Source organism: Pan troglodytes, chromosome 7, assembly GCF_028858775.2.
Source record: "Pan troglodytes isolate AG18354 chromosome 7, NHGRI_mPanTro3-v2.0_pri, whole genome shotgun sequence".
Taxonomy (NCBI): Eukaryota; Metazoa; Chordata; class Mammalia; order Primates; family Hominidae; genus Pan; species Pan troglodytes.
The window spans coordinates 111,340,780-111,484,958 of NC_072405.2; the positions used below are offsets into that span (position 1 = coordinate 111,340,780).

Sequence of the window (144,179 nt, forward strand, 5' to 3'; positions counted from 1 at the left end):
AGAATGCCTATGTCCTAATGCCCAGAACCTGTGAATATGTTAGCTGACACGACGAAAGGTATTTTGCAGATGTGATTTAAGGTAAGGGTCTTGAGATGGCGGGATTATCCTAGATTTTCTGGGAGGGCCCATTGTAATCACAAAAGTCATCATTAGAGGGAGGTAGGGTCTAAGTCAGAAAAGGCCAAGTGCAGGTAGAAGCAAAGGGAGAGATTTGAAAATGGCCAGGAGCCAAGGAATGCAGGTGTCTTCTAGAGGGTGGAAAAAGCAAGGAAATAGATTCTCCCCTAGAGCTTCCAGAGGAAATGCAGCCATCTGGATACCTTAATTTCTGACCACCAGAAGTTTAAAATAATAAATTTATGTTTGTTTTAACTTACTAAATTTGTGCTAATCTGTTACAGCAGCAATAGGAAATAATACATCATTAAAGTCACCGGCTTCTCTTGTACTCCAGCCAGCAATTCTGCCCTCTCTCCTACATCATCAAATTTTCCCTCTTTTGGATAATCTTATTAACACATACATATACTGATTTTTTAATTAAAAAAATAAGCACAGAACCTCTCTTGACTCTACATTCTGCTCTAGCGATGAGTCTATTTCTCTGCCACTTATTGTAGAAAACTTCTGAAGAGTCTGTCCTCTCAATCTCTGTTAAACCTTCACCAATCAGGCTTTTTACCTTCCACTCCTGCTCCATTGAAATTGCTCTTGCCAAGGTCATGGATGACCTGCAGTTACTACATCTAATGATCCATTCAAACTTGTCTATTTTTATTTTTATTTTTTTGAGACAGGCTCTCACTCTGTTGCCAGGCTGGAGTGCAGTGGCGCAATCACAGCTCACTATAGCCTCAACCTCCCCAGCTCAAGCAATCCTCCCACCTCAACCTCCCAAGTAGCTAGGACCATGGCTGCATGCCATCATGCCCAGCTAATTTCTGTATTTTTTGTAGAGATGGTGTCTTGGTATGTTCCCTAGGCTGATCTCAACTCCTGAGCTCAAATATCCTCCTACCTTGGCCTCCCAAAGTGCTAGGATTACAGGCATAAGTCATTGCACCTGGCCTGACTTATCTTTTTCTTTTTTTTTTGAGACGAAGTCTCACTCTTGTCACCCAGGCTGGAGTGCAATGGCGTGATCTCAGCTCACTGCAACCTCCATCTCCCAGGTTCAAGGGATTCTCCTGCCTCAGCCTCCCGAGTAGCTGGGATTACAGGCACCCGCCACCACGCCTGGCTCATTTTTGTATTTTTAGTAGAGACAGGGTTTCACCACGTTGGCCAGACTGGTCTCAAACTCCTGACCTCAGGCGATCTGCCCGCCTCAGCCTTCTGAAGTGTTGAGATCACAGGTGTGAGCAACCTCACCCGGCCTGACTTGTCTTCGTAATGGACCCGTCACAGCATTTGACGTAAGCTGTTCTTCACTTCTTGCAGCCTTGCTCCATTGTGTCTGAGACGTCACACTCACTTAGTTCTCTTCTTTCCTCCCTGGCTTCTTTTCTGTCTCCTCTGTGGGTTCTCCCATTTCTTGGATCTCTAAATGTTGGGGTGCCCTGGGCTCTATCCTCTGATCCCCCTTCTCTACCTGTCCTCAGTGATTCCATCCAGTCTTACATCTACAAATGCCATCCTTAGGCTCCTGATTCCCAACTTTATGTCCCGGCCAGAACATCCCACTCCAGGCTTGGACATCCAACCCCGCACCTTGTATCTCAACCGCACGTCTGATTCATGTTTTACACTTCCCTCTCTAAAACAGAACTTAGTCTACAGCTGTTCCTCCCTCAGGCTCTCCCAGCTCAGCTCATGTCCCACCATCCCTTTAATTTCTCAGGGGAAACCCCTTGGAGTCAGTAATCCTTCACTGTCACCAGATTCACCCCATCAGCAAAATGCTTGACTCCTCCTTGAAAACACTTTCAATGTTTGACATTCTCATGTCTTCTTCCACTTCCACCACATTTCCAGTCGCCTTTTTCTTTTACCTGTACTAAAATGAAGATCAGACCACATCACACATCTGGTTATTTCCATGGATTTTCCATGGGTTTCCCATCTGAGTAAAGGCCAGAATCCTTTCTAGGCCTGACAGGGCCCCACCTGACCTGGCCCCCTCCCCCTCTGAGTTTATCCCCTGCCACTCCAGCTAGTTGGCTTCACTCTACCACCCGGCCCCTCGCTGATCCCAGGGCCACACCCGCTCAGCACACTTCCACTCCCGGCCTGCTTAACTTGCTGTAACCCTGTCTTAGCCTCCTGGGGCTACTGTAACAAATGACCACAAAATCGATGCCTTGAAACATCCAGAATGTATTATCTTATGGTTCTGGAGAGCTGAGGTCCTAAAGTCAAGGTGTCAGAAGGGCTGCGTTTTCTCTGGAGGCTCTGGGGGGCAGTCTGTTTCCTTGCCTTTTCCAGCTTATTAGAGGCTGCATTCCGTGGTTCCTGGCTGCTTCCTCCATTATCAAAGCCAGCAGTGTAGCCTTTTCCAATCTCTCATTCTGTCATCACTTTTTCTGACTTTGACCCTCTTACCTCCCTCTTTTTTTTTTTGAGATGGAGTCTCTCTGTCGCCCAGGCTGGGAGTGCAGTGGCACAATCTCAGCTCACTGCAACCTCCACCTCATGGGTTCAAGAGATTCTCATATCTCAGCCTCCCAAGTAGCTGGGACTACAGGCGTGAGCCACCACACCCGGCCCCTCATACCTCCCTCTTATAGGGACCCTTGAGTTTACATTGAGACCACCCAGATAATCCAGGATAATCCCAGTGTCTCAAGAACCTTAATTTAATCATGTCTGCAAAGTAAACCAACATATTCACAAGTTCTGGGGATTAGGACATGGACATCTCTGGTAGCCATTATTCAGTCTGCCACACTCCTCTATCTTGAATATTATTTCTCTAATTATGATTATGATTATTGTTTTTGAGACAAGGTCTCCCTCTGTTTGCCCAAGTTGGAGTGCAGTGGTACGATCACAGCTCACTACAGCCTGGACCTCCTAGGCTCAAGTGATCCTCCTGCCTCAGCCTCCTGAGTAGCCACCAGCATGCCTGACTAATTTTTTATTGTTTGTAGAGACAGGGTCTCACTATGTTGCCCAGGCTGGTCTCAAACTCCTGGCCTTTAGTGATCCTCCCACCTCAGCCTCCCAAAGTGCTAGTATTATAGGTGTGAGCCATCACAATTGGCTCTTCTTGTAATTATAAATACATCTCCCTTGCTTCCTTCAGGTCAACTTAATGTCACCTTCACATCAAGACCACCCTTGACTATCCCATATAAAACAGCCATTGGCCAGGTGCAGTGGCTCACGCCTGTAATCCCAGCACTTTGGGAGGCAGAGGCAGGTGGATCACTTGAGGCCAGGAGTTTGAGACCAGCCTGGCCAATATAGTGAAACCCCATCTCTACTAAAAATACAAAAATTAACCAAGCATGGTGGTGCATGCCTGTAATCCCAGCTACTCAGGAGGCTGTGACACTAGAATCGCTTGAACCGGGAGGCAGAGGTTGCAGTAAGCAGAGATCAAGCCACTGTACTCCAGCCTGGGCGACAGAGTGAGACCCTGTCTCAAAAAATAAAAAATAAAAAAAACCCCAGCCACCTCCCACCCCAACCCTATGCTCCCTTTCCTCCCTACCCTGTTATTTTTTCTGTAGCATGCATCACTCCCTGACGGACCATGTATTTTCTTGTTTGTTTTCTGTAGTGAACGTAAGCTCCACAAGGACAGGGATGTTTTACTGCTAGATGCCCAGCAACCAGACTATGTCTGGCACATGTAAGTATTCAATAAATAATTGCTGAAAGAATGAATGGCTGACAGCAGTGCCAGTCTCCCAGCATTGGGTACTCAGCTGGGCCCTTAGGAGACCAATGAACACCAGCAATGAACTTGTTTAAGGCAAACTCCAAAAGGAAAGGGGCCAAACTGTGCAGCCCACTTTAATCAGGTTCTCCATAACAGTTGCCACGTAATGAACACTTACTCTATGTGCATCCCTGAGACTAACACCGTGCTGTGTTGTCTCACTGATTGTCGTACCAGCAAATGTGGGTAGTAGTGGATGCCTATTTTTCAGAGGAGGTCCCCGGGAGTTCAAGCTGCAAAGGACCTGCCCCATCTCTGCTGAGTCCAGAACTCATGTTCTAAAGCAGATGGGAGTGTCCTTCCACTGAAGCCAGAAACCGCTTCCCCTCCGCCCCTGGACACAAGAGCGGTTGTGCCAACACTCTTAGTTCTTGCCGTAACTCCAAGAAGGTGGGCCAGTCAGATGCTCCAGCTCAAATGAAATAATAATTTTATTCCACTGTTTCTGACCTTGTGTAAGAACCTGCCTCCTGTCCACCCCTCCAGAGTGCCTGCCCCTCCCCCAGCACACAGTGTTGGCGGCCTTCACTCCTCCCAGGATGCCTAAGCTCCTCAGTAAACGTTTGAGTGACAGATCAAACACCCTGCAGGAGTGCTTTATTTCATTTTTAAATAGCTTTGATTTTTCAATCAATTCCCTAAATGTCACCAGAACACAAAGAAATCATGGGATTCCAGGAAGTTCCAATGGTTTATTGAACAATGTGCTCCTGCGGCTGGTGGCTTCTTAGATTCTCTGTGAAGCAGGCCTGGGAGGTGATGGGTGTATCTTCTCCCTCTCTCTCTCCCAGAGGTCTCAGCCTTGCTGGCCTTCCGCTCCCCTGTCCAGGAAGGCCACCCCACAGCCTTTAGGCCCAAAGAGGAGCAGAGCGTCAAGGCACTCACATCACTTTCTGTGCGTACATTAAACTGAGCCCAGAAACACAGAGCTCTTAAATTGCAAAGGGCAATAAGTTTGAAGAACAAAACCATTTCCTTGGACCCTTTTATATTTTTCTAAATTGATCTTGATTTTTCACCTCATTGTGGTGTTGGGGGATTTTCTTTCTTTCTTCATAAGGGTTTTATTTCCCATAATCTTAAGAATGAAAGGCATCTCTAGTGCTTGTGTATTTATTTCTGATTCCTATAAACTTCTCTTGCTCCTGACTTAACTCACCTTGAGCCGCAAGCCCAGAACACCAACGATCAACTAAAACAGGGGAAGCAGCAGCAGTGGCTGGCGTGCACCCAAACCAGGAAACAGGCTATAGAAGAGCATCTTCTTTCAGGCTTCAGGCTGTTTGTGTTCCTTCAGGAAGCCTCAATCAATCAATCACTCCCTCTTTTCCTAAGAGAAAGGGACTCCAGCCTTTTCTTATTAACTCATTCCTCATTACGACGATGGCGTTTCTCTTCACCAACAAAATTGCTCAAGCTGCATCTCCAGCCTGTTTCCTTGACATTGTTTTCTGTCTCCCAGGTGAGCCTTTCTTCGGTAGATTTGGATTGTTTTCCCTTTGTTTTTTCTATTTTTTATCATTATAATCCTTTCTTCACACTAGTTTTTGGGTAACCCCTCCATTTTCCCTCTCTTTTCTAATTCTCTTCACTTCATAGTCAGAGCACCAAATGTGAATAAATATGTTAATGTCATTAAATAGTTTTAACATACTAAATACTTATTTAATACATTAAAAATATGTGTGTATTAAATAAATAGTTTACATTAATAATCTTTAAGTCACATGTGTTGTAATTAACAGCTCATGTCTACTGAGCATTTACCATATGCCAGTTTGGTGCCGAACACCTACAATGCATTTTTCTGCTGAATACTCCAAGCTACCGTGTAAGCTTGTTGGGGAGGATGTGAGGGGGAAGTAAGGCACTTGGCACAAAATTTAAGGAGATATTCATTTTCAGAGTCACACGAGTGCAGCATCAGCACCTGAGAGTATCAGACCCTGGTCCCAGCCCTGGTCCTTACTATTATCTCCATCTCCATTTTAACATATAAGGAAATTAGGCTGACAGAAGTTGGCTCTCTAGCGCAAGGTAACGGAGCTAGAGGATAAACAAGATGAAGATAGGACTAGTTGACTTCAGAGCCCAAGCTGTAAGAATTATAATAGCTACACACCCAGAATATCCAAATAGTTTTTTTTTTTAAAGGTGCCATACTTAAATATGAAGAGAATGAAGGACAGCCAAGCATCTTCAGACGTATGTTAGGCTCAAGGAACACCTCTAACACAAATGCCAGGGATCCAACTAACCAAACAGAAAAAGAAACCCGGAAAACCCTAAAGCTGAAATAATGCAGGAAGCGGAAGAAAACTCCAGATAAACTAAAATCAATATCCTTAAGGAACTGGAAGATATTTCATACATGAAACAAGAACAGGATAAAAACAGGAGCATTTATAGAAAAAGAAAATGCTTGTATAAATTAAGGAGTTCATAAAAGGAATGAATGCTTCAGTAGAAGAGTTGAATAGCAGTGTTGAAAAAATAGCATAAAAAGATAAATGAGCAATAGGAGAGAAAAGATAAAACAAAAACAAAAACAAAAACCCAAAAACCATAACAGAGAATCAACTCAAGAAGTCCAGCCTCAAACTAATAGGAGTTTCAGAAAGAAAGGAGAGCAAAAATGGAGAGTAGAAAACTATTAAAGAAATATCATAAAATTTGCATGAAGTGCCTGGAACATTGGATAAAACATAGATAAATCAATGTAAATTTTTAAAACACCAGGGATAAAGAGGTGATTGTAAAACTTCCAGAAGAAAACATGTAGGATCAGGAATCAAAATGGCATTCAGACGTCTCAGCAACACCATTGGAAACTAGGAGACAACAGAGCAATGCTTTCAGGATTCAGAAGGAAAATGACTTTTGCATCATCAATTAAATGTGAGGATGAATTCAAGAGTTTTTCAGATAAGAAAAGTCTAAATAAATTCACTTTCTGTGGACCCTTTCTCAAGAAGTTACTAAAGGTTGTGCTTCACTAAAACAAGGGAGTAAACGAACAAAAAGTGACACAAGAAACAGCTAGTTCAACACAGGAGAGAGGTGAAGGAAATTTCAGAGCAACATAGTGTAGTAGGTCTAGAGCAGCAGTCCCCAACTGTTTTGGCACCAGGGACCAGTTTCACGGAAGGCAACTTTTCCATGTGCTGGGATGGGGTTGGACAGGGTTGGGGGATGGTTTTGGGATGAAACTGTTCTACTTCAGATCATCAGGCATTAGATTCTCATGAAGAGCATGCAACCTAGATCCCTTACACACACAGTTCACTGTAGGTTTCGTGGTCCATGAGAATCTAATGCCGCTGCTGATCTGACAGGAGGCAGAGCTCAGGCAGTAATGCTCAATTGCTGCCACTCACCTCCTGCTGTGGGCCTGGTTCCTAACAGGCCATGAACCAATACCAGTCCATGGCTTGGGGATTGGGGACCTCTGGCCTAGACACCTATCAGTTCAGAGTGAAGCAGCAGGATGAAGGACACTAGACATCTGGATTCAAACATAACAAGGACAGAAGATCTGATTGCTTACTTCGTGCTTTTGCCTATATTAAGAAGAGTTTTTAGAAGAGGTTGGAAGAATTCGTGAAAGGTGCCTAAAAATTTGAGCAAACATAAACACTGTGATTATTAACTCCAGGAGAAACAAAACATTGTACCAGAAAGGAAATGCCACTATAGTAAACTCTGCAGCTTATCTATAAACAATACTTCTATTTACAGAGGCATATCAACATAAATTCTGAGTTTTAATTTATCCAGAAAAGGTGAAATACTATATTGAAGAATGATTGTGAACGTGCATGTGTGTATATTATGTAAAAGCAAAACTCTCCTCTTCCATAGTAGGAAGTTATTATGTGTGTAAAATGAAAAGAATCAAGAAATATATTACTTAAAACTATGGAGAAAGGCTGAGCACAGTGGCTTATGCCTGTAATTCCAGCACTTTGGGAGACCGACGGAGGAGGATCATTTGAGGCCGGGAGTTCCAGACCAGCCTGGGCAACATAGTGAGACCCTGTCTCTACAAAAAATTTTAAAATTAGCCAGGTGTGGTGGCATGCACCTGTGGTCCCAGCTGAAGCAGGAGGATCATTTGAGCCCAGGAGTTCAAGGCTGCAGTGAGCTGTGATCATGCCATTGCATTCTAGCCTGTGTATCAGACAGAGCAAGATACTATCTTTACACACACACACACACGCACACACACCCCTATGGAGGAAAATATCAGAAAAGTGTCTAAAAAGAGTTGAAAGTGCTTATAAAGAATCTCTGCTTTTCATGATAAACCCTGTAGTACCTATTGATGTTTAAACAAGATATACATAGTACCCTGATCAAAATTAATACTAGGCCAGGTGCGATGGCTCATGTCTGTAATCCCAGCACTTTAAGAGGCCGAGGTGGGAGAATCACTTGAGCCCAGCAGTTTGAGACCAGCCTAGGCAACCAAGTCAGACACTGTTTCTACAAAAAATAAAATAATTAGCTGGACATGGTGTCACCTACCTGCTTGGGACACCAAGCAGTAGTCCCAGCTGCTTGGGAGGCTGAGGCGGGAGGACTGCTCGAGCCCAGGAGGTCGAGGCTGCAGTGAGCTGAGATTGCGTTGCTGCCCTCCAGCCTGGGCAACAGAAAAAAGAAAGAAAAGAAGAGAAAAAAAGAAAAAGGAAACAAAATTAATAAAATATAATTTTAATATAAGCTTATTTACTTGCCTTTTTCCCCCCTGATAAAACTAGAACCTAGAAAGGAAGCGTATCACCTCTTTGAGCCTTGTTGCTCTCTGAACAGAATAGACTCTCTCTTTCCTCTCCTCTTTTGCTGTAGAACAGAGCAGTAATTTTAATAACTCCAAATAGCACATAATCCTCAACCTGATATTTGACTTTGAAATTAATTTTACAGTTATATTTGACTACGTGTAAGTCCTAAATTATATTGTGAAAAGCCAGATGGTGACAAACTGAAACACTGTCCACCTTGTCCACTGAGCCTCCTCCAGGTTAAATGTTTGCTTTACGCGTTCTCAGGTAAAAAGCATCACTTGCAGCAACACAGTTCCCTCTCTCCACTTTTGTCCTCATTGAGTTTCTACACCCTGCTTGGTACCAGCTGTCAAATTGTGAGGTCCCAACCCTTCAATCACCTTTCAGCCGCTAACTCAGGAAGTGTTTACTATGCATTCCATGATGCTCAACACTGACTCAGCTCCTAGAGACAGCAAAATACCAGAAATTATCCCTGCCTTCAAGGAACTTAAAATCCAGTTAAGAGGGGAGGCCACGGGCAAAACAAAACAATAGCAACAACCAAACAAACATTGCTGAGCAAAGCAAGACAGAACTGTCTGCAGAATTGAGTGCAGCTGTGGCGTGGAGGATGCTGTGCTGTTTGCATCTGAACAGGGGAGACCTGGGATGGTGGGAATGGCCTGATCAAGCTTCAGGGAGGAGGCTAAGCTTGGCCAGTGTGCTCAGAGGCCATGTCCTATTTAAAATGATCTTTCTGGAGTCCCCTGACTCAGCACCCCACACTACTGCAAAATTAGCCACACCCTTTCTGGGCTACCGCTGGAGTTTGAATATGCTTCTGATATTGCATGACAACTTGTAACTGTTCACTTACTCCACTAACCACAAGATGCACCAGCTTGCTGGCTGTGTATTTTGGCAGCCCCAGCCCCCAACTCAGCCCAAGGGCTCATGAATGTAAACCGAATGAAAGAGTGAATATTGTTTAATGCAGAGAGGAAGATGACGTCTACGGCATAGCATGTGACACCGGAAGTGGGTCCTTCCTGCCCTGCTCTGGCCTTCCTTTCCCACCCCGCTGGGTTTGCATCTGCAGGTGGGAGCGATGTGGGAAGGCTTGTGGAGGAGCAGCTCAGAAAACAGACAGGACAGGGAGTCCTTCCTAAAGGTCATCGGGAGGAGAAGCCGAGGTCCCGCTGGGTCTGGCACATGCGAGACCCCCAGGGTATTCACAGACAGCCCCCCCGCCTCCCCAGGTCCTGGAGGGTCTGTCACATCCGCCACGTGAAAGCACAACAGGTTGACTGTTCTCTCCTGATTTCTCCAAACCGCAGAGCAGCCTAGGGGCGGAGGGAGACCTTCAGCCGGGCGGAGCTCTGTGTGCGGCCAGCACTGGCTGGCTCCCAGTTCTGGGGGTCTCGGGTCACCTGAGTGCAACCCGTGAGAAGAGACAAGACCACCCAGAAGATATGGCCAAGCACACCCCCGCTGAGGCTGTGCGCGGCTGTGCCCCGGGCAAAGCTGGCTCGCTTCCTAGTGGTCCGCCCTGCCAGTTATTTCATGGCAGCCTCTTCATTTGTAAAAGGGCCTTAATAATAGCTAATCACGGGTCGTCCACGAGGCCAGGCTGAGATGATGCAGGAGTGCAGCCAACACGGTGCCTGGCACGCGATGCCGCTGTCGGTGGCTAAGTGGCCATTGCTGATGCTGCTGTCACTGTTGTCCCATCCCCCTCACAGTACTACTGGCTCTCACATGTAGGGGACGCAGAGCAGAGCAGCGTCCTGAGCACCACAGGAGTTCTAACCATGACTTGCATTTTTTATAATTCTGTTTTTCTCTTGACCCAATTAAAAAAAAAAAAAAAAAGGAGACTTTTAGTCTGTTTTCTCTTGGGCCTGGAGGCTGTGCTAGTTTGCCCGGCTGCAGATGGAATGTGTTAACCAGAGAGTGTGCAGGGGGGCCCTCTGGGCAGCTGCGAAAGGCCATGCTCTGCCAAGGTCAGGGTGCAAGCCAGCGTCCTGAGGGGGCAGGGTGGAGGGAGGGAGGGGCTCAGCATGGGCAGCCCCTCTCCCCCATGCAGACTCGGGGGCCCTTCCTGACCACCCCCTGGCTGTCCTGAAGCCACCTGAGACATTTTTAGAACATGTCCAGTTGGGTGGCTCGCAGACCTACCTCCCCCTAGGATTCTGAGTCCCTTGGCCTGGGATGCAGCCCAGTCATTGGTATTTTTGATTGTGATGTGCCACCAGGGTTGAGGTGCTCTGGCCTAAGGGGACTCGGGTGTTGAGTTAACCCCTTCTTGTAAAGTGCTCCTTGGCCAGGTCACTCTGCACGTGGGAGGTGCTGCACTCAGTCAGGTGGCTCGGGTGTGCTCCTGGCTTTGCCACTCCAGGCTGTGTGTGACCATGGCAGGTCATCTGGCATGTATGAACCTTAGTTTCTTTATCTATGAAATGGAGAAGATAACAGTCCCTCTCTGACAGCACTGTAATGAGAACTAAATGAGGCCAGGTGCGGTGGCTCACGCCTGTAATCCCAGCACTCTGGGAGGCCGAGGCGGGTGGATCACCTGAGGTCAGGGGTTTGAGACCAGCCTGGCCAGCATGGTGAAACCCCTTCTCTACTAAAAATACAAAAATTAGCTGGGCATGGTGGCGGGCGCCTGTAATCTCAGCTACTTGGAAGGCTGAGGCAGGAGAATTGCTTGAACCTGGGAGGTGGAGGTTGCAGTGAGTCGAGATTGTGCCACTGCACTCCATCCTGGGTGACAGAGTGAAACTGTGTCTCAAAAAAAAGAAAAAAAAAAGAATTAAATGAGATGAGGCATTGTATTAAGGTTCTCCAGAGAAACAGAACCAACAGCATGTATATATATTATAGACAAGGGGTGGGGGAGAAATGTATTATAAGGAATTGGTTCATGCTATTATGAAAACTGACAAGTCCCAAGATCTGGAGTTGGCAAGCTGGAGACCCAGGAAAACTGATGTTTTAATTCCAGCTCCAGTATGAAGGCCTAAGACCCAGGAAGGTCTTGAAGGTGTGAGCTCCCAGCTAAAGGCCAGAAAAGATGATGCCACAGCTCAAAGCAATAAAGGAGGAAAAGTTCCTTCCTACTCAAGGGAGGGTGAACCCTTTTGTTCTATTCAGGCCTTCACCTGATTGGATGAGGCCCACCCATATTAGTGAACACGATTTGCTGTGCACCGTCTACCAATTCAAATGTGAATCTCATCCAGAAACACCCTCACAGACACACCCAGAACAATGTTTGGTCAACTATCTGGGTATCCTGTGGCTCAGTGAAGTTGACACATAAAATTAACCATCACAGACATGGGAAGTGGTTAGCACAATACTTGACAGATAATTACTGTTAATTGCTATTATTAATAATTATTATCACTTGAAGACAGCACTCTAATTTCCTGCCTGATCTTGCAAGTGGAGAAAGCCCTAGGATCATTCAAGGCACTTCTCTAATGGATTCTGCAAATTATCATACAAATAGTACCACCCTGGATATTTCTTTTCTCTCCCCTTTATTCAGTCCTCCAAGGCAGGCCTTTTTAATCCCCAGTGGACAAAAGTGGTGACAGCAATTTTGCCCCATCATATACTGTTTCCAAAGCATGTTCTAGGAGTTTATCTCATTTGACACTGGCCTCTGCCTTCACAAACATTCCTCAGCTACTTCTCAGCCTGTGTGACAAACTGAGCCATGTCGCTGGGCACAACCAGGTTAGACAAGCCAGAAAGGCAGACAAGTTGGGCGCCAGCTCTTGCCTTATGAGATATAAATCTCAGCCACATGTGAATGTGCTGTACAATCACTCTTGCACCTGAGCAGTAATTGGGCTTTAAAAAGCAACTCTCATTTCTTCTTGGAGAAGAGTGCAGTGCCTTGGCTACCACCTGCCTCCTGCCCCAACCCGGAGGCTGAAACTGTCATGTGGCTGTGGACCTGTGCTCACCAGCGCTCTTCCAGACACCTGCCCCTGCAAAGGAAGGGATGGGGCTGAGGAGCCTGGGTTCCAAGAGATACCTGGAAACAGGGCACATGGAGGCTCCAGGTATGGGCATGCAGGGGTGATGACAGCAGCCGGGGAAACCCAGAGCTAATCCCTGCCTAAGGCTGCATCTCTTCCCTAGGGCCACTTTTCCCTGGATGTCTCTACCTGGTGAGCAGCCAGATCCTAACAGCAGGGTGCTGACTGGACAGCTCTCCCTGGGTTCTGGAGAGATGGACACAAAGGGACACACGTGATGGGGAGAGAACCAAGAATAGTCAGAGGTCATTTCTTAAGGAAGCAAACTATGACCTGCCAGAATAAGGCTGTTTAGGCCTTGACTAGGTGGAGGGAAGTGCAACAGAGCAAGTTCCTGAGTGCAAGTGTCTTGAGGCAAGAAGAGGCCCTCGAAGAACTGAAGGAAGTACTTTCCTTCTGGCTGGCACAGGTGAGCAGCAGCAGGAGCGGAGGCCAGGAGGTCGATGGGGTGACTGTGTGGGTTTTCAAGCTCTGGTAGGGGGCCCTTTGCTCCTGAGACCATGGTAAGCCACCAAGGGCCCTGGCAGCAGGAGAGGCTGTGGCCAGATGTTTTATGCTTATGATTCTTTATTCTTTCCAATAAAAGCTGCCCCTCTTAACACCCAGCACCACAGGCCAGCATGCACTGGGCACTCATCTGTGCCAGGCAGTGTGCTAAGTACTCCACTTGCATCAGCCCCTGATTCCACGGGGCTCTGCCGCATGTCCAGGAAGATGCCAGGGCCCCATTTTGTCCTGGTCCTTCCCGGTCTCCTCCCGCTCCTGTGCAAGGAAGCGAGGGGCGATTTTTAGTTCCCCAGATGTTAGGGTGGGTGAGACAGATGCACCCCCTTATGGTCTCTCATCTAACAGACTTAGAATCAAGGATTTTCAGACCCAGAGGACCCCTGACATTCACCCTAAACAAGCTCTCACCTGCTGCCTGGACCCACCTCTCTAAAGCCACTATGGGGGCTGGAGACCAATAGAAAGCATCCCCCTGGATTCAGTGCTTAGATGCAGTGGCCACAAGAGATGCCCTAATCCTCCTGCCCTCAATGGCAGATTGGATTCTTCCCCTCGTGGGGACTGAGGCTGCCTGGACAGCTGACCCCAAGGACGCAGGTGTCTAAATAAGAGGGTAGGGGGGACTCAGCCAAGGATGTGCAAACTCATCAGTTAGTCAAATCGCCCCCTGACTCGGGGGGCAGTGAGTGAGGTGTGAGGAGAGGGTCATGAGCTACTCCTCCCTTGCTTCACAGAGTGTAGAAGCACCTACTTCCAAGTCAGGTGTGAAGGCTGGAAGAGCTGGTGAAGGGTGTCCCCTAACAACTAACAATTATTGAGAAATTACACAGCAGTTGGCACTTGATAGACACAGGCCTTATCCTAATGATGATCCACCCTACAGATGAGGACACTGAGGCTCAGAGTGGGCCTCTAGTCCCAGTCACATGCCTCTTAAGTGGCAGAGCTGGGGTTTGAAACTAGAGTCGTCTGCGTTCCAGAGCCTCTGCTGTATGTGACAATATCATCCCTTCCAGAGATGCAGAGTGGCCTGGAATTCTCTAGGGAGAAGAAACTCGAGCAGAAGTATTGCTTCTATGATTTAGAGTCGTCTGGTTTCACAGATGACTAGCAGCCTGCCCCAAGTGGCTAAATACATGCCAACAATGGACTGCTGAGATAGCGCTGCGTGGTAATGTAATGGGTGCTCAGAGCATCCTCTGTTCTGTTCACACCCAACTGCAAATTGGTCCTAGCCACCCCCAAGTCCTACTGAGGCTGACAGGCAAGGCTTGCCAGTACCAACTTACAGGCAGGGCCCTAAATGGCGAGTGGTCACAAAAATGGCTTGAATAATTTTTTGACTTTCAAAATTATTGAGCATTCCTAATCTGAACATTGAAAATCCAAAATGCAAAACTTTTTGAGCGCCGACATGATGCTCAGAGGAAATTCTCAAGAGAGCATTTCAAATTTCAGATTTTCCAATTAGGGCTGCTCAACCAGTAAGTATAATGCAAATACTCCCCAATCTGAAATCTGAAACATGTCTGATTGCAAGCATTTTGCATAAGGGATATTCAACCTGTATGACCCTGAAGTGGGTCATGTAAAGTAGCGAGCTGCATGTCATTTGGAAGTATCCAACAGATGATGGATGTTACCAGGGACGTGATAGAGGGCCTTCCTGTGTATTCAGATGGGGCAGACTAGATAGCATCTATGGTCTGCACAAAACAAACATAGGAACTGGCATATGTGTGTGTGTCTATGTGTGCCTATGTGTGTGTTGGACTAGGGGAAGGCTGAGGATCTGGGAGGGTCTTCAGCGCCCTTCCCTAACTTCAACTGTTAACGATTCTGCTTTATTTTATTTTATACTGGAGGTCTGATGCCCAAAACCGCCTGAAAATCACTGGTAGAGGGGAATGATGAGTTACTGAGGAATTCTAAGCAGAAAAATAACATGGTACGGTTTGCATTTAGAAATGTCCCTCTGCATGGTGGGGTGGAGAGTGGATGGGAGGGAAGCAAGAATGGAGGTGGTGAGGGCAACTGGGAGGCGACTGCAGCACCCACAGCAGCCAGAACTAAGGCAGTGGTGAGGAGAAGGGGCAGAGTTGACGGTTATTTTGTAGGTGAAATTTGGGGGACTTGGTAGTTCCTGGTACATGCTGGATGAGGAGAAGGAGGCATCCTGCTAAGCCATAGGTGCTTGTCGGGAGGACGGTGGTATGAGTCGCTGAGCTGGAGGACACAGGCAGGAGCAGTTTCTAAGGGAAAGGGGTGAGCTGAGGATTGGGCCTGTGTGTATGAGGCTCTGTGGGACACTCCCAGTCAAGACAGCAAACTGGCAGCTGCATTTTCAAGTCCAGATGTCAACAGAGAACTCTGGGATCTAGACATAAATTTGGGTTTTCAATATATAAATGGCACTGAAACATGCATGAACGGAAGAGGTCACCAGGGAGGGACAGTATAGCTAGAAAAGGGCAAAGCGCCCAGGAATGAGCCCTGAGAAACCCCAGCATTAGGAGGGGGCTGGCAAAAGAAGCCACAAAGTGAGTATGTGTGAGCAGACCACTGGAGCAAAGGGGCTAAAGCCCAGGCAAAAGGAATGCTTGGTGAGATTCAGATTTGTGGGACATCAGCATCTAGGATGAGATGAAAACGAAGGGAGTGGACGGGAGTGAGAAGAACAGTGGACCCCAGAAACATCAATGTGTCAGGAGAGCAGGAAGAAGAGACCTAGAAACAGATGGTGAAGGATCAGCCAGAGAAGTTTGAGGAGGATAAGGACAGAGTACAGTCTCAGAAGCTGGATCCATTAAGATATTTTGACTGCATATAATGGGATAGCTGACTAAAATTGGTTTATCTAATAGGAACATTTATTCTTCTGTAAGACATCTAGAAGGAGGCAATTCCAGGGCTGGGTCAGTTCTTTATAAGCCAGGCTTCACTTGGGATTTTTCTCGTGTTTGCAAGATGGCTGCAGCAGCACCCAACAGCACACTTTGACCAATAATGTGGCTTTCTCCTTGCGTCCCTCCTTCCCCTTTATCAGGAAAGAAAATATTTCCCAGAAGCTCTCTAAGGTAGACTCTCCCTTATATCTCATTACCCTGTCCTACTGCAAGGAGGCTGGGAAAGTGAATAATATTTCAGCCTCTGTAGTAGAAACTGAGCTCCCACTGACAGAAGGTAGGAAAAAGGCTGGCATTACAAGGGCAACTAACAGGACCTGTATTCAGAGCCCTTAGAGCAGAGAGGCTCCAGAAGGAAGGAGTGGTAAACAGCTCCACTAGGGCAGCAGGGGTCAGTGACATGAACACAAGTGATCTAATAATATGGGGTGGAGGGAATGTTGGCTAAAGCAGTTCCAGGAGATTGGAGAAGACATGGAAACTGAATTACAAGTGAATTGACGAGTGGCTGGGGATAATGAAGTAGAATAGACAGTGTAGACCAATGGTTCTCAATGGTGGGAGATTTTGTCCTATAGGGGACATTTGGCAAGATCTGGAGACATTTTTGGTTGGTTGTCATAACTGGAAGTTGTCAACAACTATAGCAACTGGGTCGGGGGGACTATAACATCTTAACATCTGTCATCATTGGGGAATGATCACAACTGTCACTACTGGCATCTAGAGTCCTTTGGTCTTCTAAATGGAAAGGGATGCATCTCCTCTGGGTAGAGGCCAGAAATGCGGCTAAACATCCTACAGTGCCCAGGACAGCCCCCACTGCGAAGAATCATCTGGTGCAAAATGTCAGTAGTGCTGAGGTTGACAAACCCTGGTGCAGACTATCCTTTCAACAGGTTAGGCTGAATAGGAAAGCAGAGTAGGCAGGGAAGGCCGGACAGGTAACAGGGCATGTTCATGGGTGGGAAGGGGCTAGGGATGCTGACGGATCATGGGTGAATGGGACCCTGGACAGCCAGGAGCAGGTGAGCTGACAGCTGCATTGAGGAGAGGCCTCGAACAGGAAGAAGAATTCCTGTGGCACTGGGATGGAAGGAGAGAAGACAAGAGTGGGGAGTGTTTATATGCGTGGGGCTGAAACGTGCTCCGGGAACTCAATCATCTGGAGGAAGAGGAGGCAAGGCCGACTCACCAAGTGTCAGAGGAGATAGCAAAGGAGGGAGGAAACAGTGGGGAAGTGTGTCAAGGGGAATGAAGAGAGGGCAGGCCATGCATGGGAAAGAGGTGTGGAGCAAATAGAGGGCTGAGGCTGGAGGCTGGAGTCTATGCTGGTCACAGTCCTCATGGCCGCATGATTTTCTCAAAACTGCTCAGCATCCGGGGCCCAGTAAGGGGTTGGTGCATCATGGGACTGCTGGGTAGGTCAGTGGCTGAGTGTGCAACCTGGAAAGGAGCTGAGAGAAGTGATGGGAAAATGGTTCAGGTGCTCAGCCCTGTGGCCTGGGCCCTGGGTAAGTCATTTAAACTCTCAAGACTTCACTTTCCTCATCTGAAAAGGGCTTAATGATAGCATTTCTCTCTCTACCTCATGGGGTGGTCACAAGGTTCAAATGAGAGTATTTGAGAGGAGTAAACTATGACCCCCTCCTTAAAGGCTAGTTATTATTATTAGTCCTTGGGAGAGTGAATGACCAGGACCTTCATGATCATTTTCATTAAGCACCTGTTGCCTCCGACCTCCTTCTCAGCTTCCATATGCTCAGAATGAAGAGTTTCTGTCCTAGTGTGCAGATGGACAAATGGCATTATGCCGGGATACACAGCAAGTCTGCAAATCTTCACTCTGCACCGTCGGAGCACTGGCTGCATGAGGAGTTCTCCGACTGCCCCATCCTTGTCCCCAGAGGCCAGGCTTCTTTTTACCTCTTGTCCAAGTTTCTTGCGCACAACCCTTTGAGGAGCATTTGCAGGAGAGAAGCTGTCTTCATTGCCACCTGCTGTGGAACTTAATTAGAGCTCAACCAAAGCCAAAGAGACCCATGGAATGATCAGAGAGAGAAGAGTGAGAAAAGGGGGTGGGGAGTGAAGAGAAGCTAGAGTGCCAAGAGTTGAAGCCAGAAAAAGAGGAGGACACTGGCAGAGGTGACTGTTTGGCAGAGGTGGCTGCTTAGCAGAGGTGGCTGCTTAGCAGGGCTCCTTCCAGCTGGCTTTACCATAGATGCTCTCAATCTCTCAGACTTGACACTTGAGTTCCGGTGACAGGCAGTGGGAACCCAGGCCAAGGCAGTGGCAAGAGAAGGGATGAAGACAACCAGGAAAGACACTGGGAGAAGAAGCTATTGCCCTTGGAGTATCATGACTGGAGTGTCCAGGAGACCAGAAATAGGGTCACCAGTGCAAGCATCACTTTAAGAAGGGGGCTCAGACTGGTGATCATTACTGACTTGAGTTTTTTGCCTATAATTTGTTTAATAACAATAGCAGCTACCATTTATTGACCATCTATCCTGTGCCAGATGCATTAACTACAATAGCTTATTTAACCATAAGCCATCAGGTAGGGACCAGCATTTCCCTGGCAGATGGGGCCACCGGAGCTCGGGGAGGCCACATGACTCACCCCAGGCCCCAAAGCCAGTGAGAGACACACCCAGCTCAGAGGCTTCACAGTCTGTGTTCCTGTCCCTGTGCCACATCATTAATATAACTAGCAGGGTTCTCTGCAGAAACACCCAACTCCTTGTTTCTCCCTCCTCGGGTATTAGCTTAAGTTCTTCCCAGAGCTTGGGCCTCCCCTAGACATTCCGGGGGCCACAGAGCATGGCCAGTAATTGCTATCACCCCAATTTCTTAGAAGCATTTTTGAAGAGAATAGCACATTAGTTAAAACTGAATGTGCGTTTCAATAGTGCATTCGCAGGCCCTGAAACTGTTAATAGAGGAAATACTTTTGAACAGAGAACTTTCACGTCATTCTCTCTACAAGCCGTTCATTCCTTTCTTCATATATTCATGTATTATTTACTTATTCAGTACAGTATAATGGCTAATAATTTGGGTTCTGGAGCCAGGCTGCCTGGATTCAATTCCCCATTTATGAGCTTTTTGAAGCTAATCTTTCTGTGTGTCAGTTTCTCTATCTGAAAAATGGGAGTAACACCTCCTAGGGTTGAGGTGAGGATTAAGTGGATTAGTATACTTACAACACTCAGAACAGTGCTTGGCCCCAGTAAATGCTAACATGTGCCAGGAGATAGCAAGTCCTATGGGGGACAGTTCCCGCCCTGGAGATGCTCACAGTTCAAGGAGGGAGTCAGGGACGCTCTATCCACCCCACCTACCAGCCAGGACAAGGACAGAATGAGGCCAGATCTGCTCGGCCTCTCCAAGGACTTTTCTTTCCCAGGTAGGTGCCACAGCCTTGGAGCTGGAGCCCAGAGGGGCAGAGCCCTGCTTTTACAGCTGGGCAGCCTGTACCAGTTCTGCCCTGGGGAGTCGGCTCCAGTCCCCAAGCCTGAAGGCCTGTTTGAGGCCATGCAGCAGTACGCATTCCTCTGACTAGATTCTTCTCCCCTGAACCCAGAAACACCTGCCTGGTTGAGGTAGGAGAGGCTTTTAGGATGCTGAGGTTTGGCCCTAACGAGGGCTCATCTCCCCAGGGAGGCTGGCTGATGATCAAGTCCTGGCACTAGCAGTGCTGACCCCAGGCACCTCACAGCACAAGACACAGCCCAAGAAGAAAAGTCTCAGCTGTAAGTAGGGCATTGGCCTGGGCTTTGTCGTTCGCTAAAGACATCCGCTGCCCCCAGTGCTTTGTGCCTTTAGATCTGGCTGTTGCCCCATTGAGGCGACAGCCTGTGATCTCCTCCTTTTGCTGGAGCTTGAACAGAACAAGGCTGGAGTCTCATTTGTCTGTCTGAGACTTTTAGAGCCAGGCAGCTTGAAAAAATGAAGGGATAAAAGAAGCTGGCCAGCAATTAGGTAATGCCAGCCTGCCTGCCAGGCTCCCCGCATGGAGCTACCCTGGAGTTCACTGGGGAGAGCAGACATGTGGATTCTGGGGCTGGAGGGGTCCCAGCATGCACTAGGGGGGCAGTCAGGGTGTGTTGGGGTGGAGGGATTCTAGGAAGTGGCCAGTGACCTAACTCTCCGAGCCCCACCTGTACAATGGGGTGGAAAATGACAATCACACCAGGGGGTATGAGGCCTTCACCCGATCCTACTGTGCTCACAGGTGACATGACAGGTGGTCAGTGATGCACGGCCCTTTCCCTGTCTAGTGTGCCTCCAGGGCAGCTTGTGCGCAGAGCAGCTCTGACTCCCCTCCTCCTGCTCTGTGAGCTGGGGAGCCCTCTCTCCACGGCTCTCTGGGCTACAGAGAGCCCCTCTCCTGGCAGCAGTGTCCTCTGGAAATGACAAATGTTCCTCCCCCACAGCTGCTTCCTCCCTCTTAGCTTCTCTCTCAGGTTCTCTGTTGTGGACAAACAAAATACCTTGCTTATTCATCTCTGAATTTTCTCCTAGGCTGGTCCTCCTATCAAAAAGCATCTTTACTGGCAGGCGCAGTGGCTCATGTTTGTAATCCCAGCAGTTTGGGAGGCCTAGGCAGGAGGATTGCTTGAGCCCAGGAATTTGAGACCAGCCTGGGCAACACAGTGAGACCTCTATTAAAAAAAAATTAGTCAGGTATGTGGTGGCATGCGCCTGTGATCCCAGTTACTCAGGAGGCTGAGGTGGGAGGATTGGCTGAACCCAGGAAGCCGAGGCTGCAGTGAGCTGTGATGGTGCCACTGCACTCCAGCCTGGGTGATAGAGGGAGACCCTGTCTCAAAAAAAAAAAAAAAAAAAAAAAAAAAAACTTTTCCAAAGGCCTAGCCCTTCCCTCCTGCAAAGTTCAACTCAACACACTCCCCATCAGATGTGCCTTGGGGGCTGACACAGCCTCAGGTCTGTTCTTCAAATATCTGCATCCCTTCTCTGCAACCACATATTATTTGAGTGTTTTGGGGTTTTGTTGTTGTTGTTGTTGTTTGTTCGTTTGTTTGTCTCATGCCCAGGAACCCTCTGGTCCCGAGTTTAAGTTTTGGCTTCACAATTTACTGATTGACTGTGGGCAAGTCACTTAACCCCTATAAACCTCAATTCCCTCATCAAAAAATAATTTATAGAAATGTTTCCACCATATGTTGTCTCAGCAGCTCTTCAGGATAGTCCTATAACCTAGCAATAGTGACAAAGTCCTGCTTTACAAATGAAGGGACAGAGGCTTTGAGAAGTTATGTTGCTGCTCTGGAACACATGGCTAGTGACAGCACCTTGAGGTGAGTCCAAACTTCCCTTTCTATTGGGTCAAGGGAGAAACCTTTTTCATTTTGCTTCTCAAAACTGTTGTGAAGATCAAAGGACATCTTCATTTGTTTATTCGACAAACATTTATTGAGACCACAGTGTGCCAACCTCGTCTCTTGGAGCAAAGGGTTCCATCAGCTATAAGGATCTGGGCAGACGTGAGCTGAGGGTCAGGGCACCATGCCCCAAGCAGGGAGCCTATAGGTCCTGACAGAGTGACCCAGGCTGTAGCACAGCACCTAGCACAGGGTGGCTGCAGCCTCAGCCCAGTGATGAGCAGTCCTCTTCCCTCTTTCCAGGCCTCTCTTCCTAGGCCCCTCACACTTCATCCTTACAACCGCCCTGTTTGGGAGACATCATTAGCCCCATCTTACAGATGAAGAGAATATGGATCCCAGAGGGCAACGGTCACCTGGGAACTTTAAAAGCCCAGTGCTTAGGCTGAATCTCAGACAGTTAAGTGAGGCACTGGGGGTGGGGAGAAGGGGTGGGCCCAGGCACTAGTAGTCCTTCTACAGCTGTCCACCCAGTTCCAAGTGCAGCCCGAGACGAGAGTACTGGCATAGTGGCCGGGCATCTGCAGGGACTTCTGACAAACGCGGTGGATGAGTCCAGAAGCTGAGCAGTCAGCTTGCAAATTGTCCAGGTCCTTCGATTTCTCTTTCTTGAAGGCAGTGTTGGGGAGGCAGTGGTGTGGGGGAGGCAGTGTGTTTGGGGTGGTTCTGGAGCTCCCCTCTCGCCCGCCTCTAGCCTTTTCTAGCTGGGTGACCTTGGGCAAGTTGCCTTACCAATCCCAGCCTGTGTGTCTCGTGGGTTTACTGGTGGCATTTGAGTACCTATCAGAGGCTTCATAAGTATTGGTTGCTCTCTTCTGTTTCTTTTTTTTTTTTTTTTTTGAGATGAAGTCTCGCTCTGTCACCCAGGCTGGAGTGCAGTGGCATGATCTCAGCTCACTGCAAACTCCACCTCTCGGGTTCAAGAGATTCTCCTGCCTCAGCCTCCCAAGTAGATATCATGCCTGGCTAATTTTTGTATTTTTTTAGTAGAGATGGGTTTCACCATGTTGGCCAGGTTGTTCTCAAACTCCTGACCTCAGGTGATCCGCCTGCCTGGGCCCCCCAAAATGCTGGGATTACAGGCCGGTTGCCTTTCTTCTTTTCCCCCACTTCTGCTGCCCAAGTTTGGGACAATTCTGTTTATTCACACCTGCTCCAAAGGAAGTGAAATCCAGCTCATTTCTCCTTCTTGTTGGTAGCATTGCCCAAGGGCTGGAGGGACCATGGGAATGGGCAGGGAGGAGCTTTGAGATGTGAGTGGAGTCCTGCTATCCATAATATGCAGCCTCCAGGACTGGCTGGTTCTTTTCCAAGTGTGGTCCCAGTCTGGGTGTGGAGAGTGAAATGAAGTAGAGACAGTCTGCTCTGGGCCATAAGTGCTTGCTAAGTGCTGGGGCTTCTTTAGTGGGGTGAGGGCAGTGGTCATCTTTCTCTGTCCTTGGAAGTAAGTTTGAGAAGCAAGAATTAAGGGCTGCCTAGAGGGTCAGCTGGCCAAAACGCAGCCAGATATAGCAACTTCACCCCCAGAGGCAGGGTTACTCCAGGGTGAATCTTAGCACAGAGCCTGGTGCACGGTGGAAGGTCTGCCAATGCCTGCCTTGAAGGAGTATTCTATGTGCTTTTCTTCCCTTTTTTCCCCGGCTCTTTGTGCAGGATTTCTTCCCAAGTCTGTTAGAGGCATCCTCATTGTCTCAAGAAGTTCACGGTTTTATAGGTCTTTGATTATTGTCTTAGTGAGCTTAATCTGCCATAACAAAATATTATAAACATCAGGAAAGGAATTTATTTTTTCATGGATCTGGAGGCTAGAAAATCCAAAATCAAGACCAAGATGCCAGCAGGGTCAGAGTCTGGCAAGAGCTCTCTCCTTGGGTTGCAGATGGCTTCCTTCTCTGAGAGAGAGAATAGAAAGAAGAGAGACAGGAGACAGGAGAGGAAAAGGAAAGGAGAGGAGAGGAGGGGAGGGGAGGGGAAAGAAGGGGAGGGGAAAGAAGGGGAGGGGACAGAGAGAGGGAAAGAGTGCCCAATCTCTGTGATCTATTCTGATAAAGGCACTAATCCCATCATGAGGGCCCCACCCTCATGACCTCACCTACTCCTAACTACCTCCCAAAGGCCCCATCTCCAAACACTATCACACCGAGGTTAGAACTCAAACATGAATTTGGAGGGAGTAAGGGCCACAGTTCACTCCATAGCAAGAATCAAAAGGGAAGGCTTGAGGGATGCATGGTATGGAGTTTTGTTTTTTTTTTTTAATCATAACAGTAGACTGGAATAGACTAGAAAGACAAGAGACAAGAATGAAACTTCACTGCCCTCCCCACCTCCCCACCCCACTACTGCTGCTGCCTCCACAAATATTCCAGCCCCAAAGACAAGGAGGGTTACCTGGAGGGGTGGAGTGGGGTTGGGTGGGGAGGAGACAGTTTGGAGAAGGTTAGAGACAAGAGACCACAGTAGAAGGTGGAGGGGAGGAGAGGAAAGGGGAGAGAGATGGGGCAAGGAGGAACAAGTCTGTGTGAGAAGAGTTGCCACACACGTGGGCCAGTGTCAGGCTCCCAGCCAGATACCAGGCCAGTGTGGAGACTAAACCTACGTCCTCCCGGAGGAGCCAATGCTTGCAAACCATTCACCTGCCTCCAGGGGGCGCTGCTTAGCCCCAGGCTGGGGAGCCACATTGAATTAATTGAAGTAAAGCGTTTACACTAGTTCATGGCACTTCCCCGGCTCTGAACGTGCCTCTGTGCAAGGCTGCCTGCGTGTACCCTGTGGATCAGATACTTGCTTGCACCCAAGGCTTTTCCTAAGCCCCTCTGAACTGTCCCATATAAACACTAATTTTCAAGGGCTAGGAAAGCCATAAACTCCCTCAAAAATAAATAGGGCTGGAGGCAGTGGCTCATGCCTATAATCCCAGTACTTTGGGAGGTCAAGGTGAGTGGATTGCTTGAGCCCAGGAGTTCAAGGCCTGTCTGGGCAACACGGCAAAACCTCTTCTCTACATTTTTTTTTTAATTAGCTGCGTGGTGGTGCATGCCTGTAGTCTGAGCTACTTGGGAGGCTGAGGTAGGAGGATGGCTTGAGCCTGGGAGGCAGAGGTTGTAGTGCGCCGAGATCACACCACTGCACTCCAGCATGGGCGACAGAGTGATACCCTGTCTCAAAAAAGTAAAATTACATTAAATTAATAAATAGAAGAAAGCCTTTGCACCCAAAGGCAGAGTGCTAACAGGAAGGAAAAATCCCAGCCTCACTGCTCTGAGGGGTCAGGAGAGTAGGGAACCCACCTCACTTGTTATATAACATTAATACATGTGATTATATAACATCAGCAGCACAGTGTAGCAGTTAGGTACCCAGGCCTGGGAGCCAGACTGCCACCGTGTAGGTTCTGGCTTTGTCCCTTCCTAGCAGTGTGATCTTAGATTTCTGAATATCTCTATGCCTCTGGCCGGGCATGGTGGCTCATGCCTCTAATCCCAGCAATTTGGGAGGCTGAGGCGGGCAGATCACGAGGTCAGGAATTCAAGACCAGCCTGTCCAACATAGTGAAACCCCATCTCTATTAAACATACAAAAACTAGCCGGGCGTGGTGGTGCACACCTGTAATCCCAGCTACTCGGGAGGCTGAGGCAGGAGAATCACTTGAACCCAGGAGGCGGAGGTTGCAGTGAGCCGAGATCACGCCACTGCCCTTCAGCCTGGGCAAAAGAGTGAGACTCCGTCTTGGAAAACAAACAAACAAAACACACACACACACACACACACATATATATACACACACACACATATATATACACACATATATGTGTATATATATATACCCACATATATATACATATACACACACATATGTACACACATATATATACACACATATGTGTGTGTGTATATATATGTGTGTATGTGTGTGTGTATATATATGTATATATATATGCTTCCGTTTCCTCCCCTGAGAGCTGGAGATGAAAATAATCATTCCCATCTCATGAGGTGATAGCAAAAATTAAATGAGCGAATTCAAGTAAAGTGTTTAGCTCATAGCACACATAGTTATTGCTCAAAAGAATGTTAGCCATTCTGAGCGTCCATGGGGGTACTCACGACTCATGCCTGACAGCCAATCAGGAGAGAGGAGGCGTGGTCAAGGGCGAGTGGCTTGCAGGGAGCAGGCCTGGACCGAGATGGGGCAACCTTGGTACCTCGCCCCCTGCGCTGCAGTTTCCTCCTTTGTAAAGTGCGAATTGCGTAAAATAACACTTGCAAATCTCTTCATATAATATCCAACACCTAGTAAGTATAAGACAAATATTTACGTTTACATTTTTTCAGACAGGAAAACTGAGGCACAGAGGTTACAAACTTGTCCAAGTTCACACAGCACAGGAAGTAGAAATGCTGAGATTTGAGCCAAGGCAGTCTGCCCCCAGAGACATCTGTGCCTGCACTTCAAGCGAATTGTTGAAAATGTAATTTATTTTTTGTTAACTTTTTTCCTTGCAGGCTGTTAACAGGATAAGATGACATTTGCCAAGCAAAGGGATAAATCTGTCTTAAATCTAATTTTCAGTGTATTTTTTTCTCTATCCTCTGTTGATAGACTAGCAGCCTTTAAACTAGAGATTATGTAAAAATCCATTCGAGTTGGCATCCATCTAGACGTAATAGACCCTTCCGGGTGTTCATGTCTATTAGTGACTGATAGGCTTAAGTTACAACGTATCCAGATCCACATACCATAACAACATCCCTATACAATCAAAAGGTAGAAGAGTGTCAGCTGATGCTGCTTATTTCGGGTGGTATTGGATAACACAAAAGTACAAAGGAAGAGTTTAGAAGCTCCTAGGGGACTGCTGTAGAGGTTTGGCCTGTGCTTAGAAACACAGACTTGGGGGCCTGGTGACTCTGGGTTGACTCCCACCTTTGCCAACTGCTAGCTGTGTCTTCTTGGGCAAATTCCTCAACTTACTGTCATTCAGTGGTACCCATATGTGGTTAACACATCTGTGTTCATGCGATCTTCTACAAAATCAAAGTGAAGTGTACCAACCTCCTGCTGAAAAAAACCCCAGGGGCACTTATTAAATGTAGGTTTCATGGCTTTACCCAGTTCTGCTGAATCTGATCCTCTGGGAACAGCACTGCAGAATCTGCATTTCTGACAAGGCTTCCAGATGACTCCAGGTCAGCCGACTCAGCCTGAACCCCCATACCTCAGGCAGGTATGGGACTGGGGCAGCAGAGGAACTTTTGGGGCCATGCTGCTACAGGTCTGTCTTGGAGCTTTGCCTCAAGCCCCTGGACGGGTGATTAGAGCAATGAGCCCTTTGGGGGCGGCATCCTCAGGGCTGGCGGCTGCAAGTTGGCTTTCTGCGTGAGTGCTCTGGGTGACCATCGTGACGGACCTGCACTGGGTGAGGGCGGCCTGACTCCCCCCTTCCCTAAAGGGCTTTGTAGAATAGAAGCCACCTTCCCCTGGCTTTTGTCCCTGCCACCGCATCCGATTCGCCAGCTTCAGGAAAGGGCCTCATCCTTCCGGGCGGGGCCGTATGGCCGCCCGCGGGCTCTGCAGCCGTGACTCAGCTCGGGAAGGCTGGCGCTCAGGCCTGGAGCCCGGGGCTGTGCGGGCACCAAACAAAGCAGCGCTCGCACGCGCCCTCCCAGGGCCGCGCCACACCTGCGGGGCCGCCTTGCTCCTTTCCCTCCAGGAGCCGCACTGGCTGTTGCGGGGCAGGCTGGGCCCGCTGCTGCTGCAGTTGGCTCCGCGGCCGCCCCTAGCCGCCCCCAGCCGCCCCCGCCCGGTGAGTCACCCGCTCCCGGCCGCGCCGCCGCCCGGCCCGCTCTCACGCCTCCGAGCCTGCGCGCACCGCTCGCCGAGCCAGGTTCCCTTGGCAAGGGGCGCTCGATACGGGCGGGGATCCCCAGAGGTCGCGGCCTTCCTTGGCTGCCAGACAGACAGCGTTCCCAAGGAGGAAACCCCTGTCCCTCCGTCCCGTCGCGCGCACGGGCGGAAAGGACACCCAAACTGTCACCGTCCTGTCACTGTGTCTCCCCGCCTCCCTGATGCTGGTCACACCCTCCTGCGCTGGCTCTGTCTCGGGAGGGGGTGGCAAGTCGCTGGTGGCCACCTCCCCCCACTGCCTTCAGGATTTCCCCTTCTCGGGCTGCCTAACGCTTCTCAGAGGTGGCTGTCCATTGGAATCATTGGGAGCTGTAAAAATTCCTGATGCCCAGACCAATGAACTCACAGCCACGGAGGTGGAGCCCGGGCACCACTTGCCTTTTGTGAAGTTCCCCAGGTGACTCCACTGTTCAGCCAGAGTGGCGAGCTACGGACCCAGACCTAGGCTTCCCAAACTCTGATGGGTTTGAAATCCCCTGGGATCTTGTTAAAATGCAGGCCTCCACTCAGCAGGTCTAGGGAGGGGCCTGAGAGTGCGTATTTCTAACAAGCTCCCCGGTGATGCTACCGCTGCTGGGCTGAAGGTGACATTTGGAGCCACTCAACACCCGCTGGCCCTTTACCTCTCCTCTTGTGTGGAAATAGAGAGGGCGTGGGCGCTGCAGCAGATGGACAGGGGTTTGAATTCCCCCTCTGCCACTCGCTAGTTAGGCGGAATTGGGCACAGCTCTTTGTGTATAAAATGGGGTGGGGGTGGGGAGCAACACTCACTGCACGTTTCTAGTGAGGAGGAAGCGAGATTTTGCCTGGAAGATTCCTGGTGCCCTGAGTCCTTGGTGAAGGTCAGCTGTATTGGATGCTTTCGCTCTCTAGTGGCCCTCTTGGCTGAGTTGGCCAGGGAATGACAGAAGCAGAGGAAGGAACCTTCCAGGCCCCCTCCTCTCCCCTCTCATAGGAAAACTAGGCTGAAAACCATCACACTCCACTGCCTCCCAGGGGGCTGGAAGGGAAGGGCGGTATTGCTGTGTGTGGGAGCAGAGGGATGGGGGACCAAGAGCCCTGAGCGTCCCTGAGGAGGTTAGTGGGATTCTGGGGGGGCCTGAAGCCCGGAGAAAACAGGTCTCCTGGGGCAGACGCTGAGGGTTACAGGGGGACCTGGCAGATACTAAGAGCCACAGAAGGCCAGAGAGTAGGAGGCCACCTGGTCAGGACCACAGGGGACACAAGGAAAAGGGGTGGAAGTAGGAGAGGGGACTGACGGTGTGTGGGGAGTCTCAGTTCCTCCTCGGAAATGTTGTAGCAGAGCATTAATTGTACCGATCTCCTGGAAGCCATCTGAGGCTGAGTCTCACCCCTCCTGCTCACTAGTTGCGTGGCCTTGGGCAAGGAGACTTAAGCTCTCCGGTCCTCAATTTCTCCATCTGTAAAATAGAGTTATTATCACTGGTAACTCACAGGATGCTGTGAGGACTAAACAAGGCAATCTTGCAAAGCCCTCAAGTCAGCAGCTGACACACAGTGAGCCTCCTATAGGTGATGATGATGATGATTCCCATTGCACAGATGGGCAACCTAAGGCTCAGAGGGCTTAAGTAACACCCAGGTCTGTGCTCACCTCTCTGTCATGCAGGTGGAAAAGTGCCTCTTAAGCTCTCATTAGATCTGGACACACCTTTTAACCAGTATTCTGAGTTGGCATAGGGCCGATCATGCATGCTGGTGGCGAAGCCCATTCTTGGTCTGGTTCTCCTGAGGCTCCAGCCAGAACATGTCTCATTTAGTGGCTCAGTGAAGGGGTTGGAAGTCAGAGGCTCTGGATGAAAGCTAGCTGCCTTCCTCAGGACTGGTAGTGGGGCCACGTGTCATGAGATTGTGTGTGATATAAGATGTGCGAAGGTTCTGTTAGGATCTGTCCAAATACCAGGCACAGTTAGGATTTTTTCTTATTAATGCACATGAGATTGTAAGACCACACTTTCTTTTAAATCACAGTGTAGCTCTGATGAACAGCTCAGTAGGCAGGGTTTTTTTTAAAAACAAACTTTCTTCCACTCGGAGCTCATGGACATGGAGCAAGGGACCTGGAGCTGAGAAGTGGAGCTCTGGTCCTAGGGCCACCTCTCTGGGTTCCCAAAGTCCCCTTGGAATGCCGTAACCCCGCTTGTTCTAGAATCATTGCTTTTCATGTCCTTCTCCCCACCCCTAGACAGTCAGCCCTTTGAAGGCAAGGACTATGTCCTATTCCACCTTGAATTCTCATCACCAAGCGGAACGCCTGACACCTAATCTAGTCAGTGCTTACTAAGTGCTCATTATCAATGCAAGAATAACAGAGCTATGGAACCTGGCAGACACCTCATTTCTCTGGGCCTCAGTCTTCTCATGCAGAACTTGGGATTGGACTAAATTGGATCTCCTAGGCTGCCTCTGACTCTAACGATTCTCTGATTTAAATTATTCTTCATCTGGATGTAATCCACCTTGCTTTTCCATCCCAGGTACACATTTTTACATTTGACCTTGAATCTGTGGTTTGCTCCTTGCTCAGGTGGGTGGACAAGCTTGATAAAATGATTATAAATGCTCTGCTAGTTGAGGCCGGAAATTCCTTTATCATTAAATTCTTCTTGACGAGGCCATTGGTCTATTTTTCACTAGAGGTAGATTGGGCTGATCATTTTAGGTGGGTGGAACCAGTTTTCTCTTCCCCACTCACCTGGGCAGCCTCTATAACATCCTTGGGCTCATTGCCTCTGTGTCCTCAGTGGAGTGACCACCCTCTGCCCCCTTTTCTTTGCCTGGGCTTCTCTCTTGGCAAAGAGAATGTGCAGGCTGTTTAGATTAAGGGAAGGTGCCCCCCGCCCCCAACTGGACTCGACAGGTCACATAGGCCCACGAGACTGTCATCTCCCACAGGAAAAGATGAGTGATGCCAGCCCCCGTCCCTGCTAAAATACCTCCCTAATTGTTAGGCTAAGAGAGTCAAAACACAACATACTGTCTAAAGGGAATCTTTTCCCTTCCAGGAAAGCAGCCATAGTGGGATTTTCTGTAATATTAGCTTAACACTTGGCTATCTGCCACTACAAGTCACTATGTGTGATAGTCTGCAGAGATGGCCATCAACAGGCCATCCCTGTATTCACATGCTATTCCTCTCATCACAGGGTGGAGTCAGTGCCCCTCCCCTTGAAACTACGCTGCTCGTGACTGGCTTTGGCCCAAAGAATGAGACAGAGGGGCACTGTTCCAGTTCTAGGCCTAGACTTACTGGCTTGGCAGCTTCTATTTTCCCTCTCTTGCCACCCTGTGCCACCATATAAAGTCCAGGTTGTCCTGCTGGGCAGAGGACCTGCAGCCAACCCCAGGGCCCCAAGTATGAGAAAGGCCCTAGTCATAGAGAGATGCGCTAGTCATAGTCAGGCCAGCCTGGCCCATGCCACGTGGAATCATTCCCAAATGGTACTTCTGGGCTCTGCCCAAAGTCCTGCCCCACAGAATTGGGAGCAATACAGATGGTTTTGTGGTTTAATCCACCAAATTTTAGGGTGGTTTGCTAGATAGCAATCGTTAACAGAAACACCATACTCTAATTTCTTCATTTGCAAAATGGTGGGTCTACCTTGCATCTTTAAGGTCAGGCCAGTGCCTCCGTAACTCATGTCCAGCTCTCTTTCCATAAATGAGCGTTTTAACATCTGGCCCCAAACAAGAGTTTGAAATTAGGAAAAAACTCCCCTAAAGCCCAGAAACTACCACTAATAGAACTAGAATTCATCAGGGAAAATAGAAGAATGTGCCATTTCAAAGCACTGGCTTTGGAGTGGAGCTCCCTGGCTTTGAGTTCCAGTTCTGCCTCACCCTGGCCATCTGATCTTGGACAACAAGTTTCTTTCTACAAGTCTCAGTCTCCTTATCTGTAAAATAGGGTAATAATAGTACCTACTTACAGCATTAATGTGAGGATTTAGTAAGATCATGTCAGTACATTGTTTAGCATGGTGCTTGCATGTTGAGGGCATTTAATGAATGGTAGCCCCTCTTTTTGTTGGAGCCTATAATATTTTTTGCTTTTATGTCTGTCTAGAGAGGGAGTAAAAAATAACCAAAACACAATAGCCCAACCCTGCCCCCCAGCCAATAAGGAAATGAAATCGCACATCACCAGGGCACTCATAGCAATGGTAAATATCATCTCTGTAGGTTCCGAGAAATTTAAAGGATATTTTTCAGTGTTAAAAAAAAAATTGCGTGGGAGGGGCAGAGGGAAGAGGCTGGATAATGACTTACTTTTGTTTCTAAAAGGCAATAATCCTCCTTGAATTTATGATTAAAAGAAGGTCAGATAAAAAGGATTAAAAATTAATTTCTGGCTTTGTCAAAATAAAGCACAAGAAAGCGGGATGTTGGTGAGCACATTTCTCAAGAAAAATAATAGTGGAATAAGAAAAATCAGAACCTATCCTTCTGCCATCTGCCACAGATGATTTTGTAGCTTTCTACAAGAATCTTGTTACCATCTTCTAAGAGGCTGATTGTAGTCACCAGCACAACGATGAAGACAGGGGCACCACCACCCACACATGCCCACAGCGTCCGCCTGCTCTGGCAGCGAGGCGGCTGCATGGGAACTTGGTCCTCTCTCCCAATTTCCTCACTCCTATACAGGAATGCAATAGTCAGACGAAAGCTCTGCTTCAGCAAGGAGACAGTTACTCTTTAGAAAATAGCTGTTTCAGGCAGTGAGAACAATGAGGAGAGACTGGCCTAGAGGAGACGAGAATAACACTTCAAACCCACATTTGCTTCTAGTTCTGGGCCTCCTGGGTCTCCTCTCTCCCAGCCTAATCAAGTGCTACATTTTCTAGAGCTTCTAAAACCTGGGACTGCCAGATCTGAGGTGTAGGAAAAATGTACCCTCCCCTCTTCCAACTCCTCAAATCACCTGCCCACCTTGTTTTCCAAAGGAAAGCAAGACAATACAAGACTGTTCTCAAGTGGCTGTCACCTACTCAGGGGCTATGAAAAGAATTTAGAGCTTTGAGATGAAAATGTCACAGGAGAAAATGAGATGAAGGCCAGGAGATGATTTTCGAAGAAGTTTTAAGAAATGCTTATTTTTTTTTTTTTTTACCACCTCTTTGATTCAGTTTTCCTGAATAAGTGTGTGAGGCTGGAACATGTGCGTGTGTGTGTGTGTGTATGTGTGTGTGTGCATAGACATATGCTGCATACATATATACACACATGCATATATACACCATATGTATGCACACACACACACACACACATATATATATATATATATATGCACATACATGTGAATGAAACGAATGCCACCCAGTGATTTACTCTGTCCAGGAAGGCTTGAATCCATGAGAGTCTAGAAATGCACTAAACCCTTCAGGCACTCATGATTCAAGCAGACCTTTTCACTGGGTCTAGAACTGTAAAGACTCAAGCCCAAAAGGTAGCTTGATCTGGTCCAGCGTGATTTTTAATTCGGAGTCTTTGGTCTCCTTGTCTAGAGATGTTCTAGCTCCCCAAGCAAAATGCTGCCCATCTGGTGTCTCCTTGACTCTAAACACTCTGGCCACATGAGCTGGCGGTTTTTCTTTAAAGGAGTCTTTAAAAGACACATGAGCCGATAGGTACCCTACAGGAAGGATGATCAAGTAAAAATAGACCACATAAGCTCGGGTGGTCAGTTCATTTAAATGCCACGAGACCTTGCATTGGAACTTTTTTTTTTTGTTTTTTTTTTGAGACTGAGTCTCGCTCTGTTGCGCAGACTGGAGTGCAGTGGCACAATCTCGGCTCACTGCAAGCTGCGCCTCCTGGGTTCAAGCAATTCTCCTGCCTCAGCCTCCCGAGTAGCTGGGACTGGAGGCGCCTGCCACCACGCCCAGCTAATTTTTTGTATTTTTAGTAGAGACGGGGTTTCACCATGTTAGCCAGGATGGTCTCGATCTCCTGACCTCATGATCTGCCTGCCTTGGCCTCCCAAAGTGCTGAGATTACAGGTGTGAGCCACTGCCCCCGGCCGCATTGGAACTTTTAACCTGCTAGGTTCATTATTCGTAAAGCTAACTGACAATACTGAATTACTTTCAGGAGAGTCTTAGCTAAGGCTGTGACAATTGCCAGTAGTGGAAACTAATATGAATCTTTAAAAGTTTCATAATGGGTGGGCCCAGACAACAGTGAACAGTAAGCGAGGGGCTCAAATGAAGCCACCAGAGCTTTCCATCTCTTGGTTTTTACCTCTCTCTGCAGGCTCTGTTCTCACTCATGGCTGATGGGCAAAGGCGACTAAAGAAGCACAGCTCCGTGAGGATGTCCTTACAACATTGCAACCCCCAAGGAAAAAGAGGTTGTTTTCCCAATATCTACTGTAAAACCTAAGAGGAAAATTTCACGTTGCTGCAGCTTGGATCATGCATTTATCATTTGGACCACCTCTGAGGACAGGGAGTTGCAGTCTGTGAGCCACATAGGGAGTGGGTCGGGCAGTAACTTTAAGGAAGTGGGGGCAAAAGAAACTGTGCTCACAAAAAAAACAAGTGTTTGCCTCATGTGCATAAACTACATTCAATATTGACTAGATCTTTCCCTTCTCTTCTTTCAGATGTGGATTTTATGGAATAGATGCTATGTGGTGGAATCCTGAGTCATGGCCAAACAGCAAATGCCAGCAAGAGTAGAGTAGGAGGCATTTCTGTGTACACTTTGGGAAAAAGTCCATTCCTCACTTGGTTTCATTTCTGGCCTGAGCCGCTGTGTCCTCCACCTGAAGCCCTGACCTCTCCGTTACTGACTGGATCCCAATGTGCCACAGTTCACCTGCATAAGGAGGGGGTCGAAGGTATGTCCACACCCTGCGACCAATTGTTGCCGTGGCCGCAGGTGTAAGAGTTCCTGTCTGAGACAGACCTACTCTCTTCAGCCACCGGTTGATGCCACAGATCCCTGACTGTGACATCTGGAGCCAGCTCACCTGGTTGTGTAGATTGAGAAATGTTTATGCCTCTTCCCTCTGAGGCCTGCATGTTCTGACCCTGTGGCTTACGTAACAATACTAGCTGATATCACCGTGAGCCATGCATTGTTCTAAGCACTTAAATTATATTAATTTATTTTACTCACATTGCCTTATGTGGAATGTATAATTATTGTTATCCCCACTTTACAGACAAGAAAACTGTGAGAGGCTAAGTCATTTGCTGAGGTCATATGACATCTAAATGGCAGAGCTCAGAAACCTCAGGGATTAGAGTGAAGTAGGTAAGTATACAGACCCTGGAGTCAGACCAGCTTCATCATACTGCTTGACCTTGGGCGACGGTGTAATTTCTCTGAGCCTTGTCTCCTCATCTGCAAAATGGAACTTCACATTCTCAGTGTATTCCAGGCATCCTCTGTCCTCTTCTTGGCCTACTTTCTCCTCCTAGGTCATCTCCTTCCATCTTGTAGCTTTAAAAGCTGCCTATATACTGATGATTTGCAATGTTGGATCTTCAGGCTCACTCTCCCCCATGAAACCCTAATTCTTTTAGCCACTTGATCATTTCTGCTGGAACATCCATTTGCATTGTACAGCTGGCAAAAGGGAACTACTGCTTTTCCTTACCTAAGTCTTTCCTCCCCATCATCCCAATCTCAGTGCGTGGTACCAGCATCTACCCAGTTGCTCAGGTGAAAAGCCTAGAATTATAATTGAATTTCTCTTTTTGCTCACCCCATAATCAATCTTTTATTAAATCCTCTTGGCTAACCCCTAAAATATTCCTGAATGCAGATCACCTTCACTGTTTCCAGTCATAGCGGTCATCCCACCCTACGATCTCCAGCCTTAATCACTACATGACCTTTTAATGGGTTTCCCTGCCTCCATCCTTGCTGTCAATTACATCATCTTCACATCTCTGCTTAAAACCCCTCCATGGCTTCCTGCTGCTCCAGGCAAAAATCCAAACTCCTTTCCATGGTCTACATGGGCCTACTTCACCTGGTCTCTTCTTTCTCCTCCATGCCCTCCTACCTGCTCTCTCCTTGTTCCCTGACGGCAGGATGTTTGTCTATTTTGTTCACTGCTGGATCCTCAGAGCCTAGAATGGTGCCTGACACCGTTTTAGACAGTGTTTTGCTCCTCTTTTTGCCCAGGCTGGAGTGCAGTGGCGTGATCTCAGCTCACTGCAACCTCCACCTCCTGGGTTCAAGTGATTCTCACACCTCAATCTCCCAAGTAGCTGGGATTACAGGCACCCGCCACCACACCTGGCTAATCTTTTGTATTTTTAGTAGAAATGGGGTTTCACCATGTTGGCCAGGCTGGTCTCAAACTCCTGACCTCAGGTGATCTACCTGCCTCGGCTTCCCAAAGTACTGGGATTACAGGTGTGAGCCACTGCGCCCGGCCACCACCACACTTTTTTCCTGTCCCAGGGCAGTTGCACCTACTGTTCCTTCTGCCTCTAGTCTCTTCCCGAAGCTCTGCAGGGCCATTATCTTCCCTGTCTCTCAGGTCTTAACTCAGTTGTGAGCTCCTCAAAGAGACCATCCCTGAACATCGAAGCAGAATAGCACCCTTCCACAGTGCTCCAGCATATCACTCCATTTCCCATAGCACCACGTATGAGCACCTGAAATAATCTTCAGGTTTTCAGGTTTTTTTTTTTTTTTTTTTTTGAGACAAGGGTCTCGTTCTGTCACCCAGGCTGGAGTGCAGTGGTGCAATCTCAGCTCACTGCAACCTCCGCCCCTCAGGCTGCCACCTCAGCTTCCTGAGTAGCTGGGACTACAGGGGGGCGCCACCGCACCTAACTCTTCATATTTTTGGTAGAGACGGGGTGCGATGTTGTCCAGGCTGGTCTCGAACTCCTGAGCTCTAGCGATCCACCTGCCTCGGCCTCCCAAAGTGCTGGGATTACAGGCGTGAACAAATGCACCTGGCCTAATTGTCAGTGTTTATTTAGATTGAATTGCCCATCTTGCCCCATGAGAATGTGTCTTACTGACAGGGACCTTGCCTGTCTTATTCATTGCTCTATCCTAGCACCCAGAATAGTGCATGGCACTTAATAGGTGCTCAATAAGCAATTGTGAGCTGACTGATGTGCACTTAAGGTTGTTGTTAAGATTAAATATATATTAAAACACTGCTTTAGAAAACTAGCTGTTTACATTTTTTTTTTTTTTTTGAGATGAAGTCTTGCTGCATTGCCCAGGCTGGAGTGCAGTGGCATAATCTCAGCTCACTGCAACCTCCACCTCTGAGTTCAAGCGATTCTCCTGCCTCAGCCTCCAAGAAGCTGGGACTGCAAGCGTGTAGCACCACGCCTGGCTAATTTTTGTATTTTTAGTTGAGACGGGGTTTCACCATGCTGGCCAGGCTGGTCTCAAACTCCTGACCTCAAGTGACCTGCCCACCTTGGTCTCACAAAGTACTGGGATTACAGACGTGAACCACCATGCCCAGTCAAAACTGGCTGTTTCTAATAAAGTGAAGCATACACTTACAGGGAAAGCATTCTACTCCTAGGAATATACACAAGATAAATGAACACATACATCCAGAGGAGGCTTTGCACAAGAATGGTCATAGCAGCCTGATTCAAAATAGTAAAAAACTGGAGGCCGGGCGCAGTGGCTCATGCCTGTAATCCCAGCACTTTGAGAGGCCGAGGCGGGCGGATCACAAGGTCAGGAGATCGAGACCATCCTGGCTAACATGGTGAAACCTCGTCTCTACTAAAAATACAAAAAATTAGCCGGGTGTGGTGGCGGGCGCCTGTAGTCCCAGCTACTTGGGAGAGTGAGGCAGGAGAATGGCATGAACCCAGGAGGCGGAGCTTGCAGTGAGCCAAGATCGCACCACTGCACTCCAGCCTGGGCGACAGACAGACTCTGTCTCAAAAACAAACAAACAAGCAAGCAAGCAAACAAACAAACAACTGGAAATAACCCAAGCATTCATCAATAAGGAAATAAATGAACTGTGGTCTGTTTATAAGTGAAATATTGCTGACCATATTTAAGAATGACCACATTTAAGAATGACTTAAGTGATACACACAATCACATGGGCGAATTTCACAGGCAATATGTTGGCCAAACACAGCCACACAGAAAAAGGACATCTTGTGTGATTCTATTTCTATGAAATTCCAGAATAGACGAAGTTAACCCGGCTGTGCCTAGTGACCCCTTTCCAGTGCTACCTGCGGGCTGAGAATGACGCACACAGCTTTTTTGATACCCGGAAGTGAGACAAACTCATAAGATGGGGTAAGGATTTGCATTCACAAATGGTGGAGGGGTCAGTGCGGATACTGCTGGTGGAAAGAATGTCTATAGCCTCAGTAATTTTGGGAAGCTATGTGCAAGGCAGCCCGGGCCAATAAAGGTTTGTGGAACAGCTGGAAAAACACAGAGCTTTCAAAGAACACCAAGGAGGATGCTGCGGCTTCACGCAGAAATCAGATCTGGAAATGTAATGCACACGAAGAGTATGACCCCAGCAGTGACCGTTGCTGTGGCAGGTGGCTTCCTGCCCAGCTGGAGGGAGGAGGGTTGCTGGGGGGAAGTGTGGTAAATCTTTTCCTGTGCTGCGGGCCCTTGTCCTCCAGGCGGCACGGGCCTGGGGTGTTCCTCCCTCTAGTGGTAAGCAAAGCTCCTTCGGGGGCCCTTTTTCGCTTCGTCTGAAACTATGCAAAGAGGGAACAAAACAGGAAGAGGCCTATCAGGTGTCTACGTAAGAACCAACCAAAAGATCAAGACTCCTTCCCACTCCAAGCTGCTGGCGGTAGTGCACAGAATGGCAAAGGCCCTCTGTGATCCTCTAGCGGCAGTGTCTCCCCAGCTTGCCCGTCGGCCCTCCATGGTGCTGCAGCAGTGGCTTTAGCCAGTTGGGAAACCCAGAGATCCAAATTAACTGCTCAGTGTGCAACCAGAGTCTTGTGAAACCTACAGTAAGCTGAATTCAGAAAATGTGCGATGACAAGGCCACAGAGACAGAGCGAAGGGAACAGACTCCTTGGGGACACGGATATGCTCCACAGGGGCCATTTGCTTCCACTGGGAATTATGTTAATCCTGTGCGGGTATTTACTGTGGCTTCTCTCCTCAAATGCACTTCCCTCCAACTGATCAAAAAGTCCCCACTTTCTGGAGGGTTGGGAATGTGGTTTATTGTTCTCAATAATATCCAGTTTTGGATGTGAGGGCGATCTGGCTGAGACATCTGTCACCCCATTGATTGCCAGGGTTGATTCAGCTGCTCTGGCTGGCTAGGCGGGTGTCTCCTTCCTCCCTTGCTGCTCCATGTGCACCCTCCCGAAGCCGCATGCTCAGTGGAAGAGGACGACCATCTCCGATAGAGGACGACTGGCCTTCGGTTAAGGGTATAGAGTAGCTGCGCTCCCCTGCTAGAACCTCCAAACAAGCTCTTGATAATATCCAGTCTTAAAGAAGGATCTGTTACATGTGCTTCAGAACAAGTGGATAAGTACAATTGAAGATTCCATGTATAATTTCAATCATCTTTTAGTTAAAAAAAAATTTAACTGAAAGCATTTCCATAAGAGCTACTCCAACCTGGAGATCACCAAGTAAAACGGAGGAGAAGGGCCAAAAGTTTGAGAAAATGGGTTTCAGTTTGAGCCGAAATACTAAGTAAAGTCCTACCTAAAGCTGACTTTATCCCCAAGTGAAATGGAGAGAAATCAAGAGGGTAACATATGAGATCAGTCAACCGTGGGCATGACAGGGAGTCAGTGAATAAGCAGTTTTAGAGAATCAACAGCCTGCAATTCCATCAAGATAGTTGAGAGAGACCCAGGAATCATCCTAGCAAAGCGACAGCCTCCGTCACTTGCAGTGGCTAAAAGATGCGAAGACAAGACACCATCAAGCCCAAATCTTATTGGTTACAAAAATGGCTGAATCTAATAATGCTGACAATACATTATATCAACCGAGGTGAAGTCTAAGTAGTTTTACTTTATTTAGATGATGTATCTGGATTTTTCCTGTTCAATTTTCTTAGATCTTTGAAGGAATTGCTCTGTGTCCATTCCAAGTATTTCTGGTGAGTCATCAAGTTTCCTGGCTGCAGGAGTGGGTTCATTCCCCCATGCCCCAGCAACAGTGATCAGAATAAAAAGGGTGAATGCAAGATCTAATAGGCCAAATCCATTTATATACGGATGGTGGGATGAAAACACTTTTTTTTGTTGTTTGTTTTTTCTGTCAAGATTTTTATAATGGAAGGATATACATCTGAGGCTGTGGTGGGAAGAGCTTTCTGTAGCATGAAAGGAAGAAAAGAGAAGCAGAGAGGAGAGGCAGACAGAGATTCAACAGCAGTGGTTTCCAACCTTGGCTAAACATTGGAATCAACTGCGGAGCTTGAAAAAATACTGGTGCCTGGATCCCAGCCCCAGAAATTTTCATTTGGTTGGTTTTTGGTGCTGCCTAGGCCTTGGGACTTTTAAAAGCTTTCTTGGTGATTCTTACAAGCAGCTGAGGATAGAAACCACTTGTCTTGAAGCACCAGGTCACATTTGAGCCCGGGGCACAAATTCCAGCTGTTCTTTCTTGTTCTGTAACCCATCTTGGTATCCTCAGTTGTCAATAACTTCTCTCTCTTTTTTTTTTTTTTTTGCTTAATTTAGTTTGAGTTGAATTTCTGTTATTTGCGGCCAAAAGAAGTCTAACTAAGAAACTAAAAATACTCTGTAATCATAGCTAACATTGATTCAGCCTCAGTGATGTGCAAGGCACTGTTTGAAGTGCTTACTTGCAGTAACTTGTTTAATTTAATTCTTACAGCATCCCTATAATTTGAAAGCCATTATTGTCCCTATTTTACAGGTGAGGAAATGAGACATCAAAAGATTAAGTGACTTGCTAAAATTTACACTGCCTACGAAAGCTGACCTGGAATGTGAACCAGAAATTGTCCTTAACCAAATCACCTCACTGTCTCTCAAGGTAAAACCAAGTAAGGAGGCAGATTCTCTGCATTAAACCCCAAAATGGAGTCTTCAAATAGCCATAATATAAGTGCTGTATAAAAATAATTTAAATTTTTTTCTCTTTTATAGAGATGGGGTCTCACTACATTGCCCAGGCTGGCTCTCAAATTCCTGGCCTCAAACGATCCTCTTGCCTTGGCCTCCCAATATGCTGGGATTACAGGCATGAGCCAACACACCCAGCTGTGAATATTTTTTATCAGGAAGAAGCTTTTGGCTGTAAGAACAGAAAGTTCCAACTCTACCAACTTGCACACTTATTTAATATCTGGAGGTGGGGCAGTTCCGGGACTGGCTGTTGCAGTAGCTCATTTGAAGCCATCTGGTCTCCAGCTTCCTTCCCCCTTTCTGCTCTGCCCTGCCCAGTGTGCTGGCCTCTTTCTCAGGCTGGTTGCCCCCAGCTAGCAAGGGGGCTGCAGACCCCAAACATCGCATTCTCATGCAACAACCATAGGCAGAGAAAGGTGCTGTTTATTCACCTGTGTCTCTTCTTACCAGGTATTAAAGAAACATCTTGTGCAAAAGGCCTCCAGTGGAATTCCCCATGTGTTTCATTATGGGAAAGGGGGAATGGGAGCACCAGGATTCACTTGGGTCCATGGGGCATTGTGAAAATGTGAAGGGGGTCATTTTTGGCTGGCACAATAATTCAAGGAGGGCTATGACCATGCAGTGGGCAGAGGCTAGAGATGGTAGACAACCTGCAATGTGTGGGATGGTCATGGTCACACTCTGTGACCTGCATGATTTTTGAATGTCCCATTGAACATTTGCACAAATGAAAAATCTTCAAAGTGATCTGAGCTAAAACCAAACTCTCATATATAAACCCAAAGTATTTAAAAAACACACTGTATTTTCCAGGAAAGCAATTGCTGGGCACATCGAGAGAAGATCTTGCTTTGTTTTGTTTAGAACTTTTCCAGGAGTTGTTCACTGTTTTGGAAAATCACATTAGCAATGTCAACATTACTCATGGAATTCGAGCCTCCAGTACAATACACCCGATGGGCCTGCCCCAGTGGCTGCCACATTGGCTGTGATTCTAGGTATGGATCCAGGCACCTGCAATGTTATTTCTTTTAGCACAGTTCTGCCAAGAATTTGCATGTTGAAATACATGTTGTTTTATTGTACATTATTTCTCTTTTAATTCTACTTCATAATAGTTATTTAATTTTTAAAATTATGTGTACAGATAGTTTATGTTGTATACAAATTTCATTTCAGTGTAGTAAAAGGGACATTATAAAATATTTGTAGGGCTGGGTGCAGTGGTTCATGCCTATAATCCCAACACTTTGGGAGGCTGAGGTGGTAGGATTACTTGAGCCCAGGAGTTCAAGACTAGCCTCGGCAACATAGCAAGACCCTGTCCTTACAAAAAATTAAAAAAAGAAAATTAGCTGAGCCTGGCGGTGTGTGCCTATAGTCCCAGCTACTCAGGAGGCTGAGCTGGGAGGATCATTTGAGCCCAGGAGTTTGAGGCAAAAAAATATAAAAATATTTGTGATAAAAAGAGGGTACTGGGTCCAACAGGGAGGAGATCCACTGTTTGGACCAGTGAAGATTCATCTCCTGGGTCCTCAGATGGGACTCACCTCCCTGAAGCCTCTACCTAGGCCGAGGAGGATAAGTACCAGGAGAGGCAGGGTTCTTTGGGGAAGCAAGAAGTAAGAATTGGCCAGGGGGTAGCAAGAACATTGTCTGCTCCAGGCAGGTTCTATTCAGCGCCATCCAGGAGCTACCTGGATTCGGTAGCTGCAGCTTTCCAGGCAGGAGAGAGGAGTTTGTTGTTGAGAAAGACACAAATCATCAGGTCCACCATGGCCTGGATAAAATGCCATTGACTGAATCCACCTTCCTTGCTTTTTATTCTAGCTCCACAGAACAGTCTTCTGATTACTAATGTGGCATCCTGGCTACAATTTTTTTTTTTTTTTTTGAGACAGAGTCTTGCTCTGCTGCCCAGGCTGGAGTGCAGTGGTGCAATCTCGGCTCACTGCAACCTCTGCCTCCCGGGTTCAAGATATTTTCCTGTCTCAGCCTCCCAAGTAGCTGAGAGTACAGGTGTGTGCCACCACACCCAGCTAATTTTTGTATTTGTTGTAGAGACAGGGTTTCACCATGCTGGCCAGGCTGGTCTCGAACTCCTGACCTGAAGTGATTTGCCAACCCTGGTCTCCCAAAGTGCTGGGATTACAGGTATGAGCCACTGCACCTGGCCCTGGCTGCTTTGATACTAGGAAGAATTAGCCAGGTGGCTCCCAATGCTGGTCATTAATGTTCTGATCCCTGAGAAGGGGCATTCTCAGTTGTGAACAGATGTACTGGTGCTCTGATCAATTCTTTATTCTCTATGGATCTGGTTAAGTCAGTAGCTCAGAACTGACCTATTCTGGGTGTCCTGACAAAGTGGAGTTCTGGGACTTGCAAAGCTGAAGTGGAAAAAGACCACCTCCAGGTGCTGCCACCAGAAAAGGCCCTTCCTGGGTAACTGCTGGCTTCCCTGGATGGCAGGGGCTTTCAAACTTCTGGCTGTGTAACCTCCGAAAAGAAAATGAAATGTCATACAAATGCCCACTCTGCAGAGCCAGTTAAAGGGGAGCCGTGCTACCTGGGGGCTGGGGATGGGAGGCCGGGAGACAGCTCCCATGCATCCTGAAAGCCTCTCCCTGTGGTGGGCGAGGGCTTCTTGAAGATGGACAGGCTCTGACCGCTTTTGTCCTCTCTCTGAGTCACAGGATGAAGTCTTGGCCTCTGCCATCTCCCAGTTCCTCCCTGGGGGTGATAGAGGGAGCCACCCACACAGAAGCTCCTACTCAGGGACTTGATTCCCCTCAGTGCCACGCCTGGGGGTGCACCCAGGTGGGGCCCCTGTATTCACTGCGGAGGTAGAAGGGCTGTGAGCAGGCTTTCCTGGTTAGGCTCTGTATTAGTCCGTGTGCGTTGCTTTAAAAGAATGCCTGAGACTGGGTAATTTATAAAGAAAGGAGGCTTATTTGGCTCGTGGTTCTGCAGGCTGTGCACAAAGCATAGGCCCAGCACCTGCTTCTTTCTGGTGAGGCCTCAGGAAGTTTCCAATCATGGCAGAAGGCAAAGGGGAGCCAGAGTATTACGTGGAGAGACTGAAAGCAAGAGAGGGAGGAGGTGCCAGGCTCTTCTTAAACAACCAGATCTCCTGTGAACTCAGAGTGAGTGCTCACTCATCATCATGAGGACAGCACTAAGATATTCATAAGGGTTATGCCCCCACAACCCTAACACCTCCCACTAGGCCCACCTCCACCGCTGGAGGTCACATTCCAACATGAGATTTGGAGGGGACAAACATCCAAACCATATCAGGCTCTTTCCTAATCATTTTTCTTTTGCATCTTAAGAGTGAAGAGGAACGAAGTCAGGCTAAGCCACAGTTAAATGGTCCATGGGGGAACAGTTAAAGCAAGCATCAAAATATTAAAGACATAAAGAGCTTTCACTAATACCAGATCATCAGTAGGTCAGGCCACCGGCTTTCCACCCTTCATAAAAAAGGGAGGGGGCGATTTCCTGTCCAGTTCTGAAGGGAGCATGCATGGAGAATGCTGGAAAACCAGGCCTCTTAAGCTCAGAAACAGTCTGTGGCCCCAGCAAGCCCCAGGGCCTGGGACCCCAAATGCAGAAGAAATGCCTAGTAGCCACAGGGCCCAGAGGGGCGTGCAGTACTGGGAGACAGAGATGGCACTAATTCCCAGGACAGTGGCGGCCACCAGGGCATGCCCAGGAGCTCAGGGGTCTTGGTGGTACCGGGAAAGCTCCTTCCCTCACCCAGCAAGCAGCTGAGGCTGCGGAGACCAGGTACCTGCTCAAGAACATTCATCTGACAAATACTCATTATTGAGTGCCTACGGTATGCTGAGCTGTTCCAAGTGCTCTAGATGGGGCTGGCTGTGATCAAAACAGAAAGCCCTGTCCTGAAGAACTGGGTAGACCTCAGAAATACCTCTTATAAGTGTGAGAGTTTGCTTTATGCTTTTCTGTGTACAAATGGGCTTGCATTGCTTTGAAAATTAGGAAAAAGGTTATTAAAGAATGTTATTAGAAATTGTTTTTGAATAAATATCCATGAGGAAATAGAAACATGATAAGGAAATACCAGCTAATTACACATCCGCAAGTGCAGTGGACTCTGTACTCTGATGAGGCCTCAGGAGGTGTGGTCAGAGAATCAACACCAGATGGTCCTAGAAGAATTGATTGTGAACTGTTATTGTCAAAGAAATCATCATAGGAGAACTGTAACTGTTGGTCAATCTGGTGATGTTTTATTCATGCACTTCATTATTCAGTCAAGAAACTTTTTTTGTATTAGATTCTGAGAACATAGAGATGGGCAAATTACCATCCTGCCCTCTAGGACCCCACATTTCTGTTGCAGGGCAGATATGTTAATGGTTACAAACAGCAGAATGTTGTAGGTGGCATGGTAGAGTTGGGGACTGGGTGTGGAAGGGACCACAGGAGAGAGATGACCGTTTTATCTTGGTCCACAACACAGAGTCTGTTACACAGTAGGCTCTTACTCCGTTACTGAACAAATAGTGTTCGGGCAAAGCTTCATGGATGTGAGAACCTGGTAATTACACATCTTTGATGAAAGTGTGAGAGTTTGCTTTATGCATCTATGATGCAAGATGACATCTTTGGTTCTTGCATCTGTTCCAATTGGCTTTGCTCTTTTCTTGGCAACATCAATAACTTTTAGGTGTTGTGTGACCACAGCTGGTCTTCTTTTCATCACATCACCATGTGTCCTTGCATTCCTCACAATAGTTCTTTATTTCATTCTGCTCTCCTTCCATTGCTACCTGCTCTTTCTTCATAATTTTTCACTCCTACTTCATAAAAGCCATGTCTTCTTATGTCCTAACGAAGACGCAAAACAGTAGTTTAGAAGTCTCTTCTGGTTCATGGAGTACATCACTTTCAGAAACAGGACCTTCCTCTAGACTTCTGAATGACATTCCATTTTCTTTAATCTGCAGTACTGCAGAGCTTATCCTGCAAGAAGGAAAATCTGTTCAGATCTACTGGTTGCTAAAAGACACATTGTGACTCTCTTGACTCCACTCACTGTCCATTTGGACGTTTGTGGAATCTCATTCTCAGATAGACAACTGTAAGATAGTGTAGTGTGCAGAGCTTGGTGCAATTTCCAGTGACCAGAGCACGTATTCCTTTCACGTAGCTTTGTAGGATTGAGGCAAAATCTTCTCCTACAACTAATATCTGTCTAGTTGACACTCTGAATAAAAAAAAGTGCATGTGCGTGCGCACGCACACGCGCGCGCACACACACACACACACACACACACAAACATCTGGCCGCCAGAATATACTGTTCCCAGGGCTTTTCCTGGTTCTGTCATCGCCCAAAACCTCACTTTTGTTGGAACTATGCTTCCTCCAACAATTGACCTATTGCCAGCCTATGCCTGACCACCTCCACCACCATGCACATATGTACCCAACTTTCTGCACTTTTGTTTTCTTAGAATTTATTTATTAAATGGGGACTTGCAATTTCTAAATAAATGCAGAAAGAGGGGAATTGTTGGTAAGGTCAAGAAGAGGAGAATGGAGTGCTGCTTTGAAACACAGAACCCAAGCAATTGAGGGATGGATTCCCAATTTTTTTGGTTGATCCAGAACCTGGGCTTCTAAGCCAGAGGTAAAAAAAAATCTAGAGAGAAATAAGATGTCTTCCTTCTTGGCATGATAGGCCTCTTCTTTTGAGATGATGGAACATGTACTCTTTCTTAGTTTGATTTTGAAGTTTGCCTTATAGAACTTAGAATTTGTCTACATTTCTTCCATATTTAGGCAGTGGATTTTCCAATTGTTTTAACTTCTGGTGGGGTTACATGCTTTTACTCTTCATGCATTCTAAATAGGTATTTTAGTAGAAAGTTGACAAAGGTTATAGTAGGTACTGATAAGCAGATTCAATTTAAAACCAGAATCCCTGACCTATTACATACTTATTCATTCATTGATTCATCCAACTAATATATATACACACATATATAGATGTGTGTATATATATATAGATGTGTTTATATATATATACATATATATGTGTATATATGTATATATATATATATATTTTTGAAGGTCTCACTCTGTCAGCCAGACTAGGGTGCAGTGGCACAATCATAACTCACTGCAGCCTTGAAAATTCCTGGGCTCAACCTGTCCTCCCACCTCAGCCTCCTGAGTAGCTGGGACTACAGGCATATGCCTCCACACCCAGCTAATTATTTTATTTTGTAGAGTTAGGGCCTCGCTACTTTGACCAGGTGGCTCTTGAACTCCTGGCCTCAAGTGATCCTCCTGTGTTGGCCTCCTAAGGTGCTGTGATTATGGGTGTGAGCCACCAGTCCCAGCCTTCCAACTAACGTTTATTGAGTTCAAATAATTTGCCTGGTCCTATGGTAGACACCAGTAGTAAAAACCCCACCCTGTCTTCATGAAGCTTATTGTCTAGTGGGTGTTTCAGGTTCCAGGTAATTCCATACAATATGATAAATGCTTCCAGATTAAGTACAAGGAGTGCCTTCTCTGCCCTACACTCTGGACTATGAACCAGACGTCGTGGGAGAAAACACTTGGGATGATAGGTTAAAGGGCCGACAGTATTGAAGGTTCTTGATAACATGTTCATAGGTTTAGCCTTTGAACCTGTGAACCTTTAGATGGGGGAGCCCCTGAGGAATTTAGTGCAAGGAAGTGAGTGACTTATTGAAAGCTGTTATTTAGGAAATTACTGCAGTAGCCAAGTAAGGGGTGAACTGAGATGGGAAGAGAGGTGGGAAGTAGTAGGGCCAGTCAAGGAGGCTAACCCAGGAGGCCAGAGGGGTTGCACTGAGAACTTGAATTAAGAAGGGTAGAAACAGAGAGGACAAGGCATTTAAAGGATCTGGCAATCGACCGCATGTGGGTGGCAAGGAGCAGGAACACTGGAGATGACACCAAGATTCCAGGTGGCTGGGGAGATGCTGGCGCCATGTACCCAGAAGGGACAGCTCAGAGCAGATGCAGCACTGGGAAGAGATGGCGATGGTGGCTTTAGACATGTGGAGAAGGTAATCCCTACCTGTCTGCTCTTTCCTTCACTTATTTTTATTCAGCTTATTAACTCCAATCTTAGGTTCTAATACATGAGGCACTGAAAGTTTCTACAAAGAAAAATCCAAATAAACCCCCTTGGAGAAGATACCAAGGCTGAATCAACAGTAATTATGCTAACTCCTCACTTGATTCCATATGCTCTGGGGTCACATGTGGCTAGCTGGTGCTTTTCATCATCAATATGCCCACCCACCCCAAGCAATTAACTTACTTTGCATTCCCAAAGGATAGGTCTTAGTTGTAATTTTCCATATGGAGGCAGTGGGCCAGACATGTAGGGGCCTCTGCCCAAACCACAAAGAGTATCAACTGTCAGGACAGAAACAGTATTCCAGAAATCTGATCATTCAGTCTTAAATATTCAAAACCTCACTTATTTGAAGAGCCAGGGCAAGCATAAACTTGGCGCCGCTTTGAAGTTATTAAAATCTGGTTCTATTCTTCAGTATATGGATTCCCAGGAAAATTCCACTCTGATTTGCCAACCCCTTAGGTCTGTGGGTTATAGTAAAAGAGAAGCTGCAGATTAGTTCCGATTAATTTCCATCATAAGAGTCAATTCTTGCTTTTCAGGGAGAGATTAGGGAAGGAATGGCATGGGTAATTAAGATCCACAGATAGCACAAACACCCAGTGTAACCAGCAATTTCAAATCCTCCTCCACTGAATTTTTCTTATTAGAGGTGTCAAGTAGCAAGGCTCAGCCCACCTTTGGAGGCTGGATCTAACAAAATGTGAACACATCGGCAGGCAAGCAGGTGGGAGCAAGAAGATGAACAATGAGAAGCTGGGGGTTGTCAGCCTTCTGAGATTGAAAATCGGCCAATCTTGCCCACTCTCTGATGGTGTCATTTAGAAGAATCACATCAGTACTGTTAGTTTACATTGTGGGCTGCCAGGCAAGATTTTTAGAAAGGCCAGCTTACTCTTTGTTCATCATAGAAGAGCAGCTCACTGATCAGGAGCCCCACCCTTGTGGAGAATGGGTTTGCAGGAATTGCAGGCAGAAGGAGGTGATGTGGCAGAAGCAGACCTCCAAGAACACAGGCCTTTCTTATTTGCCTCTGGCCTTAAGCTCTGCCAGTTTCAGCTATTGATGTGACATGGGCCCAGCCCAGCTTGCAGCTGCTACCGCTTTAGATTTTCTTAGACACAGCCTTACACAGCCTTCATAGGGCCTCCCATTTGCCTGGCATTCAAGGCTGCACATTACCTAACCCAAATCACACCTTTCTTCTCACTACTCTCGAAACCATACACCGCCTTTGGCCAGGTTCACCCCCTGGTGGGTAACATATCTGTATTTCTCACCATCTTATCTTTGCTCCTGTCATTCCCTAACCAAACCCCCCCACCCCCCAATTCTCCACCCACTCCTCTTGCTGGAAATGGAACTACTCTTCAACGTCCAGCTCTTCCTTCAAACCTTCCCTGTTTCCCCCAACTCGAAGTGATCATTCCCTCCTATGACAGCACTTCAGTGGTACGTCTTTGATGACACTACATTATGCTTTCTATTATATCACAGTAGCTTATATACCTTATGACTTTAATGTTCTCTGAAATGTGGGTCATGACCCATTAGTGAGCTTTGAAATCACTTTAGTGGGTTGTGACCTGAATTTTAAAAAATGAAATAGAATAGAGTAGAATAGAACACTTTAGAGTACATTACACATAAACATATTTCCCTCTTTGGTTTATGATCAAAAAGCTTGAAAGTCACTGCTGCAAGTAGTAGTGATGTTTTCAGCTTTTATATAACAGAAAGCCTTGATCCAACCAGCTTAAATAACAAAGAATGTATTATCTTACATAATGCAAAGTCTGGAGATAAGGCAGCTCTAAGTTTGGTTTATTAGCAATTTTTTTTCTTAGATCTACCTCTTTTGTCCTATTAACAGTTCATCAACAGCATCAAGGACCCAGATTTTTGCCATCTCTGTTGTCTTTCTAGCTACCTCCTCTCCTGTTTGCCAAATGGCTGTAGGACTTCCTTGCATCATAACAACATCCATAGAAAAAAGAAGCTATATATTCTTTGAGTCTCTATTTATCAGCAAAGAAATCTTTCCCAGAACTCTCCCTACCCCCCAGATCTTCTATATTGTTCTTTGATACAAAGTGAAATCAAATGAATTACATGCCTAGTCAGGAGTGGCAAATCAAAATTAGTCTAAAGCAAAATTAGTTTAGACTATGCTAAGAGCACCTTCCATGAGCATCTCTCTGATTCTACTGGTCAGGGAGAAGGGGAGATTGATGGATCTGGATTTGGGGTAGGCAAGCAAAAGTATCTTCCAGCCACACACAAGGTGCATCTCAGGAGGGCCAGGGTCCCTTTCTCTGCAATGCTTCTCACGTAGCAAGTCTAGACAGTCACCTCCACTTCCAGTGATAAATGAAATCAATCACTTTGCCTCAAAGTATGAATATTCATGGGAAGCAGGGACCAAATATCCAATTTGAGATACTAGAGGCATTCTGCAGACATAGCTCACGATTTTTTGTTCCTATATAACTCACCAGAGGTTAGCATTTTTTCCAGGTCTTAATTTTTCTACTGAATTATCAAGTGTAAAGGGCTAGATTGACAACATTGTACATTGTAATACAATTTGAATAATAAGATACATATTTGTCACAATGCAGATGGCAACTGAAGGTTCACAGATGGAATTGTGGCTCTCGAGACGAGATGGTGAGCGTGTGGCGGTGGGTGTGGAGAGAGGCGGTATCAGAGGTGGAGAGACATTACATCATCCCAGATATGGAGTTTCTTTGGGAACTCTGGCAGGGTTATTGCTGAATCATTCCGTGAGGCAAATTATTGGTGTGTTAGCTGGACAAAGCTCACTGTAATTATGCCCTTGTGTGTTCCACCACTCCCCTTGGCATTTCTCTGCTTATGCTGCCGTTTAAGGCCAGACTTCACATGAACACATAAAATCATCATATCTGCAAGAGTCAGTGGCAGAGAGGATAAAGGCAGTGCTGTTTTTCCTCTCTTGAATACACGCATGTGTGTATGTGTACATGCGCATATACAGACACACACACATCCCTTATCAGAGAAACCGCAGGTTCAGAGGACTTTGAACTGTGGAAAAGGTTTTGCCTCTTTCTGTTTTCTCCGTTAAAATGCAAGACCCTCCCATCTGCCCAGTAGATAAAACACGACTGTGAGTGCCTTGCAGTTCCTTGAAGGCTGCCTTGTGCTCGGGAGTACCAGACAGACCTCATCTCACTGCCAGACACTGGGTGCTGTCCATGCACCTTGTTGGCCAGTGAGGCCCAGGATTGGAAGGCAGCAGGCTCGGATTTTACTTTTGCTTAGGTTGCTAACTTATGACCCAGTTGTTAGGCTGTGTTGGGTCAGTGGGCCTTAGGCACAGTCCCAGCTCTGCTAGAGCTTGCTTAAATTTCCATGTTCAGTTTCAGGGGCTTTTAAGAAGGTCCTTGGCAAACTGGGCAGCATGCTGGCTAGAATGGGCAGCATGTGAGAGAGATGTCCAGAAACAATGAAGAAACAACAGGAGTAATAATTATAATTGTACAAGGCTTTCCATTGCATTATCCCATTGGATTTACTCAATCTTTTTTAATTTTTATTTTTAAGCAGGGTCTCACTCTGTCACCCAGGCTGGAGTACAGTGGTGCAATCATAGCTTACTGCAGCCTTGACCTCCTAGGCTCAAGCGATTCTCCTGCCTCAGCTCCTGAGTAGCTGGAACTACAGGTGTGTGCCACCATGCCTGGCTTGATGTGCTAAATCATACAAGGTATTTACACTTATTCTAAAGAGATTCTAGAGACCTTAGGTGGGAGAGACTGAGGTTGGTGCCTAAGAACCTTCTTCAGTGGATTATTTAACAGATGGCTTGGGACAGATTGGAGACGGAAGCGGTCATTACAGAGGGCTGCCATGGCTTCACTCTCATTTCCTTTCTCCAGCGTGACCCTGTAATTGATTATAAGAGCTAATATATATGAAGTGCTTTCTACGTGCCCGGCACTATGCTAAGTGTTTCCAAGCATTTAAGCTTCACAACAAACTGTGAGGTGGGTGCTGTTATTATTTCTATTTATAGATGAAGAAACTAAGCCTTGGAAACAGAAGCACCTGCGTTTCTGTTTGTCCCTGTTCTTTCTGTTCCTTAAAAGCCTGGCTTGTTCTCATTCTTCAGGACTCAGTTCAAGGTCGTTGGTGAGGCTTTCCCTGCCCACCTATCTAGTAGCCCACTGCTGACTCCATGGCCCTGGCAACACTCACCCATGTCCATCTCCTTCATAGGACATATTAGAATCTGCAGACATCTTAAAAGAAATTTTTTTTAAGATATAGGGTCTTGCTCTGTTGCTCAGGCTGGAATGCAGTGGCACGATCACAGCATACTGCAGCCTCGAACTCTGGGGCTGAAGCAGTCCTCCCACCTCAGCATCCCAAGTAGCTAGGACCACAGGTGTGAGCCATAATGCCCTGCTAATTTAAAAAAAATTGTAGAGACAAGGTTTTACTATATTGCCTAGGCTGGTCTCAAACTCCTGAGCTCCAGTTTTCCCACCTTGACCTCCCAAGGTGCTGGGATTACAGGCATGAGCCAAGGTATTTTATTTACTTATTCACTGGCTTATTTTCAGTCTCTACTATTCAGACATAAGCTCGGTGAGGACAGGGACCTTGTCCCTCCTGTTTATCCTATGTTGGTGTCTAGCAGGGTGTCCAGAATATAATAGGAGCTCAATAAAATATTTGAATGGATGAATGACTGCATGCCAGAAAGAATGTAATTCAATAATGGGATTTGGGCCCAAGCTTGTCTCATGTCAGAGAGCAAGGGCTCAATGCCCCTCTGTTCTGCTCCTGTGTTTTACTCACTCATCCATTCAACAAGCTTCGTTAAATTATCAACAAATGCCAGGCACTGAAGTAAGTGCTGGAGAATCCAATGAGTAAGACACAGTCTCTGGCCTTGAAAACCTCACTTCTGAAGGGTCGAGGTAGTGGTTGGAAGTAGAAAGTTGACACACCTTATAATAGAGTTAACTACAAAGTGACATAGCAACAAAAAGGGACTACCTAGCTGCCCCTGCCAGACTGGGAAGACTTCTGCAGAGCTGGTTACTTTGAACCTGACCTTGAAAGAGGATTCTGGGCTGTTGGGAAAGGTGCCCATGTATAGAGATAGGGAGAACACATGAATGTCTAAGGACCAGCGTGGGACTCTTCCCATCCTACACTGTTGAGTCACATTTTGATCTCTGTGCCCAGTTGTTAGGAGGGCCACTGACCAACTGATCATTTAGTGGGAACACCATGAAGGGGAATTTTGCCTGGGGTGGGGGTAGACTGCACTGGGAGTGGTATCTGTACAGCCCCTAACTATCCTCCAATTCTAAGAGTGGTGTGACTGGAAGAACTGTCTCATGGAGAAAGGCACCAAAAGACAGAACCAGACTACAGGGACATATTCTTCAGGACAGAATTCGTGTGTGTGTGTGTGTGTGTGTGTGTGTGTGTATGAATATGAATATATATATCTCTATATATATTCATAGCACAGCCATATTCTTGCCCTAAATTTAGAGAATTTCCTAATGAGAAGGATAACTACAACCAAAGCGTACATATTGATTTGTAGTTTCCAAAAGATTTTCTCAAACATGATCTCATTTGATCCTCCACTAGCCTTCTGGATATTCTGAAACTCAGAAAGACCATTTATTATTCATTTATTTGGTCAATGTCTATCGAGAATGAAGCCCCAGCCCAGACCTGGGCCGTGCACAGGGGTATAGTCCCAAAAGTACTTAGGTACAAAGAGGAAATGAAGGGCCATGACTCCATCCAGCATGTAGGAAAGGAACTCCACCTAGGGACGCCTGAATCGTCCTGAATGTGGGGGCCAGCATCCTGGGTTCCTGAGTCAGTCTTGCCCTGTGCTCACTCTCCAGGCATTGGGTAATTAAATGAGATCATTACTTCATGTGTCCTGGTTAGGTTATAGGCTGGCTGCTAAGACAAAGACCCTTAAATAGGTAGGACTGCACCAAGATGAAAATTGATTTCTCTCTCATGCAGCCCTCCAGTCAGGTATAGTGGCTCTGCTCCAGGAAGTCATGCAATGCCAGGCTCTGTCCACTTCATTGCTCTGCCAGTTCTAGCGGGCTGACCCCATCCAGACGGTCCAAGATGACTCCTCCTCACGACTCATGCTGTGTTCAGATGCAGCCTGATACGGACACTTAAACGATATCTCCAGGACCTGGTCCTCTCTCAGCGCGGCTCCCTCATCCTCTGAATGAGAATCTCCTCCGCACCCTCAGACAGGCTCTTCCACCATGATTGCAAGAAGGTTTGGGCAGCTCCCTCCTTCATGTGTTCTCAGCTTTATGTCCACCGTCTCCCCTGTAAGAGTCAAATGCAAGTCCTGTGCTGCCTCTCAGTGACCTGCACCAATCCCAGTGGTGGGACAGGAGAATTTGTTCACTAAGACTATTAGAAGCTCCCCCTCAGCCCACCCCTGCAACTGTGTGGCTGAGAGTGAGGGAGGGATGAGTCCCTAGAGAAAATTCTCTATACTGTTTGACCAGGAGAAGGATGAATGACTGTAAGTTGGTTTAAAAAAACAACTCATATTTCTTCTCTCAATTATATGTTCTCCTAGAGTCTATGATCCATAGCAGCTGTCTTCAAACTCCCCAATTTTGACTATGCCCCCAATAAGCACGTTTATTTCTTTGTAAGTATGCACATGTGCTATTCTACTAATATATTTCCGTGCCACAGACTACTAGTTGTGCCCAGAGGTCCATCCTTTCCTACTTCCTTAGCATAGCATTCCCTGAAGGGCATGTGGCATCTTAGAATAGACTACATTTCCCAGGACCCCTTGCAGCTAGGTGTGGCCATGTGACTAGATTTTATCCAGTGAAATGTCAGAAGTGGGGGGCGGGGTGCATTTCCAGGAAGTGTGCTTAATGAGAGAGCATGCAGTTCTTCCCTCCTTTTTTTCCTTCCTGCTGCCTAGAAAGTGAACGTGATGGCTGGATCATGAGCAACAACCCTGGATAATGAAGTGGAAGCCACATGTTGAACATCTTGGAGCAACCAGAGAAGACATCTTGCTAGCTCTGGGCAGCATACCACCAGACTCCTTTTATTTTATTTTATTTTTTGAGGTGGAGTTTTGCTCTTGTTGTTCAGGCTGGAGTGCAATGGCACAATCTCGGCTCACCGCAACCTCTGCCTCCTGGGTTCAAGTGATTCTCCTGCCTCAGCCTCCCGAGTAGCTGGGATTACAGGCATGCGCCACCACACCCAGCTAATTTTGTATTTTTAGTAGAGATGGGGTTTCTCCATGTTGGCCAGGCTGGTCTCAAACTCCCAACCTCAGGTGATCTGCCCGCCTTGGCCTCCCAAAGTGCTGGGCTGGGTGTCAGCCCTTGCTCTGTGGTGCCCAATAGGGTTAGTGACATTTGTGTGGCTGTGCGTCTCCTCTCCTCCGAATACACTGTGCTCTCTGAGGCAGGAGCCCTGAAGGAAGTTCTCTGAATCACCTAGCACATCTAGGGCAGAAGCCCCCCAGTCGTTGTCTTTTGCTTACTCTTCTGGGTCTTTTTCTGTCATCCAGATCTTGCTTTTGCTGTGGAGGAAGAAGACAAGAAACTCTAAAGGAATTGAAAAGATGAGATACGATCTGAACCTGAAGAAGTGGGCAATTTGTAATTGTCAGAGAAACAGATGTGCACTTCCAGCCCGTGCTGCTGCTGCTAAGGTGCACCCACTCACAAACCCACTTCTCTGAGCACATGACTCTGCTAGCTCCATGGGGCTCTGCAGGGAAGGAGTGAGGGAGGGGGAAGAGGCAGAGAGCTGGGTTGTCTGAAAGCTTTCTCCAGGTCTTGCCTTTCCCTTCCCTGGAAGCCAATGCCCGTGAGGTCATATCCATCATATTACCTCAGAGATTGTCAGGATGGACCCAGTTCCATCACTCTGAGGCTGAGGGTCTGCCAAACCCCATTGAGGCTGTACCTGGGAAACCAGACCCTGCCTGTCTCTTTAGGATCTGGGCGAGTCCATCCTCCCTCCCTTCTCCCCCATGAGGCACCAGTGTCCTGATTGTATCACAGCTTCAAAATTCCCTGACTCATGCCATCCTCGATTTTAGAAAAGAGCTTATTCAAGTGGTGTAGGCTGCACACTCCACCCCCTCCCACTCAATCCAGCGATTGAATTACAGCACCTGTGTGTGGCAGAGGGGCCAGGGAAGGAAGGGGCTGGGGAGGCGGAGAGGGGCTCCTGGAACCAGATGGAGAGGCCCTTGAGGCAAACTTGTGATGATCTCGTTATGAAAGGAATCTCTTGGTGCCCAAAGAATGGCTGGCCCTTAACCCCACGTGTGGGCTGGTTGGAAATGAGGAAGACCTCTGAGGTCATCCAAGTCTGCTAGGGAAATGCAGCCGAGCTGGGAAGGAAGGTATCCCCTACCCCCATCACATTCTGATCTGGGCTGTTCTCCCACACTTTTAGGTAGCCAGGCTATCATGTGATTTGCTAGTAACCATAGCAACAAACCTTGTTTCATGAAGTATATGGAGAGCAATCCCAAAGAAAGAGATCCGTGTTGTGCTTTACCCAAGGGCAGCTTGCCTCCAACTCAGTCTGTTCTCCATTACTGCTGTGGCAGTTGTTGTTGTTGAGGAAATGGCAGTGATTTGCTCTTTCTGAGCTGGAGACATTGTGGATATTTTTTTGTTCCCCTCCTGCTACTCGTCTCCCCTATTTTGGAGCACAGTCTGTGAAGACGAAAGACAAAAATAGCTCTCTCCAAGGGAGAGGATGCTAATGCACTTTCTGTGCTTTCAAAGACTGGCTTTTTGATTGTAAAAACCTCCACCTCCAGTAACTTAAACCTGGTAGCAAGTTCTGCTCTCTGACCACAAGAGAAAGCACTCGTGACAGCCACTGGGGTTCACACACTGCTGTCTGCCATGAGAAGCCACAGAGAAGTGGTCTGTGCTAGGAAGACTGAACAGCAGTGAGCGGGGGTGCACGCCCACCCAACTGCAGGCACCGCCACTCTACGGCTCTCAGGCAGAGCTAGAGGAAGTGGCTCAGATATTCTTTGTTGCAAGCGAAGGGCATAATTATAATTTGGCGAAACACCCGTTGTTAAGTGATCCAGCAGCCAGCAGACAAATGACTGCTGCGGAATAATGTCTGAGCACACACAGCGGGCCCTCCGAGCTGCCCATCAATCTGCCTTCACAGAGACAAGCCAGTCAGGTGCTGCCTTTGTAGGAGAATGCCATTCCTGACTCAGCCATGTGCCTTCTGTGTGACCTTGAACAAGTCACTTAGTCTCTTTGGGTGTCAGTTTCCCCATCTTTAAAATAGGCAGAGTGATTTTTGGGTAGCCGTTCTCTCTGGGTTTTGATAACAATCATATTTGATAATATGGAGAAAGTACTACCATATAGAAATTAAAAGGAAAGTACTTCAAAACTATAATCACTACAAAATATCATTATCCTTCTTTTAGCTGTGGAGGTATCCATTTCTAAAGGATTCAAAAAGTCGGAACAAATAAGTAATTAGGTCAAAAAGTTACAGTAGTGCCAAGCTACAGAAGTTACCACTATGTGGTTTTCAGCTAACATTTAATGAGTGCAAAGCCAATTGTGTATTTCATTTCATCTTCACAACACTTCCATGGGTGTCATTGATTTGCATTTCACAGATGACACTCAAGTTCATGTAGCCAGTGACAGAATCAGGATCCAGCTCCTGGCTAGTCTGATTCCCAAGTCTAGGTTGTTAACCTGCTGCTGGAACATTGTGCTGGGGCCATGTCATTGGAAACATTCTCTGTGCTGTTGGAGGGCAGTTACCAGGTGGTTTCCTGGGATCTCATAGAGCAATATGGTGTGTGTGTGTGTGTGTATATTTATGTTTATAAACAGAAGGCTGCCTTGCTTCCTTATTTTAGGGTCACTGATTTGTCCCATGCTAACATGACCATCTCTTAGGGTCTTCATGGAGAACTTCTAGCTCAGCCAAGAATTTTGTGTCTGACCTGGTTTTGATGGTGGGAACAGAAGTGCTGTTAGTGAGTGTGCAAAGCCAGAAAAACGGAGTCTTGTGACACCATTGTCGAGGCAGAGAAGCAGAGTCAGCAGGTGAAAAGCTGGGGCACCCTGGTTCCATCCCCTTGGATTGTCTAATCTCACTATACTGGTCACATGTGCCCTTGCAGAGTCACTCTAGACTCTTCTTGTCCTTTTATGGCCTGGTGGGCTCATCCCCTGGACCACATCAACGAGCCTCCTTGCCCTTTGTTTTCTGGTTGCATTTGGGTGATGGGGAACCTTGGCAGGAGAAAAGTGAGGCCAGGGTATTATTCTCCCGGTTCCCTCTCTCCTGCATGGCTAGGGTTGGCTGCCCTTCAGTGATAAGGACTTCCAGCTGTTGCTAGCCCTGGGGTATCATGTATCCCTTGCAAAGTTTCTTACCTTGCTTATACTTTTATAAATGTCCCCTTACTAAACTCTCCTCCATTACCTAGCTGAAGTGTGCTCATTGGCTACCTGATGGGACCCTGCCTGATACAGTAGGACATAGGACCTGCTTCCTAGGACTATTGTGACAATGAAATGAGTGAATACGTGTAAGGCAGGTGCTCCATGTAGCTAGCACATGGAAGGGGGATTAGCCCTCTTTCCCAGTGCATTTGCAAACGCCCTCTGCAGGGCTACAGTGTGGCCAGCAAACACTGTGTTTGGCAGGGTAGTTTGTCCAGTAGCCCCCCCTCCATTCTCTCCCCAGTTTTGGCTGGCTTCCAAGGGAAACGAGCACATTCAATAATGAAGTCGTGATTTGTATAATGGGAAAAAGAGAAAAAAATCCATTAAGTTCACTGAAGGTGCAAATGAAGGGTGAAGAAGCATACACAGAAGTTACGTATTTATTTATCCTAAGAAAATATATTAAGCACCTGCCATGTGCAAATGATTTGGCAATGAATAATATAGATGTGGCCCCATTCTCTCATAGAGCTCCAAGAGGAAAGACTCACAGTGAAACAAAGGATACTGAGCAATCTTTTCCCTTGGGTAGGTGAGGTGTCCACTGAGTTTGAAAGGTGAGTTGGTAACAGCCAGATTGGGGATAGGATGGTAGAGAGGCAGGGGAGCCTCTTGGGCTGAGGGGATCCCATAGCAAAGAACGTAGCTGCAGAACAACCAGCAGAGCAGGGAGTGTGACTGTGAGTTGCACACAGAGGCTGGACCCTGGCAGAATTTGTCTCTTGTATCAAGAAACCTGGACTGCAGTGAGGAGTTTACACAGGGGAGAAACACAGTCAGATTTGGGTTTTAGATGGATTCCTCCAGCTATTATGTGAAGGACAAATTTAAAGTAGGCAAAACTCCCAACTTCTGGGGAGGCTTAATAGTCATCAAACTGTTGACAAGAAAGTCCCCAACAAGGTCAAGGGTCCAAGTGATAGGGAAGAGGCAACTGTTTGAAGAAATACTCTGAGGGGTAAAATCTCAGGACTTAATAATTGATTGGCTTTGGGATATGAAAGAAAGAGAATAATACTCCTCGCCCGCCCCCAGTGTACGCAGATGATGGATGGATGGTAGGCTACCAACTGAGATGGAGAATGTAGAAGAAAAAGCAGATTTGGGAGGTGTGGTGGCTCTTGTCTTGTCTATCTGGGACCTTGTGCACTTCTGGCCCCACTTTGATAACGGACCCCAAGAAGTGGGGTCATGATCCAAGCCAGGCCTGTCAAATTCACTCCTGGGAGCTTGAATCTATACAGTGACCTGGTTCTCACCCAACAGTCACCAGGTTATTCAGTGATCCCCTTGATTCTAGGAACCACCCTGCAGTCCTTCCAATTAATAAGCTAGTTGGGATCAGTTCCTGTTGCTTGCAACCAAAGACTCCTGGTGGACGGATGAAGAGTTCAGTTCTGGATCTGATGAGTTTCAGGCCCATGTGACAACCCTGTGATGACCAGCAGCTCCAGGAAGTATGAATCACAGAGGAAAGGTCTGGGCTGGAGATATCAGCATATGAATCATGGTTGAAACTAGGAAACCATCAGACCACCAAGAGAGAGAATAGCAGTGGGCAGAGGGTGGAGTCCAGGAGAACAAGTAAAAGCTGAGGGGAAGAAAACAGGAGAAACAGGAAATTAAATGGCCAGAGAGGCCAAGGAGAACCAGGAGAGCAGGATTTCCTAGAAACCAAGAAAGTAAGAGTTTGAAGAATGAATAGTTGAAGATTTTACATATAGCCGAGAGCTAAAGTAAACTAGGGGCTGAACTTTGGACTTGAAAAGTAGTTTGTTGATGACTCATGGGGCAATCTCACCAAAGGGAGGAAGATGGAAGCCAGGCTGTGTGAGGTGGCAACGTGCATGGGAGGTGGGAGGCGAGGAATTGGAGGGAGTGGGTCTGGGCAGTTTTAAATGAGAGATGAAAGAGACAAGACAGTCCTGGGGGGAGGTGGGATCAAGGGAGGGCTTGTGTTAGTAACTGCAGTAAGGATTAGCCAGATGCAGAAGACTTCCACCCAAAACCTACTACCGTGTGGTTTGAGTGAATCAGGACTTGAATGGTAACGATAACCCCAACCACACAGAGCACTCTTTCCCAGGTGGGAATTTTGCCTGCTGTCAGATGCATCATGACTAAGTGCTGGGGGGTGGGAGGGGCTGATGAGAATTGTGGAAGTATATCAGCTGGTAGATTTCTTGTGCTACTCATGCCTGACCTAGTTTCTAGACAGGACAAAAGCAAAACAATAACAATAACTAAGTGAAGAAAAAGAGGACAAATTGTGTTTGTTCTTCTGTATTCAAGTTAAAAATCCCCTCCCCACCCCAAAATTCAGGAAAAAGCAAATGTCTCAGAAATTAGTATTAAAAAGGACAATAACTGCTCTTAGGTTAGAGTATGAGAATATATTCCTGGCTGGGCATGGTAGCTCACGCCTGTAATCCCAGCACTTTGGGATTATGGGCGGGGCAGATTGCTTGAGTCCATGAGTTTGAGACCAGCCTGGGCAACATGGCGAGACCCTGTCTTGACAAAAACATAAAAAATTAGCCGGGCACGGTGGCTCGTGGTTGTAGTCTCAGCTAATCGGGAGGCTAAGGTGGGAGGATCACCTGAGCCCAGGATGTTGAGGCTGCAGTGAGCCGTGAACGCACCACTGCACTCCAGCCTGGGCGATGGAGCAAGATCCTGTCTCCAAAAAAGGAAGGCTTAGCTTGGCTGCTTCCTTGTGCTGATTAATGTTTCATAGATATATTTATTGGCAAAGGATGGATGAAAATACAGTTGAACTAAGACAAGTTTTTAAAAAAATTATTAAAAATTTATTATTATAAAATTTATATTTGCTCATTGCAGAAAGTTTGGAAAACACAGGAAGACATAAAAATAGCCTGAAGTCCCACTACTAGTAATAACATTTTGGAATACTTCCTTCTAGGCTTTTCGTCAAGTAGCACATCCAATTTTGACAGCTGTTTTCATGGCAGCACCACTAAGGTCAATTGCAAGGATGGCCTCAGGAGCTACTGTACAACAGGGGCCTCATATACTGTGCGAAGGGAAGGGCAGAGGGTGACAGAAGAAGAAGAAAAATCAATCTGAATGGTCTAGTTTTAATTAATTAATTAATTAATTTATTTATTTATTTGAGACAGAGTCTTGCTCTGTCGCCCAGGCTGGAGTGCAGTGGCTCAATCTCGGCTCACTGCAACCTCTGCCTCTCGAGTTCAAGGAATTCTCCCTGCGTCAGCCTCCTGAGTAACTGGGATTACAGGAGCCTGCCACCATGCCCGGCTAATTTTTTGTATTTTTTAGTAGAGATGGGGTTTTGCCGTGTTGGCCAGGCTGGTCTTGAACTCCTGACCTCAGGTGATCCACCTGCTTCAGCCTCCCAAAGTGCTGATGGTCTAGTTTTAACATCTATGGCAGAAAATAGCAACAAGAGAAAGCCTGGGTATGCCCCAGAGTTAGATCTGGAACCCAGATCTCCTGATCCTAGGATCAGAACTCTTTGCATCGTCAGACAGGTGTCTGTCATATTACAGGTGTAGATGTTTAAGAAACCTGACATCCTAGTCCATTCCACTCTACATTTCCATGTCTAGGCTATCACTCTTATATGAGTTGCTGTGGTAGATTGGATTATTGTTCGCTATTCTTTACTCTTCCTTTATGTGATTTTGCAATGTCTTCTGGTAGAGTTGGCCAATACTTTTTTGCCCCTTTGTCTTTGGACTTAACCATGTGTGATATTGTGAAATATACATATTTGGTATATTTGGTCTTGGTCCCATTTCCTGGCATACAACTCCTAAAATACTTCGAATTTTCAAAGTGATGTGTCTTGTATGCTAATAAGCTGATTATGGCTGGCAGCCCCTAGGTAGCTTTGGGATGGGGGCTGGTCACTGGAGAGACCAAGGCAGGATTACAGGGGTGGAACTTTCAGCCCCAACCCTCAACCTCCTGGGAGAGAAGAGGAGCTGAAGGTTAAGTTGTCTCCAGTAGCCAATTAATTGTGTCTATGTAATAAAGCCTCCGTAACCACCCCATAGGACAGGGTTTCTCTCTCTCTGTCTCTCTTGCTTGCTCTCTCTCTCGCTCTCTCTCTCTCTTTCTTTCTGGAGTTTTGCTGTATCACCCAGGCTGGAGTGCAGTGGCGTGATCTTGGCTCAATGCAAGCTCCGCTTCCTGGGTTCAAGTGATTCTCCTGCCTTAGCCTCCTGAGCAGCTGGGATTACAGGTGCCCCCGCACCATGCCTGGCTAATTTTTTTTTTTTTTTTTGAGACGGAGTCTCGCTCTGTCGCCCAGGCTGGAGTGCAGTGGCACGATCTTGGCTCACTGCAAGCTCTGCCTCCTGGGTTCACGCCATTCTCCTGCCTCTGCCTCCCAAGTAGCTGGGACTACAGGCGCCCACCACCATACCTGGCTCATTTTTTGTATTTTAATAGAGACGGAGTTTCACCGTGTTAGCCAGGATGGTCTCGACCTCCTGACCTCGTGATCTGCCCACCTTGGCCTCCCAAAGTGCTGGGATTATAGGCATAAGCCACCACGCCTGGCCCAAATTTTTGTATTTTTAGTAAAGATGGGGTTTCATCATGTTGGCCAGGCTGGTCTCGAACTCTTGACCTCAGGTGATCCACTCGCCTTGGCTTCCCAAAGTGCTGGGGTTACGGGTGTGAGCTACTGCACCTGGCCAGGACAGGGTTTCTGGGGAGCTTTCAGATAGCTGAACACATTGGTACACCCAGAGAGGGCATGGAAGCTCCATGTCCCTTCCCACATACTTGCTTTATGTATCACTTCCATCTGGGTGTTCATCTGTATCTTTTGTAATATCCTTTATAATAAACCAGTGTTGACAAAAAGAGTCAAACTCTATGAAATATTTGAAGAGATTTATTCTGTGTCAGGCCTCTGAGCCCAAGCTAAGCCGTCATATCCCCTGTGACCTGCATGTATACATCCAGATCACCTGAAGCAACTGAAGATCCACAGAAGTGAAAATAGCCTTAACTATTCCACCATTGTAATTCGTTTCTGCCCCACCCTAACTGATCAATGTACTTTGTAATCTCTCCCATCCTTAAGAAGGTTCTTTGTAATTCTCCCCACCCTTGAGAACGTACTTTGTGAGATCCACCCCCTGCCCACAAAACATTGCTCCTAACTCCACCGCCTATCTCAAAACCTATAAGAACTAATGACAATCCACCATCCTTTGCTGACTCTCTTTTCCGACTCAGCCCACCTGCACCCAGGTGAAATAAACAGCCTTGTTGCTCACACAAAGCCTGTTTGGTGGTCTCTTCACACGGACGCACGTGAGACATTCTGAGCCAAGCATGAGTGACCAATGGCCCATGACAAAGCCCTCTGGAGACTCTGAGAACCCATGTGTCCGTGGTGGTCAGGATGCAGCTTAATTTTTTATACATTTCAGGGAGACATGAAACATCAATCAAATACATTTAAGATATATATTGGTCCAGTTCAGAAAGGTGAGACAACTCAAAGGAGGTAGGGTTTGAGGTTATAGGTAGATTTAAAATTTTTCTGATTGGCAATTGGTTGAAAGAGTTATTACCAATAAAAAGGAATATCTGGCTTAAGATGAGAGGTCATAGAGACTAAAGTTTTATCATGGAGATGAAGGCTCCAGGTAGCAGGCTTTAAGAATAGACTGTAAATGTTTCTTGTCAGACTTAAGGTCTGTGTTGATGTTAAGCTGGTTGGCTTTTCCTGAATTCCAAAAGGGAGGAGGTCATAATGAGGCATGTTCGACCTCCCTCCAGTCATGGCTTGAACCAGTCTTTCAGGTTAAATTTGGAGTGCTCTGGCCTAGAGGAGGAGGCCCATTCAGATGGTTGAGGGGCCTTAGAATTTTATTTTTGGTTTACAGCAGTAACTACAAGAATTTTTCCCAAGTTCTGTGAGCAATACTAACAAATTAATCAAGTGCAAGGAGGAGGTCATGGAAGCCTCAATTTACAGCCAATTGGAGAGACGTATAGGAGACAACCTATTACTTGCCACTGGTAGTCTTGTGAGGCTGAACCCTCACCCTGTGGCATCTGATGCTATCTCCAGGTAGATAGGATCAGAATTGAATTGAATTAGAAAACTCTGCTGGTGTCTGCTGCAGAACTGATACATTGGTTGCTGGTGGGAAGAAATCCCCACATACTTCTTGGTGACCAGAGGTCACAGAAGTCTTCTGTGTTTATTGTTGAATGAGAGTATAGGAGCAACTGATTTTGTTGATCCCTATATTCTCAAACCATGTAACTCACTTTGACTCATAGAAACACTAGTAGAAGTGATGTGAGCAGAGGCTTTAAATGTGCTTTTGGGGCTTGGCTTTGCCTCTTGCACTTCTGCCATCTGCCACAAGATGAATCTACCTGAATAGCCTCTGGTCCCAGAATGAGGCGACACTTGGAATAAACCTAAACACAACTAGTAGCCTGGAGCCAAGTCTATCTGGTTCCAGCCACCCAAGAGAGTCACAGCCAACCTGCACACACATAAGCAATAAATATTTATTGTAGTAATGGACTGAGATTATGCGATTGTTTGTTACATAGCATTATAGTAGCGGACATCTGACTACGATAATTGCTCACATGTGAAACTGTAATCACTTTTTACATTTGCATTTCCTTTATCCCCATCGCTAATCCTTGTCAGGTCCTCTGAAGCTCCTTTGAATCATCTTCCGTATCTCTTCCCTGATTTCCATTGCACCATCATCACCCTTCATCACTTCATAGTTGGGTTCTTGCAATGGCTTCCTTAATGGAATCTTATTTCTTCCCCATCCAATCTTTTCTACACAGAAGTGCTAGCATGAACTGCCTTACAAAGTCCTTGCACAACAGGAAAACTCTGCTTGAAAGCCTGAAAATGCTTCCATCTTTTAGAGCCAAAACAGCCAAGCAATTCAGAGAGATATATATATATATATATATATATATATATATATATATATTTTTTTTTTTTTTTTTTTTTTTTTTTTTTTTTTTTTGAGATGGAGTTTCAAAAAAAGAGTTTCAGCTCTTGTTGCCCAGGCTGGAGTGCAATGGTGTTAGCTCACCACAACCTCTGCCTCCTGGGTTCAAGCAATTCTCTTGCCTCAGCCTCCCGAGTAGCTGGGATTACACGCATGCGCCACCACGCCAGGCTAATTTTGTATTTTTAGTAGAGACGGGGTTTCTCCATGTAGGTCAGGCTGGTCTTGACCTCCCAACCTCAGGGGATCTGCCCGCCTTGGCCTCCCAAAGTGCTGGGATTACAGGCGTGAGCCACTGCGCCCGGCCCAGAGCTATATTTTATGCACAATTGTAATAACTATTCTTAGCCTAGGGTCAGGTAAAATTATTTCCCCTGCTTTTCATAGCTCTTGCCTTTTATCTTTTTGGGATGGTCCTAGTGATTATGGGTCACTTTAATTTTTCTCAAATCATATTTTAGAAGTAACAGATAGAAGCTTCGCCTTGCATCAAGGGCAAACTTTTCTCCTTGATTTGCAAGCCCTTTCATAATTTGGCTTCACCTTATCCATTATTTGACACAAAATAACAACACTTATCCAACACTTACGGAATTGCTTATTGTGTGCCAGCCATCACTTTAAGTGTTCTGCACATGGTGTAGGTTAAGATTAGGTTCAACCATTAGTAATAAGGAGCCCAAATAACAGTGGCTTAAATAAGATAGCTATTTTCTCTCTCTCATGTAAAAGCACAGAAATAAGTAGCCAAGGACTGGTATAGTGGCTTTGCTCATAAAGTCTTCAGGGACACAGGTTCCTTCTTCAGGGACACAGTTCCTCATTCTTAGGGTGTTGTCCTCATCCCCACAGGCCAAAAAAGCAACTAGAACATCAGACATCACATCCACCTTCCAGACAGCAGACTAGACGGTGCAAAGAAAAAAGGGGAGTAGAGTATATACCAAACTGGTGTGGCGGCTCACGCCTGTAATCCCAGCACTTTGGGAGGCCAAGGTGGGCAGATCACTTAAGGTCAGGAGTTCGAAACCAGCCTGGCCAAGATGGTGAAACCCTGTCTCTACTGAAAATACAAAAATTAGCAGGGCGTGGGGGCACATGCATGTAAGCCCAGCTATTCAGGAGACTGAGGCATAAGAATCGCTTGAACCCAGGAGGCAGAGGTTGCAGTGAGCTGAGACTGTGCCACTGCACTCTAGCCTGGGTGACAAGCAAGACTGTCTCAAAAAAAAAAAAAAAAAAAAGAGTACATGCCAGCTGCCCTTCCCAGGTAGCTGCCAGATAGCATCTGCTTATAATTCATTGGCCAGGCACAGTTATACAGCCACACATAGTTGCAAGGGAGGCTGGGAAGTAGAGTCTTTATCCTGGGCAGCCATTGGCACAGCTGAAAACTGGGAGTCTATTACTATAGAAAAAGAAGGAAGAGGGTAGTGTAGGATTACTGACAGCCTCTGTCTCAGATATATCCAGTCACTTAATCCTCCAGACAATGCCTACGGATAGATACTATTCTTAAGCTCATTTTGAAAATAGGGAAACTGAGGCACAGAAAGGCTAACAACCTTGGCCAAGGTCATACAGCTAGAGTGAACTCAGGAGACTTGCCTCTGAAGCCTGTGTTCTTTGCTCCCCGTCACACAGCTTCCACGGGCGCGAGTCTGGCCCACTTGAGGCCCAAGGCACTGCATGCGTATTCCCTAGCTGTGCCTTCAGCCTCTCCTCTCTTTCTAGAAAGCTGTATTCTGTTCCCTCCCCCTTCCTTCCGGGCCGGGGTTCAGGCTCTGCCTGCTCCTGGTTCTCACTGATGTCCTCAGCATCTTCCCCACTGTGACATCATTTTGTGGCTTACAAGCCCTGAGAGGAAGGGCCAAAGCCTTTATGCAGCATCCGGGCATTTAAGGAGTGCAACAGAGGGATGTGGGTGAAGGCGCCACCACTGGAGGACCTCCAGTCATGCCTCCTCCTGTTCGCCCCCCACCAAGGGATCTGCTTGACAAAGATGGCTGCCTATGACTCTGATTCTTTAGACAAGGCCCTGAATGGCTGTTAGGAGTTAGAAGCTTCAGCTCCCTTGGTCTGGAACACAAACTGTTCTCCTGTAGAATCTGCTTAGTGGGGGCAATGCTACTATGGAACAGACATGAAATATCATTCTTAGAACACAAAGCAACAACAGTATTCATCAAAGGAAATGATTTTTATTGTTACACAAAACATTTCTTATCAGAGCACACATAAATCTAGACAGCAGCTGCATTTTCAGAACAAACAGATGAAATACCTTTGGTGAACTGTGAGTTGGGGAAAACAAGTCACCTTATTTTAAAATTTGGTAATGTGTTTACTGAGTTTAACAGAAATCAAAATCAGGACAGAGTGAGAAAAAACATTTCTGTGGAAACAAAATGCGTTCTCATGAGCACAGCCTATTGTGATGCTTATTATTTTACACAGAAAGAAAAAGAACTGGGTTCCATCTCCTGGGCTTGGGAAAATGCAGCAAACCCTGACCAATGCAAAGAAGGGCTTCCTGGGTCTGCCTCTCAGTCTCTGAGCTACCAGTGCTCCCCAGCTGCCTTCTGAGAGACGCATATACCAGCTGACACATCCGGGAGCACACAGCTCACCTGTGTGTGCACAGGGCAGAGCCAAGCCGGGTTTATTCTCATCACGTTGTCGCTCCCACAGCCGCTCCTTCCAGTTCATTCTCACTGCTTCCATCGGGGCTACTGTGGTAGTCTGCCTGTCTTCGGGGCCTCCACCCCCACCCCACCTACAACCACACCGCCATTGAGGCTTAAAGGCTGACTTTTACCGTCCACCCTTGAGGTGTACATTCTTACCATTTTTCTTGATCATTTTCAGAAGCGGAGGACACTCTCAAGTCCGCCCATTCCTTCTTGAAGGGTTCTAAGTTTTTCTATTAAACCCAAATCTGTGTTTCTCATAACATCCTCTCGGCTGAGATATAATTAATTAATCAGCTCCCTCTTCTAGAGCGTTTTCCTCACATAGAATTCTTTCTCTTTGTGGCAGACTGGTAATTCTCTTCCACATTGTCTGTTTCACCCTTCTTCAAAAGCAACAGTTTTAGCTGGGTTTGGGGTTACCTAGCCTAAGACCACATTTCCTAGACGTTCTTTCTGCTGGGTGTGGCCATGTGACTAAGCTCAGGCCGATGTTATAGGAATAGAAGACATGTAAGCAACTTCCTGGCGATGTTTTTTTGTTTTGTTTTTTAAAGACATGGGGTCTCACTATGTTACCCAGGCTGGAGTGAGGTGGTGTGATCATGGCTCACTGTATCCTCCAACTCCTGTGCTCAAGTGATCCTCCCACCTCAGCCTCCTGAGTAGCTGGGACTATAGGTGCACACCACCACACATGGTTAATTTTTAAATTTTTTGTAGAGACAGGGTCTTGCTTTCTTATCCTAGCTGGTCTCAAACTCCTGGCTTCAAGCTATCCTCCAGCCTCGACCTCCCACAGTGCTTGGATTACAGATGTGAGTCACTGCACCTGGCCTGGCTATGTCCTTAAAATGACTGGGTGGTACGTCTAGTTCTTTCTCCCGTTTTTCTGCCTGGGAGATGATGAGAACTGGAGCGGTCATCCTGAGCTTACAAGTGGAAGCCTTGTGTTGAGGAGGACTGATTAACTGGACTTGGACCACCTGCCTACCTCGACCGTTGTGAGAAAAATTAACTGCATTGTGGTAAATCCTTTGCATTTTGGACTCTTTCTTACAGCAGCTTAGCCTGTACCTCACCTCCACTTATGAGCCTACTCATTCTGCAAATATTTCACCAGCCTAGAAAGAGCTTCTCCATCCTCTGAATCCAAAGCCCTTTGACCTGCCTCTTGTGTTTGGCCTCACTATTTACCTGGTACTACATTTGTCTGTGCATGAATCTTACCTGCTCTTTGCAGGCCAAAGAGGACAGGGGTAAAATCTCAATTGCTTTCTATTACAACAATGCCTAGCATATTGCCTTGGACAATGATTGGTTCCCAATAAATGTGTTGAATGAAGAGAAGATATTCTTCATTGTCTGTATACATGAATGAATTATAACAAAATTAGAAGCTAGTGATATTTGATTAAATAACCATATCTAAAAACTACTAGATAAGAGATTACTGTCAAGCTAGAGAATGAGGTGCCAAGTTGGCAAGCTACTGGTTTTTCTCCTGTTCAACATTTGTATCAACAACTTCAATGAACGATAGTCAATATACCCATTGTGCCTGTGGATAACACAACGGGAAGCCAAAAAAAAAAAAAAAAAAAAACTAGATAAGAGAGTCAAAAATCAAAAAGATCTGTACAGACAAGAATAATGGATGAAAATTAAACATTAACAGAAAAGTTCTGAATATCAGTTCAAAAGTAGGCAAAGGGAAATAATGGAAGAGAAGTAGTTTAATTAAAGACTATGAAAAAGGCTTAATGATTTTGTTTGATTGGAAGTCCGGTATCAGTTAAGAATACAATGTGTTGGCCAAAAAATCCTAGTGCAATTCCAGGCTGAATACATTCATTCAGCAATGATTTACTGGGTGTCTACTAAGTGCTTGGTGTTGTGTGGAAAACAAGGATGAAGGTGTGGCCCCTGCTTTCGAGCAGCTTACGAAAGTGACATGTGTTCCTCCTAGACCACAAAGTAGAAAACATTTGGTGCTGCAAAGTAAAAGAGACAGGAAAGGTCGGCACATGTATGATGAAGGGGAAGAGTGGGCTTGTGGAGAAGCACAAGGAATGATAAGGTAGGGAAGATATTTCAGTGCCAGTCTGTAGTAGGTCCTTAGTGCCAGGCCAAGAAGATTGGAAGTTATGTGAGGGGATGAGGAAATGAAAGATTTTGCAGCCAAAAAAAAAAAAAAAAAAAAGGTCAGTGTTTTAGGAAGATTTCTTTGGAAGCAGTCTGTTGGACAAATTGGAGTGGGGAGACACACACACAGAGGCTTGGACTTGGCATCATTTCAAAGATTGATGTTCTTGTTCCTCATCTTCATTTTATAAGTGGAGAAAGTGAAGCTGAAGGTTTAAATGATGTCCCTAAAGACACAGAGCTGACAGGGGTATGCAGAAGCAGAATCCAGGATGGTGCTTCTGGGTCCAGTGGGTGATAAACCAATGGCAATTAGACCTTGCACAGTTGTTGGAGTTTAGAAAAACATTTCTGGAGGGACTTAAGGAAACCAGTTAAGAGACCATTTCCACAGGCAAGGTAAAAAATATTGAGCACTGAAAGTGGAAAGAGGGTCAGCTGGGGGAGAAACTGCTCTGATGCTGTGGGTTGAGAGGGAAGGAAGCAAGGCAAAGAGGACTTGGAGACAGAAGGACAGCAGTGGGATGAATGGCCATGGGGAATACAAGGATGAAAAGCAACTTGGAGGAGTACCATTTTGAGTGGGGCCAATTTTTTTTTTCTTTTTGAGACGGAGTTTCGCTCTTGTTGTCCAGGCTAGAGTGCAATGAAGCGATCTTGGCTCACCACAACCTCAGCTTCCCGGGTTCAAGCGATTCTCCTGCCTTAGCCTCCCAAGTAGGTGGGATTACAAGCACGTGCCACCATGTCTGCCTAATTTTGTATTTTTAGTAGAGATGGGGTTTCTTCATGTTGGTCAGGCTGGTCTTGAACTCCCCACCTCAGGTGATCCACCCGCCTCAGCCTCCCAAAGTGCCGGGATTGCAGGCGTGAGCCACCGTGCCCAGCAACAGAGATTCTAGTGGGGGCCATTTTAACAGAAGGGGCACTGGAAATGAATGTGTCCAGAAGAAGGTAACTGGAAAGCAAATTGCAGGAATGAGAGAAGGAACTCCTTAGTCTGGGAAAGCCTAAGTTATTTGCAGAATTGAATTGAAAAGATTTCCGGGGAGAACAGATAGCTAGCGTCCTACATCTGTAGAGCTTTTACAGAACAATGTTAAGTTGCCTCCTAAGGAGCTTTAGCATGGCACCAGTGGAAGGCACTGTTAGATGGCAGCAATGCAGAGTTGTGGAAAGGCCAAGAGGCAGAAGATTTGAGGCAGATCAGCTCCTATCTGTGAAGCAGTATAGCGGGAGGAGCACAGACTTTGGAGTCACACAGACCTGGGTTCTAGTCCCAGCCTACCTCTACCAGCTATGTGACCTTGGGGAAGTTGCTGAACCTCTTTGTGCCTCAGTTTCCATATGTACAAAATAAAGAGGCTAGATTGGAAGACTTCCAAGATCTTGTCTAGCTATAAAATTCCTTGGTTCTAAAAAGGTGGCTTATGTGCATAAAATAAATAGATGGAAATACAGTATTATCTTCTTTGGATTTTGCTCTCAAATCTGTACTAATATTGGTTATCAAGTATGCACAGCCAGCCTGCTTCTGTTGCACTGCATGATGGCATGTAATGATGGAACAGAGCTGACATGTTCACAAAAGCACTTTTCTCTGTGGGTAGGAGTGGAAAATAGTTCCATTTAGCTGATATCACTAATTTTTAAAGAAAACCATATGAGCTAAAGAGAACTGAAGATGAATGTGGGAGCTATGAGTCAACCACTGAATCTCAGCTGCATTAATTTTACATTATAAATGACACAGTTTTAAAGTTTCTTAGAATTTATAATACTTGAAATTTTTCTTTAAAAGAGTACACCCTATACATGCCGATACATGTTAAAAAGATTGAACATTTCTTCCCATTCTAAAGCATCTTTAAAACAATGACTGTGCTGTTAGCGATTTTTAATATAAAATACATTTTCTAGCAGTGTTATAAACTGCTAACAGCACTTTTTGTGAAAATTGGCTACTTCATACAAAAAAAAAACTCACAGTTTTTGTTATCTTTGTAGGATTTTCTTCCCCCTTTTCGAATTGTTTTATAATGGATAATGTTGCTTAAAAACATCCAGCATTTCCATGAGAAATGAAATATTCAGAAGACTTCTGGATAAGTGATATTTATACATAGTTCCTTTAATCTTAAATACCTAACTCTTAAATAGCATGTAAGAGAAATTGTTTTCCTTTACCGTCGTAGATTCAAAGTGGCATCACAAATTTTCAGGTAGGAAACTAAAATATAAGACCTAGAGATTATATAAGAAAGATCCACACTGGCCATCCTTACCTCAAAGCAAACTAAGACCCAGAGGCAGAGAAGAATTTCAAAGCCTGACAGAGGATTGTGGAAAATAATTATATCAAATCAAAGTTTAGGACAATCTTGGACCATGGAAAGAAGAAAAGAACATTTAGCACATTGTTAAAAATAGATACTCATTCTCTTTTAACCGTAGACAGTTCTTTAACATCTTACATTAGCAACACAGACAGACTGGATCCAGTTTCAGTTCATTCTGTCACTTAACCATTCCACGACTCAATTTTTTCATCACCAAAATGGGGGCGATATTATTTCCTAGCAGGCTAAGTGTGCAGCTGACATGCGACAATGTGTGTGCAGTCCTTTGTAAATCATACAGCACTTCAAACACAGAGGTCTGCTGTTATGGGTCAAGACTGTCAGGAGAGCTCATGGTTAATGCGAATGACCCGGAAACGACTCGTAGCTGTTCAACACACATGTTTTTGGTATCAAAACTGCAAGCGGGATTGAGTTTGAAAGAACATTATTAAGAGAAAAAAATCTGCTCTGCAGATTCCAACTGTGATGTGGTGCCTGTTTCTTGGCACAGACCTCCCACTTAAACTAATTAAAGTTCCACACAGGTAGAAAACGAATGCTTGACTTGAGATCTGCCATGTGGACCTAAAAGATGGAATTGTCTATGGCTCTTTTATTTCGGTTAAAAGAAAGCAGCATTTGCTTTGTTTAAAAAAGAAAATGGGGGGAGGGGAATGTATGTGGGTTTGTTTAAATGCTGAAGAAAACTGTTCTAAGCAGCTGGATGAATAAAAGGGAGGAGCACTAAAGAAAGAATGTGCTAAATCTAAAGATACAAGAACAACACCCAGGAATTGATTGAAAATGCTTTGGTGACAAGTGAGGCATGTAATGACAAGAAAGCAGCATGTGTGCATATTGAGGAGTGCATGTGGAAAACAGGTTTCTCCTTTTAATTAGCTTTGCCGCTGGGAGGACCTTCTCTCTCCACTTTCTGTCCAGCTCTTCCATCCCAGAATTCCACTCTGGGTTCTTGTGATGTGCTAACGAGGCTGCAGGGCAGCTCTGATTGAGTGGGCCAATAATACTGGCTCAAGGCCACCTAGAGAAGTGTTCTCCCCAGCCTGACAGATGCCCTTTAAAGAAAAACCTGGAAGAGCACCAGCCTTTTTGATGGTGGCTTAGATACTTGAAGCCCGATGTCATTCTTTGGGTGAGATAATGATTCTTCCCTGCCTGGCCCACCTATAGCCCCTTCTGCAATTTAAATTTTTTCAGGAATATGTTGGAAAGTCTACTAGTTTTTCTCCAATGTTTGCCCTCCTTCTCTATTGATAGAATCTCAGTTTTTACTGATTGTACAAAATAAAGACATTTCCCAGCCTTCCTTGCAGCTGGGATGTGTGTGTGTGTGTGTGTATGTAAGGGGAAGTGCTGGGTGCAGCCTCTGGGGTGGGGTTATTCCTATCCTCCTCTTTCCTGCCTGGACCATGCAGATGAGGGCCATCCCCCAGAGATAATGAAGCAATAAGATGGGAGATACCTGGCAGTCCTTGACACCATGGACCCGCCATACTAGTCTTTGGCTGCAAACTCTCACGCTGTCATGGAAGATAAATGAACCTCAATACTGCTTAAGCCATTGAAACTTTAGGTCTCTGTTGCACACAGATGAACCCATAGTCCAACAAATTTATCTTCTTGACTAAATGTTACCTTCTTACTCTGATGATTTATATTCAGAGAATAAATTTAACTTTGTCTATATCTGGGGTAAAAAAGAACAGCTCTTCAATAAATCTGCTTCTCTCCAAAAATATTCCAGAAAATTCATGTGATTGGAAAACTGGGCTACTTAGTAGAAGTAAAAAAAAAAAATTTTTTTTTTCAGGGGATTCTTTGGGAAGCAAAGATCTCCAAAATTTAGTCTTCCGTTATGTCTGCAGAATGCACTTAGTACATGTTTGGTCAATTCAACGTTCGTTGGTGAACTTGGCCAGCAAAGCTTGCAGAAACAGAGAATGTGAATGCACAGTGCATGACGGTGGGCTGAGCTTTGGACATCAACAGGGGAATAAAAATCAGTTCAGCTCTTGCTAAAATAGTTTTCCATTGTCTGAATCAGAAGTGAGCACAAATGAGTCATCAAAGTTGAAGCCGAAAAACAACTAAGTTGGACTAAGAGTCCAATAAGCCAAAGCCAAGTCTGTTATATATTATTTTATGGAATTATGGGGATAAAGAGGCTTTAGAAAAGAGTAATGTGGAAGAATCTATGTTGGGCTTGTGTGTGTATCTCAAGAAGTTTTCAAAAGTTCATGGAAAATACATATTATGAGAAAACTATGCATGTATTTCAATTTTTTTTTTTTTTTTTTTGCCAGATAAACTCATACTAACTTGTTATAACATGTCTGAATAGAATCTAGTGTGAGGCTCCCAGAAGGGTAAGACATCAGCTTGAAAACAGCCCCTATGAGAGGAACATGAATTTTGCTAAAATTGAAGCAAGAACAAATGTGTCAAGTTTACGGTGACACTTGAGTGAAAGAATGGTGAAACCACTGATGCTTTATGAAAACTTTAGGAGTATAATGTCCCAAAGAAATCAGCAATTTACAAATGGGTAACTCGTTTTAAGAAGGGATGAGATGATGTTGAAGATGAAGCCCATAGTGGCAAGCCATTCACATCAATTTGTGAGGAAAAAATTCATCTTTTTCATGCCCTAGTTAAAGAGGACTGATAATTAACAGCAGAAACAATAGTCAACATCACAGACAACTCAATTGATTCAGCTTACACAATTCTGACTGAAAAAATCAAAGTTGAGCAAACTTTCCCACAATGTATGCCAAAACCATTGCTTCTAGATCATCTGCAGACAAAAACAGAGCTTTCAATGAAAATTGGAAACAAGTAACATCAAGATCCTGAAGCATTTCTTTGAAGTAACAAGAGATGAAATATGGCTTTACCAGTACAATCCTGAAGACAAAGCACAATCAAAGCAATGGCTACCAAGAGGTGTAAGTGCTCCAGTCAAAGCAAAAGTATACTAGTCAAGAGCTAAGGTCATGGCAACAGTTTTTTGGGATGGTCAAGGCATTTTGCTTGTTGATTTTCCGTAGGGCCAACGAATGATAACATCTGCTTATTATGAGAGTGTTTTGAAAACATTAACCAAAGACTTAGCAGAAAAACACCCAGGAAACCTTCACCTGAGAATCCTCCTCCACCATGACAATGCTCCTGTTCATTCCTCTCATCAAACAAGAGCAATTTTATGAGAGTTTTCATGTTAGGCATCCACCTTACAGTCCTGATTTGGCACCTTGTGACTTCTTTTTATTTCTTATCTTAACAAATCTTTACAGGGCACCCATTTTTCTTCAGCAATAATGCAAAAAAAAAAAAAAAAAGAAAAAAAGAAAAAAGAAAAAGAAAGAAATGGTTGCACTGACATGGTTAAATTCCCAGGTCCCTCAGTTCTTCAGGGATGGACTAAATGATGGCTAGTATCATTGCTCACAAGAGTGTCTTGAACTTGATGGAGCTTATGTTGAGAAATTTTTATTTCATATTTTTATCTTTTATTTCAATTTTTCTACAAACTTTTTGAAGTCCCCTGTGTGTATGTATATGTATATTCCTGAGCTGGAGTATAACATTACTTTGGACAAAATTCTTTACATTAAAATTCACTTCCAGAATAAAGAGGTTCACAACTATAGGTTTCAAAGAATATCAGAACAAGAAAGAGAACAAGAGATCTCTCTCCAGGTTAAACATCACTCCACTATCGATGAGGTTTGAATGTGGTTGCTCAAGCAGCTGTATATTCACCTAAACAGAGTAATAACAACCCAGACTACATTTCTCCACCATATCCATCATATAATGTGAGGATTTCGGAGTGATTTTGTCAGATGTAGGGTTAAACTCCATTGCCAGCACCCCTCAATGTACCCAAACAGGAATAGTCTACTTTTCCTGATTCCTTTTTAAAGTCTCACAAATTATCTTTTTAATTAAGCATTCTATAATTTTTTCCCAGGAAACAGCTTCGATTTTATCAGCTGGTATTTATTGTCCATGAGTCACCTTTTGGACAACTGGGTTGACATTTCCTCAATTCCTGTCTTTTGGCCACTCTCCTTTATCATAAGCTTGAAGAACTTATGGCTACGCAATTTTATCTGCATATCTTTTCAGTGCCCCAAAAACAAATTTTTAGGGCCTAGAGATATATTTTGTATAGCTACTATATTGTGTTCTCTTTTAACCATGTTTGTTTCATCCCTTCTAATTTTGAGAAATGAGAACACTATCTTTCATGAAGAAGAAATGGAAAGTAGGGGTTATTTGTTGATGTGAAAGGATAAGAGGTATCACATGGAATAGAACCTTTTAAAAGTGTTACGCTTTTCTAAAGTTTAAACAGCAGTAGTTCTCAACCCTGGCCACACATCAGAACCACCTGGAAAGCTTAAAACAAGACAAAAACAAACAAGCAAACAATCATGCCTGATCCCCACTCCAGAGTTCCTGATTTAATTGGTCTGGGGTGGGGCATGGACATGGTGTTTTTAAAAGTTCTCCAGGAGATTCTAACATGCAGAGTTGAGAATTACTGCAAATCTAACCATTAGAAGAGTATAACATTTCTTTTTTTAAAGGCCTGATTTCCATAGGAAATCTTGTCTGTTGTTCCATGAGTTAGGATGCAGCAAAGCTTTGATAAAAAGGGATTTTCAGGCTGTAAGCCCATATACTCATGGAAGCTCTGAGCAACAAGAGGTGTTGGCTGACTTAGCTCAGTGGTTCTGAAAGTCTAATTTTGGATAGCATCACTTGAGGAATGTATTGAAAACGCTGATTTCTGAAGCTCCCTTGCTGTCCTCCTTAAGGTTCTAAATTGCTTGGGAATGGAGGTAATGGGAGGGGTACCAGCACCTGCATTTGTAACAGGCAGGCAGGCCAAGCAGTTCTAATGCTGCTGTCCCACTCTGAAGACCACAGCCTTACCCAATGGGACACACAGCCTTGAGAAGCATGGGGGACTACACCTTGAGCAAGATTTAGTATATTCAAAGTAAAGCTTTTCAGTCTTAGGCATGAATGGGCAAGAACCTCACAGACCAGGGCTGGCTTAGAGTTCAGCTCTGTCCCTTGACCAGCAGATCTAAAAGGAAGATCTTATCCTGGGTCAGAAAAACAGATGCTGACAAAGCTGTGTTTTCTGAGGTTCCCAGCATTTCTGAGGTCTTTCTTTACCAATCCCTCACAAATGCAGTGTTTTGTTCATTTCTTGTCAGCTGTCATCTTTACATTACTCCTTTTTAAATTTGTGATCTCCAAACATAACTTCTCTTTATCTTGACCAGTACTCATTTGAAAGCCTCAGCTTTTCAGGAGTTGGCCTTCCAGCCAATTCCCAGCAGCTGGTGCTGTTCAGGTACCCTGCGAGTGCCTCTTGTCTGTTGGAGAACTCAATGCAATCCCAGGCCTTGCTAGGTACCTGAGCTATTTCTTTCTCATGACAATTATATGTGATCGTGTGACAGAACTGTTTTTTAGGGCTCCATTCCTCTTGCACCATATTCCCTTCTGGTTTCTGGCCATAGAATCATACCTATAATTTTCTGAACTGTTCACTATCTATCTCATTAAAGTTAAGTCTCCTGGACCCCAGTGCCTGACTCCATTCTACCTTGGAGTGAGTTGCCTGATTACCCAGGGTCTCCCTGCTAGAACCTGGGTATAGCTTTTGCTCTTTTTTGAGTTTTCACACCACTTTTTTACTAGTCACAATACCTCTTTTACATGTAATTGTAAACTCAACAATGATATAATTTTCCTTCTTGGTGAGAATTAGATAGTAGAGCCTCATTTTTTTTCATTCATTTTCTTAGCTATGAAATTGTCAAGTCAATAATTTACCGAATGCACTGAGCAGAATAAACATTCTAGTAAAGGCCTAGAGAGCTGAAAAACATTTTTACTACATCTTGCCTCTCGCAGTTTGAAACTGGGGCTAGGAAACATGGCCTATGGATGGTAGTGGCTTGTGGTCCCTGGTTTTAAACTGCTCCCATGGTGGAATCACTTGAGTCTCTCTCCTTTCATCTCCACACAAATATTCTCCATCCCACCTCTTCGTGCAGGCTTCTGGCTTTCTGTGCACTTTCAGACATTTTGGACATATACTACTCCTCTGCTATCTGTTCTCTCAGGGCTTCCATATTCTAGTCCTGAGCCCTGTGTTTCAGGGGTATCTAGGAAATCTTGATTTCTTTCAGGTGTTAACATCTCAAGTTCCTTTGCTTCATATTCACACTTGAAATCAGATATAACATTCCTTACTTTTTCCTCCTGTTATTTTTGCATGCAAATTAAGAGATTCTCCAATTGCTCTGTGTCACACGTTTTCTTACGAATAACAGGGCTTATAGTTTCACTTGAGTAATTTTTCCACCCTCTTAAATTGCAGTTTAAGGTCTTGATGAGGTTACCAAATCTCTGACAAGCATATATTCTTTCCAGTCTTCACAGGGCACGCTTCGGCCCTTGCTAGGAGTCCATCGTTCTGCCATAACATTTGCTCCCAGGTCATCTGCTTGCAAGAGGCAATCGAGAGTTTGGGAAACCCTTACAAAAGAAATGACAATAGTTTATTTTTAGCTCCTGACATTTTGTGCTCCTAATACCCAGTAAGCCTTTCTGCCCCACAGTCAGGATGCTTTAATTGGCAGTAAATGGTGAGGCGGTAACCCAGAAACAGACATTGTTTCAGTGTTGGTCTTAATGTCCCTGAGGCCTAACTGCTGACCTTGTCTTCCCTATAGCTGTGGTCATCATTGACTGAGGGGGGAGAAGTCCTCTTCCTCCTACTGTAACGGTTCTCTTATTGACCTCCTCCAAAGGCTGGCCTTGTTTAGGTCAGGTTATCATTCAGCATTCTTACAGGAACTTTGGATTCATTACCTCCGATCTAGGTCAGAAGACATCTAAGTGACACCACCCAGGTCCAACCTCCAAGGGTTTCCATGTGCTGATGGAAAACCTGTCTCCCAGTCACTCAACGTCCTGACTGAGGAGGAAACCCTGCTGACCTGGGCTTTCTCCACTCCCGTGGCTGGGAATAGCTTTTGTTTTTCCTTTTTGTTTGAGAGTCTAATCCTGGCAAAGTGGGATAAAAATTATTAGTGCTAATGTTCTTTTTACAACTTCTTTCTTAAACAAATGAATGAACAAATAAATGAAAATTTAAGATTCCCTTCCAGTGATCACTTCCGCCTCCAGCAATTAATCCATCTCTCAGTTGCCTTTCACAACAAAACTTTTGAAAAGAGAGGTCTATACATGCTGTTTCTACCTTCCCATCTTCCATGCCTTCTTTAACCCACTAATCTGGCATGCATCCTCCCCAGTCATTTGCAAATGTTCTCAGGTCCCCACTATGCCCTCAGGTTACCGAGAGTTTTCTCTCATCTCGCTTGCCCTCCTCTTGGGGTCATTTAACTGAGTGCTCCCCCAGAAACACCCTTCCCCTGCTTCTTCTCTCCTTTCTTGCCTCCTATTCCTCTACTCAACCTCTGAACGTAGGGGCAGGGCTTGGTCTTGGGCCCTCAGTTTTCTATCTATAATCCTTTCCCAAGTGATCACACTCAATCCTAAAGCTTTAAATACTTTCTACATGTTGGCAACTCTGGAATTCATTATCTCCAGCCTAACCTCCCTCTCAGAATCATATATGCCTCTGGACATCTGTGTTTCAAATACAATGCACCTGACACTGCCACTTGGCTAATGGGCATTCCAAACTTATATCCAAAACTGAGTTCTTAATTTCCTAGCACATTCCTCCCAAATCTGTTCCTTCTCCCATGTTCTCTATCATCTCGGTATATAGCCTTACCAGCTGATTAAGCCAGAGACCTGAGAGGCATCTTTGATTCCTTTTTCTTTCATCCCATACACAGAAGCCATCAGCAGGTCCAATTCTCCAACATCTTCCACTTGGATTACTGTTATTACAGATTACTCCTCATCTGTCTCCCACCGCACACACTCGCCACCTTCCAAATGATCCTCGCACAGCAGGGAGAGTGCTCTTCACAGAATGTAAATCTGACCACGCTGCTCCCTTGCTCAGGACATTTGCCGCTCTTCCCATCACATTTAAAATAGAGTCCAAAAGCCTCGCCATAACTGACAAAGCCTTGCCGCATTTGGCTCCTGCTCTGCTCCAAACCTCATCCCATGCCATCTGGTCCCCTGGAGTGTTCCCTTCACTCTGGCACTTGGGCCCTCTTTCCTGCCTCAAGGCCTCTGTCCTTGCTTTCCTAATGCCTATAGAGCTCAGGTTACCTGGCCTCCTAAGAGGAATGTGATGACCACCCTGTGTAGAGTAGGATACACCTGCTGGGCTCTTCCTTGGTGCCCCACGCCTGCCCTCGCAGACTATACACTGCATGAGGCAGGGCCCTTCTATCATGCTCAGGGTTGCATCCCCAGTACCTGGCACCTAGGTGATCAGTACTGAAAGAATATCTAGTTGTAGGTGTTTTTGTACATTGGATTCCTAAGGATCTACCTTCATATGCCACAGTTCCCAAAAATGGTATTCAAATTGGGGTCTGCAAGTCCCAATGACAAAAGAACAAAACAAAATGGGGCAGTGTCCTCTTGGGCTGCAATTAAGGAAAATCTATGTGTATAAGAAAGAGAAAGGGAAGGTAGTATAACACATAAGAGAGTTAAACAGAAACATGGGATGTTCTTCCTGAGGCTTGGTGTCCCCATTAGTTTTACATTTGACCACTTAATTCATATGTCACATACCTGTGATTAAAAAAAAAAAAAAAAAAAAAGGCCAGCCACGATGGCCCATGCTTGCAATCCCAGCACTTTGGGAGGCCAAGGTGGGCGGATCACCCGAAGTCAGGAGTTTGAGACCAGCCTAGCCAGCATAGTGAAACCCCGTATCTACTAAAAATACAAAAAAAATAGCCGGGTGTGGTGGCAGACGCCTGTAATTCCAGCTACTTGGGAAGCTGAGGTGGCAGAGTTGCTTGAACCCAGGAGGTGGAGGTTGCAGTGAGTCAAGACTGCGCCACTGCACTCCAGAATGGGCGACAGAGTAAGGCTCTGTCTCAAAAAAAAAAAAAAAAAAAAAAAAAAAGAAACAACAACAAAAAAGCCAAATGTGGGTTTTTGGATTATCCACTGAGGTGCCTTTAGCTAAGTTAACATGCATAGAGATGAACATTCAAAACACGGTATTTCACTATCAGCAGGGCGCAGGCCAATCAGAGTAGATCCTGCACCCTGTGCTGGTGCACAATCCAGCTAGCGTCCTGCTCTGCCAAGTGTCACCCCTTCAGTTGCTGGATTTCGAAGGGGTGAAATAGGGGACAGGGTGGCTGAGGGAGTACCCACTGGGGTCAGGCCTGTGATCTTATTCCCATCTGGGTAGAAGTATTTCCACACGGTCACTGGCACAATCATAGTGCTTTCTGTAGCTAAAAATCAGCTCTGGATACAGGTTAACTAGGCACTAATTTCAACGCTTTAAGTGAAAATGTTTGACAGTGAGCCTTCATTTTTCTTTATTTTTTGAGACGGATCTTCGCTCTTGTTGCCCAGGCTAGAGTGCAATGGTGCAATCTTGGCTCACTGCAACCTTCGCCTCCCAGGTTCAAGTAATTCTCCTGCCTCAGCTTCCTGAGTAGCTGGGATTACAGACATGTGCCACCATGCCTGGCTAAATTTTTTGTATATTTAGTAGAGACGGGGTTTCACCATGTTGATCAGGCTGATCTCAAACTCCTGACCTCAGGTGATCCACCCGCCTGGCCTCCTAAAGTGCTGGGATTACAGGCATGAACCACTGTGGCTGGCATTCGTTTTTCTTTAGATAAAGTTATTTTAATGAAGAACCAGTTTAGAATACAAGAAAGGCAAACCTCTATATTTTGACATAAAGTTCACTTCATTGTGTTGGTGCATTAAAGTATTTTCTTTGAAATTCAAATTTTTGCTTTTAATCTGTCTTCTCCCTGGAATCTGACAGTAGCCACAACAATCCTCTTCAAGTGGTAGATTTATTCCCTTAGGCCTATAATTAGACTTTCAAGAACTAAACAAGAAAATACCAGTAAACCTCACTTTATATAATCATGCAATCGAATACTCTTTATGCAAATGGCATTAGAAGGCTGGGCTATGACATCAGCTGTAGGCACGCCTCCCTTGCACAAGGAGCTTCTGCATATGCCAGTGGGCTATGGCATTTTCTTAAAGTGGCAGACTCTATTATTAGAGCCTTTCATAACCCAAGTCAATTAAAACCTGGTTTTATATTGAGTTGGTGAGCTTTCTAGTTAGAGCTTTTAAGCTGTTTCAAATCACAGAAGCTTAGTTTAGTTGCGAAGCAATCTCTGTCAGTAGGATGGTCACTGGTCATAGGAATTTTTCCTTTTGGATGATGCAAGCAATCATTGAAAAAAAAAATGAAGGCAGTTTGAATTTGAAAACCAAAACTCAAACTAATCAACCCACCAGATAACAAACCAATCAAAATCAAAACAAACGGAAAACCAGTTTCACGGTATGAATGGAAACATAAGGGACTTTTACTTATTTGATAGTTGTCTGCATAGTTTGAATTGTTAACCATGAAGCACGTATTACCTTTATTTATTTATTTTTTTTGAGACGGAGTCTCGCTCTGTCGCCCAGGCTGGAGTGCAGGCATGTATTACTTTTATAAGTAAAAACTACCCCCAACATGACTACTCAAGAATGAGATACTATGAAGAAAAGTTCCAGAGCATTTACAAGCTAAGAGAGGCATTTCCCATAGCTATTAATTCAAAATATAAGAAACCTCAAGTATTCTGAACACTTATACCTCTCCAGACTGGACACCCCGATGCAGCAATGTATTTTCATAACCACCCCTTCCAGAGAGTATTACCTTTTAGATAACTAATGACCTTTTTTAAAATAAAAAGTTTCTATTATGTGCAGCTATAGAGCTAAATGCTCACAACTACTCAGTAAAGCAGTTCATTTCAGAGATGAGAACAATGTGATTTGGAGACATGAAGTGAGTTTACTCCTCCAGGTCACTCAAATTCTAAATGCCAGAGATGAATTTGAACCTAAGTGTACCTGGCTGAGAAAGTCCATGCTATTTTCTCTACCTCCGTGACTCTAAAATACCTTCTTCCTGCTATTGACACACAGGAAGGTGTATCTAGGGTCACACATAGGATTCTCAACTTGCTGGCTGCAACTCAAACTCTGTTTTCCCCTCTCAAGAAAGTACACTGAAATGCTACTTAATTAATTCTTATAGAGATAACCTTGAACCCATTCTTATAAGTCTATACACTTCAGTAATTTAAAATGATCATTAGGTAACTTCTTTCCTTGGGAGGCTAAGGCGGGCGGATCACGAGGTCAGGAGATCAAGACCATCTGGCTAACACGGTGAAACCCCGTCTCTATTAAAAATACAAAAAAATTAGCTAGGCGTGGGCCGGGCACGGTGGCTCATGCCTGTAATCCCAGCACTTTGGGAGGCTGAGGCAGGTGGATTACGAGGTCAGGAGATTGAGACCATCCTGGCTAACACGGTGAAACCCCGTCTCTACTAAATGTACAAAAAATTAGCCGGGCGTGATGGCGGGTGCCTGTAGTCCCAGCTACTTGGGAGGCTGAGGCAGGAGAATGGTGTGAACCCGGGAGACAGAGCTTGCAGTGAGCCGAGATTGCGTCACTGCACTCCAGCCTGGGCGACAGAGCGAGACTCCGTCTCAAAAAAAAAAAAAAAAAAAAATTGCCAGGCGTGGTGGCAGGTGCCTGTAGTCCCAGCTACTCAGGAGGCTGAGGCAGGAGAATGGTGTGAACCTGGGAGGCAGAGCTTGCAGTGCCGAGATCGAGCCACTGCACTCCAGCCTGGGTGACAGAAAGAGACTCCGTCTCAAAAAAAAGAAAAAAAAAAGATAACTTCTTTCCATAGCTAGAAGCCACACATCAGTGCACGGCACACCTCCTTGAAGAACTACTGCACCACACCTCAAAGGGTTTTACACTTTACAAAAGCACTTCTCCAAACTTAAAAAAAAAAAAGTCCTCCTCACAGTGCTGTGAGATGGGAGAAGATACTGCTTTAAAGCTAAGAAACCTAGGCCTTGGAGGCTTTAGCCACTTGCCGACAAACTGAATGACAGCTTCTGAATGGCTCCTCTATCACTTCCCCATACAAAAACCTTTCCCACAGACACCTGGCCTTCCAACCTACTTCTACCAGTGTAGAAGCTTTTGTGCATACTTTTAACCCAGACAGTTTATGTCTAGGAATTCTCCCAAGAAAATAACCACGATCACTTTTTTTGACTGAAAAGAATAAAATGGATCTCAGGGTTTAAACTGTTGATCAGAAAGGTTATCACAAGTTCAGTATTATTTTCCTGTTCAACCAACAGTGAGTAAGTGGCTCAAGGTGAGTTCTATTTTCATGCTACCAATAAAATCCAGTGCATTTATATATATTAACATAATTTATAACTTTATTTTATAATTTTATAAATTATTTTTTAAATATTACTTCATGTTTACGTGCATTTTATAAAATTTATATATAAAGTTACATTTTATACATAATTAGTCATAAACTGCATAATGATATTTTGGTCAATGATAGACTACATACAGAATGGTAGTCCCATAAGATTATAATGGAGCTGAAAAATTCCTATAATCTAGTGATATTGCAGTCTTTGTAATATTGTAGTGCAATGTGTTACTGGCGTTTGTGGTGATGCAGGTATTAACAAATCTACTCAGCTGCCAGTCATAAAAGCACAGCACGTGCAGTTATATACAGTATGTAATACTTGATAATGATAATGAACAATTGTTACTGGTTTATGTACTTACTATACTATATACTTTTCATTATTTTAGAGTGTACTCATCTCCTTATTAAAAAAAATGTTAACTGTAAAACAGCCTCAGGGAGGTTCTTCAGAAGGTATTCCGAAAGAAGGCATCATTTAAGTTATCACAGATGACAGCTCTGTGTTTGTTATTTCCCCTGGAGTCCCTCCAGTGGGACACGAAGACAGTGATACTGATGATCCTGACTCTCTGTACGTCTATGCTAATGTGTGCTTGTGTCTTAGTTTTAACAAAAAAGTTTAAAAATAAATAAAAAATGTTAAAAATAGAAAAAAAAGAGAATAAAGATATAAATATTTTTGTATAGCTGTCTGTACAATGTGTTTGTGTTTTATTACAAGAGTCAAAAAGTAAAAATAAAAAGTTTATTAAGTAAAAAAGTTAAGCCTGGGCATTGTGGCTCATGCTTGAAATCCCAGCATTTTGGGAGGCCAAGGGAATTGATCACTGAGGTCAGTTCAAGACTAGCCTGGCTAACATGGTAAAACTCCATCTCTACTAAAAATACAACAATTAGCCAGGCATGGTGGTGAGCACCTGCAAGCCCAGCTACTGGGGAGGCTGAGGCAGGAGAATCGCTTGAATCCGGGAGATGGAGGTTGCAGTGAGTTGAGATCGTACCACTGTACTCCAGCCTGGCCAACACAGCGAGATTCTGCCTCAAAAAAAAAAAAAAAAAAAAACCAACAAAAAAAAACACACACAAAAAAACCCAAACTTACACAACTTCAAAAAAAAGTTACAGTAAGCTAAGGTTAATTTACTATTAAAGAAAAATATTTGTACCCTAAGTGTACAGTGTTTATAAAGTCTACAGTGGTATACAGGAATGTCCTGGGCCTTCACATTCACTCACCACTCAGATTCATCCAGAGCAAATACCCAGTTCTGCAAGCTTCATTCATGGTATGTGCCCAATACAGGTCTAACATTTTGTATTTTTTACACTGCATTTTTTTTTCTTGAGACAGAGTCCCGCTCTGTCACCCAGGCTGGAGTGCAGTGGTGCAATCTCAGCTCACTGCAACCCCCGACTCCTGGGTTCAAGCAATTCTCCCCCCTCAGACTCCCAAGTATTTGAGTCTACAGGCACCCGCCACCACACCCGGCTAATTTTTTTTGTATTTTTAGTAGAGACAGGGTTTCGCCATGTTGACCAGGCTGGTTACGAACCCCTGACCTAAGGTTATCCGCCTGCCTCAGCCTCCCAAAGTGTTAGGATTACAGGCGTGAGCCACCGCTTCTGGTCTACACTGTATTTTTACTGTACCTTTTTTTGTATTTAGATACAAAAATACTTAGCATTGTGTTACAACTGCCTACAGCATTCAGTACAATAACTGTCTGTACAGGTTTGTGGCCCAAGAGCAATATAGCCTCAGTCTGCAGTAGGCTATACCATCTACGTTTATGTAAGACATTCTATGATGTTCATACAATGACAAAACTGCCTAAAAATGCATTTCTCAGAACATATCTCCATGGGTAAGCAAGGCATGACTGTATAATATGTAAACATGTAATAGAATCACTTAGGGTTACAACACTGATGATCATAGGTTAAGATGTTATATGTAAATATGGCATAATGATTTTTAAGTATCTTATGTCAATGTTTTAAATATAAATTGAGCTTATTGTGCCTAAAAAAAATTAACACCATCACAGTACATTTTAAGCTGTGAGCATGTCTGCTAAACAATAGGTTTATTAACTGGTAATCAGTGCTTTAGGCCTCTTGGAAGGAAGCGTTGACCCCATATATATGGCCATTCCCTGTGTGACACTACTTGATTCAAGTCAGGGGTCTGTATCTGCTCCTTCCTTGCCCCTCAGCTTCCACTCCTATTTTCCCCAAACCATACTCTCTTGACCTTAGGGAAGCATTTGGGATGCTGACTACCACTGTTGAGAATGTATTTAATCCACACACTGGTACAAAGCAGGCACTCAGTGAACGGATGGTAGTTCATGACCCTGACAACCCAGCCTCAAACCCAAACTCTTCTCATGTCTGAGAACCTATATGACCCTGGTGCTCCTCCTACCTCTTCTGACTATTCTTTCAGTTACTTCTCCTAGCTCCTTCTCTACCTATCCCTTAGTGAGGGCTTTCCAATGTTTTAACTTTGGTTTGTTTATTCTTTTCACTACATACAGCCTTAAAGGTATGTTCCTAAGACTTCACCTTTATACAAATCACTCCAGTCCTGACTTCTCCAGTCTCAGTATCATGTTCCAAACTACATATGCTGTGTTCAAAATATGCCGCCATGTGCCCTTTACCAGTGTGCTTTTTCAGTACTTTAAAGCTGGCAGGATATGAAACTCAACAGGTTAACACACATCTATTAAACATCTGAGTGCAGAAAGGGTACGCTTTTTACATGCTTTGCAGAGTATTTTTTTACACAGCATGGACCCTTACTACATTTCATTTGCTTTAATTGACTTATAAAGATCTATGTATCTGTGAGCTGCTAAAAAACCTTTTAGCTTAAAAACAAGGTTTTTATGACAGGTTCTACGACAAAGAGCAATGGTTTAAAGTGAGGTGTGTGTGTCCCAGGTGGTAATGTAAGTTGATCCACTAGGATGCAAAAAGAAAATATTAGAATGTTTTTCATCTCATCCTGTGACTGCTTTATAATTACAATGGAAGTATGTGCATATAATTTATGGATATTTACATTGATAGTATAGTCAAGATTTTTTTTTTACTGACAGAACTTTATGATTTAAGTTGTAGAGTCCACTGATGAAGAATGATGCTGACCTAACCTATAGTAATATTGCAGTACCACTTGCCAGGTGATTAAAAAGAAGTATTTCTAAACTAAGTTTGACATCTAGGAGCCTATTAAAACATCGAATATAAGCATTCTCTATAGTCAGAAATGTATCTCAAATCCAAGTGTGATGAAGATATCCTGACACCTATTCTGACTCAATATTCTCTCCGTTTAAATTTATAAGCATCTGAGAAAGACAAAGACAAGCAGATCAAACAGTCTGTATGTTCAAATAAGTAAATATAATAGTAGGTTTTTTCCATTTGACAAAACATGCTCAAAGAACGTAACTATCTTATGGGCTCCCAGCACTGCATTACTTAATGCAAGAGGACTGCTGAATGAGAAGGATCTCAGAGCCTATCTGATCTCCTGTCAAATGATAGAAAACCCTGCTGCCCTTCCCAGACATAATCAGATACTCCCTTTACGATGAATTTTAGGGAAGGGGTGCTTGTGCCATAAAGCAAGCCATTGTGATACTGGATAGATCTAGATGTTGTAATGAGGTTTCTTACAGTGAGATTAACTTCCATCCATGGCTTTCAGACGTGCTCTCAACAAGACATCACAGCAACTTTCCAAATGCCTCCTTAGTAAACGTGGTTTACAGTTTACAGTCGACTCACCGTCCCTGACCTCCTCCCTGCATTGTGTGGAATGTAGACAAGCAATGTTTCACTTATATACAGCAAAGACAGAGACATGCGGAACAAAATATCAACTTCACAAGAAAACTGGCTCTCAATAAATAAAAATGTGTGATTAACATGTGTTCTCCTAAACTAATAATTGCATTCCTATATTTTAAAGCAAAGAAGTCATGCTTGATTCATAATAAGACTTTAATAAACTAATACATTGGCTCTTAACCTGAAAAAATGCCAAGACAGGCTGCTGCCCGTATTTTGTACTTGTAAAATGTAATTTTTATAAGTTCTAAATGGATTTAACATTTATTCCATTTAAACTGCTTCTTGGTTTTACTTTAGCCTTTCAGCCTGAAATCTTTCTGAATTGTAATTCTGCATTAGCTTTCCCTCCCTACTTTGTGTTATCTGTAAACTGGTAACACACATATTACACACACACTTAAAGTTGGCAGGATATGAAACTCAACAGGTTAACACACATCTATTAAACATCTGAGTGTAGAAATTCAAAATAAGTTAAAGGTCCACCAAAATGTACTACTGCCTGTAGACCATCCTGCTATCAAAATTACCATAAATTACTTTGCCTTGCTAAAATTGAGATGTATCATCAAGCTGTCTCTTGATTTCCTCAAGCATATTTTTATACGCAATTCAAAAAAGAAAAAATACTTTGTAAACTATAAAGGGTTCTACATATACAGCAATGCTTATACGAGCCCTCCTCTTATGGCTTCAGTAATCTAAAAAAGTAAATCCAAAAAACAGTTTATTAAAAAGTAATCTATAAAGCAATGAGAATAGTTTGTTGCAATTTGGGGAATGCTACATTTAAAGACAATAGTTTCATGCTGTCATAAACATTCAAGTAGACATAAAAATAAGACTACTCTTGTTCCCAAGGATAGTAGAACAGTAAAATGATAAAAAGATGAAAGGTCATGCCCAGTGACTTTGAGGGCTACAAGGAGTGATCCTATCAGATTGGCCAGCATTAGAGAGAGGGCACAAAAGAATAGAAGAGGAAAAAGAGGGCACCTCAGTTAAGATGCAGAAAGATTGTGTGAAGGCAAGAAAGGCATAGTGAGGGTTACTCAAAGAACAGCAAGTAATTCACTCAGCAAGAGGATGGGAACAAGTATGGCAGAAGGGGCTGGCTGGAAGCACATGCTGGGGTCAGACTGTGGAGGACCTGTCAATCACAACCCAGGAGTATGTGTTCATCTGGTGGGCCAGGGAGAGCACCTAAGTGCTTCAGAGGAGAGGGTTGTGACTTGAACTGTGTTTTAGAAGAATTTCTCTTGTCGCAAAGAAAACAAACGTGACAAGGGAAAAAGACTAGAAATAAAACTACACATGAAATTAGTCCAAGGCCTAATTGAGGAAAAAGGAGAGTCACAGTAAAAAGATAATGTACTTATTTACCTAGAGACCAAGGGCACACTTACAATTCTGCATTTTCAATATTGTCTTTTGTGCTTTTTAGAAAATCAAGACACAAATTACTTATCTCCAGTCTTCTGGATAGCTTCCTGTCCGTATCACTTTCCTAGACTGACAGTGGTTCAGACTTAATGTCAAATTCTGCAAATTCCTATAGCCTTCTGAGTCATAATTCATCAAAGCCAAGTAAAAATCCAGTGAAATCATATGTCCTTTTAGTATTTCATCATATTGGGTTCATTTTCACAATGAGAGTTTTACAAAATACACAGCAAATAAATAGGAGTTGCTCAGAGAGTGCTAACACTCATTCCTTGTTATTACTACTTAACTGAAAACAAGTAAATAAATTTCCTTTACTATTTTTCAGGAACTTTTTGCCCTTCTAAAATTTAGTCTCCTGACACTATTTTTTTATAGTTTGTAGTCTTCTTTCATATTTATTACTGTATATTCCTTTTCCCACATTAGTACATTTAAGTGCTGAGGTTCATGGAAAAAAAAAAAAAAATCAGCATTCAAGTTGAGCCCTGAAGAGTAAGTAGCATTTCCACAGCAAGAGACCAGGGTTGAGTGGGGGAGAAGAGAGAGCATTTTAGTCCTACGAAAAAGCACAAGCAGAAATGGGCAAATGTGAGAAGGGTATGTGTAAAGACACACTGTGTTAATTTCAGTAGAGGGAGGAGGGATAGGAAGACAGCGGGAAGAAAGCTAACAGCTATTGAGCACTTATGATTGCACAGGTGGTGTTTATACTCATTATTTCATTTGCTTGTTAACTTAAAACAGTCATTCGAGGGAGGTATTAGTTTCTGTATTTTGTTTTTTTTTTGAGACAGAGTCTCACTCTGTTGCCCAGGCTGGAGCGTAGTGGCACGATCTCAGCTCACTGCAACCTCTGCCTCCCAGGTTCAAGGAATTCTCTGCCTCAGCCTCCCAAGTAGCTGGGATTACAGGCGCCTGCCACCACACCTGGCTAATTTTTGTATTTTTAGGAGAGACTGGGTTTCACCATCTTGGCCAGGCTGGTCTTGAACTCCTGACCTCGTGATCCACTCGCCTCGGCCTCCCAAAGTGCTGGGATTACAGGTATGTGCCACCACACCTGGCCAGTTCCTGCATTTTATAAGGTGACTGAAGATAATGCAACTCAGAAAGGTGAAGTAACCTGTCCAAAATGAGCAAGGAAAAAGCAGAGCCAGATTTGAACTTAGGTGTTTTCCATTTTTCTCACTGGGTCATTCGACTACAGCTTTAAATTCTTATGTTTGGCCATTTTCTATCCTATTTAAGTAAGAAACTCTGTTGCTATCAGAAATGTTCCTGGCTATTCAAAGCAAGGCTTAAATACAGTCTATTTTGTTACTATGAAAATCCGCATACATAAATATTAAATAATAGAACCTAATAAAAGACAGATCCCAAACATGAAAGGTTATTTTGTTACTGTAACTTACTAAACTGACTTAATCTAATAAAAATACTATTTCTTCATAGTAGTCAGGTAACAATAAAAAACATATTTCAATAGTCTTGAATAAAAAATATGCCTTAAATGCAAACTGTGGATTTATACTTTATCTGATAGTTAAGGCTTCCAGCAAGTGGTTCAGACAGAGCCTACAATTTTGTTCTCTGTGTAAAATAAGTTACAGGTTTCATAACTCTAGTTATCTGGTGTTTCCTGGCCACTCTCAGTTCTTCCAAGTTTACTGTGGATAGCAGATTGAATATAGTCAGAAGGCCCCAACAAATAAATGGGCAATGGACAATTCACAAAATAGTAACTGTATCTGGCTAACAAATGCAGTTAAAATATTCCTGCTCCACTAGAAATCAAGGAAATATACAAGGGTTAACCTACCAAATTCAGGAAAAAGTGCTAGTATTCAAACAAAGGTAATGCAGTAACATGCAAAACATCATTGGTCAAGTATTGCCTGGTCCTATATACTATACGGTCTGCAACTCTGGTTCTCTCTCATTTGCTATTTTAATAAAGTATTGTACACTTTTCAGAAAAGCTTTAAAGTTTTATGATGTGTAATTCTAAATGTAGAAATGAAGCCTTCAGCACAAATTAGAGAAAACCTAAATGTCTTACAACAGGAAAATGGTTAAAAAAAAACTACAGGTAATCTACCCAATGGATCATTATGCAGCCACAAAAATTCCACTTAGCACAGTTTATAACACGAAAAACCCACCTGTTATGTTGTTAAATGAAATGGCGGAGTACAAAGACATAATATGAAAAAAGTGACTACAAAATTCAAAAACATGCATTAACTTAAAAAAATCTATGTGGTAAGAATGAGAGAGAGAGAGAGACAGACATGGATACTATTCCTCAAAATGTTTTGTACCGGTAAATTTGTAAAATTCAACCTTACCACAGTCTTCAAATTTTTATATATGAGATATATTTCAAAATGTGTTACTTTTATAGTGAAGTAGAAGACAAGAAATGTCGTGTATAGCCACACTATAGTCTGGGGTTATTTAGTGCAGGGACAAACATCCCTAAATACAGCTTTTTGGGCATTAGTAGTATCACTGCATTAGAGCACAGCAAAATTCTTGCCCATTAATCTATATTCATAATAACCTAGAATAACCAAAAGTTGTATTATGATAGTAAACTGTTAAATAGAGAAACATACAAGAGGTTGTAAGAAGATCTCCATCAAACCAGTATCGACACAGTATTTCATTAATAAATATAAATCTTCCTGACATACTTTCATCATGTCACTCCCCTGTTCCCAAACCCTGAAAGAGTCCCCAGTGTCAGGAGTAATTTGAACAATTTTCTGCAGTGTGCACGCATTGCACAATCTGGTCCCATTCTAACGATTCTCCCCACTCTCATCCACGGGATCAAAGGCTCTCATTCACAAGCCTTGTGCTCGGGCTTGCCTACTCACTTTCTCTCAAAGAAACTTTATGTACTTTTGCTCAATCAGCCACCCACACCTTGATTTCCCTATTCCTTCCTACTCCTCCCTCAGCTGACTCCCCATACTTCCAGGCACAGACTGCCCTCTTCAACCCAAAGCCATCCTATATACACATAAACGCACACATGTACATATACCTCATTAAGTTATTGTCTATAAAACACACCAAGCACTTAGCCATATAGCCTAAAATTATGTAAATAAATATATGTATTATCTCCAGAATGCATCTGAATTTCCAAAGATTAGGGAACTTTGCTATATTTCTTTGTATAATACATTGCTTTTATATAATACTTTACAGCTCACAATGCAACTTCACATATATGATTTTCAATAAATACCTTAGTGACTTAAACTTCTCAAAGAGTTCATCCTAGAAAGATCTGGGATAAAGATATTCTTCCTCCCTACAACCCTCAAATAATATTAGTTAATGACAGAATTAACAATTACTTCATACTGAAGATATCCCCATGTGAATATAAAGAAATGACCAAAGTATGTCTCTGAATGTGCAGATTTTAAATTTGGAGCCATACGGTATTCAAAGAATAGAAGCTAAAAAATGGCTATTCAAAAAAAAAAAAAAAAAGAAGGATACCTCGGTAAAAAAAACTTATCAAAACAACATTTAAAATAAAAAATATTTTCAATTTAACATGGCAATCTACAATTAAAAATGATAGGTTGAACTTTTATTTAAAAAAGTCTATTTTCTTTGTTAAGTAGACAGATGTTTTCATTAAACCTACAAACTGAAGGCTCTTAAGATTTTTCTGAAACTTTTACAATAAATAAAATTAAGGTAGCCTAAACTATTTCAGAATGTAAAGTCACAGTAAACACAACTCCCTGGTGTTGATCTTCAGTGCCATATACTGTTAAAAAGTACATGACCAAAAAAGTACTCTGACCAAAACTAAACCAAACACTTTCCAAAAAACCAGAAATCTAGTACAAATGAATTAATTCAGACTGAGTAGTTTAAATATAGTATTTCAGTTATAGTTTGGACTGTGTTTGATCACTGTGTTATAGAAAAAGGCCTTTATCCACATTTAAAAATAGGTACAGTATATTATATATATATATATGTAGAGAGAGAGAGAGAGAGACAGAGTCTCGCTCTGTTGCCCAGGCTGAAGTGCAGTGGTAAGATCTTGGCTCACTGTAACCTCCGCCTCTCGGGTTCAAGCCATTCTCCTGCCTGAGCTTCCTGAGTAGCTGGGATTATAAGCATGTGCTACTAGGCCCCGCTAATTTTTGTATTTTTAGTAGAGATGGGGTCTTGCCATGTTGGCCAGGCTGGTCTCGAACTCCTGACCTCAAGTGATCCATCCACCTCAGCCTCCCAAAGTGCTGCGATTACAGGCGTGAGCCACTGCACCTGGCCACATTACACATATTAATGAAAATTAAAAACACGGGTTTTCCTAGGTAAAATAGTAATGTTGATAAATTCTATCTTATGCCGCATCTCAGGTTTGAATTATGATGTCATTAATTACCTATATAGTATCTTTAATATAAAACTAAAACTTCAAATCTTACAATATCATCAAGGACTTACCCATCCAATTCAATTAACTGACCTAAGTATTTTTCATAATTGTATTTTTATGTTAATAGCCAATCACTTCCCCCTTTCCAACAATTCACACTTATTCTATACAGTAAGGTTTCAAAATGACACGTTTTTTCCCACCCAAGTATTCTACAGACCTCAAAAAGGGAAAGACTGCAGGGAAAACAACGAGAAATGAAAGAAATCTCTTGCTACCCTCAAATCTACCAACCTATACTTAAGAGCCAATTCTAAGCTCAGAAAGGAGAAAAAAAAAGTGGGAATGTAAAAACCTCTTAAAATGTAGAAGAAATTAGACTAGTTTAGTTTTCTTTAATATCTTCTTTAATAAGACATTACAGCACACAACTGAGCCCCCAGTGTGTCAGTTAAACATGGGGATGTATATCCATGTGAAGAGAATGGAAACAAGTTTAATCTTAACCCCATTCCTTTTGGCAAGTAATAGAAATACAGCATACAAATGGACCAATTCTCTCTCAGTGTATTTTATGAAGTCTTTGAAGACACCATAACAGTTTTATAATGAACTTTGCTGCAATCTGTTAAAGAATCTTCAAATTAAATTACAGGGATGTTTGGTTTTTAACTCAAACACAGTAAAATGGGGATTGTACTAATAATCCCCTCATGAAGTATAAGGATGAATATGCTCATGTAAGATCAATGCAGCTATTTCCCTATCACTGAGATATAGTGTTAAATATGGTGTCTTCAGCTGCTTATAAAAAAGGGTTAAATACAAGAACAAAAAAACTTTCATCCTGAATTAGTCACTAAAACAAACGAAAAAAAAAAAAAAAAAACCAAAACTTGTGAATGGTTTTATATGATTTGTCACTAAACATATACATATGCTCAAAGCACTTTTAAAAACTTTTAAGTTGTGATTTAACCAGAACTTCTGCAATATCCACAAGAAATTAGGTAAAATTCTAACGTTCTGGTAATCGACATGTTAGGAAACAACAGATATTACATCTGAAACTTAGGAAATAAAATACACAAAATAAAAGGACTATTTTAAAGTAAGGGCATAAGAATAGGAATTGCTAAGAAACTATCAGCCCTGAAGCTTTTCCTTGGAAACGTCTTAAACTTACAGGGAAGACAAGGTGGGCAAAATATGCAGAGCTACAAAACAAAGCAATGATAAGTTACAGCAGAAGAGGGAATGCATTCTGTAATCCACAGGATCAGATAAATGGCTCTAAGCAGTTACCAGTAAGTATTTTAGTGTTCTTCCTATTATATTAATTTAAAAATTTAAACCGAGTTAACAGCAGTTTTACAAGTTAAGAGTTGACACAAGCAAATTAGAAGAACTCTAAAATTAGCCTTCCTTAATTGGGTAAGATTTACCATATCCATCTGAACAAACCCATTTTCCCATCCTGAGATCTAAAAGAATGTGAATATTGACCCATTTTAATACTTTTCAAGTTCAGATGGAAGTCATACTGTACACCAGTCTCTGATTTTAGGTAACAGCACAAAGCAAACTCCTAAAATCAACAACTCACTTAGAAAAGAAAGGAGGGAGAGGGTTCTGGGAATTAATCCAGCCACAAGTCATTCCAATCTTCCTGTTAATGCAAAATCCATTTGTAAAAATGGCCAAATAGTAACTTCCAAAAACCTCAAAAATTAATGTTTCAATTTCAAATTAAAGAACTTCAAGAATTTTCAAAGAATATAGTATCAAGATCGACCTTTACCAGTTCACATTTGTTCCATATTTTGCATTGAACAATAGGCTTAATGATTATTTCATTACGGCATATACATCAGAACCTAACCTTTCAGAAGGGCTCACTGACAATCCAACCGCTTTTAGGAAGCTATCAGTTATCTACAGGGTACACCTGACTGGCAGTTACAGCCAGGTCATGCTGCAATTTTAAATATTCCAACTCAAACACAGGAAATGACCAGAGGGGTACAATGACACATAACCGCAATATACTAAGGCAGCAGATAAGTCATTTTTCACCTAGATCATCAGCTGCCCATAAAATCGTATGCACAATTTTAATGAATCAGTCTGCTCTAGTTTAACTAAGGAACCTGCCACTGAGCAGAGAAAGGGATATAAGAATTGCACTTGCAATTCTAGCTGATGAATTCATTAGATTTTTATAAGGCAAATAATGTGGAAAGTTAGAACAGAATTTCTAAAACCATTTATCCTGTGATGTCGTAAATCAAAGTACTATTTTATTAAATGAGTTATTTTACACAATATGAACATCAATATAATTACAATTGTAAAAAAATTTTTTATAACAAGGATGGACTGATTTTCATATTTCCAAATCAGAGTCAACTGTACATTTACACAGAATTGTCTTTGCATGAAGCCCAAAAGGGAACAGCATAAAAATGAGTGTTTCTGTAGCCCCTTTATTTTTGCTGATCAACAGTTTGTTAGAAAAGCAGCTGCAGGTATGTTACCTAAGGTCTGAGACAGTAGAAGAGTCAAAGGTGTCGTGAATTCACCTATAAAACATAAGCAAAATTTTCAATGAATGTTACCATTGCACAAATGCAACTTATATGCATTTCAAATAACTAAGAAGAAACACTATGAAGATAATATCTGGTAAACTTGTCAACTCGACTTTATATACAGAACTCTGAAGAATTTATTTTAAAAAGAAAGAATTCTGAAACACACAACGCACCCACCACCAACTCCACTATTTAGGGGGAAAAAAATCCAACCAAATGTAATGTGTAAAGTGATAACTTTCAACCAACAAATTTATAAACAAATTTATATAGCACATATCTACATCTACATTTTGCCCTATATTTTAATACTCAGAAGCTTTGCTAAGGGGATAGGTTGGGGGAGAAAAAAAAAGAACCTCTGCTAAGTACTATAAGTAAACTAATTGTAAAGAGGTGCTCAGGAACATTGGTGTACATTGTTTTTAGAGGGAAACTCTCAAATAACTTTGTAATCACTATTTTCTTTAAACTGATAAGTTCCTTCCATGCTTTGATCAGAGATGGCTAGCATGTACTCATCTCCCCATTTTTGGCTACAGTAGTAAAAATGTGGATGTTTCAAAGGCATTGAAAGGAAATAGTCTGAGAAAAAGGGACTTTTCAGTTACACATTAACTTAAAAAGGGGAAGCAATAAAATCTCAGAAGGCAGAAATTAATTTCACAATAAGTGAAGACAGTTTTGGTCTTGTATACAACCCTGATATTAACAAACCAATAGAAAAAGAGGTGAGTTACCTGTAAACAACCTTATGCCTGAACATCAGCTAATTCTGGAGGAAGTGGAGTCTTAGGATGCTTGCTCTCAAAGTGCTGCTTGAAGGTCTTAGGGTCTGGCATTTGTGTCTAACAAAAAAATTGTGCAAAAGAGAGCTAGACTTTATTTATAAAATAAAAATGTGTTACTTTTTAGAATCCTGAACCTTCTCAGGATAGACAATTATCCCAAAAACACCTTTAAATTCCTACAACTTAGTGACTGGCATATGAAGAGGGACTTTGTGGTAAAGAAATTCCTAACGTTCCCACATTTCACCTATAAAGAAAGGTAGGTCACATAGAATGTATTCTGCTTATCTGATTAACAGCAAACAATAGGTAACATTTACTGAACCCTTATTATATTAAGCATGTTACCTTAATTCCCACAGAACCTTCAAAGTAATCTTTAGCTCCTACTAGCATCATTTTACCTGATAAGGAAACTAAAACCCAGAGTTTAATTTGCCCAAGACCTTATTTTAACTTAGTACTAGATATGTGACCTCTCAAATACTATACTATACTGACTTCCCTTGGCAAGAACCTTCAATTATTTATTCTTAACCCATTAAATTACACAAAATATGAAATAAAAGTCTGTGGTTTTGAGTTTTTAAATATGTGTAACTACTCTACCACATTTAGATTAAGGTATTTCTTCATTACTAGTTGATTAAAATTTGCACCCTGCCTCTTTCCAAACAATCACAAGCTGCTCAATTTCATTATTTTGAGTGTATATGTAGTGTACTAACTCCACTATGGTTTCCTTTGGTACTGCCACTCACTAACTTCAAGGGTAATGAGCTTAAACAAACAGGCAAGAGGCTCTGATTTGGAATTTCAGAAGTACTTCGAGAGGCAGTACAGTAGTGGTCCAGAGGGTGGACTCTGGAGCTGAACTGCCTGAGTTCAGATTCCAGCTCTTCTACTAACCAGCTGGGAGACCCCACACAAATTGTTTAATTTCCATTAGTCAGTTTACTCTTCTGTAAAATGAGAGCAATAAAAGTACTTTATCTTATAGGGTTGTTATGTGGATTAAATAGGTGAATACATGTAAAACACCTGGCTCTATGTGTGGCATATGGTAAGCACTCAAAAGTAGCTGTTATTATTACAGTTCTTCAAATCTAATACAACACATTAATTCTAGGAAAAGCTCTCAACGTGATTATACTCTATATGGTTTTACAGACATCCTAATTATAAATTTAGTGAAGAAAAAAACCAATTATATAACTAGAGGTATACTTACTAGCATATTATATAGCTCTAAGAGTGTAGAGTTATATGATGTGCTAGTGAAGTGTATTATATGCCCTTATGAAGACATCTTTATTTTACACGAGGAAAGCAATTTTGTTTTGTTCACTCTTTTTTCCCAGCACCTAGAGATTTTTGCCTGGCCACAGGAGCCATTCAAAAAATATTTGTTGAAAGGGTGAATGAAAATAGATACCTAAAATAATCAGCTCTCAAACCTACTATTTCACGTAAAGCATCTATTTTGCCATGGTTTCAAAATTTTAATCTATTCAAACCAAAACTGCCCACGGGAGAGCTGTATCTTTCAATTCAATTCCCCTTACCCTACAGACAGTGCAGGTATATATTAAGGCAGCTTTGGCAGCAGCCTTTTGGTCATGTCCTTGTTTCTTCTTTTGTCCAGCTTGCTTTTTGGCATTTTTCTGCTGAGACTGAATTTTCTGCTGTCCACGAGCCATATCTAAAAACAGAAGGTGAAGCATTAGAGTGGCTTATTTACTCTAATACAGAGTAATCAAAGCATAAGAACGTTCTTAGAATTGAAGCCTTAAGTTTTATAGAAATATCTGGCAAATAAAAATTTATAGGTATTAAAATTCCCACATGTAAATGCTACAAAAGTATCAATTGACACAACCCTGTGGAAAACTAGTTGGTAGCTGTTTATTCTATGAGCCAGCAATTCCACTCTTGGTATATACCCAATAGAAATGCAAATGTTATGTACACCAAGACATGTACAAAATGTTCTGAGTGCCCATTCCAAAACTGGAAAAAATCTGAATGCCCATCAATAGTAACATGGATGCACAACTTGTATACATATTTTTATAGTATTTATACAACGGAATACTACCCAGCATTTAAAAAATTGTGGCCAGGCGCGGTGGCTCACGCCTGTAATCCCAGCACTTTGGAAGGCCAAGGCGGGTGGATCATGAGGTCAGGAGTTCAAGACCAGCCTGGCCAAGATGGTGAAACCCTGTCTCTACTAAAAATACAAAAAAAAAAAAAAAAAAAAAAATTAGGCAGGCATGGTGGTAGGCACCTGTAATTCCAGCTACTTGGGAGGCTGAGGTGGAGAATTGCTTGAATCCGGGAAGCGGAGGTTGCAGTGATGCGTGATGGCACCACTGCACTCCAGCCTGGGCGACAGTGAGACTCTGGTCTCAAAAATAAATAAACAAACACACAAACAAAAAATTGTTACAAGTAACAACTTGGTTGTATCTCAATGTTAAAGCAAAGAAGCCAGTTGTGGGGAATATACATTATTTAAAGTTCAAAACAGGCAAAGCTAATCTATAGTGAAAGGGGTCACCTTGGGGGTTATGGGTAATGACTGGGAAGACAGGACATGAAGGGGACTTACGGGGTTCTGAAAATGTTCTTGAATCAAGTGTGTTTACTTATAAAAATTCATTGAACTGTACACTCAAGATTTATGCACTTTACTGTATGTAATCTTCACAAGTTTACTAAAAAAGTTTAGCCCCCGCTATCATTTACTTGATCACTCTGCAAAAGTAATTTCCCTTCCCAGTATTCATTGTGACTTGCGATTGTGATTTTTATAACTTTAAGAGAAATAAAAGCTGTCTGTTACTCCTTCTAAAGGAGACCTCAGAAATAGGTGGAAACTGTTTTCTTACTTAGTTTTCATAAAACTACTGTTATTAATTTTTTAAAAAAGTTGGTCTTGCTGGATTGCTGAACAAATTATAAAATGAGATTATCAGCAAGCCACTAATTCCAGAAGTTTCTTTGCTCTCTAGACGTTAGTTCCCATTTGAGGGAATGAACTTGGTTAAGAGGGTTCTTTTACAAAGCTGAAAGATACCACTTTTTGTTACCGATGATCTGACGTGAACCCAAATGGATTAAAACAAAAAAAAATCAAGTCACTGAAAAAAGTTACTTTTACTTTTCCATTTAAATTAAAGGCTTTTATTCGACCACACAAGTTAAACCTGCTCATAAAGTCTATCATGAGTCTCAATTGCTTTTTAAATATATCAAAATTGGATCCTAAGTAGAATTCATATATATATAGTTTTGACTAGTACTGTAACTGAATGTAAATCATTGCAGGACAGGAACATACAATGGATTTGTATCAACTTCACCAGGGAAGGGTGCTAGCTTCTTCTGACTAGGACCATAATTAGTTAATGGATATGAGGTCAAAGCATTTCATAAAAATTACTGAGCTCCTCCTGTTCCCCAAAAAAGGAAACTAAAAAAATACACTGATTGGAGAAGTTCCCACTAGCATTAAAAAAATGAACTGAAAGTCAGATAAAATATAAAAGAGGGTCAATGCTTTTCAGGATAGTCAGCTGACTATTTCAACTGAGGAAATATGGGGTTTTCATATAAGGGTAGCATACGAGCCTAATACATTTTCGTAATTGAAAATGTTTAGCGTGCTAGCCTAATATGAGAACCCTATTCCCACCAAACAATGGTAAATATTACCAGCTGTTATCAGTCCTTGAAGACTAAGCTTCCATTTTTGCTTTAAAAAAATTATTAATTCTAAGCCAAATGGCACATTTTTTAAAAAAGTGTATTTAAGTCCGATGTTACCGCAAGCTTACAAACCTATTCCCATGGAAACAGGTTTGGATACTTATGTATTATTTGGACGACAGTAGTCACGTGATCAGCCTTTATGTATACCAATGTTTTGCAAGGTTTTTTGTCTCAATGTCTTACTATCAGGACCTTGTAACAAAATAGCCAGTCTTCTCACACATCTTAACTCTTCGACACAATGTATTTTATGTATCTTAATACAATGATTTTGTGGGAAATCTTGTTTTATGTTAAAAAAAATCTTCAAAAATGGTAAGCCACTAATTTCAGAAGTTCCTTTGCTTTCTAGAAGTTACTAGCTATTTTGATATTTCCATGTTGTGACTCGTACAAAGCAATGTCATTAGACACACAAAATTATTTTTAACTTTTGCACTTAGGACTTTCCCTAAAATATAACATTACACAATAGATTCAACCCATTTTCCATTGTCACCAAACAGCAACCAAAAAGACCGAAGAGACTTAATAAAGACAGTAGTCACTTGTTCTTATTCTGAAGACAGAAAACTTAACACCAGGTAAAGGAAATGGAATAAAATAAGCTAAATGCATGAGGTAGGCCCCTAACTTCTGACAACACGCCCCATCGATTTCCTTTCTGAAAGCAGAAATTCAAACGAACCAACCACCTGCTTTTGGACAGCTCAACTTAGGACTTGCTCTCAAGCCAACACAATTTTCTACAAAATCGTAGGCAGCTACAACCGCTCCTTGATTAAATGCGACAAACTGGAGGGAAAAAGTCACTTACAAATACCTACATGCTGGTTTTTAATGCAACTCTCAGTGTGGTTTTCCGAGGGGGCTGCAAAGAGGGAAGTAGTGGAAGAAACGAGTTCTAAAATGAGGCGCTCTCGTAGGAGGCAACAAGTAAGCTCTGCCCCAAAGCTCCTTTTAAAACCAACACAAATGAGTAACAGAAGAAAAGGATTTTGGGTCCAGGAAGTAGGCTCATTCTCCATAACCATCGGAAAGGAAGAGGCCCAGGCAGCGCTCCACATCCTGACCCTAGCTTTTAACACCATCGTTTTGGGGAGAGGAGAGGAGGAACGCACCCAGAGTGAGGTCTCCACCCAACACTTCTCCGACCCCAGCTTCAGCCTGGCGCACCTTCCTTCCCAAACCCGCCTCTCCCGCCTCGGAGACCCCCTCCTCCTCCCTGCCACCAAAGGCCACGCAGCCCCCATCTAGCCAGTCCTCACGGACCCTGGACCAAGACGCGCCTCCTGGAGGCCGAGACTGCCCGAAACCCGGCCCCTGCGTCCACCGGGAGCGCCACACTCTGGCAGCCGACCGGCGGTTGTCGCCGGGGGTAAGGTTACCGCTCCGCTTCCGCGGCTGGCCTGCGACCCGGCCACCTGCAGGGCCTGGCAGGCGCCCGAACTCACCCCCTTTCCGCGGCCCGCCCCGGGCCGGGCCCTGCCGCCCCCCGCGACCCCTCGCGACCCGCGGCGAGTCCCACGGTCCCCACCGCCCCCCGCTGGCCGGCCCCCGCCCCGTTTCCCGGGCGTCCCGCGGCGTCAGCACCGCCCCCGCTGCCGCTCACCCGGGCCGGGACAGTCTTGCGTCGGAGAGACAGTGCAGCGCGAGAGGGCCGGGAGAGGACGCCGGAGGGAAAGGAAGGGGGAGCGCGGCCAGCACCGCTTGGGCCTCCTCCACCCGCTCAGGAGGGGAAACACGAGAGCCGGGAGCACAACAACCTCGCACGCCCGCCGCCGCCGCGCGCCCGCCGCCGCCTCAGCCTTAGGGGAGGCCACTACGCCTCGTGCCCGCGCACGCCGCGCCGCTCTCCTCGGCGCCCCCGCCCCGCCTGCTCCTCGCAGCCCCGCCCATGTGCCTTTCTGCGGCTGCCTCCTTCTGGCCCCCACCCCGCTCGCACGCCTGCGCCCTGGCTGGTCGCGCGGGCCAATGGCAGCGCGCCCCTATTACATAAGCGCGAGGGGGCGGGTCCTGGCTGACACAAACTTCAGGGGACGTCGCCTTCTGTCCCCAGGCGCCCCTCCTCTGCGGCGCGCTCGGTCCGGGCGGCTTCTTCACCCAGCCCTGGGAGCCACGTGATCCCGGTCCTGGTTGGTGACCGGGCCGCGGCGTGTTTCACAAGTCGCTCGCTCGCTCATCCACTCGGGCGGCGGCCGGGCCTCAGGCGCTGCGCCCCTTTTCCCGCTCCTCCCAGGCTGACGCGCCCGTCTCGGCGCCGCCCTCCTCGGCACCGACTGAGGCGCTGGCCCGGGAGCGGATCGCGGGGCCGCGGTGGCTGAGTCACATTCCCGGAGCCCCGCCACCCAGGACACCGCGGCCCCGGCCCCCAGCGAGCCCGGCGGCCCAGCGGCTCTGAACGCGGACGCACAGCCTTTGTTCTTTCACAGCCGCCCTTTACCTCACTCCCTTGGAAACCCCAGGTGTTTTACCAAGCTGGGGGCTTTTAGTGAGTTCAAGATTCAAGCCTAAGTCGTATTAAAAATTGCTGGCTAGGCCGGGCGCGGTGGCTCACGCCTGTAATCTCAGCGCTTTGGGAGCCCAAGGCAGGAGGATCACTTGAGCCCAGGAGTTCCAGACCAGCCTGAGTACATAGCGAGACCCACGTCTCCACAAAAATAAAATAAAATAAAATAAATAGTGGAGCATGGTGGCCCGCGCCTGTAGTCCCAGCTACTCGGGAGGCTGAGGTGGGAGAATCGCTTGAGGCCAGGAGGTGAAGGTTGCGGTAAGCCGAGATCGCGCCATTGCACTCCATCCTGGGCGACTGAGTGAGACCCTGCCTAAAAAAACAAAACAAAAAAAGAAAAAAAAATTGCTGGCCAGGCTTCCCAGAGGGGTTTAGTTTGACTGCTAACAATATACGGTACTGAGTTGCTAATCCTTCGGGGAATGGTTAAAGTTCTTTGCGCGCGCTCTCTCTCCATTTACAGGCAGTGGCAGCAAACTTTCAATATCTGACAAGAGCAATGGCGATTATAACCATGATTAAAATTGCTGAATATCTGGAAACAGTACTTTAGACATCAGCTTTATGGTGCATACTTACCCCCGACCCCCGCCACATTCGTTTCTAATTAGAACTACTAGTGACAAAGGAGGAAAAAAAAAAGGGTTTGCATTGGCTGTTCTCACCTTGCCTGTAGTGCCGTTTCCCAAGTTTGCGTGGCAGTGCCCAGGAAATGTTGGCTGAATATTAGTATATCCCAAATGACTTGGACTGGGCTATAGATACCACAGAATTGTTTAAACTAGCCAGGAAGGAGTTAGCTGCCTATTGCATTTGAGTGGAGAAAAATACGAAATGAAACATGGCATGCAGTGATCCGGGTGTTAAGTTCTCCCTCTTCATTCTCATTTCAGCTTCTCTCACCTTCACTTTTTATGCTCTGACTTCCTTCTTGCAGTTTTAAATTACTCTCTAGTCCTAGATTGTAAGATTATTTTCATCAGGGAATACGCAGTATGTTAAACATAGTAGACATTGAATAAATGGATATTGATCAAATGAACCGAGTATGTCTGAAGAAAGCAGCTTTTAAATTGACATATCATGAAGCTCTAGCTTAGTCACTAATAGTCACTGTAACCCTAATGATTGTGTTAATCTGGCTGATAGAGGGATGGGTGCTTGTTGGCCCTAGAAATGGGAACTTCAAAGATCTGTGTTTAGCCATGAATGACAGTAGACAGTGGAAAGGGACAGTGAAATTTGTGTGGCAGAGATATGTCTTCTTAACTAAAGAGGTGACTCCTATTGTGAAGTAGGTTAATATGTCACTCTTTACCATGGCCTAGATGAAATATGTATTCAAGCTAGTGTTTCTTAAGTTTTTGAGTCATAACTCCTTTGAGAATTTGGTGAAAGCTATTGACTTTGCCCCCAGAAAGTTCATGTACTTATCATGTAACTTACCCTCATAGGTAGTGTTTCTTAATCTCAGCACCGTTGAAATTTGGGCTGGATGATTCTTTATTATGGGGCTCTGTGAGACCTGGGGATTGTAGGATGTTTAGCAACATCCCTGTCTCCTACCTGCTTATCCAAGTAGCACCTCATCTCCAGTTGTGACAACTAAAAATGTCTCCAGACATTGTGAAATGTTCTCAGGGGGTCAAAGTCTCCCCTGATTGAGAACCACTGCCTAGAGGATATGACATAATGGTAACTTTATGTGATGGTTAGGGAATTTGAAAAAAAAAAAAAAAAACAAGGAATGGATAAGATTCAACATCTGTGAAGTGACACTCAGTAAATGAAAGGCGGATGAATTAGCATTACTACCAGCTGGTGTCCTACTTATGTTATAGAAATGTGACAGCAAATGTGATATGAACTCCTTAGAAGCATTTTTATACACATTGCTGGCTTTAATTGTGAATGCTACAGTAACTCTCCTGACTGTTTTTCTTCTTCTGCCTTTAGACAATTACCCAAGGTTAAGATGCAATAAACATGTGCCTATTTTCTATCCAAAATCTCAATCAGATTAAAATGCTTCTCTAAAGACCTGAAAGGCTTATTTGTTTATTTGTATTCATGTAGGATTTGGGGGGATGAAAGAATTGGTGATTAATCAACATATTATTTTCCCAATAAACAGACTATTCTGACAAATGTTTAGTGGCAAATAATAGCAACAGCAATAATGGCAACAATAAAGTTAGAACAGAAATGGATTTATTTTTATTTATTTATTTTTTACCAGCTCTTTCTCTTTCACTTGCTTCTGCTTGTTGAGATTTCTCACACATGCAACCTAGATCTTCTTGTCTTCTTTATATTCTTTCCCCAAAGGAATCTCATTCACTGTTGTGCCTTTAAATAGCAAGCTTCAGGTGACCCCCACATTTCTATCTCCAAATTGACATATCCAAATGCCTACTACTCATCTCCCCTCTGATGTCTTATAGACATTCACATTTAATAGCATATTGTATTGAGTCTAAGGAGCCATTAATTGTAAGTCACATTTATGTCCACTAAGATTAAAAAATACTGCCAACTGAACTATGACAAAATGCTGATATCCTTGATTCTAAGATACAGCTTGATTTCAGAGACTTTAAAAATAGGCTTAAAAAATAATGTGATTTACTAGAATAGCACCAAAAAGAATAAAATACTTAGGAATTAACTTACCAAGAGAAGTGCAAAACTTGTATTCTAAACTCTAAATAACATTGTTGAAAGAAATTAAAGACCTAAATAAATGGAAAGGTATCTTATGTTCATGGATCAGAACACATTGTAAAGATGGCAGTAATTCCCAAGTTGATCCACAGATTCGGTGCAACCCCTATCAAAATCCTGTCTGGTATCTTTACATAAGCTTATTCTAAAATTTATATGGAAATTCCAGGAGCCCAGAATAGCCAAAACGACCTTGAAAAAAGAACAAAATTGGAAGATTCACATTTCCCAATTTAAAAACTTATTACAAAGCTATAGTAATTAAAACAGTGTGGTACTGGAATAAGATTAGACATATAAATCAATGAGATAGGATTGAGAGTCTAAAAATAAACCTTCATATGTATAGTCAATTGATTTTCAACACAGGCACCAAACAAATTCAATGGGGTAAGGAGTCTTCAGCAAATATTACTGGGATAGCTAGATATCCACATGTAAAAGAATAAAGTTGAATCCTATCCTCATACCATATACAAAAATTAACTCAAAATGGATAGAAGACCTAAATGTAAGTGCTAAAACATAAAAGTCCTAGGAGAAAACATAGGAGTAAATATGTATGACCACGGGTTAAAAAAGCTTTTTTTTTTTTTTTTTTTTTTGAGACAGAGCCTTACTTTGTCGCCATGCTGGGGTGCAGTGGCGCAATCTTGGCTCACTGCAACCTCCACCTCCCGGGTTCAAGAGATTCTCCTGCCTCAGCCTCCCGAGTAGCTGGGACTACAGGCACACGCCACCATGCCCAGCTAATTTTTGTATTTTTAGTAGAGATGGGGTTTCACCATGTTGGCCAGGATGGTCTTGATCTGTTGACCTCGTGATTCACCTCAGGTGATCCACCTGCATCAGCCTCCCAAAGTGCTGGGATTATAGGCATGAGCCACTGTGCCAGGCCAAAAAAGGCTTTTTAAGGTATGACACCAAAAGCATTAGTGACAAAAGAAAAAAAAAACAGATAAATTGAACTTCATCAAAATTAAGATACTTTGTGCTTCAAAAGATGCCATTAAAAAAAAAAAAAAGACCACCTACAGAATGGGAGAATATGTTTGCAAATTATATATCTGATAAATGACTTCTATCTAGAATATATAAAGAATGCTTACAACTTCATACTAAGAAAGCAAATACCCAATTAAAAAATGGGTGACAGATCTGATTAGATACTTCTCCAAACAAGATGCCAAAATGGCTAATAAGCACATGAAAAAATGCTCACCATTCTTAGTCATCAAAGAATTCAAATCAAAATATGAGATAGTATTATACTTCATACTCACTGGGATGGCTGTAATCGAAGAGACAGATGATAACAAGTATTGGAGAGGAGGTGAAGAATTTAGAAACAGTCTGGTGGTTTTCCAAAAGATAAACATAGAGTCATCATATAACCTAACAATTCCAATCCTAGATATATATCCAAGAGCAATGAGAACATACGTTCACACAAAAGTTTGTACATTTTAAGCAGCATTATTCATAATAGCCAAAAAGTAGAAACAACCCAAATATTCAGCAGGTGATGAACTGAGAAACTGGTATAGCCATAAAATGAAATATTATTTGGCCATAAAAAGGAATGAGGTTCTGATACATGCCTCAACTTGGATGAACCTTGAAAATGTTATGCTAAGTGAAAGGAGGTCCTTCCTTCCTTGAGCCCCCATCTGAATGAGGAGTCCTTGTACTTTTCATCCTTTGAATTTATCATGCAATATTATGTATTGTTTCATGCAATGTTTTACATATATATGTATATATAATGTATATGTGTATATATAATGTATATGTGTATATATATAAATTTGTAGAATTTCTCCTTTCCATTTGATTCCTAAAACAATAACCTGTAACACCTGTGCTGTACTTACTATCTACCAGGCACTGTTATATATGCTTTATATATTTTGATTCATTTAACCTTCTCAACAACTCTTATGTAGCTGAGGTACAAAATGGCTAAGTTATCTAAGATTACACAGCTAGTAAGTAGAAAAGCTAAGATTTGGCTCCTGGCAGTCTTTTTCCTGAGGCTGAGCCGTGGTCCTGTGTACACTATAAGGGTGGTTCTGTATCTGTTCTTTTTATCCCTGTGTAGCCTGTATTTAGCATAGCATCTGGCATGATGTAGGTACCCAATAAATATTTGTTGAATGAATGTAAGTCTGAATGATTCCTTTAAACTCGGTTAGGAGACCTCCTAGGTATCACAGATTATGATGTACTTCCCTAAAAATAGCAGTTATCTCACTGTGTTGTACTTGCCTGTTTATCCATAGAAGATGAGCTCCCTCAGGTCCTGAGTTATGTCTTGTTAACCAGCATCTAGTACAGTGCCTGGCACCTAGCAGGTAGTTAATAAGTATCTGTAAATGGATGAAATAAGACAGTGGATTGTGAATGAAATTACAAGTATCAGTGACAATCCGTGAGGCCAGTATTTGAAAATGATTACCCCTGCCATCCAGTTAAAGATAGAGGCTTGAACACATGCATTTACCTCTACCCTTTGTTGGAATCCCACTAAAAATAATGGTAAAGGAGTTTATAAGAAAGCATAAACTCCTTTACCATTGAAGAAAAGAAAACAGAAGAGAAGAATGTAGCAGAATTTTGGAAGCTGCAAAGTAAGTAAACAAGTGGTAACTGATTTAGGAGAGAAGAGGGTTTCTGGACTGAAGGGGCAGCAAGCATGAGTGGGGGTAGCAAAACGGAGGACTAAATGAAAATTTAAGTTGAATGTTGAGAGACACTTCACCATCTCAGCTCTGAGAATGGAAACAGACAATCTTACACCTCCAGCCAGAAAACTGAAAGAGTTTTCTTGGGGATTAGAACCCAACTCAATGGAAATACCTAAAGATACTGATACTTGGGATTGCCCAATAAGACAGCACAGCCAGGTAATCCTGCAACGAATCCCATTTTTGAAAAGTGGCACCTGCATGTATCAGTCTTCCAATCAGATGTCTAGTGCCCTGTTCTTAAATGTGAGCACACAGCCAAGGATAACCAAACATTTGAGGAAAACCTCTTATATGAAACACAGAGTCCCCAAACTTGCAGAGAAAAAAGCAAGAGAAAACAAACTATGCTGGGAGAAGAAAACTTCAAGAGAACCATCAGAGAGACACGAACTCACAGAGATGATAACATGGTGCGTCCTGGAAGCTATTTTAAAATAAAGGAACAATGAGAGAAAACAACTACAAAAAAGATACTGGAAAAGTTTATCTCATCTGTCTGTCTGTCTGTCTGTCTATCTAACTACCTACCTACCTATCTGCAAGTAGAAATGGAAACTCAAGAAAGGGTGGAAGGTAAAATTAAGAAAATATCCTAGAAAATTGGCTCTTGAACAACACAGGTTTGAACTGTGTGGGTGCACTTATACGTGGATTTCCTACTGCCTCTGCCATCCCTCAGACAACAAGATCAATCCCTGCTCTTTTTCCTCCATCTCAGCCTACTTAATATGAAGATCATGAGGATAAAAACCTTTATGATGATCCACTTTCACTTAATGAATATTAAATATATTTTCTCTTGCTTACGATTTTATTAATAATATTCTTTTCTCTAGTTTGCTGTATTGTAAAAAATAGTTGTATAACACGTATACAAGATATATGTTCATTGAGTATGTACATTATTGGTAAGGCTTCAGGTCAATGGTAGGCTATTAGTAGTTAAGTTTCTGGGGAGTCAAAAGTTACATGTAGGTTTTTGACTTTGTGGGGAGATTGGTGCCCCTAATCCTTGTATCATTGATGGTTCAACTGTAGACTGAAAAGACAAAGAGTTAGAAAATATGAAAGAAAAGACAATAGAATTAAAGGGTAATTTCAGGAGACCCAATATTCAACTAATAGAAATTCCAGAACAGAAAAACTAAGAGGAAATTATTTTTTAAAGAGCTATTAATAACCGAATTGCCAGCTGAAGGCCCCCAAAGAGTGCTAGTACACTGGATGGGTAAAACCCACACCAAGGCACATCTAAATGAAATTTCAGAACACTAGCAATAAAGGGGATAGCCTATAAGCTTCCAGAGAGGAAAAAATAAATTAGTTTCATCGAAGAATTAAAAACCAGAATGTTTACTGGTTTTCTCAACAGCAATATTGAAAATTAGAAAACAGTAGAGAAAGATATACAAGGTATCACACTATTTACCTCCTGGTCACCCTTCCTCACTGAACTTATTGAGGGATATGGGCCACCAAAGTGAGGGAGTAAAGGAAGTGGATGATGTGGGCTCCATCGCAAGAGAGAGATGAAGGAAATATGCAAGAAGAGAATGAAGGTCCCAAGATGGCAGCCTAGAGAAGCCTAAAGACCAACCAGTATAGTTTTTGCTGAAGAAATTTCAAGTAAATGAAATTTATAGGATACCTCCTGTGTATGAATTTATGGAGAGCTTTTATAACTTGGATCGAATTTGTAATAAGAACCTTTAAAAAAGCAAAGCATAAACAAAACAATTATCAGCTACTGGGAAGATTAAATGTTGTGAAAGAAATACAAGTTAATGATAGTGTATTACATGGCTCAGCAGTGACTAGCATTTACATAATGATGTAAATATGAATCAAACCACAGTTCTAAATGCCAATATAACTTTATTGGGAGGATAGGGAAATGAGAGGTTTGTATGTGTGGGGGGGACAAGTGGTGGGGGTTGGGGAAGTGAAAGAAAGCTAAATTCTATCTGCCATAGTGGAAAGTCCACAGATAATGCCTAAGACTGGGGGAAAATTTCAAGAAATAGTAGTGTGAGAATGTTATTTAGAAGTATGTAGATAAAGATCAAAAGACTTAACTAAAAGGAATTTTAAGTAGCTGTTGCTGAGAAGAGGGAATTTGGCAAGAAACAAACTCTGTTTTTCATAACTAGTGCTATAGGACTAGTTGAATTTTTAAACTGTGCATTTTTACTGTGATAACACAAACTAAATTAAACAAAATGATTTTTTTATTTCTAATAATCTTCTAACCATGTTTGTTTCTAGGCAATATGTGTGACTTCACAGTCCTCTGTACTTCAGAAAGGTGGATGATTAAGTCCAGGTATTATAATAAGTGCAGATATTGTTAGCACCCTTGGCGTCTCTTTGCAATTAGAGTCTCTACTTTTCATTCCAGGTAAGGACATGCCTTTATGTTTAACCATTCCATTTTTTGAGTTCTCTACATACCATTCTAATAGTTAGGCACTCAGGCAGCTGAACAAACTACGGAGGAAGGAGCATCCAAATTAAATGTGCCCATCCTTTCTGTCTTTCCATTATTACTCTTGAGCAGGGGGCAAAAACAAACACGCAAATCAAGAACGGAGTGATTCATTCTTCTTCAGGTAGGAATTCATACAGGTGTCTTTTGGGTGAGGGCTTTTGCCTTGATCTTAAGCATAACACTCTCTTGATTTGACGGATGGCTTTGATTTTTTCTGAAATCTATTGACTGCATTGGTGATAACAGGATGACCTCACACAGAGAAATCTGTCCTGAGAATGGCTTCTGTAGTTTTTCCTAACTTCTGATGATTCGTATAGATATTTTTATGTCTCCACTTTGAACCATTACTTTGAAGGAGAGAAGACAATAAAAAAGAGAGAAAGTTTAGTTAGACTCTAAAATGTAACCACTTTTTGGCCAATTAATACTTTTTGTCTATTAATACTTTTAATTACATGCTTAATTATATTCTATATTTGATTTCAATAGTAGTTAAGCCATTCAGGCTCAGAAGAATTTTTAATGACAGATTACTCAGATATAAAATAAAAGAGTTAATCTGAGTGACTTCCAAGACCCCTTCTAGTGCTTGAACTTCTATGATTGATGGCTCAACAGGAACTTCAGGTTTTTTAAAAAAGAACTTTATTTATGAAAGGCAGAATCAAAATCATTCAAAACTCCATCTGTATTAAAATTTGAAACCAAGGCAGTTTACTATTTACATAGAAAATAAAAATGAAATGTCTATGTTTTATAAAGGAAGACTAAGTGATTGAGGAATAAATAGAAAATAGTATGAACTAAGGGGAAATACTTGTTGAAACTTCAGTGACTGTGTTAATCATGTTTTTTATTTTCTGTATCTTATGATGTTTTGACATTTGGGCAGGTCATACAGCCTTGGGGACAGACTGCTCCTCCCAGGGCTAGCTAATTCCTGAAGGAAATAGCAACTTACCTAGGAATATACATTTCATATGCAATCTCAAGTCTATATCCAAAACTGCCTGCTCTATCTAACTCTCACACACCAAGCCAATATTTTACCCTGCCCTAATGCATTCCCAGACCAGATACCAGGCAACTAGAGACCACCCATGTAGGCCAAAGCCCACTGAAGTTATTTAAACTGGCTAGCTCTAAGCTGTTTACTCCATCCTGCCTTGAAATTCTCCTGGAACCTCCCAAAAAGGCTCTGGCCTAGGCTTTCCTCTTGCTCCTGCTTATGCCTCCTAACCAAACTTAGTGCTTCCCATGTGGCTCTGTGTGGCATGGCATGCCCCCTTCTCCCAGGACTTGTAAGTAATAAATTATTCTTTCGATGGCATTGGTCTTTCTATGTCATCACTCAGTCACCTCTATAAATTAAAATCCATGGGTACAATGAGATAGTGACCTACACTTAGTTTTTGTTGTCTGTGTAAACTGGGGGGGATTCCCTGTTTTTCATGATCCTTACAGCCATAGTTGGTTGTTTCACTTGCTTGGGACACTTTATAAATCATAATTCTGACCTTTTAACTCAGTTCCTGTGCAGGCCATGTAATTTTGCATGATTACACATCAAACCCCTAGATGGCCTGATGTCTTGGAGTAAATGACTTGTATCCTAACGTTCAAGGTGATAAAGTCATCAGGTGATAAGAAAGTCAATGAATTTCCAGAGAAGGAACTTAAAATGATGATCTTAAAGAAACTCAATGAGATATAAGGAAATACAGATACACAATTCAATGAAATCAAGAAAGGAGTTCACAATATGAATGAGACATTTTAAAAAGAGATAGAAATCATTAAAAAAAAACCCAGAAATACTGCAGTTGAAGAATTCAATCAATGAAATAGAAAAATACAATAGATAACTCCAACAGCTGACTTCATGAAGCAAAGGGAAGAATCTCTATGCTTGAAGACAGGTCATTTGAAATTACCCAGTCAGAGAAAAGAAAGAAAAATTAAAAAGAATAAAAAAGCCTACAAGACTTATAGGACACCATTAAGCAAACAAATATTTGTATTATAAAAATTTCAGAAGAATAAGAGAAGGGAAAAGGCATATAAAACCTATTTAATGAAATAATAGCTGAAAACTTCCCCAGCCTGGAGAGAGAGATTGATACCCAGAGCCAGCAGGAAGCTCAAAAATCCCCAGATGGATACACTCAAAAAAGTCCTTCCTGAGGCACATTATAGTCAAATTGTCTGAAGTCAAAGACAAAGGGAGAATTCTAAAACAGCAAGAGAAAAGTGTCAAATCACATGTAAGGGAATCCCCATTAGACTAACAGTAGGTTTATTCACAGAAACCTTATAGAACAGGAGAGAATGAGATGATATATTCAAAAGTGCTGAAAGAAAAAAAAAAGGCAGCCAGGAATACTATACCCAGCAAAGCTATCATCCAGAGATGAAGGAGAAATAGCCTTTTCCAGACAAGCAAAAACTGAGGAAATTCATCACCAGGAGACTGGTCTTTCAAGAAATGCCCAAGAGAGTCCTACATCTGGAAGCAAAAAGATAGTCATCACTATCATGGAAATATACAAAAGTTATAAAACTCACTGGTAAAACATATACACAAAGGAAAAAGAGAAAAGAATCAAACCTTGTAACCACAGAAAACCACAATGACAAACAATAGGGAAGAAAGGAACAAAATAATTAGAAAATAATTAACAAAATGACAGGAATAAATCCTTTCCTATCTAGAATAATCTTGAATGTAAATGGATTAAATTACCCAGGTAAAGGTATAGACTGGCCGAATGGATTTTTTTAAATGAACTATTATTTGCTGCCTACAAGAAACTCGCTTTTTCTGCAAAGACACATATAGACTGAATGTGAAGGGATGTAAAAATGTATTCTACACAACTAGAAACCAAAAGTGATCAGGAGTAGTTATATGAGATAGAATAGACTTTAAGTCAAAAACTGTGAAAAGAGACAATGGTCATTATATAATGATAAAGGGATCAATTCAGCAAGATGATATAACAATCCTAAACATGTATATACCCAGGTATATAAAGCAAATATTATTAGATCTGAAGAGAGAGATAGACTTTAATACGCTAATAGTTAGGGACTTTAACACCTCATTCTCAGCATTGGACAGATCATCTAAACAGAAAATTAATAAAGAAACTTTGGATTTAAATTTCACTTTAGACCAAATGGACCTAACAGACATTTCCAGAACATTTCATCCAATAGCTGCAGATTATGAGCTTCTTCTCATTAACATAGGGCACATTCTCCAAGATAGACCACATGTTAGGCCAAAAACCAAGTCTCAACAAATTTAACATAATTTAAATAATGTAAAGTATCTTTTCTGGCCACAGTGGGACAAAACTAGAAATCAATAACAAGGGAATCTTTCAAAATTATAAAAATACCTGGAAATTAAGCAATATGCTCCTGAAATACCTATGGGTCAATGAAGAAAATACAAGACAATTGAAAAAATTTCTTGAAGCAAATTAAAATAGAAACACAACATACCAAAACCTTTGGGATACAGCAAAAGCAATATTAACAGTGAAGTTTATGGCAATAAATGCCTACATCAAAAAATCTTAGAAAAATCTTAGAATGATTTCAAACCAGCAACCTAACAATGCATCTCAAAGAGCTAGAAAAGCAAAAACAAGCCAAACCCAAAATTAATAGAGGGAAGAATAAGGATTAGAGCAGGAATAAGCAAAATTATTATTTAAAAATATAAAAAGATCGACAAAATAGAAGTTAGTTTGTTGAAAAGACAAACAAAATAGAAAAACCATTAGCTAGACTAACCAAGAAAAAGGAAGAAATATCCAAATAAATACAATCAGAAGTGAAAAACGACACATTACAAATACACATAAACACAAAGGGTCACTTAATCTATTATGAATAACTATACACTAACAAATTAGAAAATGTAGCAGAAATGGATAAATTCCTAGATGCATATACTAAGATTGAACCAAGAAGAAACAGAAAACCTGAACAGACGAATTATAACAAGACTGAATCTGTAATATATAGTCTCCCATCAAAGAGAATTCAAAGACCCAATGGCTTCACTGTGAAATTCTACCAAACATTTAAAGCAAAACTCATACAAATTATTCTCAAACCTTTCCAGAAATTTGAAGGCATGGGAATTCTTTCAAACCCATGCCATGAGGCCATCATTACTCTGATACCAAAACAAGATAAGGAAAAAAAAAAAATAGGCCAATATCCCTGATGCACATAGACACAAAAATCCTCAACAAAATACTAGCAAACCAAATCCAGCAGCACATTAAAAAGATCATTCATTATGATGAAGTAAGATTTATCTCAGGAAGGCAAGGATGATTCAATATATGCAAATTAATAAATATGATATGTCACATGAACAGAATTAAGTACAAAATCCATATAATCATCTCAATAGTCACAGACAAAGCATTTGATAAAATTCAACATCTCTTCATGATAAAAACTCTCAACAAGTATACAAGAAATGTATCTCAACACAATAAAGGCTATATATGACAAACCCATAAACAATGTCATAGTCAATCGAGGATGATTCAATATATGTGAATTAATAAATATGATATGTCACATGAACAGAACTAAGTACAAAACCCATATAATCATCTCAATAGTTACAGAAAAAGCATTTGATAAAATTGAACATCTCTTCATGATAAAAATTCTCAGCAAGTTAAGTATAGAAGAAATGTATCTCAACACAATAAAGGCTATATATAACAAACCCATAAACAATGTCATAGTGAATGAGGCACAGTTCACAGGTTTTCCTCTAAGATCTGGAACAAGACAAGAATGCCCACTTTCACCACTTTTATTCAACATAATACTAGAAATCCTAGCCAGATCAATTAGCCAAGAGAAAGAAATAAAGGGCATCCAAATTGGAAAGGAGGAAGTTGTCTGTTTGCAGACAATATGATCTTATATATTAAAAAAAAAACCTTTAAAACTTCACCAACAAAACCTTTCTTAGAACTGATAAACAAATTTTAAAAAGCTAAAGCATACAAAATCAACATAGAAAAATCAGTAGTCAGCAGTGTTTCCATACACTAACAACAAACTAGAGGAAAACAATCAAGAAAGCAATCCTATTTGCAATAGCTATAAAAAATTTAAAATACCTAGGAATAAATGTAACCAAGGAGGTGAAAGACCTCTACAAGGAAAACTACAAAACACTGATGAAAGAAATTGAAAGGGACACAAAAATATGAAAGACATCCCATGTCATGGACTGAAAGAATTAAGATTGAGGAAATGGCCATAATACCAAAAGCAATCTACAGATTCAAAGCAATCTTTATCAAAATACCAATGACATTCTTCACAGAAATAGAAATAATCCTAAAATTCATATGCAACCACAAAAGACTCTGAACAGCTAAGGCAATCTTGATTAAAAAAAAAAAACGAAAAACAAAAACAAAGCTGGAGGCATCACACTACCTGATGTCAAAATATACTACAAAGCTATAGTAACCAAAACAGCATGGTACTGACATAAATAGACTCATAGACCAACAGAACAGAATAGAGAACCCAGAAATAAATTCACGTATTTACAACCAACAGATTTTCAACAAAGCGCTAAGAAGATTCACTGGGTAAGGGACAGTCTTTTCAGTAAATGGTGATGGGAAATCTGGATATCCATATGCAAAAAAATGAATCTAGACTCCTATCTCTCACCATATACAAAAAATCTACTCAAAGTGGATTAAAGACTTAAAAGTAAGACCCCAGAATTATCAAACTACTAGAAAAAAACACAGGGAAAATGCTTTAGAAAATTGGTCTTGGCAAAGACTTTATGGAGAAGACTGGCAACAAAATAAAAAAATAGACAGATGGGATTATATCAAGCTAAAAACGTTCTGCACAGTAAAGGAAACAATCAAGAGAGTGAAGAGACAACCTGCAAAATGAGGGAAAATATTTGCAAACTGTTCATCCAACAATGGATGAATGTCCAGAATACAAAAGGAACTCAAACAACTCAATAGCAAATGATGATGATGATGATGATGATGATGATGATGATGATGATAATTCAATCAAATAGTGGGCAAATGAGCTGAAGAGACATCTCTTAAAGGGAGGCATACAAATGGCCAACAAGAATATTTAAAAATGCTCAATATCACTAATCATCAGGGAAATACAAATCAAAACCACAGTGAGATATCTTCTCACCCCAGTGAGAATGGCTGGGGTGAGATTATCAAAAAGACAAAAAAAAAATGCTGATGAAGATGAAACAAAAAGTGGAGTGATCTCTTATACACTGTTGGTTGAAATGTAAATTAGTACAGCCATTATGGAAAACAGAAAGGAGGTTTCTCAAAAAACTAAAAATAGAACCACCAATGTATATATCCAAAGGAAAGGAAATCAGCAGGTCAAAGAGATATCTGCATTCCCATGTTTATTGCAGATAGCCACAATATGGCATCAACCTAAATGTCCATCAACACATGAATGAATAAAGAAAATGTGATATATATAGATCACATATATATAATGTGAAATAATGGAATATTATTTAGCCATATAAAAGAATGAAATTCTGTCACCCACAGCAATATGAATGAGCTTGGAGGACATTATGTTAAGTGAAATCAGAAAAATAAATACTACATATTCTCACTTGCATGTGGAGGCTAAAAACACTGATCTGCTAGAAGCAGAGTGTAGAATAGTGGTTACCAGAGGTGGGAAATGGCAGGAGGGAGAGGGAGATAGCCAAAGTTGGTTAATAGATACGAAATACAGCTAGAGAGGACAAATGACTTCTGGTGTTCTATAGCAATAAAGAGTGACTATAATCAACAACAATTTTGTGTATACATTCACATCACTAGAAGAGTAGATCTTGAACGTACCCAACACAAAGAAATGATAAATATTTGAGGTGATGTATATGCTAACTACCCTGATTTGATTATTACACATGGTATAGATTTATTGAAATGACACACTGTACCCCACAAATATGTACAATATTATATGTCAATTAAAAATAATAGAAACAAAAAAGCAAAAAACAAAAAATAACAAAAACAAAAAATATTACAACTTTGCTAAGTATCACATATAAAAAATGTATTGTTTATACTCGTCTTATTTCCAAAGTAGATTTGGAGTACCCAATTACTCAAGTGTAAGTTTTATTTAGCTGACATTTTAACTTTTTTTCTTTCATATAATTTCAGAAAGTCAATAAAGAATGTGAATTGGTTAACCTTAAAGAGAGCTATCTTTAGCAGCTTGGAATTTAAAGTACAAATAAATGAAGGATGTCTTTCATAAGCAAATGACGTGTCATTTGGGACAAATGCGATATGATGTGTGGGTTCATCCAACATATGCATCCAACATCAGGATACTGGAGCATACCTGGTGTAGTTATAATTTCCAAGATGGGGGTGTGTGTGTACATATCAACCTTAGTAGTTAATTTCATCACTGACTGGCCTCAGCTGTTCTTATATGTTCATCTTGGCTTTCTGTCAGTGGGGATGAATGGATGGATATATTCAGATCCTTCCTTTGCCTGATCCATCTTCTCACCCATGGCTTACATGTGTCAGATGTTTGGCTTACTTGAATCTGTGATCATGTTAGTGCATTATTATCTGTTCCACTAGAGAGGGAAGAGGTCTCAAGGCCTTGTCTCATTAGCCCTACAGTCGACTCAACTGTCCTAACCAACCACTCAATTCAGGAGATGTGAAATGTTTGCATCAACTGGGCAAATTATGCTAACTCACTGTGGCTCAGTTTCTACATTTGTTCATAGGGAGAATCTAAGCCAACATTTTGTCCACTAGCATATGTTGACCATATATAGGGCTGCCTGCAAGTAGTTGGCTTGTTTCTAAAATAACCCAATGACACTAAAAGCCCAGACTTCACCACTACACAATATATCCATGTAACGAACCTACACTTGTACCCCTACATCTATAAAATAAGTAAATAAAATAACCCAGTTAACTGGAGGGAAAGACAGCATACAATGTTAAAAACAGTTGCGTAGATGAAAAACTATAACTTAGTTGAAAGTTGGCTTTTTTAAAAACAACTTTTTCAGTTTGGGGATATTTCAATATTTAATATATCAGTGGCGGATGTACAGATATACTCAGTTCCTTCTGTTGCCCGATTCATCTTTTGACCTATGGCTTACATGTGTCAGATGTTTGGCTCACTAGAAAGAGAAGTAAGTTGAGAGAAATAGGAAAGTGAACTTTTCCTATTTTTGAGTCCAAAGTTTTTGGGGTACATTTTAATCTCTGATTTTTCTTGGTATTTAGTAAAATTCACATTTGTTATAATATGATGAATCCTGAGTACTGTAATTTTCAGACAAACTTCTCTTTTGCTGTTACATTATTGTTGCAATTATGAGAGTAAGTGTATTTTCCATCTGGCACAGCATTTCTTTTTTTCATAATATAAAATGCTTAGCCTGAATTGTGATCCAGAAGTGGCAGAGTTAAAACTTCAGGCCATAAATATGTATTGAAATGGGAATGAAGGTAGCAGATCCAAAATATTGGAAATGCAGCTGAATAAGCATTTAAGGGAGGGTGTGTTCCTGAATGATACCAATATATCTGGTTGCTGCCTAGCTAGGAAAGGAATGAGTCAACTTGCTGGACGAGTCCAACAGAGACTAACATGAAGCTCTGAAATTGTGAGAGAGTTCTCATGTCCTGTTCCCACAGGATTGCCAAGGAATTTACTTTTCAACGAAACATAAAACGATGCATGAGACCTTAATGTTAGAGCTGGCTTTTGGTCTTAGCACAGTTAGCTTCTGAGAGCAGTTGGCTGCTGTTTTGCATATTCTGGCTGAATATGCTACATGTCCCAGCCCTGACTCCTTTATTGAAAAATCTGTAGAGTGTCCCAGTGCAAGGTCCCATGATGCACCTTGCAGAATTACTATATGGACAGTCATTTCCAACCATCCAAAGATATGATCAGTCTGTTTGCGAAAGGAATTCTGGCTTCACAAATTTTATTTTTTCCCCATTTTTCCCCATAAACACTGAATTACAAGTTGTGCATTTCCAGAAATAAAGGCAGAGAAGGGTGCGGGGAAGAGTTTTGTGATGTGTGTGTGGGAGGCGTGAGCAAGGAAGAGTTGGGAACCTGTGGTCGGCCCCCTACCCAGCCCTGGACAGGGCTCCGGCCCCTGCAGTGGGGCCTCTGAGGAAGAGGTGGGCAAGGGTCCAGGGTAGCTGAGGGTTGGAGGAAGCCTCTAAATCCAGCGCTCACCCCCGAAGACCCTCCAATGCATGGTAGCGGTAGAATGGGGAAGCTGAGGAGGCTCAAAAATGGAGCTTCTGGGTTCCCTGTGACAGTGGGGGAGGCTGGGATCACTGGAAGACCAATGCGGTAGGAGGGGGGGAAGAAGGATGTACATGATCCATTATGTGAGTGAGAAGCATTAACTGAAATAATCTCTCACGCAAAAATAAAAGATAACCTCTAAAAGAGAGGAGAATTGTGCAAATGAGCATGGCAAATCATCATCATTTTTTATATAAGCAAATAACTTCAGGCAAAAGTTGGAGTTTAGATTTAGATTACAAGTTTAGTTCTGTGTGCTGTATAGTACATTTCACAAAGTCTGCAAATCTTTTCTATTAATAGAAGCAATAAAATATTTTCCATTATTCACTTAAATCGGAAATGTGCGCATCTTCTGTGATTCCTTTTCTCTGCCACCCTGTGGATTTTACTTAAAACTGCAGTAGTAATGTTCAGAGTTGAATATATCAACTGATGTTTACATTTTTTTATTTATTTTCATTTGAATTTTTTCAAAAGATTGACAGACACAATTAATAAATATTTTTAAAAACCCACCATAGGTTAATAATAAAAATTCCAAGTACATATAGGTATCTTTTAAGACTTTTTTTAAAAATAGTTTTTATCATTAAATTATGTTTTACTTAGGCTCATTTCTTTTTTTTTTCTTTCTTTTTTTTTTTTTTGAGATGGAGTCTCACTCTGTTGCCCAGGCTGGAGTGCAGTGGTGCCATCTCAGCTCACTGCAACCTCTGCCTCTGGAGTTCAAGTGATTCTCTTGCCTCAGCCTCCCTAGTAGCTGGGACTACAGGTGCCCGCCACCAAGCCTGGCTAATTTTTATATTTTTAGTAGAGACGGAGTTTCACCATGTTGGCCAGGCTGGTCTCGAACTCCTGACCTCAAGTGATCCGCCTGCCTTAGCCTCCCAAAGTGTTGGGATTACAGGCGTGAGCCATCATATCCAGCCTGGCCAATGTTTTAAAACACAAAAATGAAGTTGCAAGGACACAAGAAAGTTGAAAGAATTTTATAGTACATAACCATATACCCACCACCTAGGTTCTACCATTAACATTTTTCTTTGTTTGGTACCATTTGAGGAATTTTGGTCCTCTTTAACCTCCTATAAAATAGAGAACACTAGCATGACCCCAGAAAGTCTTCTCCTCCCCTTTCCCAGTCAATCTCTACCCTTGCCCCACCAGAGGTAACTGCTGTTCTGGTTTCATTCATCATAGGTTGGTTCGTTTGCTCTAGAACTTCACATGAAATAATTCATACAGTGTAAATTCTTTTAGTAAGGCTTCTTTTACTCAGCATGTTTTTTGGTAACAAAACAAAAAATTTATCACTTGATGTCCTCTTTAAGTCATATTTTCTCTGTGTTCTCCTCTTGCCAACCATTCTTTTTTGACTAATGATGATACTGATCTTTGCCAAGTACTTTCAAATCAGTGTTAAACAAAAAGAAGCAAGTTACAGAAAGATACATATAATCTATATGTAACATTTTAAAGTACAAAATAAGGCCAGGCACTGTGGCTCAAGTCTGTAATCCCAGCACTTTGGGAGGCCAAGGCAGATCACCTGAGGTCAGGAGTTCGAGATCGGCCTGGCCAACATGGTAAAACCCTGTCTCTACTGAAAATACAAAAATTAGCCAGGCATGGTAGCGGGTACCTGTAGTCTCAGCTACTCGAGAGGCTGAGGCAAGGGTATCACTTGAACCCAGGAGGCAGAGGTTGCAGTGAGCTGAGATTGTGCAACTGTACTCCAGCCTAGGCGACAGAAAGAGACTCTGTTTCAAAAAACAAACAAACAAACAACCAAAAAACAACCAAAAAAATAAAATCACACAATGCTTATTTAATTTTCACTTTCAGAGATTATTACTCCCCTTTTCCCCATGACAAAACTGGGGCAATTTGTCTTGATCCATGGAACTGGACACAAATCTGCATTGCTTTTAAGTTTTCGCATTATTTCAATCTTCTACCAAATTTTTATTAGCATAGTGTTTTTGAAATTTGTCCATGCTGTTGTTTATATCAGCTGGTCTTTCCTTTTTATTGCTGAGTAGAATTTCATTGTATGAGCATCTCTGTTTGTTTATCCATTCTCCTACTGATGGACACCAGGCTTTTTCTAGTTTTTAATTATTATGACAAAGTTGCTATGAACATTCTTGTGCAAGTCCTTTTAAGAACATATGTTTTTATTTATCTTGGGTAAATACATAGGAGTGAAATTGCTAGGTCATGTGATAAGTGTGCATTTTATTATCTTATTTTATTTTATTTTTAGAGATGGTCTTGTTCTATTACCCAGGCTGGAGTGCAGTGGTGGGATAATAGCTTACTGCAAACTCAAACTCCTGGGCTCAAGCAATCCTCCCACCTTAGCCTCCCAAATAGCTAAGACTACAGGTGCATGCCACCAAGCCTGGCTAATTTTTTAATTTTAATTTTTGTAGAGATAAGGGTCGTGCTATATTGCCCAGGCTGGTCTCAAACTCCTGGCCTCAAGTAGTCCTCCTACCTTGGCCTCCCAAAGTGCTGGGATTACATGTATAAGCCACTATGCTCAGCCATACTTCATTTTTAAGCAACTGCCTGACTTTTTCAAAATGATTGTATCATTTTATATTCCCAACAACAACATGTGAGAATTCTGGTTGCTCCATATCTTCCCCAGCATGTGATGTGGTCTAGGCCTTCTAATTTTGATAAAGGGATCCCAGGCCTATTTTCTGCTTAGATAATTGTTTAGTATGTGAATTTTCTTTTACTCAGTAGCATAGGCCAAGGGGTTCTAGGTTCTTCTCAGAAGATATGAAACTCTCTGCTACTAAACTCATCAAAAATTTAGTTGTAAGAAATAATTAAAAATAATTCCTTGAGAATATGCAGTTTACTCATTCCTGTTAAGGTCCAAATTTCATCCGTGGACAAAGAACTGAATATTTAGACAGCTTTCATTTACCGCCTCCTTTGTAACTGTTTTTCCTGAGTTCCCCCTTATGTTATACCTTTAGCTTCCTTTGAGCAGCAGTATAAAAAACAGCCACATAAAACTCTGTATTTGCTATAAGAAAGTTAAGAAAAACATAATCTGTTTTATCAAATGGTTCTTCTCTTGCAATTCAGTGTTGGGAACGTATGTGCTTCTTTCTCCTGAGCTACTCATAGTTTTTTGCTTGTTTATTTGCTTATCTTAGAGACCCTATGACTGATGACTGATCTTTTCTCTCTGTATTTGGTCACTAAGAAGCTTAGAAATTGTGACCTATCAATTTTGCAAGAATTTCTGGCACATTATATATGTTTGTGGCCTCTGGCTTCATTTTATAATGTCATGCTTGGTTTTCTCTTCATCTTCCTCTATCTATCTATCTATCTATCTATCTATCTATCTATCAATCAATCATCTATCTATCTACCTATCTATCTACCTATCTAAGATAATGTCTTGTTATGTTGCCCGGGCTGGCCTCCAACTCCTGGCCCAAGTGATCTTCCTGCCTCAGCCTTTCAAGTTGCTGGGACTACAGATATGTGCCACTATGCCTGGCTTCTTTACTTATTTTGATCCTTATGTATTTTGTAAACTTCCTCAAATAATTCCCAGACTGAGGCTAGTTCGTAAATAAAATAAAATTGGACTGCTAGTTAGATATACTGTTTAAAACATTGATTATTCAGAGAGAATGTGGCTAGTGATACACACACACACACACGCACACACACACACACAAAATTGAACATGTTTGGAACAGAGATGAATCATAAAAACAGGTTAAATACCTCACTTCTTTTTTAAAAATTAGGGTAATTAGAATGCTAGGCATTTAATAATAGCAACACTATTCACAATAGTCAAAGGTGGAAATAATCTAAATGTCCATCAGTGGATGAATGAATAAACAAACCGTGGTATACACACATAATAGAATATTATTCAGCCATAAGGACGAATGAAATTTTGATGCATGCTACAACATCGATGAACCTTAAAAACACTATGCTAAATGAAAGAAGCCAGACTCCAAAAGACAATATAGTATGATTCCACTTATATGAGATAGCTAGAAAAGACAAATTCATAGAGACAGAAAGTAGAATAGAAGTTACCAGGTCTGGGAGAGTGTGGAATGGGAGGATTATTGCTTAATGATTATAGAGTTTCTGTTTGAGATGATGAAGGAGTTTTGGAACTAGATAGTGGTGACAGTTGCACAACATTGTGAATGTCCTTAATGCCACTGAACTGTACACTTGCTTAAAATGGTAAACTTTGTGTTATATGTATATTTCCACAATAAAAATTTAAAACAGTTTAAATACCATTCTTTTGTTACTAGGGTCATTAGAGATGCTAGTCTGTTAATCGGTTGTTATTGGTTGTCACCTACTTTTTCCATAAGACATCCTAGTGCTCATGCTAGCCAATTGATATTATCAAGAAGCTCCTATTTTGTTAAAGACCCAATCTTATAATTAAGAGTTACATTTAAGAGCACATGACTAAGGAAGCAGTATTATACAAACTGCAGAGATGACCAGAAATGTGCCGCAAGAGCCAAGACACCACAATACTTGTCATGGCTTGGGACTACATGGGTGTCCCACAATGGTCACAGAAAGGAAGGTATAGGGAAAGGCAGGAGCTGACTCCGGTCATCCACTAGGCAGGGTAGATCCTGTGTAAGGGGTCTAGCAATGCCTAACATGGTTCAGAAAAATGGTCTGCCTCAGGAGTCAGAGCTGCGGGACAGGGAATCTAGAAAGAAAGTCATGGGAAGAGGCAGACAGAAAGTAAGCATGGGAGGCTGATATATGAGGGGCAAGGTCCCACCCACTGGGCGGGGCACAGGGGTAGGCCTCCACTAGCAGGGTGGAGTTAAGGATCTATGCAGTTTCACAGGTAAAAACTCAGAAATGGGGTGTCTGGGGAAGCTATCAAATGCCTTAATAATATTTATATTCTTGAATCTAATAATTTATTGACAAGGAATTTATTCTATTAATCATTTAATACAAAGATGTAACTAGCCATTAATAGAAATATTTTTATAGCAACAGTGCTCAGAATAATGAAAAATTATGAGTAACTTAAATGCCCAACAATAAAGAAACTCCATACAGCAAAATAACATGTAGCTATTAAAAATGCTGTTGTGGGCCGGGCGCGGTGGCTCACGCCTGTAATCCCAGCACTTTGGGAGGCCGAGGCGGATGAATCTCTAGGTCAGGAGTTCCAGACCAGCATGGCCAATATGGTGAAACCCCTTCTCTACTAAAAATACAAAAAAAATTAGCCGGGCATCTGGGCGTGAGCCTGTAATCCCAGCCACTCAGGAGGCTGAGGCAGAAGAATCACTTGAAACCGGGAGGCGGAGGTTGCAGTGAGCTGAGACCGCGCCATTGCACTCCAGCCTGGGTTACAAACGCGAAACTCCGTCTAATAATAATAATAATAGTAGTAGTAATAATAAATACCACTAGTATTCATTCATTCAATCATCAAACACCTACCATGTGTCCAGCTTTGGTTTATGTGTTGGAGACTTAACACCACACAAGCCTCTGCTTACACATGGCTTACATTTTAAAGGGGTGGGGCAGACCACCAATAAATAAACCATATGTGATTATAGGTAGTCATAAATGCTATTAAAAATTGGACAGGAGAGGCCGGGCACGGTGGCTCACGGCTGTAATCCCAGCACTTTGGGAGGCTGAGGCGGGTGGATCACAAGGTCAAGAGATCAAGACCACTCATTCAAGACCATTCAGGCCAACATGGTGAAACCCCTTCTCTACCAAAAATACAAAAATTAGCTGGGCCTGGTGGTGCACACCTGTAGTCCCAGCTACTTGGGAGGCTGAGGCAGGAGAATCGGTTGAACCTGGGAAATCATATCATTTCATCTGTAAATTTTTAAAAGTCATTCCATGTTAATTTTATATTGCAGTGAGCTGAGATCCCATCACTGCACTCCAGCCTGGCAACAGAGCAAAACTCTGTCTCAAAAAAAAAAAAAAAAAAAAAAAAAAAAACTGGACAGGAGAGAGCAAGACTGGATGGGGGTAGAGGGTACACTATTATAGGTAGAATGGTCTGGAAAGGCCTCTCTCTGAGAAGCACGTATATGACCAGCCATGCAGGTCAGCAAACTAGGAGGAGGTATGGCATTTGATGCCATACTTTACACTCCTGTTAAATAATAAACCATGCTATTTCATATAGTTTATAATTATCTATAATTATATAGAAGGATGCAGGTGGTGTATTATTGAGAAAATTTTTGAATAAATGCCACTCTTAACTCTGGTCATTTGCAATTAGATCACTTTGTACTTCACTGAAAAGACAAGAAAAGTATTACCAGGCCATTAGCTTGGATTTTACAAAGTGAGCATCAACATTTCTATGTCCAGGAAAGTTCTAGGACTCTGCACTAAGTGGACTTAGCCCTGAAGGTGCTGGCCCAGGGTGGAAATGCCTGACAGTGGCAGAGGAGCAGGCAGAGACATCTGTTTGCACTCAGCCAGTGCCAAGGTAGTTCCACCCCTTCCTCACACGTACCACGCCAGACCATACAACAAGGCCAAGTTTGTGCCAGCTGCTCTACTAGAGATCTCACAGTTCATTTTATTCAACCATGCAGCAGATATTTACTGAGCTGCTACCATGTGCCAGGCTCTGGGGATAAAATAGGGAGCAAGACAAAAGCAATCCCGGTGCACTGAGAGCTTGTAGCCTGGTGGGAGAAACAGACAATTAAACAGGCAATTACAACAAACCATAGCAGTGTTATGACAAGGTGCTGTGGGGGCATGGGGCAGGGGTTCCTCCCTTGATTTGGAGGGGTCTTAAAAAGCTTCCCAGAGAAAGTGCTATTTGTTTGAGCTGGACTTAGAGGTTGAGTAGGCACCAGATGTGGCAATTAGGAAAGGATGGAGGAAATAGAGTTCCAAGCGGAAGAAGCATGGAAATGCCTGGAGGTGCAAACCCTGGACTACTTGAGGCCCTGAAAGGCTTAATATTCATGGAGAACTGTGAGAAAAGAAAATCCAGAGACATGTCTGTTCTGTTCGCCTATTATTCACCTATCATTTTTTCAACAACAATTTTCAACCATATACTGCAATAAAGAGAATAATATAATGACTCCATCATACCCATCACCCAGCTTCAATAATTATCACCTATGGTCAGTCTTGTTTTGTCTGTGCCTCTCCCATTGCACCAACTCCTCTTCTCCCACTCTGTGGGTTATTTTGAAGAAAATCCCAGACATCATATCATTTCACCTGTAAATTTTTAAAAGTCATACCTTATTAATTTTATATGCAACTGCTGGTATAGTATATTCTCATGGTAAGCACTCAGTAAACAAATTCACTTGTTTGCTGAACCAATACACAATTGAGTAAAAGAGAAAAAGGCAGGCAGAAGCCACACGATGAAGGGCTTTGTCTGTTGTCTTGGAGTTTGGCCTCTATTCTGTGGGCCCCAGGGAGTCAGTGCAGGGTGTTGAGTCAGGGAATGACATACAGTGGCCATTCTACCTAAAGTGTTGGAAGGGAGAGTTTGAGGTGGAAGTTGCATCTGCAGAGAGGTTTTTAGGGGCTATATTACAAATCCAGACCATCAAATTATAACTATATATGGGGGAGAAAGTAGAGGTGGAGGGGGATACAAAAGGCAGAAGAAAAAGCAGAAATAGAAAGAGGAAGAGGAAGAAAAGTGGATAGTAGAGAATGAAGGAAAACATAAGTCCAAGAAAGATGAAGGAAAGCGCTGAAGATGGGAGGCTGTGGAGAGGGCCTGGAGAAGAGGGTGAAGAACACAAGGAGACTGAAAGCTTTTCACCCTTGGTTCTTGTTGTGCCATGCCAGGCAAGTGTCTGCAGAGAGCAGAAATGCCCATTTCCTGCCAGTTCTCTTTGCCTCAATGGGCAAAATGTCAGCAGCACTCAAGGGGAGAAGTCTGGTTTCAATATCTGATCCAAGGAGGAAGGGAGAGAGGAGGAAAATGTGGTGACAGTGGTTCTCAGGGCCTTGTGTGTATCCAAGGAGTATCCAGCCAATGAAGGGGAGGTAAAATCTAGACAGGAAAAGAGCTGGCAGGAACCAGGCCAAGGGGAGAGAACCTCCAGCCAACTGAGAAGAGGTTGAGGGCCAGATCCTCCCCTAGAAGGAGCTGGAATAGGGACAAGCACCGAGGCTCTGGGCAGAAGACCATTGTCCCTGGCACATCCGAGTGGTGTTTAATAGAATGCCAGCAGCTCAAGGCTCCCACAGACACTGAGGGTGGAGGAGGGGCAGCCACCCTGTCCCCAGGCACACACTACACTCCAGGTGTGGGAGCCACCTGTTGTTCCTGGCACCCCTGCAGGATTTTCAGCCTTGGGGTCTTGGCAAAGCAGATCTTGCAAGTGAACAGCCTTTAGAACTCAAAGCTTGGCAGGCAGGGGATCAATATTTGAGATATTTCTATTTTCTAACCCAGCAAGGTTTAATAAGGTTTTATAACCATTGTTTGTTTTAGAGTTAGACAAACATGGGGCTGCCTCTCCTCTCTAAGCCAGATAATGCTATAAAGGATTTCCCTAAATACAGCTGCCTCTCACCCCACCGCTTCCTCTATGACCAAGGAGGTGCGAGCCCTAAGATGGTGGGAATAGTCATTGTCCATGCTTGTTTACTGCATAGAGTGGGTCTCCCACAGCACCTCTGTGTGAATGGGGTAGGATTTGGTCTTGTCTTTTTTCATTTTTTATTTGGACTAGCAAAAGGCTGCCACCTGGAAGTGTTTGCTTTGCAGACTTCACCTTCCCCTAGGTGGTGGCTAACCTTAGACTGCAGTAAGCAGACCCATTTGAGCGATTACTCTGAGCTGTGTTCTCTAACCCAGCATTTAGCAGCAGCAAAGGTAGATTTTGGTTAGCTATCTGCCACCTCTTCTGTCCAGAGCAGGAAGGCTTGCTCTTTTTTTTGTCTGTTTTTTTTTTTTTGTTTGTTTGTTTGTTTGTTTTTGAGATGGAGTCTCGCTTGTTGCCCAGGCTGGAGTGCAGTGGTGCGATCTTGGCTCACTGCAACCTCCATCTCCCTGGTTCAAGCAATTCCCCTGCCTCAGCCTAATCCTGAGCAGCTGGGATTATAGGCACATGACACCACGGCTGTCTTTTTTTTTTTTTTTGTATTTTTAGTAGAGACTGGGTTTCACCATGTTGACCAGACTGGTCTCGAACTCCTGACTTCAGGCACTCTGCCCACCTCGGCCTCCCAAAGTGCTGGGGTTACAGGCGTGAGCCACCGTGCCTGGCCAAAGGCTTGCTCTTTATGAGGCCCTCTGGAGACCCAAATGATGCTCTGTGGGGCCAGGCCTCTGTAGACATGGCTCAGCCAATAACAGTGGAAAATGTCTTGATCTCTTTTGCTACTACCCCAGGGCCCATGGTGAGATCCACTGACAGTGTCTTTTGGTGTGTTTTTGATACCAATTGACAAGTTTCTCCCAAACTCTTTATGGAGACATTTGTATAAAGAGAAACTGGCCAGGTGTGACAGGTTCCCTCCTGTAATCTCAATGCTTTGGGAGGCCGAGGTGGGATGATCGCTTGAGGCCATGAGTTCAAGACTATCCTCAGCAACATATCTGTACAAGAAAACAACAACAAAAACTAGCCAGGTGCGGTGGCACATACCTGAAGCCCTAGCTACTTTGGAAGTTGAGGCTTGAGCCCAGGAGTTCAAAGCTGCAGTGAGCTAGGATCACACCACTGCACTCCAGCCTGGGCAACTTAGCAAGATCTTTACTCCTTAAAAGAGAGAGAGAAACTGATGGGAACAGTAAACAAAGGGGACTGTAAGCAAGGAGTTGGTGGAGGTCATTGATATTCCCTCAGCACAAAACTGTACACATCTTACCTAAAAGAAAGTAGCCACCCTTAGCCTATCTTGCTCAAGAATATTGGTCACAATTGACTGTGCACTCTGTTCCTGCATGAAGGACCAGCTATGACATGGCAGCTTCTCGGGGCTTCAGGTTCCATTTGAAGATTTTCTTATTTCTCTCCCTGTCCCTCCAGAAGCTGCTGGAGTAATCAGACACTAACCTCTGCTCTCTAGTATGAATGTCTGTGCTTAAAACTGGTGCTCCTAATAGTACAATACAGTAATAGCTCATCATCTGTTATCAGAGAATATAAGAACATTTTCTAAAAAAAAATCACAATTTAATTATTGATATGTATAGGTTGTAGCCATTTTGTAAAACAAAAAAGCACTACTCTGCTTTTGTTAATAGAATGGGCTGGAACATAACTTAAACTTCTGATAATGATAATTTAGGATTGCTGTTGGACGCTTCTGATAGCATATTCTGCCCATGGAAGAAACAATCTTTCTTCTCCTGAATTGCACCAGATTGCCTCCCAGGCAGCCAGCTTTGCCTCTGCTCCCATATCTTAAAGTTTAATAGCTTTACTTTTGTACCAGTCTCCCTTTAGTAGGCTGTCTACAACCCCAGATATTCATAGAATAAGAATTTTTAGATCTAGAAAAAAATTGGCACCTCCACAGTCTTTGATTGTCACCTAGGGCAGAACTGCAGGTTACCAAGGAAACCAAATAATCCCGTATTGTTTGTGATACTAAGTCAAAGTTGCTCTCTGTGCATCTGAAGGAACAAAGTACCAAGACTTTGTCACAGTTGCCACTGTTAAGGTCAGAGTCTTTTAAACGTAGTCACTGTTAGTCTGGAACTGTACCCAGGGAAGGGAATACTACAGTACCCAGATTTTATTCTATCGATAGCAATAGTAGGTGTCCTAGTGATTGGAACTAAGTTCCACCTCAGAGTCACGTGTCTCTTGAGTCAGTGTTATATTCACCTGTGGATAACTGTGGGCAGTTAAGAGTGGTATAAAATAGTGCAAATAAAAGGTGAGGGAATCTTGATGAGAACGGGAAAGAGTCCAAATCTGCTAGATGTTCCAAAGTCACAACTGGAAGTTTTGGTGACTGGTTTCTGGAACAGGAGGGGGTGAAGTAGAGAGGTAGTCCCAGAGGAGCCAGCTCTCTAACTTGGGTGGTGGCACAAGCCAAGATTTAGAGCACATGGGTAGGACATGTAGACGGCAGGTTTCTCTGTGCACATGTAGTCTAGCAGCCCAGAGGATACTCGGGGGAAAATGCAGTCATCCTTGGCTTCACAAACATTCAGATGACAACTGTTTTGAGAGGTGCATATGGAATTGCCCTGACTATGAACATCATGTGGTGGGAAGAGGTGGGATATTGGTTCTTTTGGGTCAAGTTCTCCTGCTAACTAGCTATGGAACCTTAAGCAAGTCATAACTGTTCTTCATAAGTCTCTAAAATGAGAATGAGAATATCTCTAAAATAAAATGAGAATATTTTCAAGGTCTGTTTCAAGTGTCACATTTAGAGCCAAATGTACTTTGATTCACTCTGTCACTTTTTCCAGGGAGGTATATTTGCTTATTTATTCAATTATATATTTGTGAATTGCCACAGGACATCCATGCCAGTTAAGTCTCACAGCTTTGTCAGTTGAATTAAGTATAATTATTGTCTCTCTGTCAGGATATCACTTGCCTGTTATGGTTTGAACCTAGTGCATTGTGTGATGGTTACTTTTTAAAATAGTTGCAGATCTTGGACTTTCATCATTGTCATAATTCATCTGCCAAAACATCCCCAGGCCTCACTTGCTGTCATGCAGCTTTTTGTTTTTAATTATGGTAAAAAAAATCACACAACACAAAACTCACCATTTAAACCATTTTAAAGAGTACAGTTCAGTGGCCTTTAGTACATTCACAATGTACAACCATCACCACTATCTAGTTCGAGAAGAATATCATCTCAAACGGAAATGCTGTACCCATGAAGCAGTCACTCCCTTACCCCTTCTCCAGTCTGTGACAACCACTAATCCACTTTCTGCCTCTATGGATTTGCCTATCCTGGACATTTCATACAATATGTGTCCCATTGTGTCTGGCTTGTTTCATTTAGCATAATGTTTTCAAAGTTCAGTATGCTGTGGTATGGTTCAGTACTTCATTCCTTTTGTGACTGACTAATATTCTATTGTATGGATATACCGCATTATATTTATCCATTCATCCATTGATGGACATTTGAGTTGTTTCCACCTTTTGGCTACTGTAAATAGTTCTATGGTGAAAACATATATACAAGTTTTTTTTAAACATGTGTTTTCAATTCTTTTGGTTACATACCTAGAAGTGGAATTGTTGGGTCTTATGGTAATTCAACATTTAACTTTTTGAGGAACTGCCTAACTATTTTCTAAAGCAGCTGAACCATTTTACATTCCCACCAACAATATATGAGGATTCCAATTTTCCTACATCCTCACCAACACTTGTAATTTCTGTTTTTTGAATAATGTTTTATTATAGCAAGCCCGGATGGGATTATAGAAAGCATGCTCCAGTGGGTGTGAAGTGGCATCTCACTGAGGTTTGGATTTTCATTTTTCCAGTGACTAAGGATGATGGGTATCTTTTCATGTTCTTTGTTGACCATTTGTATTGTATCTATACAGGTATTTTGCTTATTTTTTCCATTGGATTATTTGTCTTTTTTGTTGTTGAGTTGTAGGAGTTTTTTATATATTCAGCATTCTAGATCCTTATCAGATATATGATTTACATATGTTTCTCCCATTTTGAGGGGCTGTTTTTTCACTTACTTGTTAGTATCCCTTGATATATGAAAGTTTTTTATTATCCCTTGATATATGAAAGTTTTTTATTTTGATGAAGTCCCACTTATTTTTTCTTTTGTTACTTGTGTTTTTGATGTCCTAAATAAAAAATCATTGCTAAATCCAAGGTCCTGAAAACGTGCTACTATATTTTCTTCTGATAGTTTTATAGTTTTAGTTCTTGCATTTAGGCCTTTGATCTAGTTTGAGTTAATTTTGGTATGTAGTGTGAGTTGGGGGTCTGACTTCATTATTTCGCATGTGGGCATCGGTTGTCTTGGTGATACTTAGGAAGGTGTTTATACCTATTGGTTATTCCATGGCAGCTAACCACATTAACTATGCTATGGTTCCTTATATTGTGCCCATATGTAGTGGACACTACTGGTTGCCTACCAAAATCTATTACTTCTTATTTTTTCCTGAAAGAATCCTAGTTTTGTTTGGGTATTCGCTTTTTTCCCCACATGATTCAGGGTAAAGTAACCCCACCCTAGGCTCTAGATCTTAATTACTTTAAGCCTGCTGTTCTCAGAATGTCATCTATAAACCCTTGAAGGTTTCCTAGACCCTTTCATTAATTCTGTGAGATCAAAACAGTTTTTAAAATAATACTAAAGTGTTATTTGTCCTTTTCACTGTAGGTAACATTTGCACTAATGCTACAAAACCACTGGTGGGTAAAACCGCTGGTGCCACACACTATATACAAGATAGTAATAGTAGTTGTATTTTTGTATTCCATCATGCACTTGCAGAAAAAGAGAAAAAACTAGTTTCACTTGATGCCCTTGATGAAAAAGTCAATATTTTAAAGTTAATTAACCTTTGACCTTTGAGTATACTTTTTAAAAATATTCTATATGAAAAAATACAAGTAACCTTCTGTTACATATTGAAGTATGATTGTTATCTCAAAAGAAAGCACTTATGTGATTGTCTGGTCTGCAAGCTAAATTAGCTCATTTTTTTTACTTGAAAGGATGATTGACAAACTATGTTTATTTAGACATAAGTATTTATAGACATTATTTCAAACTTGGACAAAGGGAGCCTCTTTGGGGAAACCAATTGACAGTATTTGACGCCAGGGATAAAGTTCAAGCTTTTGAGCAAAATTAGAATTTTGGAAAATGTGTATCCACTATTGTGAGCTTGATAGATTTCCATATTTTATTAACAGCTTCTGAATATTTAGATTTTTCTGATATCAGTGGCAATATTAGTGAATATGATTGTTTTGACATTATATAATGAAAGTGTCAATATTTGGAAGATCTGCATAATTTAGTGAACCAGTATTTTCCAAATGACCAATGTTTGACTTTACAAAATTATGCACGTATAAAAGATTAATTCAAAGTGTAAGACAGATCAATACATATTAATGTAACAGAACATAAAAAGTTCATTACTACGGTTTCCGTGCACACAGTTTTCAGGGTTCTATTATTCAAGGTGCATCTCCATCACCTGCCAAAGTGGAGGCAGATGGCTCAAGCTCAGGCAATCAGGCTGTCTCCTCCACTGGAAATTGATCTTGGGTGAAAATAAAAAAGCATAGAAAACTGTTGAAATTGACACTGGGAAGAGATTTTTCACTTATTCTTGCTACCTGAATCCTGAGAATTGCCCTGATTCCTGCCCCTTCTGAGGCTTGGTCCCTCAATTTTTTCTTAGATTTGGGAGCCACCTGTATCCTTAAAAAAGTATTTTTTGCTCAAGGGAGCTACAATCTGATTCTGTTGCTTTCCACCAAGAACTCTGATAGAGACGTAGAAACCTACTGTGAGTCCTCTCTTGCTGGGACACCGAAGCTCTCCCTGCCATGCTGTGCTTCCTGTGCCTCTCACCTATAGATCTGGGACCTTTGAATGACATTGTTGATGAATAATGAATGGAATTAATTAACTTGACTAGCTTTCCCCAGTGCTATGGGCTGACTGTCCCCCCAAATTAATGTGTCAGAAACTTAATCTCCAATGTGACAATGTTGGGAGGTGGTGCCTAATGGGAAGTTAGATAATGAGGCCCTCATGAATGGATTAATGCTGCTATAAAAAGGACTTGCAGGAGTGTATTTGCCTTCCTCTGCTCTTCTGCCATGTGAAGACACAGTGCTTATCCATCTTCCACTTGCTCTTCCATCTGCTGTCATGTCAGGATGCTGTAAGAAGATCCTCACCGGATGCCAGCACCTTGATCTTGAACTTATAGCCTCCAGAACTGTGGGAAACAAATTTCTGTTCTTATTGAATTACCTAGTCTGTGGTATTCTGTTATAGCAGCACCAAATGGACTAAGACACCTGGTTAACATTCATCATCTGTTCATCTGCTCACATCCCTGTGGATATGGACCACTTGTCTGAGCCAGGCCAGTAATCTGCATATCCATTCAGACAGTATAGAAGTGATAGCCTAGGTGCCTTCCTGAGGGCTAGGCTGAGCCTGTCCTGATTCTTTTCCCTTTCCATTAGCTCTGTGCTTACGAGTTCCCAACATTCTTCAGATCCAAGGCTTTCATGAATTTATAGTGGAGAAAGAATCATACCTACTTTATATACATTTTCATCATGAATTGGAAAGAACAGAGGACCTAGCATAAGAATACCTGAATTCAAATCTCAGCTTTACTACCTGCTATGTGGCCTTGGGCAACTCATTTAATTTCTCTTGAGTCTCAGTTTCCTCATTTGTGAAATGGGAGTTGTAACTATTCCTGCTTTACTTACCTTACAGAGAGGTTGTAAGGATCAAGTTACATAATGGATGTGACAGCAGCCTAATATCCACTAGTTTAACTTTCCCAAGGATCAGGATCTGTGTTTTATCTGCATTGCATCGACACTGCACGATACCTGGGTCACAGTAAATACTTACAACATGTTGGTTGAAGTAACCTCCTTGGGAGGGAGTTGTTACAAAGCTCAACTAGAACTGGGACTAAACTAGCAATGGGAAAAAAGAGGAGCAAACTCAGAGCATGTGGCCTCATTATTCTATAGTCTTGTTCACTGGCTCCTCTTTTAGGTTCTTTTATACTGGACTGTTTTTTCACAACACTAAAAACCTGGGGTTTTTCCTTCCCCAGTTGCCATTGAAACTGGAACTGCTTGAAAGAGCAGCTGAGCAATTCATCAGGCTCTGTGGCTTAGAAGGAGATGCGAGCTCACTCTAAATGAGATTTCCAGTGACACAGGCTCCAGCGGGGATGTTACAATTTCACAGTCACATGTTACTGGCATTGTTTTAAGCTTGCATGAAAGCTTTTGCTAAACCCAACTGCTTCAAGGTTTGCACCAACCACTTGGGCAAACTGCCAGTCGCTATGCCACATTCTTTCCAAATCTGAAGGATTATTGAATATCCCTCACAGATTCTTGCTTTCTTTCTTTCATAAGACAGGATCTTGCTCTTTTGCCAGGCTGGAGTGCAGTGGTGTGATCGTGGCTCACTGCAGCCTTGACTTCCTGGGCTTAAGCAATCCTCCCACCTCCGCCTCTCAAGCAGCTGGGACTACAAGTGCATGCACCATGCCTGGCTAATTTTTTAATATTTTTTGTAGAGACAGGGTCTCACTATGTTGCCCAGGCTGGTCTCAAACTCCTGGGCTCAAGCAATCCTCCCACCTTGGCCTCCCAAAGTGTGAGCCACTGCACCCGGCCTCTCACAGATTTTTCTAGGGTGAAACAACCCAGCAGATATGGACTGTACCCTTGGAATGAGGCAAAGACTGAAGGGATTTTCTTATTGTTGTAATTAAAATTTTATTTATATTGAAGGAAAATTTATATCTAATAATACTCATAGATTGTAGTTGTGCATTGGATTAGTTCTTTCAAATGTAAACACCTAAGTAATCATCTCCTCAATTGAAATGTAGAACATTTCTGTCACTCCAGGAGGTTACCTTCTCTCTTCTTTCTTTCAGCTCCTGCCCCAGACAACAGGCAATAATATCCTAGCCTTCCATTAACACAGATTATTTTTGGCTTGTCTAGAATTTCTTATAAATGGAATCATATGATACATACTCTTAGTTTTCTATTTTTTTTGTATCTGAGTTTTTGTTTTTGAGATTTATCCTTGTTGTTACATTTATCCATTGTTCACTATTTTTAAATTGCTGAATAACATTTCATTATGTGAATAGACCACAGTTTGTTTATCCATAATCTTTTTGAGATTTATCCTCGTGTCATGCATATGTGCTTGTTCTTTTTTATTACTGAGCATATCCTACTATACAAATACACCACAATTTATCTATTTTCTTGTTGAGAAACATTTGAGTTGTTTCTAGTTTTGTCTTCTGTGAATAAAGCTGCTGTAAAGAGTCTTGTAAAAGTCTTTTTTTTTTTTTTTTTTTTTTTTGAGAGTCTTGCTCTTGTCACCCAGGCTGGAGTGCAGTGACGTGACTTCAGCTCACTGCAACCTCCGCCTCCCGGGTTCGTGCGATTCTCCTGTCTCAGCCTCCTGAGGAGCTGGGACTACAGGCACCTGCTACCAAGCCCAGATAATTTTTTGTATTTTCAGTAGAGACAGGGTTTCACCATGTTGGCCAGGCTGGTCTCGAACTCCTGACCTCAGGTGATCCACCCACTTTGGCCTTCCAAAGTGCTGGGATTACAGGCATGAGCCACTGTGCCTGGCCAAGTCTCTTCATGGGGATTTGTTTTGCCGAGGAGTAGAATTACTGGGTCATATGGTAGGTGTATGTTTAACTTCATAAAAGACTCTCAGAACTTTTCCATAATTGTTGTACAATTTTACATTCTCACCAACAATGTATGAAGTTCTAATTGTTTCACATTATCACTTACACTTGTCTTTCGTTTTAATCATTTTAGTGGGAGTGACATGGTTGGTATCTCATAGGGTCAGGGGACTTTTAATGGAATTTCTGTATTTGCTACTCACAACCCTAGGCAGGAGAGATGACAGCAACAGGAGGACCCTGGCAGCAATTAGGGGTTCTGGTACTCCACTCTCTCCCTCCCCCCATCCTTCACCAAGCTATATTTTTTTCTTCACAATACCCCCTAAATCTGACACTTTTTCACTTTCAGAATTTTACTTTAGTTAATTCTTTTGCAGTTTCTGTTTGGAGTTGAATTCCTGAACCTGGATCCAACTTCAGCCCCTGTTCCAGGAGACAAAGCAAATGGTATCAAGAAAGGTGCCTCCCTCTCACCTCCACCTCATCTTTGCTTTCTGACCTCCTTAGGATTATAATTTCACTAGAGTATGCAAATCATAGCAGACATCATGGCCATTCTATCGTGTGGAACAGAAAACTCTTTGAGTAATGAAGATGATTCATAGGAACCATAGAACTTAATCTAGTGATCATCAGAGCTTTCCCAGAAGGATGACTTTAAGTGTTTCAGGCTAAGTGGCATCTCTCTTCTGTAGATTCGTTTTCTTTTTTTTTTTTTTTCTTTTCCTTTCTTTCTTTCTTATTTATTTATTTATTTATTTATTTATTTTGACGGAGTTTTGCTCTTGTTGCCCAGGCTGGTGTGCAATGGCATGATCTCGGCTCACTGCAACCTCTGCCTCCTGGGTTAAAGCAATTCTCCTGCCTCAGCCCTCCGAGTAGCTGAGATTACAGTGCATGTCACCACGCCCAGCTAAGTTTTGTATTTTAGTAGAGACGGGGTTTCCCCATGTTGGTCAGGCTGGTCTGGAACTCCTGACCTCAGGTGATCCACCCGCCTTGGCCTCCCAAAGTGCTGGGATTACAGGCATGAGCCACCACGCCTGGCCTCTCTGTAGATTGTTAGATTTTCATCTTCATACAACCATTGCTTTATGGGAGCTCTCCAGGGTCCTGGACTTCTGCTTGAAATAATCTCTTGACACTGGAAACTAGTGTTCCATGCCTGCATTCAGCCACTGTCTCCATGTGTCTTAAACACTGGCCCTCTGATACCTGCTTTTAATTCCAACCCAAGTCCTCATGCCTGCGACTGTCTTTAAGATATGAATTCCCTCTACGTTTCCTTCTCCTCAGCTACTACCTTTGGCCAAGCTAGCAGCGTCTTCCAACTTAGTGCTTCTCAGATTTAAATGTGCAAATGAGTCACCTGAGGATCTTGTAAAAATTAAGATTCTGATTCTAGGTTTGTGGAAGGGCTCAAGATTCTGCATTTATGACAAGCTCCCATCTGATTCTGATGCTGCTGCTCTGTGGAACACACTGAGTAGCAAGGATCTAACTAGTCTTCCCACTTCCACTCTTGCCCTTCAACATTGGAGTTACCATTGTGAAGGCACACCACCTTTCAGTGACTTCTAGTTACCCTTAGAATGAAATCTAGACTTTTTACTGTGGCCAGAAAAGCTCTGCTGCATGGGCTGGTATCTGTTTATCTTCCTTGCCTCATTAGGTTCACCCTTCTCCTCATTCTCTACACTCTAGCCCACTGGACTTTTGATTGCACTTACAGAAAACCACATACTTTCCAATGCCAGTTATTTATGTATGCCATTACCTCTGCTTGGAACTACCTCATTTCGGTAGGGCTATCTCCTTGTAAATTTGGGGGGCTCAGCTTAAATGTTCCCTTTTTAGAAACACCTAGCTAGAAGGTAAACCCCATGGTGAAAGAAACCTGTCTATTTTGGTCATTGTTGCAGTCCCAACATATAGTATACATTCAATAAATATTTGAGGGAGGCCAGGCGCGGTGGCTCACTCCTGTAATCCCAGCACTTTGGGAGGCCGAGGCGGGTGGATCACCCGAGGTCAGGAATTCGAGACCAGCCTGACCAACATGGTGAAACCCCGTCTCTACTAAAAATAAAAAATTAGCTGTGCGTGGTGGCTCACACCTGTAGTCCCAGCTACTTGGGAAGCTGAGGTAGGAAAGTCTCTTGAACCTGGGAAGCGGAGGTTGCAGTGAGCCGATATTGTGCCACTGCACTCCAGCCTGGGTGACAGAGTGAGACTCCGTCTCAAAAAAAAAAAAGAAAAAAAATTTGAGAGAAAAAGTATGAATATTACAAGCTCTACCCAAACTGGTCTTGATTAACATAGTTTTCTTCCATTTTCAAATAGATAACTTGGTTTTCTGGCTGGTGTTCCAATCACTGATGACTGCATTCCAGCAGCTTTCTAACTGCTTTGTCTCTATGACTTCCTGCTTGTTAATCCATCTTACTCTCACCATCAGTTAATGAATCAGAAGTGCTGCTTTTGTTATCTTATTTTCCTATTATAAAAACAGTAATTCTCATTCCCCATTACTACTGAAGAGTGTCCAAGCTCTTAACAGGATATAGTAGATGGACTGAATTGATGTTCCCAGCTAAAAACCTCACTGTATCCATACCCATTGCAGTGAGATTTTTGAAAATCTCCCATCAAAAGGTAGAATCTATTTCTCCCTCCCTTGAATATCAGCTTGCCTTGTGCCTCAAGAGGCCTTGCAGCTGCCACTGTGTTTCAGAACCCTCTCATGAGAATGCAAGCCTGGACTAGCCTGCTGGAGGATGAGAGATCATGAGAGGGGAGCCTTATTGTCCCAATTGAGTCTAATCTTAGATCAGCCTTGTCTGGGGGATGGGGAGGAGTCCTCTGGCCACCCACATGTTTGATGACTCACTAGAAGGACTCCCAGGACTCAGAGTCAGTTGTGCTCATGGTTATAGGTGATCAAAGGATACAAGACAGCATCAACAAGGGAAAAAGTCACATCAGTCTGGAGGAGTTTAAGTGCAGGCTTCCAAAGCTTTGTGTCTGGTGCAGGAGGTGGATTACACAGAACACACTTTTTCTTCCAGCAATAAAATTAAGTAACACATACACAATATTTCTGACTAGGGAAGCTGACTGGAGGCTCAGAGTCCTGGGATTTTATTGCAGAAATAGGCAGAGGATGCCTATGTGATCAGCCACAATTACTGAAATTCCAGTCCAGTGTAAATCACATTGTTTGGATAAACATTCTAGGCAAGCTGGTATGGTAGGATTCAGTGCCGTGGGCATGCCAAACAGCCTTATCAGTTAGATGGTAGACAGAAGGACAGAATAAAGGCCCTTTGAAGGTGGTTAAGTTCCTATACCCAGAACCTGTTCATATGTTACCTTACATGACAAAAGGGACATTGCACATATGATTACATTAAGGATCTTGAAATGGTAAGATTTTCCTGAATCATTCAGGATTAAAGTCAGCAAGGGCAAGATAAAGGAATTAGAGCGCAGAGATCCGCTGAAGGAGGGAGAGATTTGAAAATGCTTTGGTGCTGGTTTTGAAGATAGAGGAAGTGGTCATGTCTTAGTCCTTTTGTGTTGCCATAAGGGAATAGCTGAGGCTGCATAATTTGCAAAGAAAAGGGGTTTATTTGGCTCACAGTTCTGCCAGCTGTACAAGAAGCATGGCACCAACATCTGCTTTTGACGAAGGCCTCAAACTGCTTCCACTCATGTCAAAAGGCAAAAGGGATCCTCTGTGTGCAAAGACTGCGTGGCAAGAGAGTAAGCAAGAGAGGAAGGGAGGTGCCAGGCTCTTTTCAATAACCAGCTCTTTTAGGAACTAATAGTGTGAGAACTCACTCATTACTCCAAATCCTACACCAAGCCTTTCATGAGGGATCTGATCCTATGACCCAAACACTTCCCAGTAGGCCCCACCTCCAACATCGGGGATCAAATTCAACATGAGGTTTGGTCCAACATCCAAACCATAGTGTGTCATGGGCCAGGGAATGCAGATGGCCTTTAGAAGTTTGAAAAGGAAGAAAATGAATTATTCTCCAGAGCCTCCAGAAAGAATGCAGTCCTTCTGATCCATTTTAGACTTCTAATCTCCAGAGCCCTAATATATAAAATATTTGTGTTGTTTTAAGCTACTAAGTTTATATTAATTTGTTATATCAGCAATAGAAAATTAATATAAATAGTAACATAGGAAACATTCCAAAAGCAAAGGTCCTACATACCAGCCAAGGGTCAGCTCTTTAAGCAGGGTCCTTTGGAGGAGCAACATCATCAGAACTACAATATTTAACTCTTTCCTATAAAAGCCTACAGCCAGACAATCACCAAAAATGTGAGAGGGACCAGCCAAGATCAGCAGAACAGCCTGCCTGACTGCAGAAATATGAGTGAGCCCAGTCAGGACCAAAATAACTTCAATATTGTGGGAAATAATATATCATTGTGGGCAATAATAAATGCTTTTTGTTTTAAGCCACTGAGTTTTATTGCAGTTTGTTATACAGCAATATCTAACTAATACATGGAATTCAAGGCTTTTGAGTAAACATGTAAGAGCCCAATCCATATATCATATCTTATCTCTTCTTCACAAACTTTGCTTTATTTATACTGATCTATTTAATGTCATCCAAACAATCTGTGTTCCTTCCTATCACTGTCCTTTTCTCCATGTCATCCTTGTATCTCAAGGCCTTTTCCATCCACATCTCTGCCTACTATTTCAGAATGTAATTGACAAGCATTTAGCATGCAATTTTTGTGAGCATCCAAGTTTTCAAGTCTAGTCAACTGATGCCATTTGGAATTTGGTTAGGATCATGAAGTGTGTTACTAGAATTAAACAGGCTTGTAAGTCATTGCCATCTGTAAGCTCTCAAAAGAACAAATACTTCAGAAAATACTTTCTGCACAGATGAGAAACTAGAGTTTGTGAGGGAGCTGCCAAAGTAATTTTTTATATTAGTGAGAAGGAGGCTTAT

General features: G+C 42.9%; 1 protein-coding gene and 2 long non-coding RNA genes across 8 annotated transcripts; all 3 read right to left on the reverse strand.

Moving 5' to 3' along the window:
• Positions 1 to 22,347: 22,347 nt before the first annotated feature.
• On the reverse strand, positions 22,348 to 27,739 carry LOC129135750 (uncharacterized). The gene is made up of 3 exons (XR_008536796.2): positions 26,648 to 27,739; positions 25,643 to 25,828; positions 22,348 to 23,426 (listed from the first exon to the last, which is right to left on the reverse strand). It is a non-coding gene; the product is annotated as an uncharacterized LOC129135750 (long non-coding RNA).
• Positions 27,740 to 67,425: 39,686 nt separating this feature from the next.
• On the reverse strand, positions 67,426 to 84,206 carry LOC107976399 (uncharacterized). The gene is made up of 2 exons (XR_001720333.4): positions 79,349 to 84,206; positions 67,426 to 79,012 (listed from the first exon to the last, which is right to left on the reverse strand). It is a non-coding gene; the product is annotated as an uncharacterized LOC107976399 (long non-coding RNA).
• Positions 84,207 to 95,064: 10,858 nt separating this feature from the next.
• Positions 95,065 to 106,081, reverse strand: ZNF706 (zinc finger protein 706). 6 transcript variants are annotated; one of them, XM_063815978.1, is made up of 5 exons: positions 103,618 to 103,710; positions 100,365 to 100,479; positions 99,640 to 99,776; positions 98,024 to 98,131; positions 96,968 to 97,271 (listed from the first exon to the last, which is right to left on the reverse strand). In XM_063815978.1, the coding sequence occupies exons 3-4, from the start codon at positions 99,772 to 99,774 to the stop codon at positions 98,036 to 98,038; spliced, it is 231 nt and encodes a 76-aa protein (XP_063672048.1). In that variant the 5' UTR covers positions 99,775 to 99,776; positions 100,365 to 100,479; positions 103,618 to 103,710; the 3' UTR covers positions 96,968 to 97,271; positions 98,024 to 98,035.
• Between the last annotated feature and the right edge of the window lie 38,098 nt (positions 106,082 to 144,179).

Bases quoted from the DNA above. Each gene is read 5' to 3' on its own strand.
- ZNF706 (XM_016958881.4), bottom strand. From the start codon at position 99,774: ATGGCTCGTGGACAGCAGAAAATTCAGTCTCAGCAGAAAAATGCCAAA. The intron at 98,132-99,639 runs GTAAGGGGAATT...TTTTTTTGTTAG, and splicing joins ATACCTGCACTGTCTGTAGG to ACACAAATGCCAGACCCTAA.